Source organism: Cinclus cinclus, chromosome 9 (genome assembly GCF_963662255.1).
Source record: "Cinclus cinclus chromosome 9, bCinCin1.1, whole genome shotgun sequence".
Classification (NCBI taxonomy): Eukaryota; Metazoa; Chordata; class Aves; order Passeriformes; family Cinclidae; genus Cinclus; species Cinclus cinclus.
Genome location: NC_085054.1, coordinates 10,317,163 through 10,461,341, shown reverse-complemented (window position 1 = coordinate 10,461,341; position 144,179 = coordinate 10,317,163). Strand labels below are relative to the sequence as shown.

The following is a 144,179-nucleotide window of genomic DNA, read 5'->3' as shown; positions in this document are numbered from 1 at the left end:
CTCAAAGACATGTTTTAGATGTAGTAATAACTGTACCTTCTGCAACATTTTCAGTTTTGTGGATAAAAGTGCAACTGACTTTTTTGTTCTATGCAGATGGTTATTTTTATTCCAGTAAAGCCAGCACAAAAATGGCCTAACAGAACCTGGATCTTTAGTTCATTCCATCATTTTCAGTGCAAAGGCACAAGACCATCACTTACAAATGAATATTCATGACAGGTATGAAATGAACCTTAATCAGTGTTCTCAGTGTTTCCTACTATGTAAGCTCAAAGCTGAAGTCGAAAGCCTAAGTATTTTGAACAGTGCAAGACAATGATTCTGAAACACAAAAATAAGTTGCATTTAGATTAATACCCACCCACTTACAGAATAATCTTGATGAAATACCATCAAAAGATATATCCCCCCCCTCCCCCCCCAGAGTACCAGCAAATGCTCCAGGAGGGTGAAAAGTGCCTAATTTCAAAAAATTTGTAAGTTTGACAATTCCATTTTAATTCTTGGTGCATCTGGTGCAATTCTGAATGCACAGAGTATTTACAGCACCTCTGGATGAAATAACCTAAGGGCAGAACACTGACAAACTCACAGAACTGCCCACACAGAACCCAGCTTCAAAATCCCACCCGGGCAGCAAACACTGCACAGTAGCCAAGGATGGGCATCACCAGTCACTAGTTATACCCTCACTTAAGTAATAGGCCATGCACAAACACTGCTTACTCCCAGCTTGCTGTGAGCTATGTTGTTTCAATTACTATTCAAAGCATTGATGCTACCTAGTACTTCAGACCCCATGAGCCCTACTTGCCATTACATGAAAAGGGCTTAAGCACATTTCCCAGGTCTGATGTTTCAGAAGAAGAAAACAGAATCTGATATATTAGTTTTAAAGGGACTGATCATAACTACGGAATTAAAATTGCATCAGGGCACAATGGGCAAGGGAGGAAAACATTTCCCACTACGGTGACTGAACATGCTGAAGGTGGTGGTGAGATTGTGAGCACCAAGATTCGGAATGGGGAGCATTTAACATCTTAAATCTGTCTTGACTTGCATGGCTACCTTGATATAAAAATTTTATTTTGCTCTTTTTTAATTTCAAACTTGCAATGCTACTTCACGTCTCCATAGAGCCAAAATTCCTGGAGACATTTTATTAATTGTTCAGAAAGGCATCAGAAACTTTAAGGTCTGCACAGGCTCCTCGGCCCAAAGAGTTGAGTTAATATCACACGAGTTGCTAATAGAACAGTGACTCAGAACAAAAGCATTGATTAAAACTCTTGATAACACTGTGGTTAACCATAGTATATATCTATGTCCTACATCAGGGTAGCTTCAGGCAGATGCGTGGTCACTTTTCCTGGAAAGGTTTCTTTTTTTCACATTTAGGTATATTTCTGTTTTTGCCAACAGACTGGGGAAAAGATATGAAGGGAATTTATTTTTAAATCTAAAGGAACATAAACCAACTAGAATTGTTAAGGAATGTAATCTGCAAGTCATTTAAATGCACACTAGTCAATACCTGCAATGATATAATCATCTTTTCATTTACTTCAGAGCTATGTCAACATTAGGTTTCATTTTACTGCACATGTATGCAGTTAAAAATATCAGGTTTTGTACACATTATTAGAGAAAAAGTCTTCCTTTTCATTCTATATGTAGTATCCAGGTATTAATTTGAAAGCTCTGTTTGTCTAAAGAGGTCACCTGGAGCCTTATATTGTCATTACAATGTCATCCCACAACACATCTATTGTGCCTCCAGCTACATGTTAGAGCAGAAGTAGATCATGCAAATCAGTGGTTCCAAGGATTAAACTTTGCCCACTGCATGAGGGGATTATGTCAGGCAAGGTGCCAAGAATCAGCCATTATACATCTATAAAAATGAACACACAACTTCAACTTTCTGTGTGCATTTCAGAAGCAATATAGCGTTTAGAAGAATGAAACAACAAAGCAACAGGCACCAACACAAGGGACTGGATGTTTAGGCTACTCAGTGGGCTGTAATTTCTATGTATTTCCCACTTTTATCAGTCATGGAGTTTGCCTAAATGCACACAGATTAGACATTTCATTATGGGAAGTCTGCACCACCAAACCACAAAGGCATTTGCTTCTCTATCAAAGAATGCTGAAGGTATTTAAAAACTGTTATTACCTGACTTAGCAAACATGACAAAGGCATGGTAAGGTTACAGGGTAGCTGGTCAAGACTGTCTAATTCCATATTACAGGATGGACCATAAGTCAAAGGTCTGGATAAAAAGGATGGAGGAGGCACTGTTGTCTGGTGATTGATTAATAGTATTACCTTTCTATATAACCAATCTGAATATATACCCATATATCTTTATTCTTAACAAATACAAAATATTTGTAAACTTGGTTTGGCATTTTCCTAGTGCAAATATTTCAGCACAGATTCAGCATTCCCCATATCTGGCACCTCTGTTGTTTTCTATAGAACAACTGATGGACAGAATCTTCAGAATTTTAGTAATCCTATTACTAAAAAAGCTCTAGCATTCATTTATTCTTAGTATTTTATAATCCCATTCAAGTATAAAAATGCTGATTATTTTACTGTAATGAAATAATAGAGTGACAGATACTTTTACAGATAATCAGAATGAATAATCTCTGAATAAGATTTGCAACACATTCAGACTTTGTATTTAGTAACGCTTATCCTAAAAATAATCAACAAAATAATCCATACCTAAATGTCTTTGGGAATTTCAGAGAAGCCTTTGTAGAGCAAAAGCACAATCTTTTGCACCTGAAATCACAGGCAGGGCTGGAACAAAAATAGCACAAGAGTGCATTTTTCATCTTCCTATGAAAGCACTAGCACATTTAATACATCACTCATAACAGTAAATCAAAATCTCAGTGATGCTTGTTGAAACTGGCTTTTAAGATACAGAAGGAACAAAAAGAGCTTTAAAATAAGTTTTAGGGAATATATAAATTGTCTGAACACTGCCACGGACAATCAGTTTTAACAGCATATGTTACGTGCTGTTCTGGGAGCCTGCCAAAGAAACAGATCCATCCAGAAATTATGAGGGGGGAAAAAAAAAAAACCTCACAAGAGAAGGGGTAACATCACACAACTTACATACATCTCTAGCTATTCTAAAGATTGTCATTCAGCATCCATCATCATAAAATCAGTGTTCCTGACCCATCTTCATTTTAATAGAGAAATACTTCTTTTAAAAAGCCTGGAATTCCCTATTGACAAACAGTACAGTAACACATGTAAGATTTATCCTACTGTGCAACTTTCCTAAGGAGTATCTGAGAGTTATTAATGACATAGGCATCACTGAACCACGGAATGATGTAAGACCACCTAAGTTTTGTAGATAGAGAAGAGCAGAGGCTATAAACCAAATCAGCAGGAAACCTTACAGCACAATTAATATCTCCTAAAATATATTCCTGTTTTAGCTTCTAGGAAGTGTTTCACTGGAAGACAGTATTTATTAAAGCAGCAGCTATCTCCATTTTTCAGATTACTATTTCTGACAGACACCAGCAATTCTGGTTACCAAGGGTTCAGTTCATTGTTAAATAAAGACCTTTTGTGAGACCAGCTTGGGCAGCACCTATCTGGATTCTTTTTAAATAAAGCTGCGTCTGCCCTGAGAAAAGCCTTGTGCGGGTGTGTGCTAACGAGCAGGGTTTTGGTTCAGCCACAAAGAGAAAACCTTCATTACCTACCAAGAGCAGGCCATGACACTACTTCAGACATTCATCCCAGAGCCCACAGACCAGCGTGGGGCTGGCACAGCACTCCGCTTTAATGGATCTCACAAGTTGATCTCTCCTGCTCCTACTCTGCACCCTCGCCGCCGCTCACACCATGAGCTGCAGCCCCGCGGCCGCCCCGGAGGCAGCGGGGTCAGCAGGGGCTCCTGACGGGGAGGCAGTGGTGGAGCAGCCCGCGGGCACAGCGGAGGCTGCAGGCGGCGGCGGCATTGGCAGCATTGGCATTGGCGGCATTGGCATTGGCGGCATTGGCATTGGCGGCATTGGCAGCATTGGCATTGGCAGCATTGGCATTGGCAGCATTGGCATTGGCGGCATTGGCCCCGCACTCCACCGCCGCCGCTCGGCCCCGGCCCCGCGGCCCGCCCAGCACATCAGCCTTGGAGTTCGGTTCGGTCCGGTCCAGGAGCGTGCTTTGGCTTTTCCAGAGTGAAATGCATGAGAGCGACCCTAAATCCAGGCCTGCCTCCAATGTCACAGGGTATCACAGCGCACACCTGGCCAGTTAAAACCCTTGCCCTCTGCAGAGAGATTTATGGATATGAAACAAAGTGAGGAGTTCTGCAGCCCATGAGCGCTGTCGTGTAAGACCGGGGAGCTCTAATTTTTCCTTTCAGGACTATTTATTTGTTTTACATGTAGAATAGAAAGGATCAGATAATGTATCTTAACTTGGAAGGGCCCAAACGTAGAACAGATAAAGAGATCCGCAGCTTTCCCCTGGGGCGGTGTCTCCAGGTTACCAGTTTGAGACAGACCCGGACCAGCACTGTGAAGCACTGAATTCAGCGCATGAGCCTGATGATTGCAATTTGGGATGCCACACTGCACAGCAACAGACCGAGGCTCTTTTTTGGTAGCCGACTACACCCCTTTCCTGAATTTACTTACTGTGTGTCAAAGCCAGGACTGCAAATAAAGCTGAGACCAAAGAACCTTCTGAGGTTCTTAGAAAATGAGAATTTATCAAGAAATTTTAAAATGTATTTTGATGCATTGTGTAACAGAAATTAGTTTGCTTCCTACAGGACTCTTCTTGTTTTCCTTGGCTTTTTTTTTTTTCTTTTAAATTTTTGTCTACATAAATTAAACACTTCCAGGAACAATGGCATGTCAAATTCTAAACTTCTACTTTCTTTAACATAATACTTCTGGTACCGTAACCTGTGTTCTTCCTACTAGATCTGATTTACACAACTCTTTTCACACTTTATAGTAGTCAGTGGCTGCAGTCATCTAAAGACTGCATTGTAAATATCTGCAACAGCAGGAAAGGCACTGCCCGCAAAAAACATACAAGAATCCTGAAGTGTTACTTAAAAATAACATTAGTTTCTGGACAGATGTGAAAGAGCTTACTTTCATATTAGTCCATGTAAGCCTACATAATCTCCTAACAATCCAGAATCTAAAATACATGCATACTCGTTTGACAAAAGGTTTGATAACATGCTTTGGTTTGCTATGGATGACTGCAATTTTAAGGAAACTATGTGCTGCAACAAGCTCTCAGAAATGTACAACTTATGGTGAGTTTTGACAAATGCTCTGTACTTTTCTGAGAGCTTTTATACCACAGGCAATAGTGCAATGAATATGAGTGGTAAAATGCCTGCTGATTTTAATAAAATCTAAGTTGTACAAATGGTGGCCACACTGAATCTCCAACCCTTACAAGGTACCAGCCCCTCCAGGCACCATAATTTCCCAGTATTCTCAAACTCCCAGTTGTCAGAGTCCCATAAAATGAAATGTTTCTATTTTATTTTTCATAAGTTATACTTTCTCCAGTCCAGCTACTCAAATCTACTTTAATTCAGGTCTGGTTTTATGTAGCAGATGGTCCAATGGGAGTGCCTTCTCAGTGTGCCTAATGTCCCCCCTTAAACCAAAGGCCCAGTATCACACCCTTTAGATGCTAAACAGACTAAATAGAGGCACACCTCCCTAAAAAAGTGATAAAACATCTCAATAAATGAAAGAAATTACTGTGAACTTCCAGGGAATAGGAGACATTTTCCATCTGTTCAAACTGCTAGTGTTGCTATTTATAGAAACTACCTTGACATTAAGGACTTCTCAAGGCTGAGGCTAATAGAGCCCAATTTAACAGAAGGATGTGCACTTTATGCAGAGCCTGGAACCTGGCCCTAAGTTACAGCAAAGCTGAATTCAATCAGAGCTTCACAATTTATATTTCACAGAACAATGACAAGTTGCAATATTAATAATAATAATAAAGTTTGCAATGTTAATAATAATAATAATAAAAGAATCTTAAAATCACATTAGTTTCTACAACCATCACCAAAAAACAAAATTCTAGGAAAATCATAGACACCTCTATGCTACCTCTGCATCTCTTATTCTCCCTGACTAGCCTAAGTAATATGAATTACAAAATACCTGGTTGAATGCAGCAGTATTTCCTTTTTGCCATGACTGTCCAGCGTTAAAGCTGAATATAAAACATTTCATTACTTTAACACTTACTTTAGGCTTCAAAAATCAGTGCATTTAAAATAAACTTTTGGTGAAGGCCTTATTCCATGTCTCAGCAGTAACAAAGACTGTTACAATAACATGCATGAGATCTAGAGGTTCAGCAGAAAGATGATTGTATCTTTGATATCCACAGCAGGGAGACAGCTATTTCCTCTCCTGTTAGGATGATTTATTCAACAAATGGAGAAAATATAAATTTTAAAATGCATTGATTCTTTTTTTCCTGCATCTCAAGAAACAGCAGAAATCTTAGGAAATTAAGAAAATTAACTATCATAGATAACAGCAGGCATTTTGGAACAATGAACTGAATCTCTCAAACAAAGAATATTGCAAAACCTTTCATACTTTAGATGGTTAAATCAAGAAAGTCTGTCCTCTCTCTTCGCTATGAGTTTGTGCTCCTTCTCCCATCTTTCATTTTTATCCATCTTCCTCTTACAGAGAAGTTTATTAGTTGTTCTATATAGACAAGGAGTCATGTAGTTTATATCGGAAGACAAACTCAATCTACTTTTGGTACATTAATTAGCAGAAAAAAAATTTATCTACTGGGAATTTTAAAAGCTGAGGAGGTTTGAAAGAATTAAGTACCAGGTATAAAGAAGGGGAAAGGGTTAAAAAAAATCATTAGGCCATTCTCTGTACTATGGTTTTTCATACAAGTACAGTACATACAAGAACAGTACAAGCAGTACCATCAATAGAACGGGGCCTATCTGTAAGGTTCAACAGTCTCATCCATGAGTTCAGAGCCAAAATTTTTTGCTTTCATTTCTACCTGACACCTTACCCGAACCACTTTCTAAATCTCTTGAGTATATTTCCATAAGTTATAACAGGAAGAGTGGAAGTAAGGTAAAATTTAGCATGAAATCTTACATTTTTCCTCAAAGTTTAGTGCTCTTAATTTCAGAAAACGCAATTGAAGCAGGGAAGGAACAGAAAAGGAAAATGGAGCTTAGTCTCCCAGCAGCTTTATAGAGCCAGTGGTACTGTGGTAACTAATACTGACACTGATTACTTCCAGGAAATTCTCATTCACTGTAAATTTTTGCAGCAAAACTGTGAAACAGCAGTGTCAGGAGAGGTAACAGTAAATACATGCTCTCTAATGAAGTTTTGTTTCATGGGATAAACCCAGAAAATCTAGCAAATCAAAACTCACATAAAAGACTATAATCACTAACTCTCACGTTTGGTACCTTCTGAATTGTATTTTTTTTTAAATGAAACTGTGACAGCATCAGGAAAAATGACACTGTAGTGAAATCCATAACACAGACTGTGAGCAGATGTTGTGACAAGATGAGAACATAGCTCTACCACAAACCAAAGTGACCACAAATGGTGAGAGTTTGTGAGGATGAACCAAGCATCACTAAGGATAAAGAACAATGAAAACATGAAATTGTTCCGTTTTCTCATCCAAATTTCTCAACTGCTTCATTTAAAGCCCCTCCTAATAAGCTAGTAATTAGGAACATTTTAATTATACAATTTAGGATGAAGGCAACCATGGTAATAAAATCACAAGGCCATGCTTAGATGATGCAGGATCTATTAACATGGGATGTATTTGCTTGCTGATTTTAAACAGAGCTCTTTTTGCATTACCCTAAACCAATGTGGATTTAAGATCTCCATAATCACATTTAGCAAGGCACTGTGTGCAAAGCAATAAAAGCAGTTATTCTGTAGGGTTTATGAGGCATACAGGGTCACATCTGGTTGACTTTTTTTATTTGGTGTTTAGGTCAACTTCACAGACCTAAGTGTAAGTATATTTAAATGCACATTCTCTACATTGTTTGAAAGGCCAGCATATGTCCTCAATTTTCCCCTCTCTACATGCGTATGTGTCTCATAATCTGTGCCCAGTGTTTCTGTGAGGATGAACAGATGTGTGAATTAGTTATCTTCCATCAGCTGTATTTATTCTTAGTCATCAAAGAAGAGGTTTCTAATCCTTACAACTAACAGCTCAATACTCTTCTTCCATTATCATTTACTATCATATGCAGGCAATGAACATGCATGTTTAAATACTGAGCTTAGGCATGATCCTGTAAGTCATAAATACATTCTGGGGAGCTGTTGAAATCAGAAAAGTGCATTACCCAATAAAGTGAGATCATAAAACCACACACTTTAGTTACTTCAAAGAAATTAATGCATTTCCCCAGCCTCCTTTTGTAAAATCCCAATCATCCAAATAAATGACCCGTGAAATAAGCCTCTATCTAAATTAGTCTATAACCTTCAAGTCTTTCCCCCCACCAAAATCTCTCAAGTCTTTAACATGACCACATCCTCTCTAAGCAATCTCTTAAGTTTCACAGGTTCACTCCTCAAGGAACATATCACAAAGGAACACTACAATTTCCCCTCTATTTACTTTAGGTGTAGGAAAAACATCACAGGAATGTCCAAATCACTGTTAGACTGTGGAGAACTGGTTACCATTGCAAAATGCAGCAGTCTGATACTACAAGCATCCTCTCAAGAACGTGCTTCTCCTACCCAATGTGTAAATACTGAGTTGGCTTATCCCCAAACTTACCAGAAGCTATGAAACTGCAGTCAGTATCCATAATAACCTGCACCACTAAAGGCCCTGTTGTACAGTGTTCAGTGTGCAAAACGACAAGTGGAAGAAAGCACCACTTGTACACTATTTCTCATATGCCATTTCTTCCTAACACCACATGCTGTTATTCCAGATACACATATTCCAGATACTCATAAAAAATTCTTCTGTAGCTTACAAGGAGAGGAACCCACACAGTGCTGGAATATCTAACTGAAATAGGAGCATTTTGATTTTGTACCACAGACATAAGTCACTTGCTAACTGGATTCTTACATTTGGACATCAGCCTTTAATCTCATGCCTCATTGCCCAGGAAACAGTTGCATTTGTTCTTGGCTTCTTAACTGTGATATATATATGTATATGTATATATATATCTGATAGTACAACAGCCATTCATTCAGACTTACCTGATGCTTTAGATTTTCCCATTTGAAGTGGGACCTGAGGACATGAAGGGTGTTTTGTCTGTGAAGTGTCCTTCTCCTCGCCGTGTCTTTTAGATGATGTTCACAGAAAAAGTAGGATGTCAGTGACCATTGTGTCCCATGGCTCCAGCTGACACAGGTATAATATGGATAAGCAAATCTACATGAGTGGATAATGAAAAAAAAAAGTTAGCTTCCTTAAAATTTTGCATAGTAAATAATATTTAATGAAATTCTTATGCAAGAATCAGAAATTTCTAGAATTCATTGGTTTAAAAACCACGGGGTAGAATCCCACAAGGTAAGACACCTATAGATGCACCCACAAGCCAGCATAGTTCCAAAGTGTCCCAGCAAATCCAAACCCATTTCAAGCTGTTACCAAGCATCAATGCAATGCTTATATAATGGCCCTCTGCAAAAAAAAAAACCAAAAAAAAAAACCAAAAAAACCCAAAAAACCTCACCTTTTTATATAAAATAACAGATATTTCTATATATATTTGAAATAGTATATATAGGAAATAAAAGATATCTCTATAGCATAGGTTATAATACTCTTTTTTTTATTTTCATCTCTAATTTAGTTGAAGATTTCCAAATAAAGACAAACAAAACCCCCAAACTCATTTTATTTCAGCAACTGCTAAATTACTGGTACCATTCAAGGAAAGTTGTTCAAGTTTATAAGGGATCTTTCAGAGACCTAAATGATAAATTAGATAATTAGATATGAAAATTCTTCATCAAAAAGAAGAAAAAACAACAGTCAAAGGACTAGGAGCAGTAGAATCACCCTGTACTCAACAGAAAATTTATAATCAATGCAAAAAATGCATTCAATACTCTGTTCAGTTTCTAAGGGTTAGAATAATTGATTCTTTTTCAAATAATTATTTCCAAAATATCTTCACTTTTAATACTAACTAGGAGATGACTAAGTAAACATTTAGCCTCCAATATTATGTTCATTACTTCACTTTTATTCCCCTATAATTTCTCAAAAAAAGTACTAGTTCTTTATTTCAGAGTCTAATAATCTCTTATTTTCTCCAATCCACTTAGCATTTTCTTTTTTAGAATATTCAGGTACTTGTTGGCACAAAGAGAAGAAAAATTTCAAAAGTGACTGTATGGGAATTCATAGAAAAAGCTAATTCAGACACACAAACAGCACAAATTTATCCAGTGATTAAAACAAAACACTATTGTTTTGCTTATCCAAAGAGGCACAATTAAGCAGCACTGCACAATTTTTTTTTTAAACTGCAGTTCTTTGAGATAAAAACTCAAAATATATTTTGGCAAATAACATGAAAACTTAAGAAATCATTACCTAAATATTGATATTGCACAAACAGAAAAAAAGACTACATTAATCAGATAAATTACTCATTCCCTAAGTTATAGGAACAACTAGGATGATACAGATCCAGGAATTTCAATTTAATAATTTTTGGCAAACTAAAATGCCAGGTTTTAGCATTTATATGTAATTCCATGCATTGCTATAACTCATGAATCTTTGTAACTCTAAAAGTAGTCACCACTACTAAAAAGGGAGAATTCGCTAGCAGTTAAAATTAACAAGAATTAACAAGGTAACAAGGAGCAAACCCATTAATAATTCAGTAAATAACATATTGCTAAATATATTATATTGACATGGCATGCATCTCTCTTTAAAAAATGTGATATGGAAACAAAAGTGCCTATCCCTAGCTATGAAGTCCCTGCAGCAAGTCCCTGAATTGGTTTACTTCTGATCTTAAAAGTTCTTTAGAGCTGCGTCATCTCTACCAGTCATGAGGTTCACCAGTTGAGTAGAAAAACCACAGAGATCCACTCCACAGAGATCCACTCCCACAGAGATCCACTCCCACAGAGATCCACTCCCACAGAGATCCACTCCCACAGAGATCCACTCCCACAGAGATCCACTCCCACAGAGATCCACTCCACACTGACTTTGCAACTAGCTGGAAGCGGCCATAGGCTGCTTGAGGAGGCATTAGGGCAAGCGCCCAGACGGACACACGGACACGCCCAGACGGACACACGGACACGCATCCCCACCCCCAGCCCAAGGAGGGAGCGCTGCTCCACGCGTGGGGCTCACCCTGCCCAGCAGAACCCCCCGGGCAAGGCGGCTCCAGCTCGCCTGTCCTGCCCCAGATTCACTGAGCCATGGCTGGTCAGCTGAGGAGGTGGGGGGAAGAAAGGGAAGGATGCTTTCCTGCAGTAAATTCATGGGTTCAGCATGGTGCATCATGACTTCAGATTAATCCGATTTTTCCTTGCCCTAAAATACCACTGAGGTCTATTCCCTCACCTGCTCTTCAGCACTGGCTCTGTCCAGCCCCTGTCCTCAGCCCTGGGCAGCTCAGCAAGAATGGGAAGACGTAGCAGTGCCATATAACCTGTATTTAGGTAAATCCCTGCTCACAGACTTCCATTCAGAGACGATTTTTTTAACACAGGAATGCAATTTGAATATGTAAACCTTCAGATCCCCTCCATAAATACACAAGAATTACTTTAATGGGGCAACAAAATCTTTATCAGCTGAAGTCCAGTCTTGTAACTCCTACAGGGTTTATAGGATTAAATTCAGTGTCTTTTTAAAGTCTCACTACCGTATAATTCTTTGCTTTTAAGCCTCTTTTTCACCATCTTTCAGTCCCAGAAGTTCCCTCGAACCATGCAAATACATTTTTGAAGCACGGATTAGGTCTCTCATGTTTAATAAAAAGTCTACTTAAATTTTTTTTCAGCTTTGTTATAAATTAATATTGTGAAGCCTTTCAATGAACTGATCTCTATTCTGTTCAAACAAATCCACTCCAATATTAACATCTTAAGGATTTATATAAAAGGCCACTAATACACATATTGCACAACCAGTGCTTGTCCCACAGTAGCAAAGCAAAACAGAATCTTCTGGATCTTTTGGTATATCCCCTGCTGTACTGCAAGTCAGCCTTGTACTTCAGTTCCTTCATTCTCTTTTGCATGACATTGTCCATAACACTTTCACCATTCATTTTTCAGGATTATAACAGTCAGACCTTATTTGAATCTACAATCAGCCTGTCTCACACCACAACTTCTCTCCCTACATAAAGGGCTGAATAACTCCAAGGACCCTGAACCTCATTTTCATTCCCAAACGTGGATCGCAAATTTAGAAACCATTTCACAAAGTGACTTACTTTATAAATCTCTATCATGTGATTTAACCCTGTGAGATGGGGCTCACACTGCGCTGGTGACCAAGCAAGGCCCCCAAGAAGGGGCCAGCACCTCCCTCCTCAGAGCTGCAGAGAGGTGCCAGGCACAGGCACAGCTCCCAGAGAGGGGCAGCCAGGTCCTCACTGCCAGGGACCCTGGGGACGATGCCGAGGCTGCTCTGTCCCAGCCATCAGCCGAGCTTTCACTGAGAGCAGCTCCGCACTGCGGACACACCGCAATTCAAGGCAACGCCATCAAGGCTAAAATATCTCCTTCCCCTGCCCCCATCTCTGCCTGTGTGCTGTGCCACCAGCCTTTCGAATTATCCCAGATTTTGCTTCCAAGTTCACTTTTTGACGACCAGGCCACTCGTATTTTGTATTTAATCAGAATGGAACCACAGCGTTAAGTGACTTCTAGTTAATGCCACATTCCAGTTCTGGTTTTATGTCCAGTTCTGTAGGAGAGATCTTACACTCCAATCAATGTGATTTAATGGGATTTCATTTTAAATTCACTAATATACCTTATTTGCTTTTATAAACGATATGCGCTTTTTTCTGCCTATGGGGTCTATTTGCTGAGACTTAAATATTTGATTATAATCCTATTAAAACAAACAGATCTATAAGCATTTAAAGACTGGTAAAAAAAAAAAACCACCTCATAGTTCTGGACTGCTAAAACTGCTGTACAGCTATATGTCTTCTCTCTGTCTCTCAAAAAATTGATTTTTAGAGCTTTGCCATGAGCCTTTGCAGTTCTTAAGACAAATGGATTGTATTATTGAATCCAGCCCTCAGGAATCTCACTTCAAAATAAATCAAAACCAGAACCATTCTTTCCTGCAGGCCCACTAAAAACTTGTGTAGAAAAATAATTAACAGCTTCACAAAAACAAAATAAGCTTTATGTGACCAGAGCAATGCATAGAACACTAATAGCATGTTTATAATGACTAAATGGAAAAATACAGATAACAGAAAAATACTAATAACTCTCACATACAAGAACAGTCATCCCCAAGTAGGAAAAATTAACTAATAAATTATTGTGCAAAGCTGTCATTTTTATGTAGCTGTCAACTGTTTCGGTTTCATTTTTCCCAAGGTCTGGAAAATGAGGTCAAGATCAGCACCTGCCAATTAATTCAGAGAAAACTGTTGTAAAAATCCCAGACTTTCTGAAAAGCAAGTATTTCCTAGGGGCTCATGAATATTCTAGTTAGGAAAAAAAAAAAATCAATATCAAAGTTCAAAATAAAGAGTCACATCATTCAGCCATAGCAAACCATCAGTATTTATATACTGACAGAGAGCACTCTCTATAGCTACACAGACATAAAAGTACATTATATAAGTAACCAGCCATAGGTTTAGCTGCTTCAATTGTCCCACACAAACATGTGCAGATAATCAATGTGAACGAGCTAATGCTTTACTCTTCTGTAGTTGGGCAACCCACGAGCTGGTGTCAGTGTAGCTGGTTCTCCACTCCCGTGCATTTCCAATCTGCTGCTGTGAAAAGCACTCACCTCTTGGACAGAACCCAAGGCTTCCCTGCAGCCACACCACCAGCAGGAGAATCCCCACTTCTCTGCCCCACCTCTGGAACACATAAAAGCTGTTTGCATTCATTTGTTCCAGGTGGCTGTGGTCCTCCCACGAGGTCATCAGTGGAGACTGTAACTCATGGTACAGAACCACCCTGCACCTGCCACAGCCCCATGACCAATACAAGATGTTTACAAGAATCTGCAAGAGGCAGCTGCATCAATTTCTGCCTGCCAGGAGAATCCTACTGGGGGCTTGAACCTGAACACCTGTGGAAAAATATATAAACATTAGTGTGGGAAGGAGAGACCTAAAAGGCTTTAACACTTGGTGTTATGGGCAAAGTAACTGATTTTAGATTTTTGCTTATATTATCAACAGTACTCCAGATTGCTCTTAGCACATAAAGAATCTATTGTTCCATTTCCTCTGCAAAAATGCAGCTCAAAGAATGTAATTCCATCAATTCAATTTCTGAATTCTTTCAATTCTTTTTCTGAAAGAAAGCATTCCCTCAAAACTGTAACTTTAAATCATGATTTCTTCAATTCCCATTGTATAGGAAGACGTGGCTGGTTTTATTGTTGTTTCACCTGTCCTCACCAATTCATTTCAAGTAACAATTGTCACCAGATTGGTTCATGACCCTGACTTTACCTATCTGCCTCCCAGATTTGGCAGCTAGGTGGAGGGATCTGCTAAAAAAACAGTGGGAGATTCTGGTGTCACTGAGCACAGTTTCCTAAGAAATCTGCTCTTCATGGGAAGTATAACTACAGTGGCTTGACCTGTCTCTCAGTTTAGGAATGAATGGCCTCAGAGCATACAAAGTTTGGCCCTCCACAGCTTAAACTATTCACATTTACCTCTAACTTTATTTTTAACTTGAATCTCTGAGGTGCCTGATTTGTTTTAGCTGTGTTAGATCAGATTTCCTGTCTCTACTGTAAATGACATTCCGTTTTCATCCAAGCCGGAGTCGCTGAGGTCCTCTTGACCCAATCAATTAGAGAACTTATTTTTCTTGTGGCCAAGCTACAAGAAAAAGCTACATTTTCCTTTCATCCTTTTAACCAGCCTACATTTAGTCTCCATGAGGTGAAAAGTAGAGCCATATCTTGGGGCATTTATTTGCTCTGTGATTTTTAAAAAGGAACTAAGTTGCCCATATAAAACTATAAATATTTGGCATGCATTCAGAAAGCTCCACACAGCTTCTGAGAGTGCAGGAGAAAGCAATTGGACCCAAAGGGTGCCATGTTCCACTTTTGCACATGCAAAACCAGGTCAGTGATACACAGCCACCAACCCACCCACTAGGATGTCCTGTGCTGTGGTATTAACAGTAGTTACTTATGTAGAGGTGAATCAGTACAATTTATCTGTCCAGTTTTTTTTCTATTCACTACTGAGGAAATATTACACTGATATTTAGAAATAGGGTTTTTTTCTACATAAAGCTAAACACATAAACAAAAGGAGATAATCACGCCTTTCTATTGAGAATCAATATTAATCCCTGTAACTTTTGACACATCACCAGTTCACCTTCGTATCTCAGTTTATACCTTAAACCAAACTCCCCAGATTTCTGAGATCTGCACAAAATCCCTGTAGCACCACTTCCCTCACTTGCTATGCCCCACGCATGCCCCAGAGCATTACCTGTCCTGTCATACCAAGCACTGCTTCTCAGAGGCTGTCTAAGCCTTCCTGACTCTACCATCAGGACACTGACTTCACTGTCCCCAGACAGGATGCAGCATCTATCCCACCAATCTGAAAATTTAGCAGTGGTCCAAGAACCAGCTCTGGTCCGGGACAGACAAGTGTTGTAGTGTGTTTAAGAAATCAGCCTCTTCTTTGCAGTCCCTGATAAATCACAAATGCTGGTAGTGCTATGTACTTCTAGATAAAAAAAAAAAAAAAAGCTAGTAGATATCCTACAATCTGGTCTTTAAAACTTACATGTAGGTGATTTTTCACACTTAGATTGGGTGTTTGAATCTGAGGATATAATCTTCCATTTTATTCAATGTGTCACAGCAGAAAATACCATGGTATGAACAGAAAAGGCTGAGATAGGAAAAAGCCAAGTCTTGGTTGCACATCTAATGCAGATGAACATGTACTGACTTGTGCAAATTACAACCCCTCTTCATTCAGATTTAAAACAATGATGATTGATGATGATGATGAAGATAAAGTAAATCACTGCTGTCATATTTTATTATGAAATGTTGTTAATTTCAGCCCATATCTGCGTTCAAAAAGAAACGATCTTACAAAAATAATTTTATTCTGCTCAATTTTTTTTAAATTATTTCTGGTAAAGAGTGAGTCCAACACTTTTATTTTTGTCACAAGACAAAAACTGCCTTCCTCGTTTGTAAAAAGCAATACCAGATCTCAATTTCTGTAATGAGCTGAAGAGAGGTGGTGAAAATGCACTGAAGAAACAGGACCAAATTTCAACACTAGTCAGTCCAATTTTCTGTAACATTCCTGAGCACTCAAAGTTTCCTATTTCAGATCAATGCATAAATTATATTTAAATTTTATTGACTTTCACTGTGTTCCCAGAAGCACTCACGACTGTAATTTGCCATTTTAGTCTAAATGAAAGGAGTGCATTTTGCTCTCACTGAACCACATAACCTCATTGACTTCAGTGAAACAAGGAGCACGAGAATGAGTCAAGCCTAAGTGCAATTACAGTATGTATACAGAACGCTGTATGTGCTGTTTACAATGGGATGACATTTTGGAGTGAAAGGTAAAGCTGATCCTGCTACATTAGAACAACAGGATCATTTCATCAAAGGAGCAGCAGCAACACGATATGTTAACTGAGTTCTGGTTTAGTGTTTTTCATTTGTTAGCATTTTAATTTGGTACTGAACAAAACTATCGAGTTCAAAAAAATATTAACACTACCATAAAGCTGTGCTGCAAGGTTAAAACATGGCTACAGCACATTAAGGTTCTCTCTTTAATTTAAATCAGGGAATGGAAATCTTAGAGCCTATCTTGGAAATATTTTCTATATAGAGTGAACACATAAAGGCATGCTATATAATTAACCAATAAAACAGTGTTTCAAGGCAAACATTAGAATACTAAATAATGAGTACAATTTAGGCTTGTTGCAACTCCAGTGACCAGATATTACTGCTCCAAGCTTTTCGGGCAATCTTTAGAGGTTGAATTTTTACATCCCCACAACCATGTCCTGAAGAGCATGCTCAGCAGTCCCTTCATCTCCTCCTTACCCAGCCCTCAGTCCTCTTCTGGCTTAACAGCTTATCATGGTCACATGCATACCAAAGCATTCATGATACAATGGCTTCATAAAATCACCTAGAACCCACAAGTTATATCTTTACAAAGTCCCCAGCTCCCAGACAATAGTGTAAATGAGTAAAAATATCCACATAGGCATTTTGCATTATAGCTCAGCAACAGAAAATTACAGTAATTATAAATAATGAAGTTCTGTCAGGCTTCAGTGACGGGAAAACTGAAAGACACTTAAAGGGAACATCCCTCTGCCTTCCCCACACAGACATGTATTTACTGCTGCTTTCCAACACAGGCACAGCCTGAGAGTGAGGAAAAGCAAGGAAGTAGCTGCCTCTACCCACCATGTCTCTCAGATACTGCAGGGTGAAGATCCATTTGGGAATCAGACTCGAGGAGGGACTCAAAGCATACACAACTTCTGCTCTGTGAGCCAACAGCAGTGGTGTAGAGGGGCAGCTGCAGACTTGACAGCTCTTGCTGCTCCAGCATGCACAAGCCAAGTCCTGTAACTGGGGAACTACAGCTCTGGGGGATGTGTCCTTTGTCTATCCTACATCACTGATGCAAATCCTCATGGAGATTGGATTACTTTGTGCTCTTCTCTATGCTTTCTATTAAACCATGTTTTCAAAGGATTAAAAACAGCTCCAGTAAGGCTCCAATGATAATGTGAAACAAACATTCAAAGTGCTTTAGATAATATATGCAGAATTTAGACCCATTTTCCTTAGATAGAACTGAGAAGAATAAAGCAGGTCACAGTAAGGACAAGTCAGCTCACAGACACAACCTCAAGTGGCTAAAGCAAAACAGTATTTTGCTGGCAAACATTAAGCTTTCCCTGTCCATCATGTGTGCTGGAGCCACATGGTTGTGGCTGGCCACAAAGTAGAAACAGAAGTCCAGATCTGTCTGAGAAACACTAAACAGACACCACAGCTTCATATCCTGAAAAGCAATGTCACTTTTTTACTGGCCACTAACTATATAGCCATATTCTCCTTTCACTCCATTCTGCAAAATTACCTGGCCATGAAGAGGAAGATAAAGGTTTTAAAAATATGAAAGCTTTAACAAAATGAGAAGTTACATCTCAGGCCTGGATTTAAAAAGTGTTGTATGCTGAAATATAACTATTTCTTATCAGAAGGCTTAAAAAAGCCAAGTACCCAGTGGCTTAGTGGTCTGGAATATTTGTTGAGGACTGCTTACTGAATCTTGCTCCAGCACAGATCTGATTGGTTTGAGGTGCAAAACCAGGTTGTACTTTGTTAAAGGTCTCCAATTTTGGGAAAATAAATATTGGTCTATCTCCCTTTGACAGAGATGGCAAACATCACCAGCACAACTGTGGGAAGAGTGTAGGATGGCTCTTCCAAGTTCATGACCAAATTTTAAAAGTGATCCAAAAAATTGTAGGAGGAGGAAACGTGTCAGTTCAGTCACTGCATCTGACTACAAATGCATGATAAATTACTTTTTTGATGTTTTCCCAAACGAGCTTTAAAATCCTGAAGTGACTGGATGTAATCTATGATTGGAATAACAACATGAGCATCATCAGAGAAGTGTATTTCACAAAAATGAAAGGTTTAAATAGCACAGCTACTCATAGAATTTGTACTACTTCATTTGGCAATCCGTGCAGATTTGTCACTTTTCAGCTATCCCTAGCAGGGTCATTTCTATAGCAGGCCTATGGTAGCTTATGCTTCAGGATGCTATGAAGTTTGCAGTAGCACTCTAAAACATTCCACATTATAAAATCACTGTGCAGAATGATTCCCTTCCTATGTGAGATGACTGGATAGTCTGCTCTGAAAACCTCAATTTCACTTCTGTTGATATGCCTTGGCTTCCAAAGCTCTTAACCTCATTTCTAGGATGGAAAATGTTATCCGGTCTGTCATTAATGTTCTGGAGAGGACAGGACTTCTTTTCTCTTTAATCATCATCACGAAGTTTACAAAACTGTTTGCTTCAAACTAGCTTAAGTTTGAGATTCTAGCCTAAAACTTGATGACAAAAATGTCAGCACTTTGTTTAGACATGACAAGGCTACCTGAAAGCTAGAGAACATTGTATATACATCCTATTACACCTGTCCTGTGTGGCAGCTCAACAAATCAGAAGCACATAGCAATTAAAACCACTCAGTCAAACTTTTAGCTGGTGACGTCTCCCCTTGACCTCCTGGCACCAGCAGAACTTTCAGTACTTAACTTCACAGGGCTGGATGAGCAAGAGTCTAATACAAAGGGAACTTTTAGATCAAAAAAGAAAATTTGAAATAAAATGCTCTACTGTAAGTACTGGAGATATATTTGCATCCAAAGCATTTATGAACAATTATTTCAGCTATTTATGTCCTGTACTACCTGCCGGCACCTTATTAAATCAGATCCTATTAAGTTATCCCCAAACTTAAAAGCTCACAGCATAATGAAAAAAACCAAAGCCCAGCAAAGCAAATTACAGAGAATTGTAAGTAGAGAGGAAAATATGCAAAGCAGAAGGATAATGGAAACTAATTAATGTATTTTCTAAGTAAGCCTTAGTTTGTAGAGAGAAGTAGCACTGCTTGTGAGATTTTATTGTATAGCAGACAAAAGAAAAGTATGATTTTAAGTACACAACACCAGCAAGGGCTGAAAAAGAAGCCACAGACTTCAGCCTAAGGGCAGCTTGCAAACAAATCTCTATGTTAAATTAATTATGGAAATAATTTATTAAATTTGAAAGAAAAAGCACCTTTGGAGAAGAAAGTAGGATTAGCAAAAATGGAGATGATTAGGTCCTATGGGATAAGCCAATTCATTACTATCCTTGGGACATTGAGGGTGTCCTACACAGAAAACTGCAATATATCATTTCAAAGGTATCTATTGAATACATGATTGATATCCAAGAGTACTGAGAAATTTCTTCTCCAAACTCTTACATTTCTTAGATTAAATGATGATTTTAGATGAAGCTGTATTCCCACATTCTCTTCTCTAAGAACTGTTTTTGAGTGCAACAGTGGCAAGAACCAGAATGTTGTTAGAAGGCAGGGAGAGGGATCTCTGGAAAAATTATTTCACCCTATGACCTACTGGAAAGAGAAATAACAGTTTAAATACACTCAGCATCTAGTTAATTTGATTGCTGTTTTATACCAATGTAAAAGTCAAATACATTATGTTCATTTTAATAGACTTGCTTGAAACAGACTGGGTCAAAATACAGATATTTATATACCACAGTCCACCGAGAGTTTACCTCAGGTTTTGTTTTATTGAAGTTTTTCAAGGAACTTTTAAAATGAAGTATTCCCTGAGACACGAATATTCGTTTCCTTTGATACAGAGATTTTTTTTCCCTTATTTTTTTCTCTTAATAAAAAAGGAATCAGAAGATTTTTGGAACAAAAGTAAACTGGACAATAGGTCTGCCACAATAAAGGAGTGGAACGGAAGATACAGCAAAGCAGAAATGTAACAATGAGCCTCCTGAAAATGTCAGTGTCTCACTCAAACCCATACCAGTCACAGAAGCAAAGTTCAGGATGATTCCAGTGAGTGTTGTGTCTAATAAGGATAATGAGACCATAACCTGTCTCTGAATAAGAAATACCCCCGCTTTTAATTAATTGCTGGATATCAGAGCATTCAAGAGCAAAATGAGGTACTTTCATTTAATGTTTTAAAAGAAAATCTAAATCTAAAACTGTATCTATCAACTTAAGCAATGTTCTGTTCATTTTATCTCCAAGCTGTCTTATCAAGAAACCGAACAAAAGAAAATTTTGGTCAGAATTGCCCAATTAACTTGATTTTAGATTTTTAAATATGAATCTTTGAAATCTACATTCAAATTTCCAAGTTTTGTTGATATTCCTTTTTGAAAAGTGGAGGGCAAATCATTCCCAGAAAGATAATTTTTCCAAGAGAAATGTGAAATAAGTGACAAGCCCCTCATTCTCATTCAAGTGACTCTGATCCTCCTTGAGTGCTTCCTGAGCTTTCCAGTGAAAAGGGAGACCATATTAGGAGTCTTTGATTTTAAGTGTCTGGATATAGCAATTAAAAAAAGGCTGTACTCCTCAATTCAATTTGGAAAAACACTAACAGTAATTCAAGATGACTGAACACATTACATAAAAACATGGATAAAGAATTCTGCATTCATAATTACCCATAATGAACAGGCACTTCTGATGGGGGCTGGAGAATGCCAGAAAACTCGTGCAAACACACTGACTAGCTCATAGCAGAAGTCAGCTTCAGCATATACCATGTCTATGGTTCTTCAAACCAAATGCAAAACCCCTGTGTGAGAAACAGTGCAGCTAAGCCCAAATAACTGTCTGGAATTTACGCTGTTGTATTAGTCTTCAACACAGAAACATAGGAGTTTTTTGGGTTAGAAGACACCTTAAGATCATCTAGGTCCAGCCTAGTGTAGTTTGAGAATTCTGTCCAGGGTTATAGCTTTCAATATCTATATAGTATTTAGCATGGTTATTATTGAAAACAAGTAAGCAAAATAAAATAGCTTTTATAGGCTTTTTTTTCTGATTTACTTTTCAAGTAAATTGAAATAATTTGTTAATTCAGAACTCAGACAAACTGCTCCCTCCAACTATGCTAGAGAAATCTGAAAGGGAAACTTTTTTGTACAGAAAAGAAAAGCAAGAACCTTGGCTGTGTGACTGACAAAATGATCAAGGCTTCTACTTTTCATAATGTAGGAATTGGCAGCATCATCAGTGTTAGATCACCAGTGGGGGTGATCTTGTGACAGACAACCAGTACTGTCATGAGCAAGTGCACTGGACAGCTGCTGGGCACATTTCTTTTGATATCTTCAGCAGCATCTGTAATCTTAATGTTAAAATCTGGAACTGTCATTTGTCAAGTGGTGTTTAGGCTTGCTTTAAAGCCATTACACTTCTGATGCTAACCTGATGGTGCCAAGAACCATTTCCACCAAATGTTTTATTCAACAAGATTTAAGAGAGAGTTTTCTCAGATGTGCTTCCTATCACTCTCTATTATGCCAGATTTTTTGATATTTAGTAGAAAAGCTAAAAATAAGGATGAGGGTCAGCAAAATGCAAGGAATGTGAAACTTTTCTTTCACTATTCCTGTTTTCATGTTGTTCATCAAAACCACAATTTGAAAATCTGAGGTAACACAAGTTTCATTGTTATTTTAATTGCTTAACTATATAATGCTATAAGAACTTAATGGCTATGCAGCAGATTTATCATGAGGAACAGGCATTATATTACTGTTCTCTATACAGGGAATTCAGTGCTAATTGTGCACTTTTTATGATCTCATATTTTCAATGAATTCCTACATGTCAGAAGACAAAACCAAATATTTAAAAGTTTGAAGATCAGATGAGGGTCTTATTTCTGAGCATGCAGTAGTGAGCTGTAAATTTTAAGTGAACAGGCACTCTTTCTCCAGTTATGTGGTGATTACATTTCTAATTACGATAAGAAAAAATAAAATATATTTATTTCAAAGCCTTTAAAATTAATGTCAAAAATTAAAACAACATTTTCCACATCTACACATTCAAATCTAAATTAGTATAATATTGGGGGATCCATTTATATCAAAATCATGATCGTTAATTTTCTCTCTAAGTAATATCCTCATTAAGGAAGATGTAAATCTTTAGCAAAAAATTAAAGAAAATATTACAGCTGCACTGATCAACAACTGTTGCAACTTTCAAATGAGCTGTTACATTGGCCTGTACATATTTATTTTTATATACATCTCAGCATCTCCACTACTGACACCACCCATCATAAAGAGCCATTTCATCAGAAAGAGATTATTTTTCTTTCCACTGCAGATCTAGCAGTTGACACACAGGAGCTGCACATGCAGCTTAGATTCTCTCAGGAGAGTCTGAGATTCGCTTTATCTTGACTATGTAAAGTTTATTTCTGTGCTGCTTGTAAAGCATAACAAAGAACACAAACCAGTTGACTTGTATGTGAGAACATCAGAAGTCCACTGGCATTTAAGAATTTTTGTTTGCCTTTGCAGTGGTTTGTATGGTCTGCTTGGTTTTTATCTTGTTTTTCTAATGCAGAGTAAGGACTCTAAAAACTTTCTTTAATTTGAAAATAATTGTGTTTATATTAAAATTCCTGAGAGCATTAGAAATGTGTTCTGGGCACAGCCCAGTTCCTATCTGCCATTTTCTCTTAAATTTAGCTCCTGTGATAACAAAAGAAGGCAGCATCCTGCCCCTACAAAAGGTGTTATAGAAGCAATAAGCAGACATGCTGGACACAGCTTAGGGTGGTGAAGGGACAGAGGTGATAATGAGAATTCTAAAAGTAGCAACAGAAACAAATGCCCAGTCATTTGGGAGTTGAAAAGCACAGGTCCTCTTTTTGAGACAGCCACCACGTCTTTCAGTATTTACTTGACATAATAAAGTATACAGGAAATATAAAATTCCCATCTGATATTTAAATTGCAGAAGCCTGACCAGCTCTTTAAATGTTATAACATGCTAAAATAGAAAAAGCCAGATGCTACATTTATAAAGTCAATGTGCTGCATCTTCTCAAAACCCAAGAGCTGCAACTGCTAAATCTAGTCTCTTGGCTTTGGATAATTCATCAATTAAACAGTTAACCTTTACCAGAGAAATAAAGCAGTGCATGGTGTGAGATACAAACAGCTGTGCATTGCCCAGGCCAATTACAGACACCAGACAGAAATCCAGGCATCAGCAGGACTTGGAAATGATCCTTGGTAAATTAGCTTTTCCTCAGAACACCTTTTGGATTTCTCATGTTTGGAGTCCACAGCTGTAGCTGATGATCAATAATTAACTAAGCTGCCATGGGGCAAGACAGGGTTCACAGTAAACATCTGTATTTCTTTCAACTCTATATAAAAAAAAAATCTCGGCCCTATTCAAAATACTTAAAAAAAAAAAAACAAAAAAAAACACAAACAAACAAAAACCAGAGGCCTAAAAACATACTAGAAACACACTGTGGAGCCATTTCAGAAGTAGAACATTTCAATACTATCTTGGGTGTACTTCAAGAAGGAGATTAAGCAACAAAAAGTTTGCAAATGTCACAAGACCCATCCCACTAGAGATGAAAGAGAGATGACAGCAACAGCAAAAGCACAAGAAGCTTGACACTCATGTAAAAATTTACAAGTCAGAACTGTAACTGGAAGCTGCATCTGTATGTGCACGTAATCTTGGAGCAGAGAGAATGGAGGAAAAAGGGAAGAATCTCTCCTCCAGCGACAGCTGACAACAGGGTTTGTGTAAATGCCATTAGCACTGAGAGGCCCAGGCAGACTGCAATAACCTCACAAAAGTCAGAAGAAAGACAACCACAGTCTTGGCCAAAACCTCTCTCTTCAGGCACCGAGAAAGAACTGCTCTTCAAGCTGTATGCAAGTTGTTAGTCCTAGGAGACCAGCAATAGATGCTGAACCTGGGCTGGGTTTGCTCCCTGTGAAGGTCTTTTCTTAGGCAGTGGATGGGATACAAAATACAACATTGCTCAGGCAAACCCTCAGGCAAAGTCTTTGCTGTAACAGAGAACTCCAGATGACATTGTCAGGTATCTGCTGCAAACCAAACAACTCTTCCCAAATGGGACGCCTATAATTAAATGCACCGTTTAAACAGAAAGCAGAACAGCAAAAAGAGATGCATGCTCACTTTTAGCTGACTAAGACTATTTCTGCAATCACCTTGTTCTTACTCATCAAGTCATTAAATTGCTTAATATCCAGTGGACATCAAGGAAAAGCTTCCATCAAGCAGGAGAGCAGAAAGTGTATTATTAGGCTGCAAACAATCACAATTATATAAACACCTTACCAGACCTCTTCTACCACACTTGCCCTTGAAAGTTTCGGATCATTTCAGAGCACTGAAAAACGTGTTTAACTTACACATGTGTGTCCTACATTTGCAGAAGTCCATTTCCATGGACTCTCCTGGGTATTTTGTAGAAAGACACAGAACTAGATTCCCAGGTCTTAACATAGATGTGCTTAGCATAGATCTGCTGAATTTTGCATAAACCTTTTAACAAAGGGACAGTAACTGTATTAATCAGAAATATTTTCTCTAGGCAAGAAGAAATGATTGAAATAACACACCACAGCAGGCTGTTACAGTCCTGTGGTCCTGACAACGCTGTATTGAAACAAAAAATCATAGTCCATAAAAAAAATCTTTCATACCCTGGCATTTAATCTCAAATGTCAATAGTAAAGCTATAGCAAAATGAGTTTAATGGGCTCTGTGGGCACTCAAGATCAACTGCCAAACAAAGCAGAAAGGCAGAATTGAAATGGCCCACTATATTTCTTTTCTGCATCTATCACTTAAAGTTACAGTGAAATAATTTCTTAAAAATACTGCAAAAGTAACTTCACACAGCAGGTTTTTAAAAACTTAAAGGAGATCTACCAACAGAGGTGACTTAATTGGTTTGGTACTTATTTTTCAGATTGGTTTCTTATGAGCACTTTAGAATGCTTAATCCATCCTGTAGAAGATGGCTCAGTTCCTCGGAAGGGCATTTTTTAAGCTGCAGGTGCCTAGGGGCACTTTTCTTTGACAGGAGTCTAATTTATGAATGGCATTCAAGGATATAGATGTCAGCTGTATAAAGACAGTTCCCTGCAATCTCTGTCTCTCTCCAGAAGCTGAGATACTGGAGCATGCTTAAATTTGAGACCTTCTTCAGTGTCCCTAGAGGTACACAGAAAAACAGGTAGATGGCTTAGAATATGTAATCTTTTATACTGACACGGAATGCTTTGCTGCAGTCTCTGGCTTTGTGATACTGAGCAAATATTTTTGTCTTCCATTTCATTTTATCTACAGGGGTGGCTGACAAATGACCTACCTCTCAATTTAATATATATACTTTTGGAAACTAGCAATGTTATTCTTGCCACTGCTGGTTTTGTCATTTCTCAAATTAAAAGATGTTATGCCTAAACTTCTTGTTACTAGAGCAAGGCAACCAATTTTTCATGTATGATACTATCTGATGGCTTTTCTTCCATATGTGCTATGTATAGATAGAATTTACAGATAATTTTCTGCCAGCCAGGATAATAATCTGTTATTGCTTGAGGAAGAAAATACTTTGGGTGGTCCAAATACAGTGTACTGGGCACTAAAGAGTGATTGTAGATTTTGTCTGTTATATCACGAAGACACTAAAAATCTCACCCATGCTTCTTCTGAACAGCCTGAATTGGAGAGCAAGTTTACTTGTGCTTAGCTTGTCAAGTCACTTTTGAAAACCAATCTTGGTTTTTGGAGAACTTTTTCCTATATTTTATAACTCATAGCAAAGCAATCTTCTTACGTGTGTTTTTCATACAGACTGTCATTCTGAAGTCTTTAAAAAATCGTTATTCAACACCAACCCTGCCCTCTCCTGCTATAAGGGAGAGACTACTTGTAGTAGTTTATTAAAATGGCAGCATATTGCCATATTAAAATTGATTTTACTATCATAAATGCTAGTGCATTTCTTTTAAGTCACCATCCCTTTGGGTATCTTGGATTGCTGCAAGGTCAGGTGAACACCTGGAACAAGAACAATTTATGTAAAATAAAACTGCACCTGAAAGATGACGAGGTGGATTGACTTCCTTGACTGTTTTGATCACTAACCCTATCAAGACTGGAAGTTTTCTCAAGCACAGCGACTAAAATAGCGTGTATGTGCCATTCTCAGAGGGTAACTTTGTTCCTAGGTGTGTTTAATCCCCCTCAAAGACCTGACAGCCAGAAGGTGGATCATTCTGTGTTACCCAGTGAAGGTGCAATTAATGTCAGGGTTATTTTGAAAATGCATGTCAACAGGAGAAAGACGTACATATCAATATGGTGAAAAACTGCACACCCTTTAGTAAAAAATCCTCAACTATAGCTCTAGTTATTACTGTAACTTCATTGAAGTGCAAAAAAAAATTAAAACTTAAAAAACTCGATCCGTTTGAAACCAGAACCATAAAAATACGTAACTTGTGATACCAAGTAGCTTCTTGCTTTTCCTTTAGATGTACATAGAGAAAAATCACAGGACAACCCAAAACATTATTATTTTTAGCTGACCTGAGGGATTAAGCAATTTAGGTTTGAGATACAGATGTTTAAAAAAGGTTGGTTGCATATTGGCTCATACCTTCCTAGCAGTGGACACTTTAATCAACATTTGGAGAGAAAACATACCAAATTTTGTTGCTCTCAAAACATTTGGACTAAACTTGTTAATAGGCTTGGCCCAATGACAAAGGTTTGACCTCACATGCAAGAAGTATAGGAACCTGATGAGTAAGTGATTGATATGCTACCTTCAAAACTGCAGCTTGGGATTGCATTTTGCCACAATATTGTACAACCCTTGGCAAGCAACCAACAGTCTATCCCTCGTTACACCATCTGGAGGGGAAAAAAAACAGCAAAAAAGCCTCGGCACACACTCTGTTTTGGCAAAGGCATGTGTGGGAGAATAGCCTACCTGAGCCAAGCTGTCTTTGGCTTCTAAGAAGAATCTGGCTGATTCAGAGGCTTTTGACAGCCTCTCACTATGTTTTCATTTTCTGTCAAAATCAGAAAATCACATCAATCTTCAAAATAGCAGCGCATTCTCAAATGCTATTCTATTCATGCCCCTTAAAGCTTCTAGATGCACAATCAGATTTCCTGTTAAAATCCAATTAGGCTTCCAGCTTAACTTCAGAGTGATCTCAGGAGAGTAAAAGGATCCAAGGGATCATTTGGTATTGTGAAAACAAACCATAAAAATCTTAAAGAGAGAATATTTTTATTAATTCTCAACAAGTCCTTGAATTATTTTCCAAAACTTTCCAGTAATTGCTGAAATTTAAACCTAAATATTTAACAGGCAAGCAAAAGCTCTGTTTTTTTAACTTGTTTTCAATTGATGCAAGAGGAGTAAAGAAGCCATGTGCTTTGTCTTACTCTTGTGTAAGGAAATCCTGGGGCTATTGCTACAGTTCCCAAGGGAATAAGGGGAGCCCTCAGCTCTCTAATACTCATTTCAGGCAGGAGTGGAGTCACAAAAACAGGTCTGCCCCCTTTTGCCTCATCCTCTTGTTTCAAGCTGACAGTGCCCCTTGGCTGTGCTGATCCAGGCTTTTGTGTGACCGTGAGGCCCATGTGACCAGGGAACTGATCAGATGAAAAACCATCATTAAATATTAATGAATGCACGGATATTTTTGTGGCAGTGCTGGCTTACAGACACACCAGCTCTAGTTTCCCAGATGCACAAAAATATTCTCCATCTTGATCTCGTGTAGTATTTGCTCAGCTCCTGAAGCACTCATCTCCAAAGACAAAGCACAGGTAGTTGAGAAGGAGCAAGATGAGCCCCTTTCTCCAGCTCTCACTCTCCCTGTTAAGGAGGAGAGCACTGATTAATGATGAACTTCTTGCCCCTGGAGGGCTCCTGAGCTCTGGGGGGGACATGTCCTGGCTGGAGGTGAGAGGCTGCCTCGTGGTGGCTGGGGTGACCCAAGGACAGGCAGCGCTGGCCCTGCCACGTGTCCAGCAGCATCCACCACTGACTGCTGCAAGAGGCATGTGTAGCAAGGGGCTGAGAGGAAAATGATCTGGAACAAGGGTTAGAAAAAGTACAGAATTATTTGAATTAATCTCCAAAACTTGCTATATGGAGTTTAATTGATCCAGCCAGTGCACAGGATGAATTGAAATGGAGTTTTTTACCCAGCATATTTCTCACAGAATGAATTAATGCCTCGATGAAAAGGTGATTTGCAGTTGGCATTTCAGGCAGCCTTACTGCCTGGCTCTGGAATTATTTGCATTGTTGTTCACACAAAAGGAAAATAAACTCAATCACTTGACTTCCTTTTCCCTGAAATATATGTTTAAGATCACAGCTCAGAAAGGAAAGTAAATGGCAGATGGCAGCATCTTTGCAAAGTATACACACTCTGAGCCATACAGACAGGGAAATTGGTTTTTTTTCAAAGGAAAACACAAAGGAAGAGTGAGAAAGAATAACAAAGCAGTGAAGCTCTCATTAAAAGTACTGGGGTAGCTTTTGATTGCGTTGTTACCACACAGACAAGAGAAAAATGAGAAATTATTTACATCCCTTTGTTTTGTGGCATTACTCTTCATTACATCTAGCAAGAAAGGTTTTTTAAAAATAAACTGAAATTTTGCACTCTTAGATCATTTGTCTTCCTCTCGCCTTGAACCATTCCCTATGGGGAGGCTTCACCCTGCAATCCAGGCAGGACTGCTTGTCTTCCTCTGTGTACCCAGGAGGGTTTAGCCAGACACCACCTGCCTCTCCAGCAGCTCTTGCCCCACTTTCCTGAGAGTGCACTCTCTCCCAAGCAGCAGGACGAAGCATTACTGATGTTTGCATCCATTTTCATGTTTCCTGCCTTTTTCCACATGAGGAGCATGAATCTGAGCACTACTTCTTCCTTGATGGACAGAGCGCCAGTGGAGACAGACCCTGGCTGTGTCATGGAACAGAGTCCCACGTCACACACAAAGCAGGGTTCCTTCTGTGGCCTGTGTGATCCCACACTAGTTTGCCCGACAGCTGCTTTACTGCATTTCTTTTCACTTTTGCTCCGTGCTGCCTTTGATATCAGAGTAGCCAGGAAATAAATGGAACCAAAGATTGCAGGCTGCTTTAAAAATCTCTTTTGTTCAAGAGATCTTTCAGATTAAAATAATGCTGAAAGGAGACTGCTAAAAGTAAGAAAAGGGTTTAGGATGTTGAGGGAGCCCTACACAAGAGTTAAAACAAGCTCAGAAGAATCCCTGTTGTTTCCAGCCATCTTATGAGCCAAACACCTTCCTCCAGAGGTCTAGGTTCACATTATTAATATAGCAATCTCCTCTGATTCTGCTCAAAGAATAAGCACCCCCAAAGTCTGGAAACTGAACAAAAGGGGAGTTTGAGCTTATGCTGCTTCTGTAAGAAAAAGTCTCCCAGAAGACAGTCTCTCTGTTAAAACTACTCTATTTAATTCTTACAACCCTGAGGTATATATCAGAATTTGGACCCTTAAATTGCTTGGCATATTTTATTACTGTATTATCTGCCTCCTTGGGGTATACAGCTGCTCAGTGAGCTTGTGTTTATAGAGTTCTTGAAGGTCCACAGATGGGGAATGAAGAGAAGCAATCTATATTTTTACACTGTATATTCATGTACCCTCTTTTTCCTTAAGGCTTGGCCTCGAACACATGGATAACTAAGGTTTGACATGATTCCCGTGGGCATAGTGACAGAACATATTGACTGTTTATTGCTTCACATAGTTGATTTCTATCAGTAGTGCACTACATTCCTATCCTAGCAGGAGTCAACACATCCCAAAGAAAAGTGGGTGATAAAAAAGAGAATTTTGTATGTGAGCTGCATCAGAATCAAGGCAGAGTCAAGGCACAAGACACAAAGCAGAGGAACCTCACTGTGGTCTTCAACAGTCTCACAAGGGGAACTGAAGAGGCAAACATCAGCCTCTTCCCTCTCAGGACCAGCGACAGGACCCAAGGGAACAGAATGAAGCCGAGTCAGGGGAGGTTTAGGTATCAAGAAAAAGCTTTTTACCCAGAGGGTGACACTGGAACAGACTCCCCAGGGAGGTGCTCACAGCACCTCCTGTGAGCCTGACCACGCTCAAGAAGCATTTGGACAATGCTGTCAGGCACATGGGGTGACTCTTGGGGTGGTCTGTGCAGGGCCAGGAGTTGAATGGAAAACACTGAGCAACACTGTGTATATGCTGCTGCATAATCCTCTCTGCAACAGTCCTGTAATCACACACTTTACCTGTGCCACAGCAGAGTTTCAGTAAGAGTCAATACAGAGGAGAAAGATTTTTCCCTGCTTTTCAATCCTGAATATACTTGAGGTCATCGTTTATATAACAGTTCTTTTGTTTTGAGAAATCCTTCAGTATGGACAAATGAGTCTACGTTTATACCTACATCACCTCACTACAGACAATGCAATTACAGATGGAGAAGCCAACTGGAGAGGTTTCCAATTATTCTGGGAAGTTCTGGTTACGCTTCCTTAGTCACAATAGGATAAAAAGAAAGCAAAATGTGCTATCAGCATGAGCCCACAGAAATGGCCCCTGTTTCATTTAGTGACAGACAGACAACCACATATGCACAAACATTAGGAGGAAGTTTGTTCAGATATTTTCCTGGTTACCAGTCACTGCAAATACCCCTAATTAACAATGCCCACAGACAAAAGATGTAAGAAATCAGTATTCCTTACTGCTCACAGAGATATCAAGGATTTGAAATTTATGTTCCCTAGTGAAAGCTTTTAAAGTACATATGAAGGACATCTCTAATGACATAAGTGATAAAAGTAAGTTGAAACAGGAATTCAGATTAACTCTTTACCAAAATCCAATTCTTCCTGCTGCTTTATCAGACACCTAAGACCATCAGCCATATTCTGCCCAGCTGGGAATTAAGATTAATTAACAAATAAATTCTTACAAAATATTCATCAATAACACTTTGCAAGAAAACTTCCTCAACGTTTGCTTTTAACAATTCTCATAGGAGTGGGGTTAAATTCTGATCTGAGCACAAATGGACAAACTGTAAACTGGTTGCTTTCTACAGAGACACTCAAATTTCTTTCACTGATATTAATACACAGGTTGCACAATTTTCATATAGGAGATATACTGAAAAAATAAAGAAACAGTTTTCCAAGCAAGAGGGTGGACTAGGTAGGCATAGCTGATAACCCAGAACGGGTTTTCACTTTACCTAAGGAGGCAGCAACTCATTTATGATCCCAAACAGTATTTTTCAAAATCTCAGCTGAGGACAAAATTTGTTGCACTTTTGAAATATCATAGAAGAATGAGGACAGTTTTAGTCCCGTGGATTCACCAGAATATACAGTTACCAAATTACAACAGCATGCACTCCTTTATTTGACTCATCCAAAAAACTTCAGTCATTATAAGCCCATTTTAAAATCACGCCACAAGAGATATGGCTTCTTGTGTTGAGTGACTGTGAGTGCAACACTGCCCAACCATCTACTCAACTGCAAGCTGCAGAAAACTAAATGCTGACAAATAGTCTGGGGCCTTGTCTGTGAAATGCTCCATATGTGCTCGTTGAAAGAGTCTGATGGTAGCTTGCTCTCAAATGTTAACAGCTTTGCAAAAAGAATGCCCTCTCTTCTGCAGCAGAAATTTTTCTTGTTCAATCCCCAATAAAAGTAGGTTTTGATTTCGGTTTGAGAAAAACCTCATCTATCATTTAGTTATGACAAAGTGAGAAGAAACCTGTTTCTTTGGTCTAAGGCAATTATACACAGCAAAGAGCCAGAAGTGCGGGCCTGAGGTCGGTGGGCCTGCGAGCACTTACACTGGCTGCTGGCCACACCAACACTTGTGCAGAAAAGCACCACTCCAGGTATTCAAGGCAAACATCCAAGGCAGTAATTCCGCTCCTTTTCAGCCAAAGAGCAAGCGAGTGCCACCTTGCCAGCAGGCCTATCCCTCCTCTGCAGGGTGGCTGCCTTGGGAAGGCCAGGCTGGAGCTGCGGGTGCTCGGTGTGGCAGCGGGAGCCCCCGGGACCCTCAGCCCTGCCTGCTACAGCTCCAACACGGAGCCTCTGCCAGACCACCGGCAACCCTTGCTGAAAGCCCCGACCACGAGAGCCCCAGTAAACTGGGGGATCTCAATCATGACTGACCAATGCCAAAAAGAAAAGGGGGGGGGGGGGGGGGAAGTAAAAAAAAAAAAGTGTATATCTAGGAAATCTTTTTCACATATGTGAGAATAAGTAATTTTTTATTGAAGACAAAAGCCATTTGTTTTGCTGTGGGGTTTTTAAGTTACAGTTCTGTGAGAGGCATGCGATTTTAAGAGCAACGGCCTCTGTTAAATTTATCACAACTCTGCAATGGGAATTAGCAACATGTCCCTGTGGACAGTACATTCTTCCCTTTTGTTCATATTAGGAGCAGGTAGTAAATATTGAAAAATCATTTATAAATACCACATTTATTTCCAGAGATCAATTCTTCAATTTAATTATGAACTACAATAAAAACTATCTGCAAATCAGCATTCATGAAAAGAGAAGTGTTGATATGAAATATGCACTTGTGCAAATACTTGCTTCCACATTCGGGTGCTGCCTAGGGTAAAGCCCATCATCAATATATTTGTGAACAAGGAATGATTCAGAAAATATTTGTCCTCACTGTCTCTGAGGAAGAGAAGGGAAGCCAGCCTCTTTTAACATATGACAGCTATGAACCTTCTAAACAGAAGAATTAATTTTTCTAAAAACATGGACCTGAACTGAATGCTTGCACATTCCTCCCTTCAGCCCAAGACTGTGGCTTCTGCATCTGTTACAGCCCCTTTCCACAGTGTTACAGAGATGATCTTTCTTTGCAGCACTGATTTGATTTCAGATTCATTACACCCAGGCAGAACAAGCATTTAGAATATTTAAGAAACTTTAAATGAAGTTCCCATAAAGGAGGTTGCAATCTTCTGCCACATCACCTGTGCCATCTGGCCAAATTTTCCTCCAGAAATTACTATGAAAACATACAGCCTAGAACATAACAGATCCCTAGATGTGGCATGTAGATGTGTTCTTAATGTTCAGTATAATTATCTTCTCAACAAGATTCAGTAATAATCACAGCCTCTTCCCTAGGTAATTTAAGGATTTCACAAATGGTGAAGTCATTTCAGCATCTTAGTCTCTATACAGATGAAAGCCATGATCATAGAAAACTTACAAAAATGTCTCTTCAGGGAAAATGAGAAGAGTTTGCTACATGTACTAAATAATTTAGCAGCTGCATTCCCTCTTTCTTCCAGGGAAAGGAAAAGGTACATTTTGGCAGAGATGCACAGTGTTAATTTGACTCAGTTGTGCTCTGCCTAACAGACTCCTGGGTGTCAGGGTGAGCAGCTATGATCTCCCTGGCTTCTCACCCAGGGTCTTCCCCAGGACTCAGCATCCTGAGCCCTGCACTCAGCACCTCCCTCAGCAGTAGTGACATGGCATGGATTACAGCTGTGACAACCAGCCGGGCTTCAAGAGCTGTGGCTTCCATCACAGGCACCCACTGTGATCCAGACACGTCAACACAACTGCACTTACACAGGACAGGCTTTCTTGAAAGAAACATCAACAGCCTCTTAGCAGAGACAGCAGCATTCCAAAATATTGGCAAAATATTGCCACTGATGAGTAAACGTTCGCTGAACTCATTTGGTGTCTGCCTGAAAATTGCCCATGAACAGTTGAGATTCTCAAATGTGCTCATTATCTGGAGGATTATTCTTGATGTGCAGTCAGCTCATAAAAGGTTTGCTGCAAATACAGTTCTCATCAAGACAATTACACAGAGAAGTTACACAGTACAGCTTTCTGTGCTCCGACTGGGTGGCTCCTCTGGCTTGCACAGCATGAGCTGTGAATAGTGCAATTAAATGCACAACTTTGTGTCACACTACAGAAACATGATGCTAAACATTTGCTTTTTGCCATGGTCTATCCTCAATTCTTGAGCCTTCTATTACTTATTGTATGACTACCAAGTTAGAAAAAGGGACAGATAGAATTAAAACAGTTTTAAAAACAAGGATCCAAGAGCTCAAACATTGCTACTGGCCTGCTGGAAAGCTTTCTTTCACTCCAAAGAAAGGAAAGGAGGCGACACCTTCCTCTGCTTGTGCAGTTGTCCCCAAATATGATACAGTCTATTCCAACAGACAAAATCCAAAGCTGATAAAAACTTTCCACTCTCCCTGTGATACCCGATACTCCTGGTTAGAAGGTCTTGGAATTTCAGCACCAATTTAAAGAAGATCATGGCACAACTGAAAAAAACAAAATCCTCCCTACAGTGATGATATACTGAATCCATCATCAAGAATAAAATACAACATATAAATGAATTTGCTACACACTTAAATATTGAAGGCAACTTTTGAAATGTTTACTATCGATGAGGTTAAAAATATTCTGAACAATTTCTGGACAAACTGCTAAAGGAAGTACAGTAATGTGGGCATTGAAGTGCTTGCAGTCATAATTCTGATCACAGTGATCTTCGTTCACATACTTTATTCCTCCTCTTTTCCAAATGAGTAATTAACACAAAATTTTTAATTCACTATAATTTGAGTACATTAATTTTACACTCTGATTTCATTCCTTCTAATTCACATCCTTGATATACAAGTCCCACAAGGCTGTAAATTTGTTTCAGGTCACAACACATGACAATAAAAAGGTTTGCTGTCACAGACTTTGATACTGGTAATAATTTTGCAAAATTCCTAGAATTATTCCTGTGTTGCAGCTAAGCCTGAGTTAGGTGCTTGTTCAGGATCTTGATTAATTAGCATAATTTCTAATAACAGAATTTGACAATCTCTGAAATTCTTGACTGCTAAAACATCACAAAGTAGGCATTTCACTGCTTAGTTCATATTTTTCTGCCTAATCAAGCTACGTATTTTCTTGCTCATGCAAACTACACGTTATTGAAACTACTAGGCAGGACCTTTTTTACCAGAAATAATTTGTAGGAGCATTTGCCCCATGGCCAAAAAAACACACAACATAGCTACTTACCCAATCCCTCAGTGATATTGTGAAGAGGAAGCAAGATCAGTCCTGGAGGCAGAAATAATCCTACCTAAATTACAGACCAACACTTCTCAGCTAATTTGAGAATCTGCATTTACTATTTTGACAATTTTGCTTTATGTTCTTTTCTTTCAAATCTCTTCCCCATGTACAGCACAAAGTTCAAGTAAAGACGGAATATGAACTTTAATTTTTACAACTTTACCTAACAAGAGCTGGAATAGGAGGAAGCTTTCATTTTGGTTTTCCCCTCAATCTTCCAAAAAAATAATTCTACAGGGTTGGGGTAAAACACTCAAACCAAAGCACAACATCTCAAGTCTTATTTTTCTTTTTAAAGGGCAAAGTAAACAAACAAATGACAACAAAAAAACACTAAATATGCAACAGAAAAAGATACATTTGTTTCAACAGACAGGAATCCAAGGGTCAATATAAGCATTCATCCCACACAGCTACCTATAGATTTCATAACTGAGAAAAAAAACCCCTACAATAGCTCAGAATCTTTCTTCAAAATGGAGTAAGGTTTTTGTTGCTTCTAATCCTTTCAGAGCACACAAGATTGGATATCACAGCCATGACATTGCTGGACTGAAAAGCTATTTTATGTAATTTTGCAGTTTGTAAGAGGCATTGGTTACAATTTTCCTTTCCCTCAGATATCTGCACAGTGTTCATGGTAACTAATGCACCTACCCTTATGAAAGAAAATATGTAGAACATCATACACTTTTAGATAATGCAATATATAGTTTCCTAAAATAATACATCATATGCAGAATAATACACTTATTTGTGAGACCTTAATGCTGGAGTCCATTAAACACACTGACGTATCTCTTGTTCTACAGCTCTCATCCATGACTGTTGTATTTTTTTCTTAATTAACACAGTTTTCTAGACTTTACAATCTTGTGTCTTCATTACATTATGGATTTTTGCACTTGGTGATTCTCCTCACTGGCATTTCCAGTGGGAGCATTAGCAGAGTTTCACAGTGAAGCCAGAAACAAAACCAGCCTACCAGACCAGGGCTGGGTTTTGCCTTTCTCAGAACTGTATCACAGCAGGTTGTTAAAGCAGTATACATCCCCTCTCTGGACATTACAGTAGCATCTGTGTATGTATTTATCACATATTTATTTACAAGGATGTACATGTGTGTGCCCTGCAAAGATCGTTGTGTTCTGCAGCCCCGTGGAGCAATTCAAGGTCACACTTAAATGTGCTGCTCCCAGACATTTACTGGTACTGCTTGGTGGGAAAAGATTGCAAAGCCTGAGTCCTCTGGCAAGTAATGAAGGAGATTACAGCCCACGTCTACCTAATTAAATTGCCCCAGTTATAGGAAAAAAACAATTGAAAGTGATGAAGCTCTGAAACAGGCAAAAAAATTCACATCACCCTATTTTGTGAAAGGGAAGAGCAGCATGTGAGTTCCAGTCATTGAATAATTAAAAATGCATGTAATGAAGACTAGCAGGACAGTGCTGGCTGTAAGAATTTATAAGGAGAATACAGTCTGTACGAATTTAGCAAATGTCCGGGTTGTTTCTGTGCTGTTCTTAAACCTCAGTGTGAAATAATGACACAGGGTACCTAAGAATCCTTGCATTCCAATGGCCTGCCTGGAGGGTGGTGTGACTGCAATGTGTCAGCGGTGTGAAATCAGAGAGGATGTTTCTAAGACAAGGCTTCTATCATTTTATACAAATACATATTTTGTTCTATCCAAAGTAAACGTTACATATTTCAGACTCTTACACAAAGCTCCTCTGTTGCACGCTGCTACTTTCCTTTAGCTCTAAGTAACACAATAGTAAAACTCAGGAAGGTGGAGCCTTACAGGCACGGTCCAGCTACTGATGTGCCTTGGAGAAGTCAGCACTGAGCTGGCAGGCTGGAGGCAGCTTGTCTGCTTTCCACAAAATGATGATAAACAGAACTGGCTCCCAGCAAAATTGCCAAGAGCTATGGAAGGTTCAGGACTGACACATTCCCCTGATCCAGGAAAGTCTCAAAACTACCTGATGCTGGAGGCAAGACTGGAACAGCCCAGCATAGAGCTGCCAGGGAGAGAACCCTGTCCAGGCAGGCAACTTTCTGCACACCAGCCACTGAAGTACCACCGTTACTAGGCTGCCATCATGATTTATCTTACATGGTCCACAAATTGTTTCATGGAAAGACCAGTTTGGGGGGAGAGGAGAAGGAAGCCAACAAGAATAACTGAAATGTGTTAATTTATTTTTAGACTTTTATGGAGTCTACTCGAGCGCTGATCTTTACATGGGTAAGATAGCATATATCTCTTTCTCTCTCTTCTGTACCTACCTTTCCCAATCAGTTCCATTCTGTCTGATTTCCATCAAAGTGTGTTCTTGTTTAGCAGGACACACATTAACATTTAGACCAAATTAGATTTGTAAGTATCTGTGTGCATTGCTGCCACAGATGCCATCAATCCTAGAACAAAGTACACTATTTTTCATTCTTTAAATAATTTTAAAATGTTCCACAGCACATTTTGAAAGATTGGCCAGAAGAAATGCTAAGAAGTAAGAAAATGCTAGAAGCCATAAAATTATTTTCATATACCTTTAAAATTATCTAAATGGCCAACATGCTATGCATGCTTATCTTCTTTTATATAAAAACATCTGTGAGAAATTACCAATCATAAAGGTGTTACTTCAGGTACACTGCTCTATTCCAGTACCCTATCTTGCATTTTGGTACCTCATGACAAAAAAAGGAACATCTGAGAAATGCATTAAGACACTTAGTTTATTAACGGCCAACCATATATAAGCTCATTTTTCGTGCCCTAGGCTTTTATGGTCTCGCAATGGAAAATTTTTCTTCATATTTTTCAGAAATAACAGAAAATTACAAGAAATGGAAGCCGCTGCTAGTAAAAGAAGAAAAGCTGAGTATCATCAGGGTTAATAGCTCCTATTTGAGATCCATGAATGATTACAGAGTTACTTTTCAATATCGAACTTTCAAGTTTCATTAATAATATGCTGCCCCTCCAGGACACCGGCGCACTCACAGTACAAAGGCTATTGGTTCATCACATGGAATAGAAGAGCTAAAGGAACAATGGCTTCAAAGGTGTCATGTTTATACATCTTGACAGTAGTTTGTTGGGCAAGCGCTCTTTGGTATTTAAGTATAACTCGTCCTACTTCTTCCTACACGGGCCACAGACAGGTCAGCAGCATATCCATAGCCAGAAAAAATGTTTCCTTTGGCAACATAAGAACTCGACCTATAAATCCCCATTCCTTTGACTTCCTTATCAATGAACCCAACAAATGTGAGAAGAGTGCCCCATTTTTGGTCATTCTTATCAGTACAACTCATAAAGAGTTTGATGCAAGGCAAGCCATTCGAGAAACGTGGGGAGATGAAAACAACTTCAAAGGAATTAAAATCGCCACACTATTTCTCCTTGGAAAAAATGCAGATCCTGTGTTAAATCAAATGGTAGAGCAAGAAAGCCAAATTTTTCATGACATTATTGTGGAAGATTTTATCGACTCTTACCATAACCTCACTCTGAAAACACTGATGGGGATGAGGTGGGTAGCAACATTTTGTTCAAAAGCAAAGTATGTTATGAAGACAGACAGTGATATTTTTGTAAATATGGACAACCTTATTTATAAGCTGCTCAAACCTAACACCAAGCCAAGGAGAAGGTACTTCACAGGTTATGTTATAAACGGAGGACCAATAAGAGATGTTCGCAGTAAGTGGTACATGCCCAGAGATTTGTACCCCGACAGCAACTACCCACCCTTCTGTTCAGGCACCGGCTACATTTTTTCAGCTGATGTAGCAGAACTGATTTACAAAACCTCCCTTCATACCAGACTTCTTCATCTTGAAGATGTGTACGTTGGACTCTGCCTTCGGAAGCTGGGCATTCACCCCTTCCAAAACAGTGGCTTCAATCACTGGAAAATGGCCTACAGCTTGTGCAGGTACCGCAGGGTGATCACAGTGCACCAGATAACGCCAGAAGAAATGCACAGGATTTGGAATGACATGTCCAGCAAGAAACATCTTAGATGTTAAGATTTTTACAGATGTAAATACCTTTTTTAAAATTTTGGTTGAGTTTGGTTATTTTTTGACAAAGTGATCTGCTGATTTACAGGTTAAACTGTGGGATATTAATTGTGAGAGGATTTTTAATGACTGATTTTTCATTCTTGCTTTGACTACTGGTTTACAAACTTCAGGCTCTTTTTCATAAGGACATGATGCCAACTGAAAGAATCTAGAGTTAAGTCTCAGATTTTGTACATTATCATCTATTGCACATATCCATTCTTGCATCTGTGTATAAAAGGACAGTAACAAATTATTATGAGCTGCTTAACAATTCACACCCCAGCCTCTGAGATAAGACTCAGGCTCTAAGAAATGAAGAATTACAAGCATACTTTTATTCTTCTTTTGACACCCTACAACTGTCTCTATTTAGAGCCTTGCTAATAAATTAAGCAGCATACATTTGCACTGAACTTACGTACTTACTTTGATGTGTGTATTTTATAGTATGTGTGCAATTCCCAAATAGCTTACTAATGGTGTAATAGCAGAATTTAGACAGGTAAGAACATCAAAGTTTCACTGGCCTTAGAAACAAACCCGCACACTGAAATATATTTTCATCAACCAAATGTTATTCCTTTAAATTATTTAAGAATAACTCATTTCTTTACACTTCCTAAAACAGCCCATAAAATATGTAATACAATTTAAAAATTATGTAGAATCTGTAGGTGAAATGAGACAGGGGAGATGTATGAAAAACTATTTAAAAATTCATGAAAAAAGCATGACTATCTTTTCATTTCAAAGCAAGGCACTGTCTCTCATTAGTATCAATGGATTCTCTATTAAACATCTTGAATAAAAATATATAATTATACTGAATGCTAAAAGTCTCAAGAAGCAGCATAGTTCTTCAACATCGGTCAGTGCACTATTTACCTAAAAACAAGTAACACAAAATCAGCTTTTTTTAAGGGAAGCTTTACTTTTTGCTGCATTACATACAGGAATGAGATTCAAACAGATTTTTAATGATGTAGAAAAGAATAATTTAATCCAATAAAATAATGCAATCCATTTTCTATTGATTTGACAACAGAGTACAACCGTTATGTACAAATTCCACAGAAAAATAGAGGGCTTTTAAAGAAAAACCTATTAACACCACCCAAATTCTCTCCTTTTTAAAAACCTTTTAAAGCTGTCAGTTTACTCATCACAGTCCCTACGCACTGAGGTTCCACTCAGGAGATCCCCTGGACATGCAACAGAAATCAAGTACACAAGATTTATTCAAGTTCTGTAACATGCTTAAATGTATTTTGAATATGAATGTTTATGAAATGTCATGAAAACACTTTGATAAATTCAGGCCATCTCTATTCAGTACCGCCTCATAACAAGGAGGTTAAGTATGACATTGCTCAGCAAATAACTTTGAATGAAGAACTCACACACAAGTTACAAAAAACCAAAACTCACCAAATATATTATCAGTGGCAGATTCCTCACAGCGTTTTCAGCACACACAAAGTCTCATTCATTGCAGCTGGCATTGTGTGCCATTATGTTATTCAGAATGTCTATAAAGTTGTCAGAAACTAACTGAAGCATTTAAAGGGAAACTTTGACCTGATTTTGCCATAGATATACAGAGCATTTTACAACAGTAACAGAGGAATGAAGATGGTTCCCTAAAAGGTTTGCAGTTCCATGGCAAGTTGTCAGTCTTGTTCACAGATGCAGCACTATCATTTCAAAAGAAACCAGTTGTAAATAAGGTAAAGTGTACCTGGCTTTTAAATCACTAGTAGGAGCCATCCTGAGCAAATCTATGTCAGATCTAAAAGATAAAGCTACACAACAGCCTAGGAGTTACTGTTAACAGGAGCTAGTGTACCCTTCATAAATAAAAATAGCCCAAACCCCAGTAATTTTTATAAAAACGCTAGATCTCTTGCAGCATAATTAAGAGTTATCCTTCCCTAGTTGATCTAATCCTTGTTAAAGCTGCTATGTTCTATCAAATCCAGAATTTCCAAGATACAGCTAACTGCATAAGTGAATATATAACATACTGATTGGTTGAAGTTCCTTACACAAGTCCCATAATATTCTTGTTTATGAATGAAAACGAGGGTGGAATTCATTCCCAGTCCTTGGGTAAATCAGACAGCACAGATGCCATCCTGCCCAGAACTTACTGTGTAATAAGTTGAACCTGCAGGCTGCAATCACTTCTGCTATCCCTCTGCACTGTGCAGTAATTCTGGGGTTCTGAATCAAAAACAAATGGATTTGGTTGCCTTATTTCTGCTGATGCTTCTGTGGCCTTTGGTTAGTAACCAGGAGGACAGCAGGGCTCCCAATCCAGACACCTCAGGGCTCAAGTAGCATGGTAGCCTTGAATTTCTCCTAGTACAAGTAGACCGCATTAATAATTGCAAGGTACACCTTGAAAATAGAATCTGAAAAAGTGTATTTCCTGCCATTTATAAATAGATAAACCTTCAACAGAAATGTAAATGTTCATCTTGAAACTGATGTACATATTTCTAAGGCATTTTCTTCTGTATTCAGCTGTATATATGTGTCAGTCTGCTTGCTATGTAGCATTCTGTTATGCATGGAGCTGAGTGAGGCATTATATTTGTCCAGTGTTTCAAGAGCCTTAAGCATGTGTGCCCTAACTCTTGAATGTACAAGATACTTTTTGTTTTGCTGTCAAGTGAATTTAATACAACACAACAAAATCCTAATTTTCTACTTGTTTTAATTTTCTGGTTTTAGATTTTGTTAACTCGTTACACTGAGATTTACTCACTTTGCTCAAAAATTTCACTACTGGAACCAGGATATGGAAAGGCAGCAACACATCTATTCATAGGGATAGTTTTCCCATCCACTCAATAGTATTTGTGCCATGTGGGATACTGTTAAGAAACAAACGTTTTCAACAGACTTCCTTTAATCAAAAAAATATTTACATTACTTAAAGGTCATTTTGTTTCATTCGGCGTGGGACAAATGACAACTTGGTTAAACATGATGGCTTCTAGTCACTCCAAAAGTGTGACTGTAATCACATTTTGATTCCAAAATGCATATGAAAAAAAGCACATGGAGTGAAGCAGCTGCGGGGGGGGGGGGGGGGGGGAGTGCCTCTCTAGGAGGAATTTTTTCACAAAAGCAGTTTTTCTTTTACATTTTGCTAAAACCATGAGAATGTTTAAACAGAAACCTCAAGGTTTCTTTTCCACATTTCCTAATAATAATAAGTATCAATTTTGATTCTTTGAGATTTTTTTTGTCTTTATAATGTAGATGGCAACGGCAATTTGTAAATGAAGAGTGTAATTAACTAGAAAAGCTTGTCAACAGTAACTGAACTTTAGATGTATCATTATATATGACTGGCTGTACTTATGTATTTATTTGTCTAAATTGTATATATTGTTTTATCTATAGTGTCTGTAGGAGTGCATTCTTTTAGATTAATGTATCATTTACAGTTTTGTGGGATTGCCAGCAAAGCTGCTAATCAAGATACTATTTTTTGTATCAATGTCAAATAATAATTAAAAAAAAAAAATCAAGTGAAAAATGGAAGGTGTTCTGTAAGTTTTCTTCTCAACTTCTCTAGAAATGTAAATTGTATTACCTGAAAACACAGTGAATTGGCTCATTTGTCGTGAGGAAGAATGTTGTGCTGCACAAGCAGATTTTTAAAAATAATTGAAAAAAATAAACAAAACAAAATACTACTTTTATTCCTTATTTGTGCAACAACTTCATCAAGCTAATGTCCACACAGATCAGGTGTACTTCTTTATCTGAAGCTTCTGAACTTCAAAGAAGTAATATTAATGCTGCCATGGCAATGTCTGGCGAAGTAGCAGATGGGTTCATCCTCTGCTCTGCCCTATTTAGCTGCTCTGGCATCCCCAGCCAGTGAGACCCAGGTTTGGCCATTCTAAGGTGGCAAAGCTTTTTGACACCCTCAGGCTCTTCTGCTGCTTGCATGGTGTCCTGACATGTGGGCTTGCAGCTGTCAAAAGCCACACACAGGAGAAAAGGACAAAACCCACATCTCATAAAACCACAATGGAGTTGTTTGAAGCTGCTGTGTGACCACCTGGATCACCCACACAGGGGGAAGGGCTCCTCCCCAGTCCCTCACAGACACACCGTGACCATGGCAGAGCTTTTTGCTTCCCCCCCACAGCACAAAGCACCAGAGAATAAATGAACAATCACAGTCTGAGTACACTCAGATTACCCAGTAAATCTCATGTAGCCTTTGTCTCCCAACACAAATATCTTAAAGATACTGTATTGTCTCTCTGGGAGGTCTGGGCAACTTTAAGGTCCTCGTATGAAAATGAAACAGCAAAAAACAAAATAACACAAAAGTAGGAAGAAGTCCCTTTTCTTGTAATAACATCAGAAAAATCTGCCTCTCCCCATTCTCCTTTTTGCAGTTTCACACGTAGAACAAAGTACCTAATCTCTTTTCTACTGGCTTTAGAGCTCAGTATCCTAAACTCATTAATGAAATGGAGGGGAAAATAACCCCATCCCTGAGAAGAAAGGTAGCTTTTGCAAACCACAGTGTTATTTCCTTGGGTCACCTGTTCCAGAAGTAGTTGAAGCCTGCTACAGAGTCCTCAGACATCCCAGGAGTGTCTGCAGCAACACAGCAACCTTACAAACCATAATGAGATGCTTTAAACCAACCAAGAGTTTCACATACAGTAAAACCCCTCCAATCGTTTTCATCTCCCGTTTCCACCAAAGCAGCCTGACTCTAATTGCAACACTTACATGGTGTTTAATTAATAGACAGCTTGGAGATATACAGATATTAGCACTAGTAGGGTAGATTTCATGTAGCTTGATTATCTTAATTACAAGCATTCTATTTTCTCATTTACTTAATTGATTCTCATAGATTTTCCAGAGAAATTTGCACTGCCCTAAGTGAAAATAGTATGTAGAAAACCTTCTTAAAAGTGCTGACGCACTTTTGAAGCAGCAACACACCAAAAAAAAAAGAGATCTATATGACATGGAACACTGTACTCAATAGCATCTGCTTCCTTTTCTCTTGTTAAAAATACGAATTTATGACATAGAAGAAGAGGAGCCATCTGGGGAGAAAAAGAAGAAAGAATGTACCTTATTTATTCACTTGCACCTGCAATTAAGTTGTGTCAAGTATCTCCTCTGGTGATTTGCCTAACGCAGGAAAAAAAACAAAACAAACATTTTTCTGCTAGGTTTAAATATTAGCTGAATCTACATTATATCTCTGCCTCACCTGAAAGAGCCAGGAGCAAGATGCATTTATTTGTCACGCAAGATTTATCCTTGAGCACTTATTCTGCAAAGGCAGCATTACGTAAGCTGGACAGAATTAAGTACAGTGGTTTTGTAATGCAGACAGCTTTTACTTGGGTGAAGCAAATACCCCAAACTTGAGGTGTGCTGGCTAACACCTACCTGCAGATATCTGCATCTATCAAGCATCCCTTTTTTCTTTAAGAGTTCCTGTCTCTGGCCTATTTTCTAACATGGCATCTTTCTTCAAAGAGAAATGGGATCTCTAGGTACCTCAGGATAGCAGTAAAAGTTAAGGGGGAAGCAGAGAACACCCTACAGTTTTTCCTTGATTTACAAAAGTCACTTAGCCTTGCTCTGTTCTTCTGTATTTTTAATCTGGTAAACAGATTAAACAAAGCATTTCCCTGTTATTTCCATCAGTCTTTCCATTTTCCTATGTGCTTTTGCATAGCTCAGCATTCTCCCATCTAAAAGCATCCATTCAGACCAGCCACAAAAATAAGAAAAGTGTTTTTATTAAGAGAGGGCCCTTAGCAGGTTTACAGTCTGACACTGTCTAACACCTGGCAAACTGATTTCAGCAAGTTTCAGGGGACAAGCAGCACTCGAAGTTGTTCCTTCAAAAATCGTTTCATTGGTATTGCCTAGTTCAGGTATATGGGGAAAAAAAAGATCTTTCATCTTGCCTCTGCCTGCAGAGACCACTATCACAAGTGTAAGGTTGCTTGGCTTTTTTGCTTATTCCTTTTACCTTTCCTCACAACCTTGGATAGTTCATCAGAATTCAAAACAGCATTTTTTGTTTCACTTTAACTCCCACTTAATCAAGTATATTTATTCTACGATTTCAATGTTTTAACCTTTTTATTTGCTTCTGCTCTCTGTGTTGCCTCCGCTCTCCTCATACCTTCCTAATAGTCAGACATCCGGTACCGAATCTGTTACGAGAGTATTTGCACGAAGGTTGAGCACAGCAGTATTTTTCCATATCTTTGAGGTACCAAAAATCGCATTATTGGATTTGTTTCACCCGACAGGACAGCTTATCTTACATCATCATTATCTTATTATCACATTTAAAGCAGAGAATGAACTTCTGCTAGCATCTGGAACAGCCACCGAGTCTCCAAGGCTACAGAAGCTACGGACACGGCAGGTGTTGTAAGGAAACTTTCGTCCCAGCGCGCCCCTTCCCGAGGCTCTGGCAGTCGCACTCCCAAGGCCGCACCTGCACAGCTGGGACCGGGGTAACACTGAACAGCCGGAGCCGCTGCAAAGGAGCTCCTGTGCGCCGATCCCCGACGGCCCCAGCGGAGAAGCCTCGGCTCCCGCCGCGTCCCCGCGTCCATCCCCGCGGCACACGGGCCCAGGGCAGCTCAGGGCCTCTCCTGCCCCCGGGCCCCGGCCCCGGCCCAGGGCTCTCCTCCACAGCCGCCCCCGTGCGCGCCGGTAACGCGGGGGCACAGAACGACAGGGCCGCAGGAAGGCCCGCAGCACTCCGGACAAACTTCGCAAGGTGCGCTCAGGCTCTGTCCTACGTTCACCATCGCTTTGGCAGGACGGGTCGGGAAAGGAAGAACTGCTGCCCCTGGAGAGCGGGATCCCGGAAGGATGGGGCTGACCGTACTTGCCAAGCACCGTTTTATTCTAAGCATAGCTGTACTTTGAATTAGGAACACAGCTTTTTCCAAGGTTGATGATAGGCTGCTTTAATTGGTCATTAAAAGGCAATATTATTTACTGCCTTGTTTCTTGAATTCGGCATTTCTACACATGGGGATAAAACTAATGGGCTAGAATAAAGAATATATACAGCCCGTAATTAAAATTACATTTTTAATAGGGGAATATGCATGCACACGGTGCAGGTGCTGTCACAGAAGTAGAGGTTATAGAAGTATACTTTTTAAATTGTATTATACTGCGATTTAGCTGCCACTTCAAACAGATGGGTGAGTTGTGCAACATTTTTAAACTGATTTAATTACTTGCAAAGGTATTGGCTTGTGTTAATTGGTGCAATAAATTACACAGTGGCTCACAGATTCCATTAAAAAGGACTTTGAACATGTATATCTATAGGAAAATACACTGAGCCTTGCGAGTCAGTATTTGACAAAATAGTTATTGGCAGTTTGTTTTATCAATTCATAAACAAGATCAAAAAAGCCCACCATTCACACAAGATAATGTGCCTAACACGATAGGTATTGAAGTAAAATTGTATCTCAGAGACATGTGAATGTTGGAGACAATATATGCAGCCATATGCCCAAAAGAATGATCAGACTACATAACTGTAAATGAGTTACCCTTACTTTCCCAAAAAAAACCACATCCCACTGGTTTTGTGCAATTTATCTAGTGTGGGCTGATTTCTGTTGTCCCTCTTTAGGACAAAGCTATTTACTGAAACATGAGACATGGGGAAGAAGGTCCATAAACACATGTAATAGCTTTTGAAGTATCTATGCCTCTAGTCAATTTAAGGTTTAAGCTCCAGATGTTGCTTCTTGTCTTGAACTCCAGGAACACCCAAAAGCTCCTAAAGGCAACAAGTATAAAAATGTCTAGCCTGTTAAGTACCAGAGCAAAGTACATCTGCATTAGACAGTCAAAATCTGTAGGGCAGTAATGGTCATGGTCATACATCACTCTGTAGCAGTAGTATTAGGAAAGCTTTCTAGCATTAGCAGGCAAAAACCCCCCGCAGGATCCTTGTAATCTTTGGCACAAAGTTTACACTGGGGAAGAGCACATTTTAACTTGGAGAAAAGATCATGGTGGCACAAAATGTTACATTTTTGGATTTCTATGAACTACAGAGAATAAGGAGAGTGAACCTTTAGCAGACAAAGTTACCCCATTTGTGACAAATCATCTATTTCCTGAACATTTAAAATTAATTGCTCTTAATTATTTTTTTCATGGTTTTGAAATTGCTATGTATGAAATGCCATTGAAAACAAGCTTGCACTTTTATCTCCTGCTAAACACCAGAGATACACCACTTCAAAGGAGTACATTACATTTTATTTGAATGCTGCTACCGACATATCAGTAAGTAAACTAAATCATATGAATTGTTGGTGTTAATACTACCACCTGGTAATGCTTCCTCTTTCCAGCAATAATTTTATTATTTTCTTTTTTTTTATCTTTCATTTCAATAACACCTAACAATTTAGTATTTTTAATGCATCAAAATTTCTGTAAAGCTGCATTTTGTTTAAATGAAACAAAAAAAACAAAAAAAAAAAAAAAAACAAAAAAAAGCTTAATGTAATGCAAACTTTTAAAAGAAAAACCAGAAAAAATGCATCCGGAAAATTGTACTTGCATACACATGGCTGGCTGGCAACATAGACATGAAACACAGAAATAAAATAAATAAAATGAGAAACATTTGCTTTTTCCTTAGCAAGTACTGTGAGGATGGGTGAAAGCTCATGAGGAGAGATTAGAGCAAACAGTACTGCCCTTTCCCAGGTATTACTTTTACTAGTTGTGCTATTGCTGGAGAGCAAGAAAACCTGAACTAATCAAAGACTGAGTGCTGGACTAGAAGACCTTTAAAGGCCCCTTTCAGTCCAAACTAGTCTGTGATTCTGTGTCACTGCTCCTTGCAGGGGCTTGGACTAGATGACCTTTTAAAGGTTCCTTGCAACCCAAACCATTCTGTGATAGAAAGTGAAGAGAACATCACATCATCACCAGCCACAGGAGAAGAACCTTGGGACAGAAGAAGGAACAAAGGGGCCTTTAGGTACAAGGACTAGACAAAAAACTTGGGACCTGCAGAAACTTTAGTGGAAGTGATATAATACAGATAACAAAGCTTTAGAAAAATAAACATGTTCTGAAGTTCCATGTACACCACTGCTTCTAATTTGCATGTTTATTTTCAGTTTGCTATAATGCCAGGACGTGTATTTGCTTTAAGCAATAATTCACAATGGGTGAGACAGCATCATCTGAGGGATTTTCAGCTGCCTGGAACACATCAGACAATTGGTAACAGATCTATCTTAACAATTCTGAAAGTATGTACTTGTGAAACTGCAGTTTTCATCATATCAGGACCCACACCATGAAAGAAAACAGCATTTTCAAGAGGACTAGTACACATTCTGTCTTCTTCCCACAACTCTTATCTTTTCCAATAAATTCAGATCTCTGCATTTAGGCCAAAATTACATGTTTGATATACAAAATTTGAATTATAACAAAGACCTAATTTAACCATAAGCCACATTACATTTCCTCAAGATAATTTGTCATCAATAGGTAAGATTACTAAAGCTTACTTAATTTTATTTTTTTCTGGAAAATCTTCTTTCATGCTACCTTGGAAAAACATCCACAACAGAAAGAAGTGATAGAAATGTAAATGGCATACACCAATAATTTAGCCTCGCCTGCCTGATTGTTACAATGGATATAGGTACCATTTTTTATCTTGTGAAGTGCATTTATATCCTTGTTTCTAAATTTGCCAATATCTCCACATGATATACAAATAATCTCAGTGTTAACTTACCAAAAAATCAGACAGTAATATGAGTCAGTTCTACAAGAACAAATCAGCTCTGAAATCCTCTCCAGAAGGTAATAAGTTTGCATTTAAGTATTAAAAAATTATTTTCAGAGTTAAGAGATTTCTTTTGTGACTAAGACAAGGATTGTGATCATTGTTAGATAAGCAGTAGAAGCCCTAATTTTCACAGTTTGTTTTCTATTTATATTAGCTAATGTTAACATGCAAGCATACTTGTCTCCAACAGAAGCTTTTGAAATTATCTCATTGAGATCTGAGCATGTATGGGATTGAAATGGTTTTGGGTTGTTTTTTTCAAATGCCTTTAAAGTAGTAACAAATTGTTAATTCCACAGATTTTTTTTGTCAAGCATTAGTAATGCTCCATTAGCTTAATTTCTGTTGACAGACAGAAATCAGGTCTAGTAAGAAACAAGTTTAGAGGTGACAATAAAAGAAAAACACAGCACAGACATACCAAAAGCTCAATACTGTAAGAGAAAACCAGTCAGGTTTACAGCTACAGAACGGATTTGGGTTTTTACACTACAGAACTCTTCAGATATCAGTTACAGTGGTAGCTTTAAAGTAAGTCAGGCAGTCAGACCTGGGGGGGTTGTTGTACAGAACATTTAGGAACTGCTCAACAGTTAATGCAGCTGCACCTTGGGCTCCAGAGATGAAGAACTAAATCAAGAACTACCAAGAACTAAATCATGTAAAGCTGTGAGCAAGCTCTGAAATGGTTTTCTAGAAGGGGCAGTTTCCAAGCAACAGGAGTTGTAAGTTCTGAAAAGAGTCTGCACATACAACTCTGCATGAACCACAACACAGCATCTGTGGGTCCCAGAGATTTCCTCATTAGACAGAGAGGTGTCTGTGAAAAAGCAAAGGCAAGGGAGCACTGAAACAGAACAAGGGGCCCAATATCTCACACTTCTCTCATGTGAAGTTAAGTGCTGGGATGCATGAACCCAGCAAAAAAAAAAAATAAATCCACTTTCACAAAAATAACAACAGAGGAAAAAGAAAACAAAGTATTCTGTGAACTTCAAGGTTCACAACAGTTATGTATCTATAAATTGGGACAGAAAAAGAAATACTGTGGAGAGCTGAACAATTACTGATGTAATTTTTGGAAAAATCAAAGGCCACCTAATTAAATCAGTAGTGAAGCAGTAGAGTTTTGTTTGTTTAGGAAATTGCTGCCATGTACTTTCTAGATAGGAAACAAGGACAGCATATAAACAAGCAAGAGTAGCACAAAAACATGCATATGCCTGAAGGACATATTAAATACTTTATCAGGATCTTCGTCGTCACCCTGAGGTTTTTATAGTCACGTACCTCCCTGCAAAGTGAGCACTGAAACCACTGAGTGAAAATAAGGGAATGCACAAGAGAACTGTGCTGGTGCAGGATGAGAGAATCAGAGCCCAGATATTTGTTCTCAGGCACTTAAAGTCTAAATATAAGCTAGGAGGTAACAGCATTGCCTGTATCTACTGACAGCGCTGCACTTGCCACCCAGCTCCACAGAACTTTCTCCTGTCCTTGAATGAACAGTGAGCACAGGCTGAGCAGCAGGGCTGTGTCCAGGCTGTGCTCTGGAGCTGCCCCACAGCTGCACCCTGCACACGCAGGGCTCTGTGATCTGCAGCTCCCAACGCCCCACGGCACAGCCGGGCATGTCCTGCTGGCCAAACTCTGGGCTACTCTCACTGCAAGAGCTCAGCCACCTCCAGAAAGCAGAGCAGGCCTAGCTGCAGCAGCTCTGGAGAAGGCTTACACAATCCACAAAATTACAAAATAGAAGTTACAGTTCAAAAATATTATGGAATAAATAATGTCTTCTATGCATTGCCTCGGCAGTAATTAACGTGAAGATGTAAAACTGTGTACTTGATAAATGGTAGCCCCACCAAAATCTCACATATGCAATAAAACAGGCCTTTTACAATTATTAACCAACCAAAATTTAATCTTAGGCTAAACAACATACTTTGCCTCAAATCATTTTGAGGACATGTTATCTGCCTGTCTCAGTATCTCAAAGTACATACCTTGCTACAGTAAAATGGTACCAAGCATTTTCAAAAAGCCAATTTCATTGTATGTAAAACACCATCACTTTTCTGTAACAGTAAACACAAATCCTAATGTGAAAAGCAAACCTGTTTACTCTCCTGAACTGAAAAAGAATGTTTGATTCACTTTGCCATAATTGTTTGCATCCAACAGCTCTCTTCAGTTTAAAGTGGCACTAACTTGGTATGTCACAACTACTCTTCCAAAGGGTAGTTTTAGGCCTTCAGTTTACACCAGAAAGGGGAAGGAATATTAAGTTTACTTCAGTATTGCTACTTTTATAAACTCTTTATGTTGCCCAAACATTTTATAGGGCATATGCAAATATAAAAGGCCCCCAAAAATCCCTCTTTGGATTTAAATACATATAACTTTACTGTAAGGCTTCATCTGCAATTACTTAATTAAAAATTAAATCTTTGGCTATGACAAAGCTCCACTAAGCTGACAATAGAATATGAAGATGATAAAAAAGGGGAAAGAGTAACAGTCACACACTTGTCTGAACACAGCCCTGCTTTGACTTCCACAGACCAATCCAAGCTACACTAGCTTCAAACAGGACAGACCTCAGAGATTCAGACCTTTGTTGGCCTTATAACTCCATACATATAAATAGACAGAAATCCATTAACACAAAGCACTTTAAAATGAGTAATTAATGTAACACTAAATTGTAGCTCAGTAGCTCTCATCCAAGAGTCTAGTCATCTTTGCAAAAATCCTTTTGGAGAAGAAAAAAAAAAGAAAGTATTAAGCAATACAAAAGTGCAGGAGTTTCCTCATCTTTTCCATCTTTTGTAAAACATCAGGTTTATGGGTGATTTGGGAGTGCCCCATGTGACAGGCAAATTTACAAGGTTAGCACTGAACCTAATCAGAGATAATCAGAAAGCTCTTTCTCTCTGGTGTAATTTTCTGCTTAGATAGCTCTGCTATTATAAATAGGAAGAGCTTGCTGCACAAGCAGGGTAGAAGACTTCAGAGAGATTTTAGTAATCACCTTCCATTCAAATCACACCTACTCTTTATTCACGATTGGATCCTTTTCCATTTTATAGCCCCGGGAGTAAACTGAGGAGCTCATAATCGACACAGATTGGGAGTGAAATTTTCGTCCCACTGAAGCTGTTGTGAAGTATTATTAATTCATAGGGCCGAGATTTCGATAATGGTCCTTCCCTCTGGATCCTCTGTTCTAATTCAAGGCAGATTTCTCCACACTGTTCCTATTTCTCATAATATGGAGTAAATGCTCCAATGCTTTGTTTTAATCAGAGGTGATCTAACAAGGAGAGAGAAGAAAGAGAATCAGAGAAAAACAGATTCTGAATGCAACAGGTTTCTTAGCTGATTCTACAAGTTGATAGGAATAGCTTCAGGTTTAACAACCTCAACCACATAACTATTGCAATCTTCCTCACTGTAAAAACACATTCCACAAAAACCTTTCCACAGAGCTGAAAAAAATGGTTAGGAATTTTATTTCATTTCACAAATTGCCCATCTTGCACTGTCAGAAAGCTGCAGCTTTCAGTTTATGCGGTAAGATCCCTGCAACACAAGCAACCTGGAAAACTGTAAAATCAATTACTTTGTCTAAGTACACAATCCTGCAAAAAAGGCATGGGGGAGCCACGAGCAGGCCGGGAGCTGCTGCTGCACCATGGCACAAGAGCCTCCAGCCAGCACAGGAGGGGAGCAGCGGGCAGCAGGACCGAGCAGCCCCAGGGAGACCCGGGAGGAGAGGAAGCATTGACACCCACACCTCCCTGGTTCTGAAAAACTTGTGTTTGCTGACCATTCGATTTTACACTTTGCTCCTTCTTGGTCAATAATATAGTAGCACAATGCGCGTCATTGGCAAGAGATACTCATTTGCCAGACTGAAACAACCAAACTTCAGCAACCTTAATACAAATACCAGAAGGTTAAGGTAACAGTCTTCAAATGCCTTCCTTGCCCTCTACACTATAAACCATCACAGGTACAGTACAAGTAGGAGGAGCACTTTGGTGGGTTTCCCCCTGCCCAATACCAGAATGCTTCATAAAACCAATTCCAAGCTTTCAAAAACAGAGATGCAGGCAGAAATGCAGGCCCCTCCCTTAAAGCAGCAATTTAGTATTACACAGCCTATCTTCCAGAGCACAGCAGTTTTACTACTGTGAGGCTAAATCTTTTTGCCTATTGATTTCTTTTTATAGGGCATGAGTAGCACAAAGTCTACCTACTCAAACCCTCTTGACATTGTCTGGTTCTTCTGCTTCATTATTTATAATTGCCCGTTGATGACAGCTATGCACACTGCTTTTTATGTGAAAAAAAACAATTGTAAGACCAAATAACTACACTTTCCTACACATTTTGAGATGTCATAACTGAATTGTCCTCAAAGGAAAGAAAGCTAGATCAATGGGGTCTACAGAGTAAATAACACAACTCAAAATGCCTTTTTGGTCAAGGTAAACATAAAGAACCCCAGCACTCCTACTCATTAACAGTATCTTTCCTTAATGAGTCTGAATAATTGCACTGGATTAAAAAGAACCAGGTAACAATTTGGTTTCTTTCTGTAAGAATAAATAAATAAATACATAAATCTCCCTATTGAAACACAGTTGTTTTTTATTAATTTTTAGAAGTGTACCTACAGGGAAAAAATTGAGTAAAGGCATGTATTTTCCATCTACTCCAATTCTGTTTTGTATAGCTGTTCCTCTACATAAACACATGCACTTGCGTAAGTGATTTTCTACACCCTACTGAGACAATAAACAAGCACAGCCTTTCAAATTCACACTTGAAAATTAGATGGCAAAATATGCATGTCCCAAAAAAGATGATTGCCTCCCTATTGGTTTATGCAGAGAAAATTCTATTTCTCCTCCTTACCACATACTCTTCCATGTCTCTGTAATTGCTCACTGAGCCACCATTGCCCATATTCCCAATGTTATTAGCAGCAGACAACTTCACAACTACTGAGCTTGATTCAACATCTCAGATGAACACAACTATGAAAGCAGCTTGATGAGCATCAATCTAACAATCATAAAGCAGCTATAAAACCACATTTTTATGTGCATTGCAATGTTACTCTTAGTCATTGAGGAAAAATGAAAATTAAAATGTCACAATGCTCAACTAATATGCCTGGATTATTTCATCAGCTGGGCCACTGTGCAACACAATGTGAGGAAACCAGACTTTGCTGGAGTTTTTATGGTTTGAGTAAACCTAGCTGTTCATTACCAGAGCTCATGCACAGGGAACTCAAAGATGTAGGCTCTTGATGCTTTTCCAACCCCTCATTTTAAAATAATTAGCATTCTTAGTGCATACACATGCATAAGTACATTGCAAGAGAGTGGAAAGGCTGCCCACTTGATGCAGCAGAAAAACCCACAATTGACTGAATAAAGTTCTATCACAACTGATTCAGAGAAAAAAATAGACCCATGGCTATTTGTTATCAACAAGGTCTCTCTTTTGGGTTTTTTTCTGCTGTCTTGATGAAATGTGGGAGGGTAAGGTGGGAACGGGCAGCAACATCCTCTGCTCCCTGGTAAACAGAAATCAGCATTTTCAATGCACTCAATTAGCAGTGTTTTAGGTCTGTGTCAGATTCCTCATCAGAGTTAACTGATTTCAGGCACAGGCCAATCTCACCATTCAACATCATTATGCAGAGGTAGGTGGTGAAAAGGAAAACATCTCTGATTAAAGAAAAGTATGAGTGGGAGGCACACCATTTACAAGCTGCACACAGCATTCCCTCTCAGAGAAATAACAGTGTTGAAAAACATTCTGAAGAGATGCCTCACTATCAAATTTCATCCGACTGCTCTGGAAGCCTCAAAATTGGAGATGTGACATTGGACCAAGGTGTGAAAAGGCACGCATCTTTATCTCAGGAGAGAATATGGGCGAGAGAAAATTCAGTTATGTTTCCTGACTTATTCCCTTGCTCCTTCTTCCACTCCCACTCACAGGGTGTTCTAGGCAATAGAGGAAATTGTGATAGTACATAGGATAGTATTTTAGAGAACAATACTTATCACAACTAGCTTGCTGAATTGCAGTTTGAATGCGCAATTCTGCACATGGTGGGAAGAGTTGAGGTCAGCACTTGTCAGAAGGAAGAGATGTGCTCCCGTTCTCTTGGCACAAAAAGCTTATGTTGCCAGCACGGGAAAACAGCTTTCCTGGCCTAAAGCCCACGCTGGAGTCCCACGAGATAAAAGGCTGGAAATGTCCCCTCTCTCCCACTCCTTTACACATGCAGTTAGTCGCCAGACCTGGTTCTGTGCTGAGCTGAAGTCTAGGTTTATATTCATCCAAACACATTGAAACTAATAAATGAAGAACTGTGTTTTGACTGACTTTCATCTCAGTCCACAGAGCTGCTTTCAGCAAACTAAAGCACAGCACACTGGCATGGCTGGCTCCATGGACACTGACATTAATCAGCCCACAGAGCCTGCAAGTGCCCAGCTGCAGCCACTGGCATATAATCATCATACAGATGATTATATTTTTAGTACCATCTAATTAAGCCTTATTTTCCTGGCCTTAGAGACAGCTACATGGTAGCTCCCCTATTCCAGCTCCACCTCATTAATTAGAGACCTTTCAAACAAGACAGGTGCTGTAGCCAGCAACACCAGCACCACAACTAGTCTGGGGCAAGTCATGTCACACATATAAGAACTTCACCCAGCTTCTACATACTTTTCATGTAAATGTGAACAAATGAATAGCTGCTAGTTTTCTCTTCTCCCTTATTATTCAACAGAGGATGTGTATATAAAAATAAAAAAGCAAACTGCTATTACGTTTGCTATTTACTTCTACTCTATCATAGCTTGCTCACTACTTTCTACTGCAATGTACTATCTATTTTCACCTTCTTTTTAACCTGTATACAATAAAAGCATAAACTACTTACAAACGTCATTTTAACACACTAAAGCTTTAATTACCTTTTATTTCCAGCTTTTTAAAAATGCATTTTGCTCACGTTCTATTTATACACAATATCTTAGCAGTAAATGCAAGAAAAAAGTTTTGAAACCCAACACAGCTGTGATAACAGTGCCACACGAATTTTCTGCCTCACTGAACCACAGAAGTATCACCACGTTTCTGCATCAGACCACATGTGAGCAACAACTGTTACGGCTTTATCTTGGTACAATACTGCTGACTGCCTCAATTAAAGCACTACATTCTTTATTTAGATACCTCCTGCAGCTCCAACCAGCATGGAAGATGAGCACTCTTGACAGTTGCTACTCATATCCCAACACTTTTTCCCAGCTTCTGGGGAGATGTATAGCAAGTGGAACATTACTTTCATCCAAATATATATTCTATATATATTCCACTTCCTTTTCTAGAACAGTGGGAAAAAAAAAAAAAAAAAAAAAGAAGCTTCCTTGAACATCCACTTCGTCTGAGAAAGTATTGTAGCAGCTAACTACTTTGCAGGTGGATTAGTCACTAACGGCACAATGCTTGGAGAAATGTACATTAAAATACATAAAAACAATCCCACAGCAACGCTCACAATTTAGCCTCTCCCCATCGCAGTGCTGCAGGTTATCACCTGGCTCATTGGCACGTGCCCGTTTCAGGTACCTTTTTCAGTTCCTCACACTCCGGCACAAAGGTGAATAAATCCCCAGCTGCCAACTCGCAGCCTGCCCCACGGACGGGCGCGCTGCGTTCCGAGCCCTCACGGCCGAGTGTGCCCAGGGCCCGGAGCCCCGCCGGGGCCAGCACAGTGCCCAGGGAGTGCCCAGGGAGTGCCCCGGCTCCCGGGGAAAGCTCACTTACCCTGTTGTTCGCCAGCCGCACGCCTGTCAAGAGCCAGCCCCGGCCCGGGGCTCGCCCACCAGGAGCTCGGCGGGCACCGAGCGCCTCGCCTGGGCCGGCGGCCTCGGCTCCGGCCTCCCGCTCTCCGCCCACAGGAACCGGCAGCACCCGGGGGCAGCCCCGCAAATCCATTCATTTCTTGAAGAACCAACCCCTTGGGAGCCTTAACAATGGCTTCTGCAAAGCCCCGGGGAGCAAGGAGCCAAAGCAGCCCTCTACTCTGAGGGCATTTCCTCTCCTCCCCAGCTACTGCTCCCAAACTAAGTAAGGACAGCAGCCCTTTGTGATAACAACTCCGTAATCCGCTCAGAGCATGGAAATTCAAACCACAAATCAGTTTGTGCAATACATCTTTATTTTAATTTTATTTTTTTAACCTTTGCAGTCATCTTGGAGTAATCATCATGTAAACAGTAGGATGGGATGGGATTACATTGAGTCGTATGCAAATGGTTCTAGAACACCTCAACGATTACTACAAGGCATTATAAATAACTTCTCTTAACAATATATATTTGCCATTTTCAGTACATTAAAGAGCTGCCACTTATCTAGGATTAACTAGGAAGTAGTTTAAAGTGTAACCTCTGAGAAATACGTCTCCAATTGTGGAAGTCTTTCTAAGGTTCCCTAGCTGCACAACATCTATGTCACAGGTTAAGCAGAGGACTACTTGGGTCGAAGTGTTTTCTTTGTAACAGAGTTTTACTTGATCATTGCACAAAGCCCTATTATTTTCACTCCACCTTGGTATTTTGCAGAACTTCAAATAAAGCTTCAGTTCCATTCTTCAAGTTTTTATTCACCTGTGTGAAACCGGTTGCTATCATTAAGGGTAAGTCAGATCAGAGATGGACACAGTAAGTGTTCTACCTTAACAACAGTTCACAGTAGCTCTAGCTGATAGACTCCCCAATAAAGCATAGTCAAAATACTCTAACATCTTTGCTAGTGTACATCCCCTCCTTGCTCAGATAACTATGTATTTATATATATTGTACCATATGTATGGTACTTCTAGAAAATGGAGATTATTTATATGAGCAGCCTCAGGCACATTCTTAAAACATTAATAACTGCAAGGCACCTCCCACTCCCTTGATGATCAGTTTGTGGACAGTTTTTTTGACACACAACCAACAAAAGCTTGCTAATGCCAAATCAAATTATTTCAAAAAACCCCTAGAAGTTACCAAATTCTTCAAAGACATACCTGAAACTTTTTTAAATAGTGGGAGATTAACTGCAAATAGCACATAATCAAATCAAATAATTTCCTTATTACTAGAATGTGTAATGCATAAATATATGAAAAATAAAATTCACAGTCATTTTTAAAACTAGAATTCAAGTTTGGCTAATATTTCTAAACTTTTATACGTATGTTAATTTCTAAATGTAACAGAACAGAGGCAGTATTATTAACAACAAGTACAGGTAAAATAGTATCAGTCAAAGTCTATGAAAGAAGTAAGCTTGATAGAAAATTCCTTTTTTAACCAATAAATACAGCCACCTGAGTGCATTTCCACAGGCTTTTCACTTAGGGGGAATCCAAATCAACTGCTAAGAGACATTTAGGAGCATTTTGAACGTTAACCGCAGCGGTGTAGCTGTGGGCTTTGCTTCTTCTGACCTTGTGAATTGCTAGATAATGAAGCAGAACTCAGTGTGTGGTGCATTAATTTTCCTTTGCATCTAAGCTGGCTTTTTCGCAATCTCACAATTCAGCTTGGGGTCAAGGGACAGAGATCAGCTGACACTTAACTGAGCAAAACCAATGAGTTTCACTTCATCAGGAATCTCAGTGCCATCACAGCCAGAGGCCTGCAAGTATAAACAGAAATGTTTAGCATATCGCACTACAAAGGAGCATTTGACAGCCAGGATATAAAGTTTCCCCATATTGCCCAGTCAGCAAACAGGTTGACTGAAGGAAAGCTTTCAGAGTGCTTCATGTGGCCTCTGTCAGTGTCAACTAATTTTATCCTTAATTTTAGTAAACTCTTGTAGTCAGTATTAAAAATTATGGGAGAAAAGATACTTGAAAATGGACATTGAAATATCCAAAAATCTTTAAATCAAACTTTCCAGACTGGAGCCAAATTTGCTTTTTTATGGGAGCAAACGGTTTTCGCTCATGAAGAGCATCTAATATACATGGATAGATTCCACTTTTTACCACTGTGCTGTACACAGCAAACATCCCATGAGTCCAGCAAGCAAGTTAGTTTGCAATACAAACCAGCTGAATTTTTAAAAAAGAAACTGAAGCCGTCTACAAAGAGTAAATCCTATTATTTGGAAAATGACAGCTCCCTCCTGACAGTACACTCTAGTACTTGAAACTGTGCAGCTTAGATTCTTCAGTAAAGCCTGTCACAAAACAGGCACAATGATCAGTTCGTTTTTCATGTTTAACAGTAAGAATATAAAACCACTTTGCTCAGGACTAAACTATTACTTTAGGTCTGTTTTAGAAAAAAAACATGCTGGAGGCAAAATATTTTTCTGTTTTCATTTTTAAACACAAAATTTGCTTCTGTAGGACAAAAGTGACATTTTAAATAAAGGGATTTATACATTTTTATCTTTATGGTATATAAGTCAAAATATTAATAGAATTGGATTAAAAGTGTGCAATGCTAACTTACTTACAACAGATGCCTTCAGATGCTTTTGCAAATTACAAAATATCCCCAACAGAACAATTGGTTTTCTATGAAAATGCTTTTGATCCTTTTTTGCATTAGCAGCAGTTGCAGCCTTTAATAGAACTGGTTTGTGAACATGCACCATAAGGTAAAGAGCTCTCAGACTGCATACAAGGAGCACTAAGTGACACAATCCATTGAATTTTCATGACCAAAAATAAACTGTGTTGACACTTCTGGAAGCATTACATCAGGCTACTCCTTCAAATTTACTTTGAGTAGACACAGAAAACAGAAGTTCTCTCTTCAGACAGTATTTCACAGCTCTTATTCCATAGAGCCAGCAAGTTAAAGGTCTGAGATCATCATTTCTGGTTACTGTTCAAATATCTGAATGGTGCTTGGATTGGGAATTTACCAAATAAATGGAGTTTGGATTCTGCACTTAAAATTTAATGCTAAAAAGTGCTAATACTACTAACATCATTCTACACTTGAGCTAGCTACAAATCTCTTCAAAGCCATACCAAGTAACATATCTCAATGCATGTAGATTTTTAAATGCCTTCCTTATCAATAAATATTACATCAGCTAATGCATCTGAAATCTATTAACTTGGATTTTGTGCTTAGTATAAATGCCAATACTATAATACAAACTGCAACATAAAAGTATTCAGTAGAGGCTGAACACACTCTCATTAATGGGTTTTTTTCCCCACCCTTTTTCATTAGCAAGATCCTTACACAAAAAAGCAAATTATGCTTTGTGCAATAATTTTGTGTTTCCTTGAGTGTTTCCAAGATTATTCGTGTATTAAATCAGCCTCGTTCTCAAAGTGTGGATAGCTGAATCCTGCACGGAAGTTTTCATTCTGTGTTAGCCCAGACAACTAGGGGATATTTAATGCTATATATGTTCTGCAGAATGACATCATTGTAAGAGCAAAGACACACTGTTTAAAAATATTCAAGAGGGGGAATCCAACCCCTGCCATCCAGGCACCTCACCTTAAAAATTTTCTTTACTATTTCAGTTATAATTCAATACAAGAATAGTTACGACATAAACTTTCGTAAGTTTTCAAGTGGATTTGTTTTCAGCATATATAACCTGGATACTATGGGATGTTACATTTTGGAATCACAAGCCTCTATTTTAAGTGTGGGAATGAGAAACTCAGGATTCTGCAGAGCCTCTGGAGTATCTGTTATCTAAATACTCTTGGTGAGACGCCATTTACTACACAACAAAGCCAAGTCAGATGTTTAGACAGCAAGAGCACAGATCGGCTGGAAACAAAAAAAAGGCCAGAGAAAGAATTTGATTTACATATCTTTATTCCCCTACCCCAACCTCTTCTCACAAGGAATGTGGAATTCCTGGGGATTTTACTGGACTGTAGGGGAAAAATGAGTTCAAATGAGTCAGCTAAAATCCCTCACATTTGTGTAAAGAATGACATGGGAAGATGAGTTCTGAATTAATACATCAGCATCAATTAGGTCTAAAAATGGCTCTCTACAGCAGCTGCTTTTAGAAACAAAGCTATGATTCTGGAGACCTACTTATCTAACAGACATTCAGTCCAGTGTCTCGTGTGACTGAGTCACTCTCAGCAAAAGGTGCTGAAAGCTAATTGGTATTTACATAAATAATAATTCAGTAGCTTAAGGTATATACATTTTTCAACTTAATTTTAACAAGAAATAATAAAAAAACACAGCACATCAATTTTGACTCAAGTTTTTGCAATATAAATTTATTAATATTAAATCTATCATGTTATGATCAAAATTGACCAAAATTAAGGACCCATGGTCCAGTGTACAAAATGCACCACAGAAAGGAGTCCAGGGTCTGATGACCCACAGAAGATAGAAAGAGGTGGAGAAGGAGAAATAGAATACAGTGGGAGAAATACCAACTTGCAGGTATGGATGTTCAACTAAAGAAGGTTGAAAAGAAGAACTAAGGAGAAGCAAGGAGTGGAGAAAGTGACCTGGATACAAGTAAAACGAGGGCAGGTATTTGAAAAAATGGGAGTGGAACAGTATTTCCATCAGCAGAGGACACTTCAGCCAGGGTAGAGCTAGGGGGGTGAGGTGAAGGAGTGTTACCTTAGCTATTACAGTTTTCTCTGCTTTACTTGTTTCTGCAATTCTTCTCAGGTTTTCTTACTGCAGCTTCTCACCTAAACCTCAGACTGCCTCAGAACTTGTGTGACTGAACCTCCTCCCCCATGCAGTTATGAAGCTGTCCTCTCAAAACAGGCTTTAAGCTTTTTCTCTAATACATGGAAATTTCAGTCACTTTATCTGTCAATACATTTATTCAACAAAATAGCTGTAAGTGAGATAGAACACAGACTGTGTGAATATTGTGATAATTTGTTTCTTCTGCTGATGCTTTTACTTACCAACTTAAAAGTCAATGTTTTCAAGGCCTTTGGATCATCTACTATCTTCTGTAAGTTAGCAGCCACTGTAAAAGACAAAAAATATGATTTACGAAAATTGCATTCAACTTGACATCAAGCCTTTTGTTGAATCTTCTACTTAATTCTACACATATATATGTTTGTAAATCACCACTTGAATCATTTAATTACTCTCTAGCTGTTGTTTCAGAGGGTTGTTGGGGTGCTATAAATCCTACTTCCTTTCTTTTGTGGTCACTGATACTTCGTGACTATGTGAACTGATTCAGGCAGATAATCTACCTGAAAACCAAATGACAGAAAAAATCCAAAAAACCTACTAATTTTCAGTTTAGTCTATTCCATAAACAGTAAAAAAAACCACAAATGCTAGTGCAAGGAAGATGGGAGAATCACACAGCCAAGTGTAAGCTGATGGCTGGCATGATTTATATCATGTTTCTGCTAAAGCCAGGGTCACTATCAGCATCAGCTTGTAGCAGAACACTGAGCTCACTGTCCTCTCTAACTGGTTTTATGCAAGAGCTTCTCTCCCTTTTGTGGGCTGGCACTAACACAGACTCTAGGTGATATGTTATAGCTCACTAGCATAAAAAAACCCCCAAAAAATTGTTAAAATATGACAGTGACACAAAAAGAGCTGATCTTCAAACTACTCTCTTAGAAACTATAATCAAGATTTGTCAAGGAACAGTAATAAACATTTCAACGGGATGAACAGAGCTTGAGAGTCCAGAAAAGGAAGCTCTATGCTGTAAGAGAAATAGCAGGAAAGAATCAATTTACTCTTTGAAAACAGAGAAGAATGCAGGAAATTAATAAACACTTTTTTCTATCAAGACACCTAAGTCACATTTTTAATTGGTCTGTTTTAACTATATTGCTACCATTAATCTTGACCCGAAAAACCTCAATGCCTGCTTTCAGCTTTTACTAAACTGGCTCCCCAGCTTTGCACAGTCACAAATTCTGAACTAAATCAGACCATCTCATTAAGGGCCTTTGTTCAAGACTGATGTACGAGCACAAGATGTCATCAACAGGATATGAGCATCAGATAAATATTTCACACCTGGCAGAGCTGTTTAAACAAGATTATAAAAAGGAAATGAACAGGTATTAAGCAGCAGACATTTCTTAGTGCACTGACTCAGTGTGTACCATAAAGCAGAGAAGCAAGAAAGTAGATGCTGCCCATAAATAACTCTCTCCACATCATTCATATGGTGGAAGATACACACCAAGCATTTGCATATTCCATGTCCTACTGCTACAAACTTATGTTTTTGCTTCCTCCATATTCTAATATTGTGATGACATTTTCACTTCAACTGTGCCTGATCATGCATCACTGTGTAACAACAGAAATTCACCTCACAGGGCAAGTACAGTATCTACCAAGGGAATTTAGAGAAATAAAAAATTAGGCCAATCTACCACTGTTAAATGCAAATCAATTTTCTGTGGGTCTCATTTTCTTTATACAATTCTTTATACAATTAAAATGGCATCAAGGATTGTTCATACACTTGTAACAAATTTAACTGGAAATGAAAGTGTGTTTTAAACTAAAAACAGGACTAAAAAGCAAGCATAAGGTGCATTTTGTAGACAACACTTTTTATAAAGAAGAGAATTAACCTTCACAGTTAAATGAACTAAACTACAGGCACTACAATAGGAAGTCTTTCCCTTTTTAAAGCTTCATTATTCATAAACTTTTCTATTCTAGCAATTACAAATGGTTTTTATTTTAGTCACACAATTCACTTCCACAATCTTTAAGTTAATTTTATTGCAATATCTCCTACTTGATAAAATACATGCAAATACACGTAATGCTTTTCATTACAATTAATACTTAGAACCTTAGGAACATTCAGCCTCATATCTCCTGAAGCCAGGATAGAATAGCTTCAACTTCTTATGTTTTTAAAATGTGTAAGATATGATCATGTACCCAAGAGCATCTCTGGTTTATCCAAATTTCTGTAAACCATATCTTAAAAAAAAAAAAAATAAGGCCCAGCAAATTCTCCAGCTATTGCTAGCTGGCTTCACTGAAATTAAGACAGTGCTACAAAACCAGATAGGCACTGGATCCTAAATGCAAAGATTTAAGATATCTAACTTTACCTAAATAAAATGTTACAAAAATACAAGCTTCAAATGCATTCATGTCTTTAGGAGGGGCAGCCTTTCCTTTAATGCTGACCAGCTGTGGAACAAGTAAAGCAAGTCAGCGTGCTGCTGGGTTATTCCCCCAGAGCAAAACCTTCCAGCTGCCTTAGGGAGTGACTGCCAAAGTATTATTGCTGCATCTGCAAACAGCTGCCCACGAGCAGCGAGTGTTTTAACGAGCTAGCATACAGGCAGGTAAGGGGCATCAAGCATGTCACAGGTAGCATCAAAGTCTTTAAAAACCCTAACCCTTCCTGCTGCTCATTGATTCTTCACCATGGAAGGGATTAAAAATTTCAAAGAGTAAAAATAGCAAAATTAGATTTTCAGTTAGTTTGTTGCTGTTGTTGTTACTTAAACACTATATCAGAAATGACTGGTATTTTAGATGGTTATCATTCCTCAAGAAAGCTGAGAACAGTACTCAGGAAAAGGCTACAGGGACACAATTTTACTTATTCTTTTGTCTTTACTTTTAATATGAACTCAAGTCAGAAACTTTTACATATTAAATATGCTTTTTTGGTTGTTTTTCTAATGGACCACAACTAAAGTGGGACATGTGTAATCAGATAGAAGATTAGGAGGATTTAAGGAAGGAATGTCTCATATTTTCAGGCTATGCTTGAAAATGAGAAAGCAGACCTATAAAGAGTCCATAATATGAAATACAAATTTGCATCAAGAATTGTCACACCTGCAGTTTCCTACAGAGGGATGTTTTCAATTTTAATCATACATATTCAGCATTTTCAAGAAAAACTAGCATTTTGCCTCTGACTTTGGTACAGTGTTTTACATTTTCTGGCCTTTACAGAAAGGCAATAGAAATAATTTAGCCAAAATAATGTCATTAATCACAGTCAATAAAGCCACCATGAATGCAAATCCTCCCAAAATCTTACTCCTTCTGCAATATCTGAAAGCATATGTAATTATCACCAACTAAGAGCCAAGTATTTGCACATACTTATGTAGCAAAACAATACCATCCTGCTGTTATCTTTTTAATTTTTCTAATTCCTTGCTTTTGTTTTGCTAGGTCTTGCCCTTATTTAGACCACAAGGGCAAAAATTAAATGCAACTGTCTGAATTTGGGTACCTAGTCAGTATTTCAGGAAACTCTAAAACATGGTTCGTTGGCTTTAGGGATGAGACAATCATTTCTCTTTTCACCTTAATGCAAGCCAAACCTTCTAGAACCTCAGTAAGTACACAGCTTTGGATGGGTCCCCATACACCTAAAATGTTTAAGATCTGGGTTCAAGTAGTAACTGAAATCCTTTGGAGCCTGATGAAGTACCATAAGAAAAACAAATCCCATAAACTGCAGGTGTCCATGGCATCCCTAGTTTACGTACCTTCCACTGAAAACAGGGCCTGCAGCACAGGCAGCAGAAGCCATCTAAGCAGGTGAAAGTCCTTCCTGAATGCCTGCAGCCCCTTCCAATAATTCCTCCAGAAGGTTTGGGGATGCCACACAGTGAAGACATCCTCAGAATTATAAATACAACAACATATTCTACAGCTGGATATTCATCCTACTTTCAATGCAAATTAAACTAAGCTCCCATTTGCAGTACGTATAACTGACTTACCACTCCTATAAATATATTTCTAAAAATTTAGGATTATTACTACACCTACACAGTTTGGACCACTAGGTATGCAAATTTCCCCCAAAGACACCAAAAACATTAATGCCAGGCATACACTCATGACAGTAAAGAATGCTTTCACATACAAGCAGTGGTTGTTACCGTTCAGCCCTATTCAAAATTACTGGTCACTTCAGACAGGTAAAAAAACACAATTATTTTTAAGTGGATCTATTAGGCTTTATTGATGAAAACCTCCCCTAGTTACTGGATTTAGGTATTCAGGAAAATTATTCACTAGGCTGAGACTCACTAACCCTCCTAAGTACAGTTCACGTGCAAAGTTCTAATTTGGCTTAAAAATGACAAATGAAACTAAAGTTTCTAAATGCTCAGTTTAAAAATAAACTAAATCACATCTGCAAACCATAGTGAGGAAAATAACCTTTCTGTTCTCACCACCTTTCCCCACCCCGTAATTCCAACAATTTTTGTATTGCAAGTTGGTGAATGAAGTCAATTTAATACAGAAACATTCTCCCTGAAGTGAAAAGAAGTTTTGCACTAGGACGTTCTTGAGAGGCAGGAATTGTTTTCTCCACTGATACTTAAATTACTTGGAAAACTGAAGAGCATTATAACATATATGTCTCTTTATACCTTATCTCTAGGCTAAGTATACAGCAGTTTGTTCCTATTGACAAAGCCATTTTTCTCTGAAATACTCTGAAGTTATGCCGTGGATGTTGTACTTGTGAAATTCATAGATTAGCTTGCCTGCAAGGAGCACTAATTGACAATTAAAATCCTGTGGGGAATTCACTGTTTCTATAAGACCTGGTTATTCTTTGCTCAACTTTATTTTGCAGAGTTTTTTTCTCAATATGTTATGGCCATGCACCTATAAAAGTCAGAAGAAGAAATATGAACAAGAAAGAATTAAGTGGTGATGAAAAAATCTTAGCCAGTGGTAACCTCAGGTAAATGGAGTATCCTTCAGATCATGCCTTGGAGCAAAAGCTCTCTTCAAACATTAGCAGCAGTTAGGACAAGAGGCTTTTTGTTGTTTACAACAATAAATGAGGTGCTGTTCACTTTCTTCAGGAGGCTTCTGAAGGACATGTAATCAACCTGCACACCACAAATCATTCCAGGTTCTTTTGCAGGTTTTGTTCAGTGACAAATGGTTGTGCCACTCTGACAAAATAAGTGTCTGTACTTGCAGAACATGCAATAGGAGAAAAGGTCAAACCCAGCATATAAATATACAGAACACAGGCTGTTAATTGCAGATGGAATAAATAAAAAACCCGCATAACTAGAAGCTTTGGCATATATATAAAAAAATTACTTACTCTTTGCTATATTACAATTTTGGCCAAACATATAAATTACAGTTTTTAAATAAATGATTGATATGAGGTAACAAAAAAAAAAAAAAAATCCACCTTCAAGATCTTAGAAATATAAGAGAATAACCACACTTTGGGCAATCTCAAAAAGCTGTTTTGCCCCTGTGATGTGACAAAGCTCTCTCTCTCTGGTTACTTAAAATTCGTAACACGGCATGAAACTTAACCTTAATGGCTTCTGAAGAGGGAAAACTTCTGGAAAAGTTAAAATTAATGAGACAGTAAATAAAGCTATATGAAGTACAGTTAAACTATTTCCAGTACAATGCCCACCCAGCCAACTAAGTCAGAGCCATCTGGCATAAACACAGACACAAGCAGAATCTAAAGCTTGAGATGATATTTCTGGGGTGCTCTCAAAAGAATAATGATTCATCTGCTTTTTCATTTTGCAAAGAATGGATGGGCAACCTCAGAAATAGCTCATGAACTCATGCTTAGGTTCAATAGTTTGCAAGGCTATTGTATATTGTAATCTTGAAATTCAGATATGAGGAAAGGGAAGTATTATTCAGGCACAAAGTTAGCACCACCAAAAAAGGGAAAAACTATAACCTAGGAGAAAATGAAAAATATTTTTAATAAGTTAAAAGTGAAATATTATTAATGTAGTCTAAAACTCAGTCTATAAAAAATAACTACCATCAACTGCTCCCTACTTCATCAACAGTACGGCTGTTATAAAAGACAAACTCAAACCTCCACAGATTTATTTGCTTTCCTGCTGATTGTTTCAAATATTACCTCTTCCCCAACAGTAGGCAGTTATTTTACCATTTTCACCTGATACACAGAGCTCACCATAATTAACTGCCTTGGAAGTCTGCTGGATTGAGGATTAATGCTGTGCTCTCCTGTATGGGTCTTAGGAGGCAGGGTGCCTGAGTAGCAGGGAATACTTTAAGTAGAATTATCACTCCTAAAAATTTGGCTACTGTTAGGATTTTCCTCCAAAGGGCTGAATTCATTATGCACACTCTTGAGGCCATTTCATGTATTGCAAGAGGTTCATTGCAATCTATGCATTCATTTGTATTTCATACTACACAGTGCTTTTCATGCATTTGCAAGTTCAGAACAAACTCAAAATTAAGTTTTAGAACCTAGATAGCACTGGATTATAGTATATTATGCAAATAATGAAAACTGTCAGTGTTTAGAGCTTTTGGTAACAATTCCTCTAGATCTCTGTCTTGTTATTATCTAACAGCTTACCAGCTGTCTGCCTTGAAAGATTAAAGGGCTCTTCAAAGAGACATCAAAAAGGTCACCCAAGTGTAATGTGATTCCATTAGTTCAACCATTCAGGATGCTCATGAAAAAATCCCTTCCATTTATGTTGCTCAGTAGCAAGGGAAATATTAAAGCATTTGAAGGCAGCTAACCAGCAAGTGTTTACTGCTAGAGAACTGCAAGGACCTAGACATGATTCTTGTAAGTAAAAAATAAGAAAAAACAGAAAGAACAGCCAACCTGGCTTCTCTTCTGAGGAAGCTATTGGACACTGATATGGCAGAAGCATTAAAAACATTTAGAAATGCATTATTTATGAAGAGGCTGCCATTAGGAATTTATCAAAGAGAGATTAAGGTTCACAGATTTGTCTGAATTCTTAAAGTGTGTTGCTGAATCAGTAGATGCAGATAAAAAACAGTGGAAATTACCTCCATTTCAACATTTGATACTACGATAATTTCCAACAGCTCCATTTGCAGCCCCACCATCAGAAAACACGGATTAAAGGGAGCAGGAACAGGACAGCAGAAGGTCAAAGCAGCTCTGCTTTGAAATGAACATCAGGACTGAAAATGGTCTCCTACAACATCCCAGTGAACAGGGAGTTCATCCTAGTGAACATTTTCCACCTGCACTTTGCACAATTTAAAGCAATTATTAGCACCACTTGACCTCTGTGGTTCATATGACTTCTGAGCCCCAATACTGTATTAATTCTTTATTCCATTAAGACATCTTAGATTTAGACTAGTTCATGTCATTTTAGACATTAAGGACCTTAATTAGCATTTGGCACCAGGCTATCCTGCTCAAAAAAACCCAAAACAAAACAAAAAAAAAAAGAAAAAAAAAGAAAAAACACCAAACCTGGAGAGAGATTTGGGACCAAAGCTTTAACAACTAACCAATTAACCTAGGTTATTCCAAGGAATGGCAGAGACATCAGGGTGGTGTATTCCTAATTGACTTCTACCCACAAATAAAGACTTCAATATTTACATTTGCTCAAACTGAAAAGTAAAAAATATCTCAACAAAATAATTTCTACACAATAATAGCTTTTTATTAAAGTTTACAAAATAATACCAGACCTCAAAAGTCTTCACATTAAGATTGATTAACATGAAGTATTGATATCCAGGGGTCACAGGCAAAATCTGGAAAACTGAGGATTGGAAAAGTAATTTTTCTTTAGGCAACTCATGGAAAAATTCACACCCAACAGAAACAGTTTTTTATTAAACAGGAGTACTGCATCCCAATAGAAAGTGACATAAGTTAGTGCTGGAAGTCTACCTGCATCAATTCCAGTAACATATAATTAAGCTCCTGAATTCTCAGTTAGTTGGTATGGATATCTGATCCCCAGGAAACATTTTACATTCAATAGTGTGTGAGAAGAGGGGAAAAAAAAAGAAAGAAGGAAAAATACAGTAACTGCGACAATTGGTTTTATTGACAAATTAAAATATTAATACAACTGGAAAATTGTACCTTTCTTCTAAACTTATGAAAAACAAAGGTGGTTGATATTTCAAATTGATTTTTCAATCAATTCCCCGAAAGGATGTGAAAAATAGTTAGGGAAACCACTGCATGTTTAAAACAAACTAAAAGGATAAGTAAACAAAGTAACAGGATACTCTACTTTCCTTTATAAAAGAATAAATAGAATATATTTGGATAATTAAATACTTATCTATTTCAGACCTTGCTTCTTCATGTGCCTAATGGAGTAATCATTTAGGAAGGTGAGGGATGAGAATATACATATTTCATCACTTCCCCTTCATTTTGATGATCCTGAGCATTCTAAACTTCAGTCTATTCTCAGATGGACATTTAAAATAAAAATTTAGACCTGCTGCCCAGAACTGCTAGTAGGGCTATTTAACAAGCTTGAGATATTGCAGTAAATTGTTCTCTTAAATTCTCTACGCAAAAGAATGAGAGTATTAGGTTGAAAACATTTCCCTGTGACTGAATGTAGAAATCAAGTGCTAGTTTTCAGACACAGGTTTTGACAATAGTTTGATAATCATCAAGATACAGAAGACAACTCTAACAAGTATCTTCATAACACTGGAGTAAATTTGGAATATAGGTCTATGCAGAAATAAGGCAGGTCATATTCTGCTATGTATATTATTACTTTGCAATCTCCTTTCCCTATCAGATCTTCACAAGTCCTCCTGTCCCAAGTTCAGCTATGAATTATAGATAATGTTCTGACAATGCTACTAAGAAGATGAAATAGCAGCCAGGCTACTTCAATACCTTGTGTCTGAAACTTGAGGCAAGAAGAATATATTTAGAAAAGACTCCCTGATGTGCTGGAGTTAGGTTCTGAAATAGAATACATCTAGTTTGAAGAACCTCAATAAATCCTTATTTTGACCTACTAACCCCTGGCAGAGAAGTCAATGCCAAGGAAATAAAGAGCAGCAAGTAAATTACTATTGAAAGCAGGAACATTACATACATTGCTGGTTTTGCAATTTCTGATTCAAATTCACAATTGGTTTATTTTGTTTTCTTCTTAACTAGAAATTCCTTGAAACTTTAATTCAGATCTGTGAGGGGCAGAGAGTTTATCACTTACTATATCAGGCAAAACTCAAACTAATCCTACTAAGAACCATATGGATTTATTCTTCATTTGAACACTTAAGTAGGAACTGGTGGGCCACAGATTGAAAAACATGAACTTTCTTTGAAGGCAATTGCCAATTCTACCTTTTTATTTTCTTTAAAATAGCTAAAAATTATTACTTAATCAAGGCTGTAAGACAGGCATAATCACTACGACACATGAACACACATATGTATATGAGAAGATTAATTTGCACACTTGGAGAATTTCTTATATCACATATTAATAGTTCTGCCATAATCCACAGCAACAGTGATTATTCACCTAACATATTTATTTTTTTTACCTTGAACCTTTGCATTTTCACCACACTGAAAATTCATCCTTGTGGGAACTTCTGTGAAACCTGCCAGCTTCACACAATGCACTTCCTCCAGTGCACCTTTCATGTCCAAGATAGAAGGTCTAAAATAACTTAGGTGCAATTAGACACAAAAATTCATTAGCTGCAGGTGCACCTCAAGCTTCCAGAACTCCCGGCAGTCTCATCATTATGAGTCACCCTTCAGTGCATTAGCTCTAAATGAGCCAGATGTGTTGAAATATTTAAGTCCTTATTTAAGCCCCTGGGGATTTTAGAGATATTCTTCCACTTGTAATGCATTTGTGTATCTTGCTAAAGAGGTACTGAGTTATGCACACATATTGAAGGCACATAGGCTTCTACAAAATGCCTTAAAATACAGTCAGGTTTTCATTAAATCTGTATGTTTTCTTTCTGGGTAACATATTAAAAGTAAACACAAAGTATTTAGTCTATGTAATTTAGTTGAAATGAATTGGTAAGAATCTGTAAAAGCATTTTCTCATTAGAAAGTTTATGAGTACACTCAGCTTTGGAATAAATAAAACTGTGATACATTTAACTAAAAATTCAGTTATTTCACTCAGTTTGAACCACAAGAAAAAAAAAAAAACTTCTAAAAAATTTCCAAAATATTACAAAAATCAGTGCACCTCAAAACATTACTGATATTAAATGAAAAACCTAAGGTGCCTTGAAATGGTGGTGCTATTCCAGTTATCCACCCATACTGCTCTTTGAGCACAGAAATATATGCACTATGTTTTCCACTTGCACAGCTCTATCCCATTTCCTAACTGCAGTAAGATGAGTTGGAATTAGTTGAACAGAAGTCATCACTTCATTCAGTTTCAAAGATGACTTATCTAACAAGACAAAGTAAAACTAGGTATAAGCAAATGCAGAGCAAAACCTAGGAAAGCCAAGGATATTTACTGTGTAAGCCCATGCCTTTCTAGGAATGTGGATAATCAGTGCCACCATAAGCTAAGTGTCCTAATAAACTGGGCTGGTGCTTTTTCATCATTCCATTTTAGTATGAAAGTATCTTCAGCATCAGCAGACATCATACTGTAAGACAGTCAGCTGTTTCAATTTCAAATGCTTTAACACTGTGATTAATTCCTAACTATTAGTGCTATACTATGTTACATATATTACTTACTTTTTAACAACCCTTGAAATAATTTTATTCTGGATTCAGCCAAATACACATTCTCTGAACTCATGGCAAATAACACATCCACAAGCTATCCAGCCCATGCTGGGCTTCCTTGTAAATCCAGATGCCAATTTAAATTCTGTTTCCTTACCAAAGTAACTGTATCAAAGTATTATGGCATCTATTGTATTCACACTTCTAAGAAAATATTCAAGATGTTGATGAAAAAGCTTGCTGCTTTCAAAACATGACCTCTTTACAAATAACAATCTATTGGGTTTTCAGGTGGTTCTTCTAAACACATTAGGCTTTTCAGCATGAAGTTGTTTTTTTAACTGACTAAAAGCTTTTTCTTTAGTTACTAAGTGGGTATCTCCAACATCAAAGACTTTCAGCAGTAGTTTATGTCACGTGTCTTTAAAAGTGAAGGTGTATTTTCCATGTTATTCAACGTATTCAGAGATACTATTTTGACAAAAACAACTTTAAAAAAAAGTACATTAATATAGTAGAGGACAACTGCACATTTCTTGATGGCATGAATATCAAGGCTTTTATTTAAGAAGTATTCAGGAAGGGAAGGGGGTGGTGGTTATGTCTATACTGCAATTTAATAATTGTAAATACACCTTCAGGTTCTGAAATTTAAGCAAGGACTCCAGAAATGTAACTGCAGTCTAAGGCTTCATTGTAATTATATGCACATCATATATACCAGTGGAGTAGGACTGCAACTACGTAATTTTCAACAATTGACTGTTGATATAATTTTAGTTTTCCTTATGGTATCAACAATATAATGAAACATTACCTGATGAACATTTACCAGATAATATACATGTATTGCATACAGGGACACAGCATCTCAAAAGGAAATTTGAAAATATTCCAGATCTAACACAGATATTTCAGTATTGCATAAAAATACCTCATCAGCAAGATACTTCAGCAAGACACCAAGGCTCATTCCCTTCTGGAAACATGAACTCTAGTTTGTTTTTAAACAAATTCCCTGTGCTGATTCCCATGATCTAAGGACCTTCTGTGAAACAATGCTAAAAGAAAAGAAACCAGCCAATCACAGCCAAAACAGAACATGAAAGCTGGGATTTTTCTTTTTCTGTGGAACAGGTACAGGTGCAGAACTTAATGTACATCAGAAAGGAAATCTTCTTGCGAAGCCTGTGTTAAGTGAAGCAAATCCAGCAAGACTCAAAAGGTGAAGCATGTTGATGTTTAGATGCAAATTCTACAGAGCTTAATGTGTCAGCTGGTGAATTCTATACACTAACAACTTCAGCTCACACATGTCATGGCCATACTTTCCACAACAGCTTTTACTGCCTCATATTTTAATGTCTTTTCAGAGGATCAGCCACTATGCCAACAAATTGCCAAGTTCAAGGCAAACCAAGTATTTTCACCTTCCTCTTTTTTCCAAGTCTCTATATGTTTCAACATCCATGAAAAGAATCTACAGGAACAACTTTCATGAGACTATCTCAGAACCCTGTTTTCATTCAGGTTACAGAGGCTGAATTTCTGCCTGCTTCAGCTAAAAAATGAAAGGTAATTTATCACCTGCTTTCAATCTGGAAATTAATGGAATCAGTTCTTCTGGTGAAGAAGGTTAACCAAGCTCTTTCATACTATTCCCTCATCCTATATAGAAAGATTTTAGACCTTTTGAGTGAACAAGGTGCTAACATAATTTTACACAGAAAATCAGTTTTGTAAGCAGATTTACATTTTAAGCACCATCTGCTCTCTTATATGACCTCTGGCTTTAAACTGAAACACTTCTTAAGATTGCGCTGTTAAAGTGAAATATTCTAACAAAGTGTAAATTTATTTTTTTACCTTATTAAAAGCAAAATCACATTTTGCAGAACTCTCAGTAAAATATGAAATTGGAAGTCATTTTCTAGGAAGATAACAATGTCCAAACATATTTGAAAACTTCACAGATGAAGCAGACACAAGATTATAACACAACTTCACTCAAGAATTTGTGCCTGTGGAGCTTGAGTTAAATTATATATTAAAAAAATCCACCATATAAAATAAAGATTAATATAAACTAAAAATAAATAAATTAAATATCAGTTGATTAATTTCATTATATACAAGAAAATTTATTTCCTTAGGTTTTTTTAATACCACAATAAAAGATAAAACATGAAATTACAGAAGGAACCACAGTAATCCTAAAAATCAAGGTCTGATGAAATTCAAAACAGGGACTAAGCAAACAAGTCAACTTCTATCACTGTCTAGACAGAGTCTTTAACCAAGCCTGCTAGGGAAAATATTTGTGCTTCTTCAAGGACCAAAGTGCTATCACTATGGGATGGGAATTTGTCACATGAAGGACATCTATTTTCATTTGCCTTTTTCCCCATCATGCCCCTTGCAAAATGGTAACAAATCACATTCATGCTGCCATTTTCACAGAAGTACTGTCATTTTGCACTGAATGAGAATTTTGCAGTACAGGGAAAATGAAGAAGGGAAAAGATTTCTCACTGGGTCCCAGCAGGACTTGCACTGCAGCATCATCAGCTGTGACTCAGAGTGCCACCTGATTATCCAGGCAGGTGGAACAGCCAACAAATAGCAATTCTTTTGTTAGCCAGAAAAAAGTCATTTTTCTAAATGAAAATTCTACCAAAAATATTATCAGCAGTATGGTAGTGACATTTTTCATATTGGATGTTTAAATGACAATAAACCAAGGCCAAGCAACTCCTCTTCCTGAAACCTTAAAATAGCCTTGCAGTAGAAGTGACTTTGAGAGTACCTACAGCTTGTACCATCTGCAAGCCTCCCTAAAATACTTTTTCTTCAGAAATAAAGGTAAAAGATCAGATAAGAATTTTAGTTCTTAGATCAGCCACAATTAATTCTGATTATCCAAAAGCAAAAAGTACTGGCTTCTCTCAGAAGGAGTTTAACTACAAATGCATTGAGAATGTATTTTAGATAATCTTCCAGGCAAGTCATGAACTTCTGGAGTTGTAAAACACTCTCTCTACCACTGAGGAGTTTGGTAAGGAAATCTTAACCTACTGATAAGAATTGTTTTGACCATAAGATAGAAATTGACTTGGTTGTATTCCTCAATTCAGTCCCCCCTCATCTAGCATACACTATCTCCCTCTGATTTTGCTGACTATACATCTACTTGTCTTGAGCATCCAGAAGAAAGAAAGATGATACAGAGAAGTAAGCACTTCCAAATTAATCATCTTTATAAGGCACTGAATTTCAAGCAAAAGAAAAAAAATTAAAGCATTACTAAGCACGGAATAGAAGAATAAAGAAGCATCTTGCAGCCACCAGAAAACATTTCTGATTACCTTTTTTTTACCACAGAAATAACACCACTAGATGCAATTTCCATAGGTCCTGAACACTGTCTTGCTCCTCCTTCTATGTTCCTTTTATGAACCCAAACAGAAGACTTACTAACTTCAGAGCTGCCAAAGCACACTCTGCAATATCCAACGAATCATTTTATTATTTAACAAAAAAATGAAGTTATCACAAAATTTCTCAATCATATAATTGTCAATAATCCTTCAAGAGAACTATATTATATCACCCCTCTCAAACCACTGAAGTGATCTGACTTCCAAAAGCAATCCTTGGACTGGTATCAAAATTGCCTTGTTGATTGAACTATGCATACATGAAAGCAAAATTAGGACAAAAAAGGTTTTCTGAAAACGAGCAACAGAGAAAACATTTTTTTCACATCCATTTAGCACAAACTTGTCACAAGAGCATAATTGCAAACAAAAATGTAATTTACCTATAACTACATCATGGCCATCAACCAGGCCTGCAGAGAACAGCTCCTGAGAAACGCCATCTGCTGTGTCTGTACAAAAGGTGAAAGAATATGTGTAAGAGTCCACAAAAACAACAAAAAGTACCAGTCATTCAATGCAATTTAACAAAAAATATATTTTAGTTCCAAACCACATGGAGGCAGGATTGAATTCAAAATTATTTTAATTAGAAGATAAAAGATAATTATCAGCCTCTGCATAGCAAATCACATAAGGTAATGACTTCATTCATTGCAAACCCCCTGCAGACCTCTCCTGGCCACCAGCATTTCTCCTCTGTTATCTAACTATATCCTCACACACATTTTACAAGTTCAGTATCTTCACAACCAAGAAAATAAACAGTGCTTTAGTGTGGTTTTCACTGTTTTCTTTATGCCCTCTATTGTTTTGCATATCTAGACAGAGACATGGTGAATAGGCTTTCTTGTTTGTTACAAGTGGAGTACAGGACTTATATGACCAGTCATTATTTTGAGATCCAGGTTTTAAATAGCTTTTAAGTACTGTGACTCAAAAAATTCAAAGCTTTGGATGGATTTTCTATTAACTGCTGTACCTGAGTGGGTTAACTCCTAAGTCCCTGTGACTAGCACTTGCCCTGGATAAAGTACCTTAGAAGGCTTAGATGTAAGCAGGCAGGAACAGCAGGAACAAGCCTAAGTTCTAGCTAAGTCTCAACTGTTATGTGGTCCCAACACCAAACACCCTAATGGAGATCATGCTTTGAGGCAGTTACACAAAGTTTTTTCATTTCCTCAAGAACCACACACAGGTGAAAAGCAAGGTATCTCAGCCAGCTGCAGTTTCTGGAGATGAAAATCTTCTGGCTGCCTCAGTGACTGACCATAAAAAAAGTCCTGGTCTATCCTCTTATTTTTGACCAAGCAGGAATTCTCAAGTGGCTTAAGTAACTGCTTCCCAAGTTAATTCTTTTGGCAAACTGAGAGGTTCTGTGCCCAATTAAGCAACAGGCCCGTTTTGTTTTCACTCATTGCCCAAATCAACGAGAAAAGCAGGTAGACAAGACAGAATATATCCATGCACAGAACTACTGCACATGAAAGATACTATGATTTACTGTGAAAGAGATGCCACTCCCAATCTGCATTTATTTTTAGGTGAAAGTTCTTTGAAGGCTACTCTAAATAAAGTGAATACTGACTTCTAAGGAATATAAAATAGGTTCATAGTTCAAAGCATTGCAGTTTAACAAGGATGCTACCTTCTTACTCCAAATACTAGCCTTCTGTGCATTTCATCCCAGTAATACTTGGTTTTCTTCAAACAGGGGCAACTGTTCAAGTTCTTACAGCTCTTAGCACTGGAAAGTCTACAGTTCTGTAAGTATGCAGTACAGTTTAAAGTTTCAATATCAGAATCTTTCTGGTGATAATACCAAAGATAGAGATACAGCTCAACTTTCAGCTGAAGACAGCATGTGAAAAATGGTGTGCACTTTTATACTTGTTAATAGATCTTCTTTTATTATAAAAGGGAAAGAAACTTTAATATTACTACCATCACCACATACACTTTTATGGCTACTATATCTTTTATTTCCTATGATGTTTTCCAAATTTGAAAACAGAAATATTGCTAGGCAAGATCTTAAATACCATATAGATCATTTCAATAACACATGAAATTGATAAAAGTATTCTGTGAATAAAGTCTTCTAATATATATATTATGCAGCCTTGCCACTAGAATTTACATACATTTACAATTCTTACTCAACTGAGGTTCAACATAAAGCTCTGCACAGTAGGAAACATTCCAGAGAGGCAGTCTGCATTAACCATAAGCAGTAATCCATTTCTGAAATACCTTTTTAAGCAGTAAGAGAATAATTCAGTTGCAGGAGCCTTACCTCTGCCTGGAGTAAACTCAAACCGTATGTCATTAAGTTCTTTCCTGGAGTTCCTGTAAAATAGTCAGTGCATACATTAAAATGTAATGAAGAACAGAACAACTATTCCATTCCTACACTCAAGAATATCTCTGGCATTGACAACCACATTTTTGTAGTGTGTATTTCCTTGAAAATACTGCTCTCCCAAAGCACCCAGACTGGAAAGACTCCACTGCATTTTCATGGCAGTATTTTGGGAAAACTAGCAGAAAACTATGCTTAAGTTGAAAATTCGTTCAGTAACCAAGAGGATAAAATAAAGTCCTCTGATAAATATTTTCTTTTTAATCTTCAAAAGATGCTCTGCCATATTGACTGTAACAGCTCAACACAGTTTGAGTCGGATACCTTACCCTCCAAGAACAACAGAAGATTCACTCGGACTTAAAGCTCCCCATTCCAGGTCACATTTATACAAAGATGTTTAAGAGACAAAGTATCCAGCAAATGTTACATGCTGAAAAGTACTGGTGATGCACGGTTTTTATATAAGGGCAAATTATTTACTCAAAATGAAAAAGTTATTTCACTGACCATCCTTGTATCAGCAGTGAGGTTCCACCTACACATAAAATGAGCAGTAAAATGTTAAATCCCAACGTTTCCTGCCTTCCTGCTTACCACAAAGAGTGTTTTAACCAGCTCAGTGTGTGTGACACAGTCATAAGGGAGTTAATAGCAATGTCAAAGAATTCCTTTACAGCCTTACCCTGTGCCCCAAACCACCATGCCATGCATGTTTACAGCTTCAGGTTTAGTTAGTAATTTCTTCCATCAACTAAAGAGTAGCCTCCACAAAACAGACAGCCATCTCATTTTTGGAAATAAGTAAACCGAGCACAGGGAGGAGCCTAATTGCTGTAGGCCACTCTTTTTCTGATGAATAGCTCAATCCACTTGAAATGCTAATAGCAACAGGATGTGTTTTGCAGCTCCTTATTCTCCTCAGGAAGGAAACTGTATGCAAGCTCCTACCAGGCCATGAAGTCTTGCTGTGGGAAAACTGAATCCAATAGGCAGGCACATTCAGCTGTGACTTACATCTATTATTGCTTGCTAAATACTTCTAAGAATATTACAGAGCCAAAACCAGCAACATGCAGAAACACAAAACCCAGAATGATTGGCAACACACAGCAGCAAGATAGCAAACCCTGTAAAATGAGTATGCCACAGGCTGTGCTTAAAATGAAAAGAATTCATTTACTGAATCAATGAAATGCTTCAAAGCTGAAGGAGTTTCAGGTTCCCAAAATTTTACTCTAAATAAAGAACTATAGGAGTATAAGATCACTAACACAAAGCTGCAGTTAATGAAGCTAGCCAGGTACAGATTTGCAAGGTTCATTTACTTCTGCTGTAGAAGTCTGCTGCCATTATAGCAAATATTGCACTGTCTATTTTTATTCAACAGAGAATTAGTATGAACCTCAGTTTTCCCCCCCTTTCTCTCTCTCCTAGAAAAACATGGACATTAAAACAAACAACAATAACAACTACAAATTTTAAAAAACCATCAACTTAGGACCCATCTCCCAGTTCCCTTTAGACAAAAAGTTCTTTCCAAAAAATAAAAAATAAAAAAAGGAAAATGCACAGAAATTTAGCATTATTCTTAAATAGGAAATGCTCTGATTGAATGTGTGATGTAACTCAAATGCTCATTTCCTGCCCACACTTCGGAAGAAACAAATCAAGCAAAGAAAAACTTTCACACCTTTGCAAAAGTAAACCAGGAGTAAGGAACTAGATGATCTTTTAGGTCCCTTTCAACCCAAACCATTCTGATTCTATGACCAAGAAACCTAATGCATTAGGTTCTCCAATTATATCTTTCCACAGACCTCCCATAAACAGAACATTTACCACCTAAAAAGGCACCAAGTAATTATGAACTCTCATGAAAATTACCAGCTTTTCACAGCTGTATGAAAGAGGAGCTGCTTCTGATACAGACTCTTTCCTCCAGCAAGATGCACACAGGATGTATGTTATTTTATTTCCAAGTTCCAAAATACCCCAAATAAAAAGTTAAGGAGTCAAAACAGTTTAATTTAGTCAAGGTGAAAAATCACTGAAGGTTGGTATGTATTCAGCAATCCAACTTTGCTATTGAGAATTGTTACACTATGAACTATTTTCAGCTTAGGACCCTGCTGCTTTCTCTATAATGGTATACAACTCTTCAGGAAAGCAAAACAATGAAAGTTTTGCAAGATTAATTTGCTAGAAGCCTGTAAGTGCTTTTGCTTATTGTTCCATTACCTTCCAGACATTTATTGATTTCCATAAATTATGTATTCCATTATATAATCCACTGAATAGATGCACTTCAGCTCTCCCCTAAAAGCTCCTCATGCTCTTTTCCAGCCTTTAGACACTTCTCTGGTTGTAGTTAATGTCACTGTAACTACAAATTAGTTTGCTAGTTCCCTTGGTTACAACTGTTTGGATATGTTGATTTATTTGTAGGCAGAGTTTCCAAGCAGTATTTCATTTGTTCCTTTTTTTTTACTTACATCCATTACACTCTCATCACGCAGCAGCACACAGACTTTATTTCTGCTATAAAGAAATAGGATTGGAAGAAAGGCACTTAGTATCTTTCTGATTAATAATTTTATCTTCTTCATCATTTCTTAATGGCTCCTATTTTCTCAAATGCATTTGTGACAAAGTTATTTCTGTTTCAAAACGCCAACTCAGACCTTTTTACCATTTCTTATAATACCTCTTACCTGCTTCTAGCTCTGTGCCACTACAGACTAATATCCCTTGATTATCATGGATAAAACCAGCCCACCCCTCATCTCTTTGAAAGTAGTAAATTTTAAGCATTTTTGTTCATTTTAATTCACTGCAAGTTGATTTTCATTATGCACTCACCTCCAACAGGAAGAATTCAGAATGTTTTGAATAAGGCCCACCAAAGTATGCCATGCTAAGACATCTTTCTGGCAAAATAATTTCAGAATACAGAACTTCACACTTTGTGAAAGCACGTTCTGCAGCTTTCATTATATTCTTGTTTTCGTCAGAACCACTTGATGTGCCCATCAATATTTTTAGATCTGATTTTCAAGGGAATAATCCTTCCTCGAGGAAGTAGAAAAAGCACAAGGGCCACCCACTTAGCCCCTCACCTACAGACTTTGACAATCCTGTCATTAGGATATAAAAGAAAGATATTCTGTTTTGAAGGAAGTTATTTGCAAAACAAATGCTAATATTGACCAAAATCAGGATTAGAGAATAAACAAATTATGCAGCTATTCAGATTGACATGATTCTACTGACAAAATCCTAAGACATGACAGAGATTTCAGGCATTTGCATTTAAAGCCTTCAAATAATTACCTAATGATAGCATAATTCCTGCTACAGTAAATTATCTCTGTTCCACATGATTGACAAAAGATGTGTACTGTTGAATTAAAATAGAAAATTGTTTGTGCAATGATACAACTGTAAATTAGAGACATTAAATGTCATTATTTCTTTTGTCCTTTTAAAGAAGAATGTCTGTCATGTAAGTGCAATTCAAGAAAATGAGATGTGTTGGAAATTAAACTTCAGGACTAAATCATGCTGGCATACTTTGATTATGTATCAAGCAGTAGATTTTCTTTCCTTTTTACTACCATTTTTACCCTCACAAATTTATCCATAATTTCTTATGCAGAGTTATCTAAAACATCAGCTTCTATTTCAAATAAGCTTCAGTATTTTCCATAGAGGCCTCAGGAGAGTCTGTATTTCTGGATGAGATGCATCCTACCATAGCTCAGTAACTGTATATTCTTCCTTCCCTATGTAAGAAAAAAATTTCTCAGACAAGGTAAGCCAAAAGAAGTGCATGTGCATGTGTGTAAGAACAGCCACATTTTGTCTCCACATTGCTTGCCTCATTTTCAGACTTCAGCTACTCAGTCATCACACACAGTTTCTGAAGACTGATGCAGGGAGCTAAGTGTCCAAGAATGCAGGTACTGACACAATGGTAACCACCACAACTGACTCATGACTGGAAGAGACAACAGCAGAATGCAAATATGTACTCTTTTCTAGAACCAGAAATAAGCTCATCTTTAACCAAAACTGTAGATATTTTATTATGAAAAGTACTATAACAATGGTGCCACATGGCGCCCTTCACCAGTCAGCTTTTCCTCTCTTAACATTCCTAATAAGCTCTATTCCCACCAGGACAGAAGCTCCCCCAGCATCAGGGACTAATGACACTGACCAAGTCAAAGCCAGTGTGCTATAACAAAAAAACATCACTCCCCCCAAAAATAAAACAAAACAAAAACAACAAAAACCCAACCAAACCACAAAATAACTGCCAAAGAAACACAAACAAACAAACCACAATTATCTCACTTGTACAGAATTTCAGCCCCATAGACGTTCCTACCATCTAAAATTTGAACTGCATTGAAACTACCATGGAAGCAAAGTTAGAATGCAAAGAACAAGACAGCATAGCCTAAGAAGCAGTCTGGCATTTGCACTACCTCACTGCAGTTGTTGCTGTAATTAAAACCACAGAAGGATTCAAACGACTTGAGACTGCAGAGAACACAGTTCACATCAAAATGCAGTGGACTAATCAGGGTGATAGGTTGGTTGTACAACCTAGAGCTGTACTCATCCAATTTTCATTCTACATCTCTGGGGCAAGATCTTAGTGCCTCCAATGCAATAAATATATTGAGGGGGAAAAAAAGCACAGAAGAGTGGGACATGCAGGTTTGTTTAAAAGAAATTTTACTTTCATTTTTTTCTTGCTGGAAAAAATGCTGGAGAGATAAGTATTTGGCCTCACCAAATGTCAGTCAAATTTCAAAAGGTCATCTGCCTTCTCTCAGTAACGTGTCACCCATTTTTGTTTCATGTGCTTAAGGCAGAAAGACCAAGATAAACACAGTTCCCCATGCAGCCTATGTAGCCCCATTTTCAAACTGTTAGCTTATTTCACAGGTACTGTATTTTATATTAGCAGAAGAATTTTAAGTATTAAATACCTGTACTGATGATCTCTAGTACCTGTTTCTTATCTCAGTTTTGATTAATTAAACTTTATTTCAACTTTATTTACAGAACGTAGTTAACATACACACAACAGTGAAATACAAACTAGCACTTTACTTTCAATATTACAAAGAGGTTGAGGGAATAAAATCTTGGAATAAACAAGTAACCATGTTCACTCATCCGATATTTGAGGTTCAGCCAGGTCTCAACCTTCCATACATTTATGTTCCCTTCCTTTCCTTATGCTTCAGCCAAGGAATTCAGCTATTAATCTAGGGCAGAGCAAGTGAGAATCCTCTCCTACCTCTTCAGAAATCCCAGTTTACTTTTTTCCTGTTCCTGCCCTCATTTTCTTGATTCCTGAAGTCATGATACTATGCACACAGATGAATCAAAGCAGGAATAAGAGGAAGTCTGTCTATTAATGCTATTTTGTGAATCAGAACTTGAAGGCTCCTATGGGATCATATAAACAGAAGAGAACAGAGCATTTGTAAAGAAGCATTAGCCTCCTGAGGATTTGCCACATGCTTATGTAAACTTCTTTCTAACACTTTCATGCTCAGTTGTCATTTACTAATCAATACCCAGGCTCCTCCATTACAAATTACAGTGGAGATGGTTCTTCTCAACTTAGTTTTAATTACTTCAGGTCCATTCTAAATTAAATGAAAAGGCATGCTGCTAACTTTTGGTAAGAGCAAAAGAGATGCTTGAATTTTTTTCTGCTTCCAGATTGCCAGCAAGAATAATGGGACTAAAATCTCTCTGTATTAATAAAATGCAGTCCCAAAATAAACAGCTATATAAGTTCATTAAAATCTTACCATTTACTTCAGTGGTTCTGGAAAAATTCCATGAGTTTACAACTTAGCTCCCTCTATATATATTCTTGGAAGAAGGAAATAGTTTAGTATATGATGTTCCACAAGCAAGTTATAGGACTCAACAGTTTAATACATAACTAAATGCCACTACTATCACATGATCTTGGGTAAAGAGCAGATGCCTCAGATGATGCAAACACTTGTTAATCAGTACACATCAAGAGGTAGTAGCAATGCAAACAGCAAAGCACAGCCAAATGATGCTTTCAAGAGTGGAAAACAGAGAGTGCCAAAATAAAACACAGTCATTTGGCTGTTAAGCTGTTGGAATGAGACAGCAGCAGTTACCTGTTAAAGATTTACTGTCTCTATGCCACTTACCATGCAGAAAAGGCAAGTGCATATTAAAAAAGCAGCCACCAAGGTGGCTCAATGGTCACAATCAGATCAGCTAGGAACTCTGCCCAAGGCTCCAGGGCAGCTGATAGCTTCTCTCCCAGGAGAAGTCTTTACAACAGTTCTATCCATAGCTGATAGGTCCGAATTGCATAAGATTCAAAAGAAACTAGAGTGCTTTCAGTCTAGTAGAAATGGATGGGATATGAAACCTAGAAAACTGTGTGACAGAAGAAACACAAGAAAATTGATACATTTTAGAAGTGACATATGTACATTAATTCCTTTCTATCAATCCACTGGTTTACAGCCCCAAGTCTACATATTATGACAAAGAAAAGATATTTTAAATACATCTACATCCAAATATGCTGCTTCTCTCTTTCTGCATTTGCTGATGCCAGAAGCTAAATCAAAAGAACATTAAAAGCCCTTCAGTTTTTTTTTACTTGCTGTGTTCATTTTCAGCTAAGTCAAGCAGCAAATTCTAAAACAGTATTTTTTGCTTCAGTTATCAGTAACTCATTTCACTGCACAGACAGTGAAAAGCAGTATTCACTTGTATCATCTTTTCTGAAGTTCACACTTCCTACCTGCTCTCATATATCAGCAGTGGGAATAACTTTGGCAAAGAGCTATCAGGTTTTTTGCAGCAGAGATGGCAATATTGATTATGAGTTTTTTCCTCTGAAGTTACTCTGAAGTAGCACATTAAGTTTTTTAAGAACAGTGGTAAAGACTTAACTTCTGAAAAGCATCTGTTTTTAACAAGTACTTGAAATACAAGGAAGGGCATACACAATTATACTTAGAATTTATTAAACTGGTAAAATCAATGTTTGGTAGAAAACAGAAGTGATCTAAAATAGAATTTTTCCTAGAAAGAACTGGAATTAAGTAAAGAGAACATCAATAATGTTTAAAAATCTCCTGGGAGTATTCAGAGAGCATTTCATTAACAGAGAGGAAAATATGCACATAATTTGATCACTTTGTTAAACATCACAGCACATTGTGGTTATAGTTGCCTCTCTGGATTTGCCTATAATTTATTTTACCAATCTGAGTGTATCTCTGAAAGATCTCTGTATGTGTTGATACCAAATATTATTGATCAGTGCACACTTTAAGGAAGTCAAACCTGTATTAGCTACATGACTGAAGTGATACACCATCTGCCTGCCTGATAAGAAATACCAGAGCAACTTAGAGATTAGGCACGCAAAGCCTTGGTGTGTATGCCTCTTCATACCTGCTGCATAAGAAGAAGGATTATAACCTGTTATTCCAGTGACAAATTCTTCAAGTACAGTGTTGAAAAACAGCCACAATGCTTGAAGCAAAATTTCAGTTCCTTAAATCAGAAAGCGTGAAAGGCCGATCATTGCCAGAAGGCTGGGGGTGTTTGAGAACAGAGCTCAGGAAAAGTGATTTTATTTATGAAAGCAAGACAAAAGACTTACAACAAGTTCTACAGGTACATGGAGGTTTTTTAATAGAACCTTGCAATTCCCCAGGGCACAAAGAAGGCTTTGAGGGGAAGGCACAGAGAAACTTTTGACTTTATCCAAATCAAAGAAAGTTTTAAACACGTTGAATCAAAAACTCCATGGACGTGTGCATCCTTTTAATGCCACTGGCTCAGAGTTTTACAGTCCTGATCACCTGCCAGTGTATTACTGTCAAACAAAAGGAGACTTTTAGATAAACCAGAAAGACACCTGAGCTACCACAAAAATTACAATCTGTATATCATCCATCTAAAAGTCATGGATCCTGACTAGCTTATCAAAAAGAGTGGGAACCATGGGAAAAAAGTCTAAGCTTTGTTTTAAAAATCTTCAAAGGTTTCATCTGTTTATCCTGCCAAACTTTCTCTTTAGAGTAAATCAGCTTCATCAGCAAAGTCTGCTCCTATGTTAAATTTTTGTCACATTTGTGACCAGTGTGCACCTCTTGTGGCCACTCACTGCCCCCCTAGGGCAATGACAAATGTGGGGCAAAACAAAATAAATAAAATTAGTTCAGTTAAAATTTTGCCATCCACTCAAAGATATTGGAAGCCACAAACCAACCAACCAATACCTGGCTGCTTTTACAGTGACCCAACACAGACCAGAACACCCCTACCAGTGGAAAGGGAGAGAATCACACCACTAAGTGGGAACAGATAAAATGATTCCAAACGGTTTCGGCCCTGCTCAATGTATTACAGCACCACATTCACAGGCACCTCTAGAGCAGATGGATGAAGATGGAAGAGGTCTCTCAAGGTAAAAGAAATGTTTTTTAAAGTATTAGAAAAATATCTAAGTAGAATTGAATTTTGAACTATCAAAATGCAAACCCTACTACAGTTGACAAGTAATGTACGTGCCATTAATAATATAAATAAAATGGTTTCTAACACTGAGATTGATTCAAAATTTAAATTGCTTCCTTTAACATAAAGAAGGTTGGGGGTGGTACTTAGGTTCATTGTTATTTTCTATTTCTCTTTTTTTTCTTTTGTAAATAGTACAAAAAAAAGGCAGAATGGAATATAAAAAGCTCTAGTGATTTTAAATTTTCAGTATCAGCAATATCCCCAAATGCAATTGCCTGCATAATTTACAACCTCAGCTGTGCAAATTAAAAGCCTAATTCCTTTCCGTCTAAACATTTAGGCATGCAAGTCTTCTTGATAACCTAAATTTAATAAGCGGAAAAAATATATTGATTCCTTGGTTTAATAATTATAAATTTTACATTGTTTTTATTTAAAAATATACCATTTCCCTATAAATAAGTGACGATATAGCAATTGCATACAGGATTATCTAGGCCATAATTAAAGTAAATTTTTCAATTTTTAATTTATTTTCAATAAAAATACAGCAAGGCATAAAAACACCCTGAAGTAGTGAATAAGAAATACATAATTTACCATTTTTAAAGAGCAAGCTTTGAAGGAAATAATAGATGAAAAAAAAAAAGCAGGATTAAAATCAATAGTTTAATCAAGGGTTCCTGCTTACTGATTTCAGTCATGATTTAATCATGGTTATATAGGGTATTTAAATGAAATCTCCATACTGTGAAAATAAAATTCAGTTCAGTAACCACATCCCCACACCTCCCTGATTCCCAGGACAAACAGAGTTGGTGGCAAAATAAAGCTCAATGCTGTAATCACAGGTTCATTTATTTGAGAAATGATACAAATGGTTTTGTTTATGATATTTGTAACTGGATCAATTCCCAGACCACACAGAAGTTCTGTTACTTTACAGCTGTAAATCTACTCCACAGCTGGAAGTGTGTTTGTGGATTTTGTCATTAAATACACTTGACAACAGAAGCCACTTGAATAGTAAAAATGTTGAGATATATATCAATATAAATATAAATATTTTTATATTTATATAAATATTATTGGGGAAAGATATATACCAGCCCCACTTCTTACAAGAGAGATTGAAATTATGGATGTTTTTGCTTAACATACGAACAAGCCCATAAAAATATTTTAAACAGAATGAGAATTGAGAACTTTGATTTATGGCAATAAGCCAATTATCAAACTCATTCTGCCCCTAGCAAGAACAGATTTTGGGATTTGCTTGTTCATAGTTTTTGGGGTTTTATTCCTAGAAATAAAAACTTAGGTATTAACCAACACGGGAGTAGCTCTACTAGGTACCTCCAGCCAAGTACATTTTTCTTATGACTTTACATGCAATTGTGTAAGAAAGAGGTCAAAAAAACAGGCCTACCTAAAAGCAGGAAGATCAGCACTGCAGCTTGTGCTCAGACTAGTGAGCAATACTTCATCATCTGTGCTCTGGTACACACACAGGAAATCACATTTGACTCAAGTCCTAACAACTCTGCTGCTGCAGCACTGACCAGGCAACCACCTGCTGCCAGCTACTCCTTGGACTTGTGTCTGTCCAGATTCCCAGAAAGTATATTTCTCAGAACCCACCAAATGCCACAGTTTCCAGCTACATTAGCAGAAGAAATGTTTTTCTATTATATATACACACAAACATTTACATGTAAATAATAGAGTGACATTACAGGCAATTCTGGCTTAGCATTTTCTCTACACTTTGTTTAAAATAAGATATGCAATAACAGGAATATTCCACACGCCAGTAAAATGTTTCCACTTGCCCCTTTTATTCTTCCATAGGCTTAATTCATGTAGTGTGCAGGAACTGTATTAAATTAAGTCCTGGGACATTCCAAATTACTGTCAATAAGTTACCTTCCTGTCATAGGAGCCAATTTAACCATCTTAGATTGCTCCAGATAATTTACAATTTTTAACTATTAACCATTAACAAGTCTCCTACTTTAATATGAAATATCTTTGTTATTAATCCAAGTAGTCAAACCCTCTAACAGTGACCTTCCTAAATCTGTAACTGCAACAGCTTGGTGGTTAGATTGGCAATTTCAAATCCAGGGTGGTAATTCCCCCCCAGTTCCTTTCCCTGGTGCTGTGAAGTCCTGTTGGAAGACTAAATCACAGACAATTGCCTTCTGCCCCTCGTTGCAGAGCTCCTGCCAGGGTCCACTGCTGAGACACGTGGTGTTCACAGCCTTACTGGAAAAAATTTGGATTACAGATTTAATTCCTTCCTACTCTCAAATACCACTTCCTCTTGAGGGTGAGGATACAGCAGCATCAGCATTTCAAAGTGACAACTGCTCAGGCTGGGTCAGAGTTACATGCTGTGGCAACAGATCCAGCCAGTGAGAACCAGTATTTTCAGTTCACTGCAAAATTCAAGCACAGTCTCTTAACTACACTTGAGCTTTAAAACACTAATGGCCCATATTAAGCATTTAATACTAGAGCCTTTCAAGAGCTTTGCATGGAATTACCTAAAATAGATTGCTGATAATTTCCCTTTTGGGAAAATGTACTCCAAGACACAAAACTGCAAAAGATAGAAAACAAATTGGACATTGCTGCCTCCAGCCAATGAAGCAACCCTGACAGTAGAGAACTTTTTGGAAAGTTAGTTCACACTGAGAAAACTATGAAAACAGAAGGGTATTAAATACAAGTTAAGGACAGATAAATCAGTTAGTCTGGATGGTTTTCAACTTGATTAGGGGGAGTTATATACCACCTCTTGTATAAAGAGTACCACGGGATTCTTTAAAGATTATTTCAGGCTGTGAGTTGTGCTTCTGATCCACAACCAGGCATTTGCAGTAAACCGAGGAGGGTGTTAATTTAGCACACCCTACTGAATTACTGAATGAGTCCAACCCTACTCTGACTGGGGAAAAAAAATAAATTAACCTGACCATCCAGGTAAAGAAGTACTTAAATCCAATGATTCTTCTGCCAGAATTCCTCCTTCATGAAAATAATTTTTAATGTTATGGGTGCTATTAACCTTGTTCTGGAACATACTGCTAGGAAAAAAAAAATGGAAGCTATCATCGAAAATGTGATGGGTTTCCAGAGTGTAGCCCCACTGTAGAAGAGGAAAAAGGAGCAAAGCAGAGGAGCATTTTCTTCCTGCCCACTCCCCCCACCTCTTGCTCCTTTTTAAGGTTGCCCATCTCCTTACCCTTTGCCCTGTCACAAACCCCCAGCCACTACTCTTTAAACCTTATGTTTCACACTCCCGAGCCTCATACTAAGTTGTTTCTGCTCAAAAAGCTCTAAGTTTGTATCAACTTCCATTAAAATGTCTCAACAGTGAAGAGGATCAACAGTGAACAGGGTCAACTCAAGTTCTACCAAAGGTACATTGCTAAAGACAATATCTACAGTCAGCCAGTGGCTACTTGAGCTTTGGTGAATGTTCCATGAGCAAAATAACTCCTCTCCCTTTTAAATTAGCAAATATATAAAAATTCTAAATACTACCTCTGAATCTACACTGCTGGGCAGAGATATAGGCAGCTTGTAGCCCTCATGGTCAAATCAGCCCTCCACAAAGTGCCAAAGTGCAAAAGCCAAGTGTGTTACTTAGTGCAGCCTGCACCCTTCCACTCCCCCCAAACACACAAACAGACACACACAGAGACACACAGAGACACACAGACACACAGACAGACACAGAGACAGACACACAGACAGACACACAGACAGACACACAGACACACACACAGACACACAGAGACAGAGACACACACACACAGAGACACACACACACACAGAGACACACACACAGAGACACACACACACAGAGACACACACACAGACACACACAGACACACACACACACACACACACAGACACACACAGACACACACACACACAGACACACACACACACAGACACACACACACACAGACACACACACACACAGACACACAGACAGACACAGAGACAGACACACAGAGACAGAGACACAGACACACACAGAGACACACACACACACAGACACACACACACACAGACACACACACACACAGACACACACACACACAGACACACACACACACACACTCTGTCTGCTAGCTCTGACCCTACTCATATTCTCAGGCTTCAGTGGAAGCAAACCCTGTGAAAGATTTGTAACTCTGCCCACCTCCTGCCACTGAGAGAGGACACAGCCAGAGCTCACATGGCACAGAGGTTTGCACTGTAGAGCATTCTTCCCTCAAAAGCAGGACAGTTAAATTAACAACTCTGCAAAATTTCAGATCAGATTTTTATTTTTTTCAAGACACTGCCAATGGTGTTCACAGGCTCCAGAGCATGTCTGCTTTTCAGTATTTTTTTTTTCTATTTAAGGGAAACTATCCGATTCCTAAAACAGAAATTCTTTTTTCTTCCCTCTCTACCAATAACCACCTACATGTTCATAAATATAAGAAATTAACCTTATTACTAGAGACTTGCTTTTAGAGAAGGTAGGGAGAGGGAATGTTTTCCAGCCATGAATTAAAAAGAATCCCTAAAAAGAACAGAAGTTCATTGTGCAAGTAAGAGCTTAGCAACTCAAGTCTCTCAAGACCACTCCTCCTTCACTTCTGCCTTAAAAGCTGCAGAAAATGGAAAGCATAATCCCTGGTGTTTCACTATACTTGCAGGTCTAAAATATTTGCCCTCTGAATACGCCAACACTGCAAATAACTGGGTAAGAAGCTAATCACTCTCTGGGTTTCCTGATAATTTATAGATACCCAAAGCACCTCACTGGTACAGCCATACAGCAATACAAATTGGTCTGTCTGTAAATGTTTTCATCTACTTGACAGCAGAGAGATGAAAAAGAATATTGATAGCATAACTGGGCAGTTATGTAAATGGGACAACTGAAATGATTCCAAATAATCTCTAAGTCTTTCCTATCCCCACAATAAAATTCATTAATCCTCTCTTTCGTACACAACCTTTGGCAGGCACACAATTTTTTTTGCAGCTGTCACTAAAGGAGTCAAAAAAGGAGAAGAAAATAAATTTTGAAAGTTTGCACTCATTCTGTGTAATTGTTTTTTTCTGATTACAAACAGCTGGAAAAAGGACATTAACAATTTTTGAAGCTATTTGTTTATGCATAAATCTGCTATTTGTTTCTAACATACTGGTTGTAATTTTCTAATTATTTCTGACTTCTTATTTTTTGCTAGCATAAAAAAAAATTGTAACATTTAACTTTACTCCATAGCAATAATTAGGAATTTACAACCACTCATAGATATTCTGTCAACACAAACTGGATGCAAGCAAGTTTTAAAGTGAGTGGTAAAAAGTTTTTTAAGAAAAAAACATTAAAAAGCTATCATACACATAAAAGGCTATCAAAGTTTTGTATGAAAAATAGTTTTATACAAGAACTAGACTGCATAATTAAGCAATTCAAATCTTAGTTATAAACTGATTTTAATTAAAGGTAATCTGACTCATTTCAACTAAGTAAAACTTTTAGTTAGACAGCACATTTGTATCCATTTTCTAAAATACTCATCTCTTCCCCACAGTGGCTGATCAAACTTGCCAGTGAAAAACATTTTGAGTAGGGAACTTGTAATACAGCTATGGCTTATTTTTGTCATAGGCTGACTGCTGAAGTGTGAAAGAAAGTCATTAAAAACTTCTCACTGTGATTCTGCATTATGAGGAAAAAATAGAAAGAAAACACTTAATGAAGGGTACACTTAGCCTGAAGACATATTCATATTCTGCTTTTCATTTTACACTATTTCAGTAAGCAATTAAAAGACAGCAATTAGTCACAGAAACACTATTCATACTGGTCTTACTGGAAGATTATACAGTTCAGCACTGATTTTATGTTAATACTATGAAAATAATAAGGAAGATCAAGATAATACAGCTAAATAAATAGAAGGATCTCTTACCTTAATCTTAAGACAAGATTCACCGCACATGGAACTTCACTGTATTCCTCACTAACAGCAGGCTGAGACTATTAGAGAAAAAAGCAAAAAGTCTTGTAAAGGATGCCAAAGGAAAAAAAATATTACAGAAACCTTTCCATGCTAACAGTTTGAAGTTAGAACAGAATATTTAACACATTCTCTAACTCTCAGAAACCCTTTAAACTCTTTCAGTACACAGCCTATAATATAGCTGATACCAGTAAAATTCCAATATTTCAATTGCAGAGAAACAAGTAATAAACCAGGCCTTCATTAAAACACTGAGTGTAGGAGCTTATAATCTACTCTGCAACAAAGTAACAGTCACCTCTTAAATAATAAGCACACAGTGAGAATTCCAAACTGCTACTCACATTTACTTTTGTGTAAAAGTTTTGGTTGTTAGGAAGTCTTACATCTACCCATATGCAGCATATCAAAACAGGTATCATAGCTCAGAGGATGTCTTGCACAGAAAAATCAGGAACACTGATATCTTTCACATTATCACTTCTCCCTCACACTGTGATATCCTCCCAGCTCTCAACTAAAATCTGCATGAAGTTTCAAGCAAAAGTGTATCCTATATACAGAATGCACCAGGCTCCTCTACCCTACTATGATTTCATACCCATATGGTCACCAGTCACAGAAGAGCCTGTTCAAAGCTTACAAAGGGTTCAGAAGCTCTCCTATCATTTGCATCACAAATTGCATATGACAGGTGTTTTTAACAGTTTTCTATATCAAAGCTGCCTTAAAAAAAGTTACACAAGATGCATATTTTATTATCTGTGTATTTTCAGCAAACATTGAATTTTGGGAAAATTATTTTTCACAATCACTAAAATGAGAGCAGGGATTTTTCTGCTTCAATTAAATTCCTTCCATTCATATAAGCTACTATTATTTCTGCATCTTCAACAGACATGTTATGCCAGTATATAGGAATGTGTATCCCAAAGACCCAAGAGGCATACACCAACAGTAACAAGATGCACTAGTTTTAGTTCCAAATAATCTTCTAGAGCATTTTGGGAAACAAAGATCAATAGAAGACTTCAAGCCAAGGTTTTTTTCTCTTTCATAAACTAAGCAACTTTTTTTATTATGAGTTACCTGTATAAATTGGGTCACAAGCAGTAGAACTCTCAACATTTAAGACAAAGACTGTGTGGTGAAAGCCCTTTTTTTGAACCCAGCTTACATAAAGTATCTTAGATGCTGAAGAGTTTTCTAGATTAGGCCTGCAATGGAGACACTGAGGTCACCAAGAAGCTAGTGGGACTAAACCTGGCAGGAAGCTGCTAGGCTTTTAGAAGATTTCTCTGACACCAAAGAAAGTCAGAGAATCTAAAATTGCAGGTGAAGTGGCAAGGGTCACCCACCCAAGGAACAGACATATTTTAAAACCATTTAGTCTTTAAGCCATTATCCTATTGAACAATTGATTACAGCAGCAATGCTTCCCACACTTAGCACAGGGCCATGAAATTCTATATATTATTTTATTCTTCTTAATTAATCTCATATGTTTCAGTACTGAACTATTTTACTGTGTTTGGAAGGAAATATTTTAATTATAAGCTTCATGTCATGATATAGATCCTAAGAAGAAAAAATTATTTGGAGATGTTCTAGCTACTCCAACGCAGCCTTCATTACCCTTACAGACAACAGTTGGTGTGATGTAGTTACAAAGATTCATTAAAAACAGCCAAATCACCTATCTTCATGAGTTCTCCTGGGCACAAACATAACGTGACTTTTAAATTCCTATCCATCTTATCCACTGTGTGCTGAAGTTCATTGTTACAGGCACAATAGCATACAGCTCTATCCTCACAAGCACTTGTCATACAAGGCTGCAGAACAATACTCCCACCTCAATTCACATTTTTAACAGTGACATGAAAAAGAAATCCATTTACCCAAATGCTTGGATGAAAAAAAATTTGATAAAGACATTTTTACCTCTGCATTCTCCTCCTCTTTCAGTCTTCGTGACTGGAAAACAAATGCAGTGAGATATGAGCTATGCAGCTTTATGCAACAAAGATCCAGAAATACTAACAATTAACATAAAAGACAATGTCTTTCAGAATATAAATGTCTTGGCACAAAGAGAAGATACCTTTTCCTGAGAAATAGCAGCTTTGCCTTCCTCACTCTTCTCATCCATTTCGTCATCACTCCATTCCCAGTCCCCATCTTCTGTTTTATGGAGGTGACCACTGGAACCTGGTACTCGTCTGACCTACCAAAAATTTTTTTACCATTACACAGACATCTTCAGTCTTTATTGTTGTTCTGGTTAATCAGCAATTATTTGCAAATTTTATTCTATGCGCTCTCATTAATTTGCTGCAGGAGCCACTAACGGATTCTAATACCTGACCTCCTTAAGCCAGTGGTGTTTTGAAGTCTTGCATTGTATGAGCAGTGATCAACTTGGTTCAACATTCTGTTGGTTGGTGGCAGTGATGGAAAATACAAAATAGGGGAAAAAAATAAATATAAAAATCTGACTAAAAAATTATGGTGTTTTTTAACATAAAGAAACTTTTTAAAAAAGACTAAACTGGTATTAGCCCTGCTCTAAACCCCTGTGGTTTGCTGCACACCATAATGTGCAGAGAGATGCAGCATGCAACAAATTCCAGCTGCTTCTAAATCCCATCAGGTACCACACCAGCAAGATGCATGAGATGAAAATAGTATGGACCACTTCAAGTCTGAGATCATGAGCTTCCAAGGAAACTGATGCAGGCATTAATACAATTTTTCCAAAGCAGATTTTCATAGAGAGCTAGGCACTTATGCTATTTCTGTGCTGGGCTTAGGCCAAACATAATTTGGAGCTGGCTGGATTAACACAAGAGCATGAGTGATAGGAGCCTTTTTCCAAAACATTGTCCATACACAAACAGGTATCTTGATGTCTGTCTGTGTCTTCACCACTCTTCTTTCCTTCACTTCCCAAACACCCACCTGCTCCCTCTCCCTTCCCTTTTGCACATGTAAGACTAAACCAGAGAAGAGAGTGACTTTTTCAGACCTCACCACAGTTCTGCACTTCCTTCAGTCCTTATGATACTGCTCCCTTACATTTCTTCCCTGTACAACTGGAGTGCCCTATTCAGTTGCTCCATATTTTGTTCTCATTTGTAACTGAGAAGAGGGGAAGCCTATATAGGACACTGAGGGATTAGCCTACTCCATCTCTAGATGGACAAATTCTGAGCAATTTTCTCCATTTCCCATACCAAGCTCCTTTTGGACCAATTTTAGCCTAGCTACCTCCAAGCTTGGTAGAAGCATCTTGTGTTCGTTCGGGAGGACCAGGCAGACCAAAGCAAGAGGACCAAAGCAAGCAGTAGCACAGCAATTCTTTACTCAGCTGCAATCAGACCAGGCACAATCAGTGGGCTCCTACTGTCTACATTGTCAGGGATCAGCACAGACACAAGGTAATCCAGAAGGCAATTTGTCTGCTGCTTGTGGATGCAATTTATTATCCTTTGAGGGGACTAAGGTAGGCTTTTGTTTAACAGCACAGACATCTTCCAAATGGCTCTGCACAAACCTAGCAGAGGACACCATCCACAACTGAAACCATCTTTTCCAGCACAATAGGATATATTGGGTTACAGACACATCCAAACATTGCATCGTGCACTAATCAGTATCTCTTCTGCTTCCATTTCCAGTTGTTTTTAAGACTTATTCTAAACAGAATGATTTTAATGGGGCTTAATGATGCTTGCATCATTTGCAGAGAGGAGCGCATTTCGAGTTTTTAAATAGACTGCCTTTTAATAAAAAATAAACAAATGGCTCAAGGAAAAGAAACTTAATACAAAGCAAAATATCATGTTAAATTAAATTATTTTCTTGAGAAGTTTCTGAAAGCAACAAAACAAGTTTACTGGTACTCTGTTTCAATCAGACTAATTCCCACCAGCACACATGTTCACAGGAAAGAAATTACAATTACAGCTAGAGCAAAGTCCCCAACCTATGCAACTTTCAAAAATGTGAAGCTGCTGTCTAGAATATTTTTTAAATTGGTGTGTATGCTTAACACTTGCAATATTTGGTGAACTAATTTGCATAATTTTTAGACTAACAAGCCTGGTTTTGATCACTCAGTTCTGGTTAAAGCCACAAAGAATCAGCCACATATGGAGGGCATGTACCCTGCCCAGGTGAAGGAAAGAGCACGAGTGGCACACCACATCTGCAAATAAACTGTCTCTTTGTTCATTGTAAACATCTCGGTCTAGTATCAGATATTGGATGGAAATATACATAATTCATGTAACATATTAAATTTCTGTTCTGACTATCATTTGAGATACTACTAGCAGACTGATACCACAGACAGCATGCTTGTGTTTCAGTTCAATAATAACAGCATTAAGGCATTAAGAATATTCTATGTATTTCTCCTGATACCCTGCTACAGGTCTTCCATTTTACAGAGAGAAATAAAGCAGCAAAAAAATAAAGCTATTTATAAACAAGGGCACAAAGCAAATCCAGGACAGAGCATGGAACCCAAACAAACTTCTTGTGTATCTACAAAAATAAGAAGTTGGTTTACATTTTACATTGTATGCAGTAGCCATACAAATGTAATTTCCCCATCAGCTTCAGTCAAAACTACACATCGATCATTCCTTATGGTAGAATTGTAGCTGTCAAGGAAGTATTTCAGAGGGAAAGGAAAACAAAGTAAAACATGCTAAATTCTAATTTGGATTTTACTGATTAAAAATCTAAATGATCCTTCCAAAATAGGAACTAAACTGAATAATAACTTTAACTAATAAAGAAAACAATGAAAATTCAGTTTTACAAGACAAATTAATGCCTATTAGAAAATATATTTCACAGAAGTCAGAAGACACCAGAGAATAAAAAATTACTTTGAATGGCTGGCAGGTAAACTATGGCCAACACAAAAACAGCTTGGAACATTGTAATGTACAACCAAAAGCTGTTTCTAGGAGGAAAAGCCTAATAAAGCACTGTCAACATTACCAGAGCTGTGGAAGAAAGACATTATGAACATCAGTTAAAGCAGAGAATGCTTGGACAAATCAGTGAGTGAAAAAGCCACGACCATCACAGAATATTAAGCATTATATTAGTAGTGGTAGTAGTATTGCTGTATATGTTATTCCTGGTCAAAGCTTATTGCAGAATACAATACATTAAAAGATTTAATTATAAACTAAACTGCTGACAAAACTATTTGTCTCCACCCTTTTAAAGTAGGATACAAATAATCTAACATTTCCTGCCAATAACGCCATGTGCTAGCTTTCCAGGAGGATGTGTGTAACAGTTGAACAGGGCAACTGTAAATCCCACCCAATGAAGGTCAGGCTAACCAGTCTGACAGAGAGAGAACTCCATCAGCAGAATTCAGAAGCTGCCACATTTCCCAAGGCTTGAAGAAAAGAAGACTACAGCATGGAGAAGCGAAACACGTGCTTGCTATATGTAGATGTTAGAGACTGGGGAAAGGAGAATCTATTATTCATTACTGATTCTTTAGCTGCTGCAACCTCTTTACAAGCTTATTTTTGTAAAGTGACAGTGAAGAGAATGAATGCTTTCTGAGCACTAAAAATTTTCTACTTCCTTATTCACAACTGCTCAAAACAGCAAAGAACTGGGCCTACTTACAAATTAATTAATTTCAGTGTCTAAATTTAATAAATAAATAAATAGTATACACTGTAGGATACCAATCCATACACATAAAGCATTACTGCATTTCATACATGGTACAGCACATGATCTTAGACTACAAATCCATTCTTCCAGTAAAAGCAGTATTATGCATCTACTGTATTCTTCCTCCTTCTGCAGGAAGATGACTGAACTAGTACCACTGACTTTCCCACTATCTGAAATATTTAAGGTGTTTCTTTTGAAACTTTGACAACTGAATATGTGCAATGGAGTCCTGGTTAGATTTAAACCAACATTTTTAAACTTTTTCTACAGAAAGAGTATGGTGACCTGTAAGCATGGGAAGTAAGATGCATTTCTGTAAGTAAAACTGATGGCACTAATAAGCACTAGTATTGAGTATCATGGAAGGCGCCTTGCCACCCTCCATACACAGGTAACAGAGAGCCCAAATTTAATTTGCTCCTTAATTCCTGGACAGTAGAAAATGTGTAGATTCCATGCATTTAAAGCACATCTGCAGAAGACTTTGTGGAACCCTGACAATGCTTCCTTTTAATTTCTAACTAGAGAATAGTCAGCGCTGTTATTCGCTTTTTGCATTCATGTACCTCCACAGAGGGCAAGCTATACTTTTTATTTTTAGTTTTTAAACATATATTCTTCCAGAAATACTGCAGCTGGAGATAAAATTGTCTTTTATTTTACCACTGATGCCTTTCAGCTACATACATTAGTACAGTAGTGAAGATACAATCCTACGTGCCTCAAAGAGCAGTAATGCCAAGGTGGTTATTTAAAAACCTCACCTTTTTATTTTCTGCAGTCTGTCCTCATTAAAGCCTAAGTTTGACTTTCAGGCAGAAAAAAAGAAAGACCAGTCAATTGATGCTCTATACCTTCTCCTCATGTTGGTTCTTACGGGAGACTGGACTCCCACTGTTACACATATCCCAGAAGATCTTATAGAAAAAAATATCCTCTTGAAAGTGAGAATATTGTCTTGGTAATTGATAAGGACAGGGTTTTTGCATAGCCAGTGCTCCCCTCCTTTTTTTTTTTTTTTTTTTTTAATCAAGTGTTTCAAGAGCTGCACTTCTCATACAACTACATGAGAAGTATATACAAAACCAATTCCTATGCCAGTTCCATGCTAGTTATTTTATGGAAAGAACAATGATGAGGAAGAGGACATTGCTCAATAGTTTTAGTTTTAGCACCACACTTCACTCTGTGTATTTTTCTCTCACAAGAAATCCCCAGACCAGATCCTTCCATGCACAGCTTAACCTTATAGAGCAAGCAGATTTTATAATTTTTACACCTTTCACCATCTTACAAACCTTTCCTGAAAATTTCCTAAGGAAAAAAAAAGCAAATTTCAATCTCCACTCCTTTATTTCAATGCAACAAAGAAAATCAGCCTGTCATTGTGTATTCAATTATGGCACAAGCATTTTGCTTAAAACAATTACAGCTTTAATCACAGCTTAGCTCCTGAGGTTACTGGCATGAAGTCACTTTCTGCAATATATATTAAAGCAAAAGAACACTTCTTTTTGCCTAAGAACACCTACACTGTAATCACATTTTTGAAAACCCTAGGGTCCAAGACAGGACATGAATTCCCACATGCCATCCTTTGTTGAAGAGTTGAAGCACTACCTCAGAAGGCTGGACCCCATCCAACCCAGTCTCACAGATCACAGGAACATCCTAGACCCTTTACTGCTGACTATTCTTAAACTCCTCCAAATTCATTATATTGTGAAGTCTTATTTTTATTCTGATGGAAGCCACAAAACTTCTGCAAAACTGAATGTGTTTTATGCAATTCAAATCTTTGGTTTTTATCACCAAAATTTATGCAGGCTATTGTTATTAATGGGATGTACCACTACGATTGTAAAAAATCCACTCTGGCAATCTGCTTTGTAGAACTCAAAAGATGTTAAGATAGCACAGTAATTTGGTGTTAGTGTCCCCTCCTCTTAAACCATTCTGAATTCTGAAAATATCATCAGGGAAAAAACCCTTAATCTTTGTTTGTTTTTCTCCTGCTTGGAAAAAAAAGTAAGAATTTGCAGTGTTTCATGCTCATATGCAGAAACTATTGGAATACTCCCTAGAGGAATCAATTACACTGGAAGCTTAAAGTCAAGAAATATAAAATCATTATATCTTTCTTCATGAAAAAATAATACAGGAGACCAGGAATTCTGCATTGAACAGGACCTCTTCAGCTTTCTACTGGTTCTGGAAGAGCATCCTTTTTAAGGGATAACACAGTAGAAGTCAACAAAAAGCAGATCTATGTTAAAAAAAAAAAAAAAGAAAAAGACAATCTGCTTTAAATATTTATGGTACTGGTTTGTTTTTATATACCAAAGAGTATCATGGTTACATGATGACAAGTGTGGCACCCAAGGGCATGGGCATCAATTGAGAAGACTGCCACGAAATCTTAGCTATGCTCCCAGTTTGGAAATGGAATACAGTGCAGCTATCAGTGAGAGGAAAACAAAGCCATTATTAGCTGAAGAGAGATGGGCTGAGGGAGCACATTGCTGCACTTCTGGAGGAAATGATGAGAAAAGTACCAGTGAATCCATGTGCCAAGTCCTCACCCACTCTGGGGGACTCCTTGTCCAACACGCTCCCCCTTCCCACTCTTCACCAATTTTTCTACTGCTGGGATAATGCTGCTCAGAGACAGCAAAATGTAGGGGCTCAGAGTAGGACACTATTTTGTTAGCAAAACAACTTGTTTACAAGTGCAAGTATTCCCTGAACTCCTAATTCTGCTTTCCTTAAACACAAGGTTTTACCTAAATATTGCAACAGAATTATTATCTCTGCTTTCAACCTGAGTACAAAATTGGAATCTGATTTTGCTTTGAGAAATTTCAGTTTTACTAAAATTCCAGTCACATGGGAAATGTGCAAATTCAGTAACTCAGTATGATTTTTGATTTTCAGACATTATTTCTCCATTTATTAGTTCCACTACGTAAACTTCATTACTGAAAGTTATTAGCTGCATATAATTCTTTCACTCACATTTAACAATAGTCCTTCCAGGCATGAATGTGTACCTGTGCCCAGGAGGATGTTTTCAATCAATTATGCAGAGGAGATACATTGCTCCAAAAAAGTGTCATTTTGCCTCAAACACAAGGAATCCCAAATGGCTATTAGCCATGACCTGATGGCTAATTCACACATGCAGAGAGAGGCTCTTTTCTATCCTCTTTCTTTTCCTTGCCTGCCTCCCTCTACCCTTCCAATCAAATTAAGGTACCAAGGCCAAGGATACCTGGCAAGAATCAAAGAAAGCAAATCAAAGATACAGCAAATTGATGAAGTAACTTAATACTCTGAAAGATGAAGACAGATCCAGATCTTTAGAGTTTTCTTTCCTGGCTGCTCACATGCTTGCACATCATGATGGTGAATCACTGCAAGAAGACTTTCCACTAGAGGGATCACTAGATCCGCTTTGATAATCATAATTTTCCAATTCCACCGTGGAATTTTCTATCATCCAAGCTGTTTACTTTCTTAAAATAACCAGAGGTGAAAAGAAAGAAGACAAATATATCCTCATGTAGAGCATCCATTATTCAGTAGTAGAAAACTCATTATAAGTTGGGTTTCACTGACAGCATTAGACACACAGTACAGAATATTTAGGAAAACAGTCTATTACTGTAGAATTCAAGAAGAAATTACTATGACTTTCACTTACTTTCAAACTCAGAGGCTTGAAAGTACCATGTCAAGGTGAAATTCTAATTTCTATCTTTTTCTATTTTCTCCAAGTTTTCCAATTGCTTATGTACATAAGAGAAATTACTGTAATACCCATTCTGCATTCCACACAGATTTTAAAGAGACCTGAATTGATTCAAGGTTTCTCTCAAATATTAAGGTGATCAAATTAAAACTTGAGTGTAGTTCTCCAAAAGAAGTCACAAATTAACATTAAAATCACTAACAGAGATCTGCAACTTGTATAAAATTCAATTTTCTAAACCCCACAGTGCTTCTATTTCAGTCAGATATCAAGAAGCAGCATGCATTCAGCCATCCTACAGCATTTAAAACCCCAGAGCTGGACTCCCAGCCTGTGCCTGCAGACACAGCTCAGGCAGGATGGATCCCTGGCTGCACAGCACTGGATGTGGCTGCCCTCTGCTGCCAGGAAATCGCACACAGCCCTGCCGGGATGTGCATCCCTGACACTCCCTTTCTCTTCCCATACTGTCTGACTTTACCTCTAGCTGCAGATGCACTGTTTGAATAACCTTCTCGTGGAGCTGTTTTTCAGAGCTAAACAGAAGGTAACTATTACTGTTCCAGCCCTTCTTGCTGCTCTGCTGCCCTTCGTCTACTTGTTCTGGTTAAAACCTTGAAGTTTTCAGATCCAGACAATTTTAACTCCTTAAGACATGAGCACTTTTCAGCTAAATTAAGTCCCCTATAGTAACACTGCGTAACATCGTCCAAGGATGTCCTGCTGCACCTGTGCTTCCCTTGCAGCTCTCCCCAGGAACTTCCAAGAATATTGCCAGTATCAAGCATAAATGCAGGGGGAAAAGGAATGTCAAAACAAATGACACACAATTATTTTTGGTATTGTACTTGTAAAAGCTTTACAGGGTCTAACCAGAAAAATATAATTACTTTACATTTTCTTCAGATTCTTGAGCCTGGGCTCTTTTTGTTTTAAACTTCCCTCCCTTTTCTTTCTTTTTTTTTTTTTCTTTATAACTGTAGGGCTAAATATTTAATTTCTCCATATAAAAGCAAAAATTCTAATATACCTATTCCATCAGTCTTTAAGCAAATGGTGACAGGTGGGAACACGTGGCTTTTAGAGAATCCTCTTTATATTCATTGGCTTGCATGACTTTCCTGACAAACTTCCCATAATATACAAAATCACAAGTAATAAATTTCCACATCCTCCCAAAATTCTTTGTTACCCTTATAAACAAAGGCAGAAAGGGTGCCTCTTCCAGAAATGAAACCTCATGATACTAAGGTGACCCAAGCTAGCCAGTTGTTGCTGCCTGCATTGACACAATATTGATTTGGCCTATAAACTGGTAGAAGTATTAAATAAAAACTAATTCCATTGAGACACTTTCACTTAGGGAGCCATTCCAAATCCAAGAGAAGTGATCTGGTATTGGATGTTATGAGACTGAAATGTTTGAGGGTAAATTTCTCAGAAGGCAAACAGGTATAACCAGCACCTTCCCGCACATTTTCAGTGACAGAAAACCAAATCCTTACAAAGCAAGGCAATAAAATAGGATTATCTTCTGCTTATTTACAAGGCTTACTCCCTGATCAAAGACTATCACCAGCACCATACACACCCAGATTTCCTTTATCCTGTCTTGATTCTTTAATCACGAGTCCTTCAACAGCACTTTTAAGAAAATCCTCCTCCAGTTCTGCAAGTTTCAACAGCTTTGATAAATGCCAAATATTTAGAGCTACTGGTCTAATCAGAAAAGTTCTCATTACACACCAACCCCATGTCAGTCGACGTTTAAGATGTTTTTGAGCAAGTCAACAGGTCATGAACACAACATTAGCTAAGGAGTAGATCAATGCAGGTACACAAGAGACAGGGACTCATTCACTGCAAAAGCAAATTCTAAAGTGGAACCATGATGGTCCATGGACTGAAACACACCTTCCAATATGGAGCAGGGCTACTTTTCAACAATTAAGATCAATCATGTACAAGCTTTTAAACTCTGCCATAATATGTAATCCAAGTTATTTTAGATATGCATATGGCTATTTGAAGTACAAAGGCACTCAACTAAGCCATGACTTGTTTCAAAGCTCACTTCTTCTGTAACAATTAAATCCATTTCAGAAGGCAGAAAATCCAACCTCACAAACAATCCCACAGGTGGTAAAAGCACCCTATGAATGAAAAGGTGGGCAAACTCATATACTGCATGAAGTTCCTTGCATCTAATGGCACAACTACATGGTGGCTTTACATTTACTACAATATAAATTCTTCCTTTACATGAAATGTTAAAACAAAGCTGGTGCAACTGCTTGTGTCTGCCCCTTAAATCATTTTCCAATTCTACTACCCACTAATGCAGGCACTGCTTTCTCATTATTTGAATTGCTGTCAAATTTACATTTCTGGAAAAAGTGTTTTTATTAAATTTCCCTTCTAACAACTTCTAGAAAATAACAAAATTACCTGATATAGTGTGAGTGGCAATTTCTCTCTCTTTTTTTTTTTTTTAAGCAATATTCAACCATATAAACACAATTCCATTATTTTTTTTTCCAATTTGTACCAGGGTTCTGGATAACCTGAAAAATTGATCCTCAGCAATGGAGGGCCCTCCCTCACACAAAGCCTTGCCAAACACATATTTATAGTTCAGCTAGTGCCTTCCAGAAAAAGTGTTCCTGTATAGCACACATCCCTTCACTTCATATGCCAATATTATTTAAATAAGCTTTTCTTAGACTGTAAAGTTACTACACAATTATATAAACAATCTGATCTCAGGTTCATGTTGCTCTCTGCTTTTCAACTCAGCTAGAGTCCAGCTGTATGAACATACATCATTGGTGAGATGTATCTATCAGATTAAATCTATTACTGAAGCAAGGAAGGGCTGCACATGCATGTCTTGCTGAGGTGCAATCATGCTGTTATAGCTGTCCAAAAAATCTGGCATATAATGATATTTTTCTTATTAAATGCAGGGGATTGATGATATCTTATGTAATGAAACATGACCATTACCTTAAAATAGCTGTACTGAGGAGTTAGAATTCCAAATCATCCATAAGGGCATTTTTAGTGAAGTATAATAAAAATTGGTATCACTCACACTAATCATCTTTTCATGTTGTCAAAGGTTTTTTTCCTACTAACGTACAACTCACAGTTCTAAAAAAGCTTCTATTAAAAGCACAATGCAATACCACCATTCCAAAAATAGAATTCAAACCCAATTATTGCTCAGGTTTTTTTTTTCACTAGCAGCACTTCATACAGCGATAAAATGAAATACAGATACATGTTTTTCCCTGTTCACTTTGTATAAGTGGCAGTCATGCAGGAGACTTTAAAAATTTAAAAAATAGGATTATAAAACCATAAAATTGACCCAGGGCCTTTGGGCATGAAGAGTACTTACAGTTATAATTAATTTTTTAGTGTGACAAGATTTGAAAACTGACTGTGGAACTCCACAAGCTGTTTCACATTTCAAATTGCTCTATTCCAATACATCAATCCTAATCACAAATTAAACAATTTAGTGTTCAGTTCGAAATTAAAACTACTTCAGCACACATTATAAATTGTACAAGTAAACTCTTGGTGGGCTGTTTTATGCCAGCAGTGCACACAGCCCTCATCCAAGCAGGACAGGGCAGGCTGCTCTACCACCACACCATTGAATCAGGCAGAGACCTGGGGTGTCAGGGCTCCTACATTTATATCTATGACAAAAGTGTGGCTTCAGAGCATGTCCTTGCTTACCCAACCACACTGAACTTGGACCATTCCTCACAGCCTTTTCTCCAGCTCTTCTTGATACCAGCAGTGCTCTCACAGGTGAGCAGTCCCATTAGTGAAACCCAGAATTGCCAGTAAGAAGTTGCATGGTGTAACACTCACTCCTGTGGATCAGTACCAATATATATCTAACCAGGTCCTACACAGGAAGGGGCAGGACGTGCTCCTCCTGGGTAGGTGGTTCAACATTATCCTTAATTATTAGGCTAGGGCAAGGAAGAAGGACATAATTTAAAATTTAGCAGAATTAAAAGCAAACTAAACAATGGTACGGGGGAACATGAGCACAAACACGTAGCTTACAACTCTAATGTTAAACAGCATTTTAAACACACAGTGAAGATGTTCCTCAATTATCAAATTGGGACTTAAAGCAGGACATCTTTTCAGTGCAAAATGTTTTCCTCACACATACAAGACCTGTGTACCTGCTTCCAGGATTTCACAAACAGACCTGAAGTCATATTCAGAAAAAAACAGATGCCAAGAATAAGCTATAAAGGCCAAAGCAAAATATGGGAACACTATGTCAAGAGAGAAGAATTTAAAGTTGAGACTAAACTGAGGCTGGAGTTCTGGGTAACAAGACAAAGCAATTATACATGTGGTAAATGGAAGAAAAATTAGATTACTGCAGGGCACATCTGACATCTGTGCTAGCAGTGGTGCTACAGATCATTAGTCACAGGCATTTTACACCAAGGGCCACAGAAGATAATTTAAGCAGTGATGACACCAGCTCCTTCCTATCTATTGCCCTAGTGATATTAGCTTTTCAATTACAGAATTTACTTCTTCCAAGAGCAACCTCTTAGATACATTTTACATGTTAATGTTTAAGCAACCAAACTCAACTTACACAAGCTTTTTAAACAAAACCCCAGAGTTTTATTATTAAAATACACTTATATTTGATGGTGTCTTAAAACAGCAGCTACATGCACAGTTCTAACAAGTGAATTAACCTTTAAATCTCCAATGAATTTTAATATTGTGTCCTTTATAAATAATTTAGCATTTTCAGTAGCTAAAACCCAAATATTTTTTTCCATTTATGATGCAGTTAAACACGTATTAATTTGTCTCCACCACTGTATAGCTTTGATTTCTTAAGATTCACACCTCTTTCAAATTAGAAAGAATTGTCAAAAAAGTAATTCAGAAAATTATTTCTGGTGGTGTACGGGAGGAGGCTATCCTGCATTCCCTTCCCAATTCCAAGTGCTATGTTATCTAAAGAAATACAAAGTGTACGTGCACGCATGCACGAATTAACAGGCAGTCTGCAAAGCTGACCCGGGGATCCAGGTGGGAGATGAAACCTCCCGAGGTGCGAACCGAAGAGCCGAGGACGGCTTTTCTCCGGCCGGATCTTGGTTTGTGTGGGCATTGCTGCCACCGCACGGCCAAACCCTGAACTCCTCCTTCCCCCGTCGCAGGAGCGAACCTGCTCAGCGCAACACCCCTGCCACAAACCCCTCTCGGTAGCCCTTCCTGCTCCAGCCACTCACAGCCCACATTACGAGTTCCAAAAATTACTTCCATACGAAGAAGATTCGAAGAAACTTGAAGCACTCAGGTCTTGCTGTCTCTTCCAAATGCGAGCCACAACACATTTCAGTGTTGCAGAATTTCACCAAACCAATACTTCAAAGAGGACAGAAAATCACACAAGTGCCAGTCAGGGCAGCTGCAACCTAACTGACATGCCAACAAAGGCAGAAACAGCTCCTTTTCTGAAATGCCCTCCTCAAAATATTCCCCCAGCAAGCCTGCTTTTAGAAGGCTGGGCTCAGCACACTACTGTGTCACCTGCAGAGGCTCAGCAGTCTCTGAGCAGGTGCCTCATACTGAAGAGACGTGCTGACTTCAGTCATGACAGAAAGGAAAAAGGGACTTCAATAATTTTTCCCACATGACAAACAGGAGCCTACATTCACTCCTGTTTCTTAGCTCTTATGAACAGCAGTTTGCTTCATATTTAAAGGTTTTACAATACTTACCTGTCAGGAGTTACTATTTTTTTTTTTTATTCTGCTGCACATGACTTGGTAAACCCATCTATACAAGTGCCAAAGGCACCACAGAAATACCAGTATATGCAATAGCTGTGGATTTAACTCTGTCACCTGTGGAATAAGGCTCCATTGGTCTGAAAAACTCAACAGCACTTTTGCAGAGTTTCTACCTGACTTTTTGGGAATAACATTTGAAATAATCCAAAGAACCAGGCCGTATTCAATAAATACTATTTAAAGAATCTTCACTCTTTCTCTAGGTGATCAATGAAGATATTAATTATGCAGTTTATGAACCTATGTATTTGCAGGTCTACTTTTTTCCCCACAACTACTTCACCTGTAGATTTCTAAGAGGAAGTGAGAAAAAAAACATATCAATATGACAAATATCATGTATCATTTTGACAAGGCTAGAAAGGAAGTAAAAATGCCTCAGGGCTTCCTAGAGAAAGCAAGATTGCAGAAAATGTTCATTCAAAACTCACTATCTTTGAAGGACTACATTAAAAGTATTGCTCTTTAAGTCAACTAAAAATCTAAGGCAACTAAGGACTGCTTTACCTTCCACACCAGTTAAGAAAAATATGTGAATGCACTCACCTTTTTTGCTCTTTGTGCTATATTAGGTGTTCTAGTGAGAAGCTTTTCAATCAGGTATTCTCTATTCTGCAAAACCAACAGTTAAGTTAAAAATCAATACAAAGAAAAAAGATATTTCACATAGATTTTTAAGGCAGAGCAAAATTTACTCGTAGGGTTAAACGTTTTACCTTGGCTTTCTGGAAAAATTTGCATTTTAAAAGTTCTGCTGCTGTGGGCCTGAAAGATCAATAATAAATTAGAACAGAAAACAAAGACCCCTCTCAGTGAATACAGTACAAGACGTTAGTTAAATGGTACGTCTCTAATACTTTTGAATTAGTACTGTATGAATGGGGAATGAATGATAATAGCTACTGAATTAATTCACACAAGCTCACTTACCTCACATGAAAAAAAAATTAAGCCTCTCTATGACAAACTTAACAAAAAAAAAGAGAGAAGAAACCAGTCTCTTAACCTGCCATTTCCCCCCCCTTTTTGTTCAACACAAATGCATTTAACTTTTTAAAAAAGCAAATAAAACAAACCAAAAAAACCTCACAAAAAAGGTAGGTACTTCTTTCTTCCCCAAATGACTCTTTGAACACAATTAAAACTTTGCTCCACAGCAATAAAAGCACAATTACATTTTCCATACAGCAGCATCAGTACCTCCTATTGGTGTTCTTTTACCTTACTGATGTCAGCAGATATTCTCAAGAAACTATACTGACACTATTAAATTGATGCATAAACCAAAGAGAGTCATCAGGATCATCTTCCAATCAAACAGATAAATACAAATCAAAACAACAGCTGTAAGGTAAAAAATTACACACTTCATTTTTACTTGCAGTTCTGCTTTAGTCTGTTTCAGCATTTCCAAGAGACAACCACAATCTCACAGCTACCTAAGTGATTCCAGCAGCAGGTTTTGTCTCCCTAGCTTCAGGGATCCAAAAAGCTACTTATCTAGCCAAAGCCAGACTCTGGTCCTGAAGCAGACTCTGGAGAGAAAGCAAAGCACCTCTTGGGATGAGATTAAATCCTCTATCATTTCCATTAGGAGCCTATACCACCATCTAGGACTAATTTTGACACAGCTAAATTTAGGGAAGTCAAAATTTTCAAGACTCATCATTTCTAAATAAACAAAAGCAACATCTGCTCTAGTTTTCACTTTGAATTCCAGCAAGAGATTGAATATAGAGCAAACTAGGTAAAACAGTGAGAAAACATCCATTTGGAAAATCTCGATCTCAAGAAAACCCCAAAAATCTAACCTAGTTTATTTCTTTGAGAACAGATCTACAGAGTGATAGAGGAGTAGTAAACAGTCTGTATGTATACATCAGTTCACATCTGCAAGGATTAATTAAACAACTCTTGACATTAACAAAGAATTCCATTTAGTCACAGAGAGCAGAGCGCGTATTTTTCTTCACCTCCAAAGCACCAAGTTCTAAAACAAAGGAGTTCTGATCAGTGGTCCTGTGGAGACTACCAGAGCAGTAGTAATTCATACATGTATTTTGGATGAGCAAACAGGAAGGGAAAACTAAAAGAAAAATCAGCTTCTGTGCCAAAGTTTTAAAGTTCTCAAAGTACAGTACCATCATATCTCATAACAGGGCTATGAACACTTAAAAGCTACATTTCAGTAAAGTTTTATCCAGACTAGTGTTCTCCATTCCTCTACCATTAATCATGTCAGATGTTTCTGAACTGGTCTGGACATGCTTTCTGGCCCTGTTTTTCTACACAAGCCACAGCAATGAATTGCAGCTGAGGACTGTGAGCAGCATCCTTGGCACTGAGAGAGAGAAACACCCACAGAGATCCCCAAAAGAAAAACATCATAGTCTGAGCCTACAGCAGTGCAATGGCACTCCTAGAATTTGCCACAAAGAGCAAGGACTTCTCCCACAGGTGACATAATGGCTACTAGAGGGATCTCCATGCAAAATTACATCCTGGATTGTAAGAAATATGAAAAACAGTGATGACTCCACAGTATAAAAACAATTGCTTTAAACCTGTTTCTATCTGAACATCTATTTGCTGGCCTAATTGTTCCATTAAGGTATTGCATGTGTTTTAATAAACGTATAAATTTAAGTAAGTGCCTTAAACACCAATATTACAACACTGACACCTTTATTACACACCAGGTAACTCAGCATTATGTATTCAAGGAGACAATGAAAACTCATTTTAATTACTTCTCATTACTTCACACCACTTTAATATTGCCCTGAAAATCTCTAGATATAGGAAACTAAAAGAAGCCTGATTATCAAGAGCTTGATTATCCACTACTACTATTATTACTCCTATGTGTAAGCAGCCAAACTGCAGTACTAAGCCTAGAGCCTCAGGACTTGCTACTAAGACCAGCAAGGGAAAGGGGATCAGGAATCTGAAAGCAGTACACAAATTATCTTTGAGGGAAAAAAAAATTTCCAAGTATTTCAAGAACGAAGACGTGGCCACCATCTTTTTTCTGAATTATACTTGTTCTCTAGTATTCCTGCTGTCACCTTTTCAATTTGACTCCCTACAACCATATCCTGATCTTAGGCTAACATGACATCAGGAAGTACCCACCATGAATGACACACACAAACAGGATTGCTCTCTCAGAACAATCTTTCCACCAAAATAGCAGCTCTGAAACTCGAGAAAACAGTGATACACTAAATACCTTAGGAAATAATTCTAATTAGAATGTGTTTCCTACAATTCTTCAGGAAAATAAAAAGCCTGCAAAAATAGGTCTGCATAAAAATGAATAAATAAACTAATTATTCAGGAAACTTGGGACCTCAACAATGGTTTTGGAATAGATGTTTAATACTTTCATCACCTTGGCTATTAAAAAACATAGCAAGAAAGAACAAAGAGCAAAGACACCGTGACATGCAACTCCCTACAAAAAACATGAGGAAAATTCAACAAACTTGGAGCCCTTAACTTTCCAATATAAAAAAAAAAAACCCACATTTTAGTAAGTAATTTTCTCTGGAAATATCCCAGTTTAAAAAGCACTAAGTTTATGTCACAAAATGAGAAAGATTAACATAAAATTATTTATAATTTCTTTTAAAGGCCAAGAGAATTATATATTTTGTTAACAACTGTTCTGCAGCTCTATCTCAACAGTCTTGTTAGACTTGTGCACAGTATCAAGATTTATATCTTGCTTCAGATGAGAAATTAAGATGTAGGGCAAGGACTTTTGTTTGATTGGCATTTAATTCAATACTGTGTTTAAGTATAAATACATTAAGTTAACAATCAGAAGAAATAAACTTAAGGAACAGTAAAAGGCAATTTCTTCTCCCCAGATGGAGGCTGCTATTTACAAAATTCAAATCATACACTTAAAGACCATGTCACTGTAGCTTAAAGTAATCTACATATTTTCAAAAATAATTCTATTTTACATGGCAATAGTGACCTACCTTTTGGAAGGATCTTTTTGAAGGCATAATGAGATTAGTTTTCTAAAGGATTTGCCATACTTTTTCATCATCTCCTTGTCCTCTACACCTGTCTCTAAAGTGGGAGGATCATTTTGAAGCGTTAGCATTAACACCTAAAATAAACCCAAAAATGAGGTGCTGTAAGCAAAACCAATTTGAAATGTGGAAATTAAAAGAGACAAAATACTTCACAGAGACATTTATTTAGGTACCCTGAGCTGCTATTGAAAATGAAGTAGCATTATCTAGCAGCATTAATAATAACTAATACAGCTAACAGCATTAACAATTACAAAGTGATTGTTACTTTCATAGGAGGGTATTTGTGATAAGGTGCTGCTCCTGTTGCTAACTCAATGGCTGTTATCCCAAAACTCCACATATCGGCCTTGAAGTCATAACCTCGCACCTGAAACACAACCAGAAGAGAAAACCAAGGTGGTAATGTCTCAAGTTCCAAAATTAAAAGAAAAAAATGTTTTAAATTTCTGATTAGCATTAGAAATACCTGCTCCATTACTTCAGGGGCCATCCAACAGGGAGTGCCAACAAATGTTTTCCTTACTTTGTTACGAGTAACATCACCTCCAGTTGCTAAAAATGCACTAACACCAAAATCTGTGAAAGAGGAGAAAAGCTGAAATCTGTTAAACTCTCAATAACAAAGCAAAAGTTTCACATTTTAGAAATAAAGTCAGTTCCCAGAGGTATGCTTATAAAAATTCTCCATTGCAGAGCTGACCTTTGCACCACAACACACTGTTCTTGAAATGTCATGGAATAGAAGTTTATCAGAGAAATCCACACTAAAACATCCTCAAGTTTAACCTCCCAGTATGTCTTCCTGAATAAAATTGCAAAGGACTTCAGTACACCTGTCACTTAGGGTTTTCAAATATGCACTTTCTGCAAGGTTTGCATCTGCTGTTGTTCAAAGACAAGGAGCTTCTTCTGCATAGCAGCTAAATATGAATGTGTTTTGAACAAGACAGAATACTCTATGTAACTTCAATTCTCATAGGAATTTGACAAACTAAAGATGATGAGAAAAGTCATCACTAATATGTACTTAATAGTAGACCAGGACATGAATAGCTTTTTCCAAATTCTAAAGTAGAAGAAGAGGGGCAAGAAAAGGCTCAGTGTTCTGTTAACCCATCATTACATCAGTGACAGCTCTATGGGAGAGGTAGGCACATAAGTGGAAGAAAGAGCAGGTTGCCAATGTATGCAGAAATACTGTCAATTTTGAATGGAGCTATATGAAGAGTATTTTCAACTGTTTACAATCCGTTTATGCTGAAATAGAGTAGCTCACTATAGACTTCAATTTATTCCCTATTGCTCTCCTGTTGTTATCTGATTTTAAGGCTGAAAATGAAACACCTCCAGTAATGACAGAAAAATGTAGTTTTATCATTATTTGACACTGGCATATTAAAGCCCTTAAAATACATGTATACATGGTTCTACAAAAGCATAATTTATATAAAAATTACAACTTCTCTCTATAGCCATTTTTATTACTGAGGACTCTCAATGCTCTGTCACCCACTGTAGACCATGAAAGGCCTGGCAGTGTGCTGGGGGATGGAGCAGGTATCACCACCTGCCCCCATTGTTTTCCAGATAACCTGATACCAGCCTGAGAGATGGGATATGAGCCTTGCTCTTATGAGACCAAATGATTTAATTCTAACAGACTACAGCCCAAGAAGCACATCAGTGCACTCAGAGGATGTTTAAGATGCTCAACTGCATCCAACAGATACCACAGCCAAACAAACAGCAGATATGCCAAAAATAATTCTCAGTAAGATATAGCTCATGCATCCCAGTGACTAGAAAACTTACAGTCAAAGTCCTTATGAAGGACAGTACACACAAATTGTTGGATCCCCAAGAATTAATACACTTACTTGCAGAAAAAAAAAATGAAATCAAGAGAAATATCAGTTTCTACCATTTACAAATTGTTCAAAGTGCATGGGTGAATCAAATGGAAACATTAAGAGGACATTAGAAAGCTTCCTTATATATTTGATGGGACACAGAGAAATACTGAATAATTTCTGAGTCAAGTACCATTAATTAAGAATCCTGAAATCTGAAACTGGGTAACTTGGGGCTACAGTACCCCAAAAGGAATAGTTAAAAGCCAACAGAAAAACTTCTCCCCTTGATATCAGTTGCCCTTGATGCAGCTGCAATTACCTTTTTCTTTCATTTATCCACCACCACCATTACCTGCTATTTGTACAGAGCCATCCTCACCCAGAAGAATGTTGCCAGCCTTCAAATCTCTAGAATGTACAAAAAGGGGTTAGCATGAAAGCACATACTGCATATTTTATGCAAACAAATAAATACTGCATAGTGAATAGTTTCACAAGATTGTATTTTCAAATTTAAACCAACAAAAGGAAGCTGATGTGTAAAATGTAACTGAACAACATTAAAACAGAGTGCAGAACTCAAACTCTAACAAATTTTCATATATAAAAAGACCAGAATTCAGCTCAAGCATAAATGAGCAGAATTCAGGGATAGATTTTAATAGACAAATATTTAGATTCAAAGTCTGGTTTAACACCTTTTATATAATCTCACAAACGGAAAGATTTAATGCTTTTTCACATCCAACTGCACCAGTAATGAAAAAGAAAAGTTGGAAAAAACCCCTCCTCTTCAATCTCTTCAGAGAAGAGACATATCTCCAAAAGAGGTAAATGTACTGTATATTTCTATCCAATTAAGTTATTAAAATTCAGGAATAGCAGACATATTTTGCTATCAGGTACAGCAGTGAAAAGTTACTTGGCATTGAATATATTCAAAATTTAGTATGTGCTTAAGAGTTAACAATATCCGTTTAACACACTAGTCACATGTAATGTTCAGAAGAAAACTCTGTGGTTGTTTTAGTTTGGTTTGTTTCTTTTTTTTTTTTTAATAGAAACAGGTACCCTATTCTTAATGCACAGTTTAAAATTGTCATACAGAAGCTACCATAACAATTAAGACTTAAGAAAATTAATCTTTCCAAGTTTTATTGAAGTTATATTACTACTGAAAGGTAATATAAGTTGTTTCCTCATATGTATATGTATATATATATACACATACACACATACATTATTAAAAAGAATGCATTGAAATAACAGAACAAGATACCTGAATAATTTTGAAAACAGTTCCAACTAACAAATGCCTCCTGGCACAGTATTCCCTGAACTATACCACAGCATTCACCCATAACGTACATGGGAAATTGAAGGCACAATGATCAATTTCAACAGGACTTCTGCACAGTTTAGAGAAGGAGAAATCTCAGATGTATCAGATAGATCTCTCTTTTTAATCTTAAGGAACTTTAAGAACGTGTGAGAATTCACAAATCCGACCTCAAAGAGTCCTGATATCCTTAAAAGTTCATGAATGTGCCCTTTACAACAATATCAGCTTAAAAGAATACTGTGAAATAAGGTCTGAGGCAGATCTTTGGCATTCCAGACCAGAAGTCAAGATAGCTATTCTTTATTTCTCCATCTCAATTTTCTGTCTGCAAAAGGAGGAAATAGCTCTTGATTTACATAAGTTCATTTATAAGATGAGACATAAGACATACTACACATAAAGAACAATTACTGTGCTACATTAGTATCACCTCGATTCTCAGAGTCCTGTCTGCAGCACACCTGGTTTTTGGGTAAAAATTCCCTTATAATAGAATCTACTACTGACTCCTTCCTTAAAAGAAAAATTCACCTCAATAAAGTTAATAGGAAGGTCAGAGGATACTTCATCAAAGAATGGGGACAACCTCTGGGTTCCTACAGCAGATATGTATATACTGTCCCAGGGAATCGGCACAATTTACATGGAGGAGAGGATATACAGAGCACGGCAATCATTAGATGCATATACACTAAGATGCAGTTCCACAGTGCCAATCCCAGCTTTGCATATGGTCAAAAAGAAGGTCTATAGAGTTGTAATAAATAATTACTGATTATCAGGAAAAAAAAAATCATTTTGTATTTTTGCAGGAGTCCAAGCACCGGAGATTACAGGTTTACATTGCAACACAATAACCAAGTCACAAAACATATACCACAGATTAGAATCATATGAGGTATCTGGAGCACCAGCAGGCACAGGGCTATGGACCACAGCTCTGGCATGCTTACCACAGCACAAACCAATCCAAACTAGAAGACAGAGACAGGATAAAGACATGGGCAAATACTAACAAGTATTAGTGACAAACTGCAACCGAGATCACAGTATCTGCATGAGCACTATCACTTGATAGTCACTGATCATATTTACAGAAGTGAAAGAGGCAATACAACTGGCTTAGCCAAGCCACTGCAGCTGACCAGAATCAAAAAGCTACAGTCCATTTTGAAAATGTTTTTCACTACATATCTTCTCTTACCTGTGGATTTGCCCATTCCTGTGTAGATAGTCTAAGCCCTCCAACACTTCTTTAAGAATTGTTGCTATTATGGGTTCTTCAAGCACACCATTTTTGTGCTCTCCTCTGTTGACAATATACTTTATTATATCAAGCATTGAACCTGTATTATCCAGGAGAGAAAATAAAGCATATACAAAGCATTATCATACCAGATTCTTTAGAAAGCTGTATTTCTTCATTCTTTCTATGCTACTGAAATTTAAATCTTTGCAGGTATGTGTAAATGCTTCACATAACTAGCTCTCAGAATAAAGCACACCACTAACCCATCCAAACGAGATAGACAGCGCAGCTTTTTGTCAAAAATGGTGTAATACTTAATGATCCATTACAAAGATCTGCTAACAGTTTGCAAAGCAACCTCTAATTAAAAATTCAGGAGTACTCCATATTTAAGCAGATATGTACTGCAAAGGTCTTGGTTTATTATCCAGTTTAGATTATGGTTCAAGTGTTCACGATGTAAACATGCAGCTGCAAGATTGGAAGGAGACAAATGCAAACAAATGACAACATTCCCAGTGACACATAGTTTGACATTGAACTTCAGTATACACTTCAAGGCATTTAATGGAAACATTTTGTTTTTATCTAAGCACTATTCGACAGCTCACAGTCAATTCCTGTCATGAATCACTGGTTTCTCTCATTCTCTATTCTTGCTTTTGCTTGAACTGACCAATTCAACCAAATGCAACACAAGTGTTATGAGCACTTCCCATCCTTGTTTTCCAGAATCACGGTGAAGGAGCTTGCTGTCATCAAGACTAATCTTGAACAACATTGTGTAACAACCAGAAGCATCACATCTTATTCTGGGGCATCTCTTTTCTAAACTACAAGTACAAAGTTCAGCCCCCTTTTTCATCCTCCAGAACTAAATAAGAATTTTATACTAGTAACTATCATAAAAAAATACAATAAGTGTTTGGTTAGTTTAATCAATAAAAACGATGCAATATGTGGAAAACTTGGCCTAGGATAGATCTTGCTTGAATAAGGAATGAGTAATACTCATTATGAAATCAGAAATACATGCATTTTTATAAAAATACAGAGAATTCTAGAGAAACTCCATAAATTATCACAGTGACAGAATTAACTTAATTCTAATCCGTTTTCCCTACACAGCCTTAATAGAGAACTTTGATAAATTGGTTCAGAATGAAAATTAAATTCTGTTTATGTAACTACTGTGTTTCAGCAATTCTTAGCCTGTACTATAAATACAGATATACAAACTTTGTAAGCTTGCACATTCCTCCTTAACATGCCTACATCTCAAGGTTCATCCTGTGTCATGTCTACCCCTTTCTCATTAGTTTAGATCAATGAACTCTAAGGTGGTACAGTAGGAAAAAAATCCTACAATTGCCTTGCAGCAAAACAAGTAAAACCAGTAACTTACCCCCACTTAATAGCTTCATAACCAGCCAAAGTTCATCCTTCACCACAAAAGATGTGTAATAGGTCACCACATTAGGGTGATTGCACTGACTCATTGCTTGAATTTCTTTCTGTAAGAAATACAAAGCCCAACACAACAGAGCCAGCTATCAGTTTTTCTAATATAAAGTTTAATTTTCAAAGTGAAATACTGTAACAGAACTAAAGTATGTACGGAGTATGCATCAAGGCATTGAAACATCTCAATTTACCTAAAGATCTGCATGCAAGAAAAAACATTATTGCTAAGAACGTGAGGGAAGTTTGGCCAGGAGATAGAGGCATAGCTACATCACTTTTCTTCTGAGAACAGCAAAGAAATTACTGTTAAAGTCTCAAATTCACAGTAAACAATGAAGAATGAGTAGTCTCCAAGAACTGAAGGTGGGGGTACAGGCTGGACAACAAAATGCAAGGAATGGTCAAAATCTATTGCATTTTCTGCTCAAAAGGGATACGAAGGAATGGGAATAGGTAGGAAAGGAGGAAGGAAGCCATCGAACAAAGGACACAGCACCACTGGCTCAGCTACTGTGGGATGGACAGGTAGACACCAGAGCCACACAATCAAACAGAAATGGAGAAAAAGCAGTATTACAGGCCAAAAGTCATAGGAAACAATTGACTAGAGGAACACACAGCCACCAACAGATGCACAACGTGGCACTACCAAGTAACAGCATCTATGACACACCACAGCTGTACACATTAAGAATGACTGTCTTGTATCTATTAATTCAAGCAGAGTTCTTTTTCTATTCACTCTTCCACATAATTGTTCTGTAACACCTTTCCAGACACTCTCATTCTTCTGCCAATCCTTTACATAGGAGCTTGAGGCCTCTTCTGTACCAGAGGGTTTGGCCTCACAAATTTAAGCTGCCTCAACCCTATTTCTCCCTCTCTATCTCCAGCCACAAAGCCCCAATCCATCCCTGGTGCTAAAGGACACACTCCTGGAGGGTGAGCCAGTCTGGAAGCCAATCCAGCTAAAAAAACTCTTCATCCTCTCCTCCCTCCCTGAAAAGCAACTGTTTTGAGCTAGACTCTGTTTCTCTCTGACTCAACAGCACTTGTGCAAGTTAGGCACTGTGCAGGTCCCACTTAGGTTGATTAAAACTGCCACAAATGCCATTTTAAACTTTAAACTTCATTTTAGCAATTGTTTGAAAGAGATTTTTTGTTATTTGCAATGCACTCAAAATCACAGCTGTTTTTAAAATAAAAAGGTAATTATATGTATTAAAGACTGGGATTTAATCTCATGGTGTTTGTAGTGACTTTTAAAGTCAGGCTGCAGTTTGACACACATTTCAGCTTGTTCTGTGTCCAAAGTCCTCCTCCTTAGAAAACTTCTGAATCCTGAAGAATGCCTGGATAATGAATCAATGAGCCTGAATAATAAGAGCAATTTGCAAGACACCTCCCTGTCATCCCCCAGAAGACAGTAGGTGAGAGACAGAAGAGACATGTGGAGCACATTTTCCTCTCCCAGAAGTCAAGTCATCTTAAACACAAGTCAAATTACTGCCTCAGGTTCTCAGTTCAGCCACCCATTCCAAATCTTAACTGTAACTCTCCCACTCCTGGTTACTATTTCATTTCTTACACTGTTTTATTATTTTCCCATACTGGTAATATAACAGTGACTCAAAAATCCAGCTGACATCACTGGGCAAAAATGTACCTCATCTATTTTTCTCAGACATTAATAATGCAGAAATGTAACTAATTGACTGAGATAAGCTTCACTATCTTAAACTGAAAAGTGCTTTGAATATTTTACCTCCCTGCACCAACTCAGGGGCAACAATTGAGCTATCACAGTAACCATTGCCAAAGGCACCTTGTGTCTCAGATTGCATTACTTTTTTTTTCAGCCTTTGCAAAACAAAACTAAACAAACAAAATGCACCTCATGAGAGATAAGGGATGAAATTTTAGTCAGGAAAGACTTTCAGACTTGCAGTTCTAGAAAACTCCTATCACAAACGGAATAGTAAGCCTTCGCAGACTTCATCGATTTGGCTGTGGCCCATGATATGCACAGGTGAGGGAGAAAAGCATCCATTTCAAATGCACTGCCAGTGAAACAGCTTGCAGCAGAACATCCAGGGGAACACGCTGGAGCTTTCTTCACGTTTATGTCACCTTAGGCATTCAACAGCAACAAAGAAATAACAGCAATTTAAGTCTCTCCCTCATCCCTCTCTTCTCCCCACTTTGCACCAGCACAGGCATTTGTGTGCTGCAGCAGGCAATACGCCCAGGTTAAAAGCTAACCTCTTTCAGCCAGGTTTTCCTGATCCAGTTTCACTGAGCAGCTGCATAAAAATGTCTTTCAGCCTGAGGGCAGGTGTGTGACACAGTTAATAAGCAACTGCGAGAGCTCCTTCGTGCTCTCAGCTGCAGCGCGCAGGCCGGGCCCGGGCAGGGGGCACGGCACGGCACGGCCCCACAGAGCCCAGCACGGCACGGCACGGCACGGCACGGCCCCACAGAGCACGGCACGGCCCGGCACGGCACGGCACGGCCCCACAGAGCACGGCACGGCACGGCACGGTCCCACAGAGCCCGGCACGGCACGGTCCCACAGAGCACGGCACGGCCCGGCACGGTCCCACAGAGCACGGCACGGCCCGGCACGGCCCCACGGAGCCCGGCACGGCACGGCCCGGCACGGCCCCACAGAGCCCGGCACGGCCCCACAGCAGCGGCTCCTCCAGACACCCTGCTCGCGGGGCAGCCCTCCGCAGAAACCCCAGCACCCCGAAAACCTGCTCTATCAGCCAGCCATCCTACAGAACATTCTGTGCCTTCTGTAGCTTGAGTGTTTTTAAATAAATAAATAAATAAATAAATAAAAACAACTGGAGGCAAAGGGACGGAGAAGACACCCAGTCAGGACAGTAGTAAGGACAGGACTTTTTCCTCGGCTTAGGGGGTTAAGTTACACTTAGGTTACAATAGTGAGAACACAGGACATTGCAGGAAACAGAGTATCGAATTTCAGGAGTTCGGCAGTTTGTGTAACCTCAGTAATATCTGAACTCTCTCCCACACTGCCTTTCTATTTTAATTGACACTGGCCCAAATCCTAGGTCTGCTTACATGGCCACCAGGCTCGATGCATTTCCACTTCTCTGAAGGCCACACAGCTGAGAGCTTGTGAAGGGTGCCTGTGCACAGCATTCGTAAGCACTCTGCACCAGCATTTTAAAAAACAGCGTGTTCAGAGACTAGACAGTTTTAGAATATCCCTGTGCCAATAAAAATTGTTTCATCAGAAAAATAAGCGACTGAAAACTGATTAGACTCAAAATTTTTAAATTCAGATTCTGCCACAAGTGCAAGAACATTCCAAGTATTATCAACTGAAATGAAAATATTAGTACAGTTGTAACAATAGTTTTGAAGGTCAATTATGCCTTTTTTCCAGGAAAATTCTCTATTTTTCAAACAAAATTTTAAAGTTTCTCCAACAGAACTGAACTGAACCTTGAACCTCAGAGAAAAAAGTTGTGGATGGGCTTCATGTTCAGATCATGTTCAGAATTCATGTTCAGATCAAAACAGATCTACCAAAAAAAAAAAAAAAAAGAAGAATCTGAGCATGAAAAAGCAGAAATTGACTTACGTTATAAAATAAAAAAAGATGGTATGCACAGTTGCCTTTGTACCAAAAGAAAGCAATATAGGACCAATAATTCAAGACCTACTGCCTCATTTGACAGACAGTGGAGACACGTCAACAGTAAAGACACTCAAGCATTTGGCAAGGTAACTTTTTACAAGCTCATAACTAACTGCAATCGTTTCTCCAGACCACAAGAATTTCTCTTGCAGATTTCTGGCTGTTTTGTCTGGTTTTGCTTGTTTGTTTGTAACATTTTAATTCTTAATTTCCAGTATTGGTTCAAATTCTAACCAAAGACATCCATTTCTGGCCATTTTATCTTACAATTATTATTACAAGTATTTATCTTACTTGCAAGTATTTATCTTTTTATATAAATGTTCTTTGGGGACTGTAGCTGTTAATACATCATGCACAGCATCTCACCTTGGACTTAAAGACAGTTCAGAATTTATCTTTTGAGTTTTCAGTTGACAGAATTCTCACTACCTCAGAAGTAACTTCCACTATCACAATCCTGGTAAAAAGCACAACAATGTTGCATAGAAGCGGTCACATAAACTGAAGGGGAATGCCATCAATCACCAGGGGAAGAGCATTTTGGGTCCTCCACTGTAAAAAAGCCATTTTATCTGAAGAAACTGGATGGACCATACCCTCTGTATCAAATTCAAGATATCTTTTGCACTGGCAATTCCCTGCTGAGGAGATCATTTCCTTCAGAGGCAGGAATTTCTGCATTAGAAAAAGCCCACAGTCTCTAGGCTGTAGTATAACCTGTGGAACAGAAGAGAGTGTTCTCACTTTTAGAATGGTTTTGTGTCCTTCAAATCTTGTTATGCTGCCTATATATAAATACACATTAGTCTTATAAACACCTATCTAGGAACATTAGAAAGCAATAGGTTTTGGGTTTCAATAGTTCTTTGTGACTTTGTCTGGATTGCCATAACCAGTGCAGAGCAAAAACTCTTGCAGTTCCTTTACAAATGGCTTCTTACAGATCACTTTCTTCTCTCATCAGTGGCCTTAACAAACAATATTCTTCAAACACTCCTGTTAGGCCTATCCAATAAATGTCTGTTACTAGCTTTAACAAGAGTTTCCTTGGGTAGATGGCAGTGTAGCCATTCCTCCTTTTCTCCTTAACAGTTATCATTACAAAATGATCCAACATGTTTTGGTGCTTTAGACATTTTAAGGAGACCTGCTAAATTTGTTCTTCTTATTCTTAATCAGTGTTTAATCAAAGGAAAATGTATCTTTCCTCAGTATTAAAAAAGACGGACAACCAGACAGTAATCTCTTAAAAACTGAGCTTCCAGAAAACAAGAATTTAGGGTCTTCCCACAGTTATCCCAAGCTGATTATCCCAAGATTCACGTTTGCATATCTCATTTCTGTGACATGAGAAAATATCCATTAAATTCATATCTTTAGGGAATGGTGTAGATCTTTCAGATTATTTTCAAATCCTTCTCTCACTTTCTGCATAAAATTCTACCCTCACTCTTGGACCAAGCCAAAAACTAAGTTGAAACAGAAGGTAAGTCTCCATGTAACATACTGCCCCTTATTTACTTACAAGCAATTCATCCATACTGGTTTGACATTTTTCTAAGTTGATCCTCTTTATCGCTACACGTTCTTGCCTGGGTTTGCAGAGTGCTGCCTGGACAACTGCTGTAGCACCACTACCTGTAAAAGGGCAGAAAAGAACATTCTTCAGATGAGTTAAACCAGTGACCAGCATGAGAAACCCATACTGAGAAAGAACTTCAAATCTGCAGTTTATAATTTTTCAGTGCGTTCCCCACATTCATACCTTTCCACTAGCAAGACACCTTTCACACTGCTCAGATGGAAAAGAAAAACCTGGAAGTTTTTTTCCATATGCCACAAAAAATTCCTAAGTCAACAACATAAAATTATGTGCTCATTTATCAAGACATAGCCACCACCTCAATACATTTCACAGTTTGGGAACCATTATACTTCTGTCTTTGGATGCATCTGTTTTAATCAAGAACATGACCTCCGATTCATCGATGGAGGGGTGGGTATTGTGCTTTATCAAATGTTATTTCTTTCTGTTCTTTTAGGTCAGTTCCTGTTTAACCAAGGTTTTTGTTCCCCATCCAATGAACAGAAAAAAACCCAGTAAACTGTACATGCCAAATCTTCTACAGTTCCACCACTGTTCCTGCTCATTCATCATGACTGGAGTAACACCCTACAAGGAGCACGATGATCCTTGTGAAGAGCACAGGAGGAACAAGTTGCACACCAGCAGTGAGAAGATGCAGGTTACTGAATGGTCCAGCAGAGGAAGTCACTCATGTTTACTTGGCAGGCAAACCACATATGGTCACACCACTACTCTGCTGACAAAGCCCAGGGGAATTGAACAAATGTGCAGGAAAGGAACAGAATCATTTTCTTGAGTATGCTTTATTTGTGAACCACAGGAGTAAAAGGTATTGATGCTTCTTTTATCAGGCACTCACTGGCATTGCCCCAGTCAGTACTACCTCACTAAATGAAATTATTGCAAGTAATATTCAGAAGTTTTCCTTAAGTTGCACATCTTGCTGCCACATCAAATATAGCAATATGTGCTTCCTCAAATAAATACATTGTGCTCATCCATGCAGAAATCTAAAAGTTCCCAAGAAGCTTCTACCTGTAATTCTAAATATTTCAATATAAAAGTATAGATATCTGGTAAGTCATTTGAGCAACATGTTACATTGGCCTGCTTATAAACTATGTTCTATTTATTTGGCATGTCCTAGATGAATACAGATTGTGAACAAAAAGCCTTTTGTTGTCAAGCTCTACAAACATGGATTCAGTTACCAGCCGACTTAAGAACAATTGAGAGCTTTTCCCTCTGCACATCTGAAAACAGCACCAACAATACCTCATGACTGAAAGTTATTGTACATGTTTTAATTGCTATTTGCTTAGCTATTTTCATGCATTGTTGGTTCACATGATCTTTTCACTCAAATCACAAAGCTTTTTAACTGGGTATGAATTTTATGTCAGAACTCTGAGCTCATCTTTTTTTTTTAAAAAAGCCTCTTTAAAAAAAACTCTCAACAGGACTAACTAGTCATGTTTCTGCAGGATGTGGTCACAGACAAATATTGACATGTCCTGTTCTGTCTGCTTACAGAACAAAGCCTTTAAAAATTCCAATAATGTAGCTAATAAAAGAATTAAGAGATTTTTAAAATTAAATAAGACATCCCAAGGAAGAAACCACCAAGTCAGCACAATTCAGCTAAGGTAAGACTCATCTACATCACTTTAATGAATTTGTCATTCAGTAGGCATCAAGACACAAATCCTCTCATTACTTTGACTACACAAATGTACACTGAAACAGGAGAAAAAGTACTTTTAGCTGTTAAGTGTATAGGAAAAAAGACAGAGAGAATTTATTTGCCCAATGCCAGGATAAAATTTGACTACTTCCTCAAGTTAAATGACAGCAAGCAACACTTCAAAACATTTTGGAAAAATTAAACTACAAAAAAAAAGTATATTTGTCTGTGTTTTCTTTTCAGACAGAGATGACTTGTAATGGGATATTCTTCACCACATTACTAAGATGTGTTTAAAACACAAAAAGCTTTTTAGGTTTAGAAAAAAACTGATTTACCTAGTTTCTTCTTTTTCCTGCTTTTCTAATTCTCTACATAATACACTAGTTTGAGAGTAAAGTCTTTATTCTCAGTTGGACCTACATACATATAAAACCTGTTTGAAAAAGCAGTTTTGCACACTGAAGTAGGAGCCAGACACTGAACAGCTATATGCCTCCTTCCTCTTGAAGATGTTCTCTCCTCCTCTGACTCACAAGGTGAACAACCAGGGACAGAGAGAAGGAAAACCTGCAGCTTTCACATCTGATCAGAAGACTTTTGTCTCATCTACTAAACAAGTAGAAGAGTGAAGTGTTCTAGAGGAGCAGCTATTAGAGACCAGACTACCCAGATAAGTATTTCACTTGAGACTTAACAGACTACAGAAGTAATGCACTATACACAGTGAAACTAAATTGTCACAGGCAACCATTCAGCATTACAAATAAGGATCACAGAAAATGGTTGAATAGAATAGACTACACTCAACTATTCCATGTCAGAAGGTAGGGCTTCTTCAGAAACACTGAGCCTTAGGAGTTTTCCAAAACCCTCAAAGCAGAGAATACCAACTACGCCATAACCAAAACATAGACTGGCTTAACACACAGTCTCTGTTTAGGAAACTGATACCGTATAATGAAAGCTCAGGTTGCATAAACCATGAAGCTTTTACATCCAGTTGTCTCCTGCAGAACAAAACAAAAGGATTACCCACAGTCAGACTCAAAAAAAAAAAAAAAAAACAAACAAACAAAAAAAAAAAAAAAAACAAAACAAAAAACAAAAAAACAGCTTTGTAAGAACAATGGGGTTTTTCCACTACTGGAAAAGTCATTCTGCTACAGACAAGTTCTCTTTGCCAATTTCAAAAGTTAGCAGTGAAATAATGCAATTTCAGACCACATCAAGATGCCTACTACTCCCATTTCACAACAGACAACAGGTCATAGTTTCATCTTGTCCTGGTGTTTTTGCTATCATCCTCTCTAGTGTAAGCATGCCCTTACAGCCAACCTGTACCTTCAGGCTACACACCATGCACTCCCTACCATCCTGTCCTCGATGCAACAGAGCTTTTAGAATTGCTTTTAACCATCTGGGTTCACACAAGAGAAACCTTCTCAAGAGCTACTACATATGGCCATGCTTCACCTCTTCCAAAAGGATGTAACCCAGAAGCAGTTTTATGCATTCTATTCTGCATATACTTCACAGAGAGCATATAAAAACTCTACAAGTACTCATACTCATCTGGGATTTAGCTTACCTAAACAAGTTCCTTCAAGTTGTTCTAAACTAGACATAAAGGTATTTTTTCCTCTCTCCATTTTTTTTTCTAAACGTGAATTTAACCCTTGCAGAACCTTACTTGGCAAAGAGAAGAAGGATATTTCAAAAGCTGTGATCAACAAATGACATTAACATTTTAGTTTTAACTACTCTCCACTAGTCAAGTCTCAAAAAGAAAGACGGTGAGGTGAGATGGTTGGACCATATTACCAGCATATTGCACGTGTCCATATCCTTCATACAAGGATGTGACACTTCATTTATTCCATTATTGATAAAGGTCTTATACTTTCCACTTATCATGGATCATTATCTGTATTTGAAATAGATCACAATCATTTCTTTTCAATTTTCTCCTTCTCCTTAAAAACAAAAGTCACTAACCTCATTAGCCCATAATGATTCATCACATCTCTCTTTTACTGGCTCAGTGTTAGTCTCTACAGTATTTCAGCACCAACCTGTTTTAAAGATTTCTGCAGTTTAGGTCACCCTAACAAAAGAGACCTTCCCCAACACTACAGCGGTTCTAATTTCTGAAGAGAAGGATGAAACTTGTTGATAATGGTAATTTTTCTTGTTGACTAGAGTTAATCTGAAGGGTTAGAGAGCAGTTGTAATTAGAGAAGACTAAATATCTCAGAATCTATAAAGTCTTACACACCAACCTATACCAACTGCATTTTTATACACTTCTTCTGCTCCCCCAACTGGTACCCATATAGAAACTTCCTATTAAATGTAGCTGATTAGTGGACACAAATTTTAAACCAGTCTCCAAGTCAAGACTAAACTGTAACTATTTGTAAAAAGCCAGTAGTAAACATAATAAAATCTTTGAAAATGGATGAAGCAGCAATGGAAGTATTTCTGTTCAATCTCCTATGGCATCCTAGTTCTAAAGAAGAGTGCCCTAGGTAATTCTTAAATGTAACTCCTAGACAGTGTAACTGCAGGATTCCTTTGCGTGGAGCAGAATGCATTCATGCACAAAAACTGTGCACAAATCTAGATTAGGTTTCTACTCATGAATACATGTAGAGTTTTTTGCATGTAACATGCAAAGCACCTGTACTTACATTCAAGCTTGGAAAGCTATGTTTTGTGTGCTGTATGTTGCATGCAGTATTGTGTGGCATATTTCCAACGTTACTAAATGTGTTATGAACTAATCAGCCCTTCAAAATATTCCGTAGCAGCACTGGACTAAACCAGTCTCTTCAGTTTTGAAAGAATTAATTCTGTTGGTGGCAAAGCAATACTGTCAGTTAACAAACAGTGAACAAAGATTGTTTCGTTCCTTTTGGTTTCTAGATTTTACCCCACAATACTCTTGACAACTTTCAGTATTACTCACTTTCTTTCATATTACTTCCACTGATTAAAGGAAGTTATAAATCAGCTGCTTAAAGCTCATTTACACCTCCATACCGAACTCTACATCTTTCTGAAACTTAGCTTCTTGACAGAAAATGAGCCATTATTTCCCTTTACATCTTCACATGACAAATATTTGAGTTCTTAAGAACCTCACAATAATCATGTAAGTACAATTTACTAATGATTCCTGCCCACCTTGTGTTCTGAATTCATGCTGGGATCAAATCTCTCTCCTTATAGGTCACTTGGATACTACTTTGTTTATCCTAGCAATTATGATATAATTCACTTGAATTCACTAAGCGTTACATGAAATCAATGCCCTCGCATAGAACTGCTACTTCTGCATTTTCAACATTCAACAATTAATCTATTTAATTCCTCAGTGAATTTGTTTTGTAGTTGGACATTTAAAAATATCACTATTATGGCTACAGAACCACTGGGTTATTCAATTGTTGCATTTATCTTTTTGTGGGAAATTAGTTTACACAAAATCTGAGATCCAAATTATCCCACACTACTTTTGAAAAGCCCATTGCATACACAATCCAGAAAAACCTCTCCAAATATACTATACAGATATTTCTCTGATTGTAGTGAAGTCATAAATAGCCTAAATGTTGATGTCAAAATGATTATGCATTACAGAAAAGTTCTATGTAAGTGTTAAGACAACCTGTGCTAAGGATAAAATAAAGCAAGCTTCAGCATTATCCAGATACCAGATTCTCCACACAGAAGGAAAAAGGCAGGGGGATTCACAATCAGCAATAAACCCCCACATACATTTAAAAAATGTACAAACAGGAGGGAATTACCTAGCCTTCTGAGCTATTCTCTTTTTTTCTCACTAAAATCATAAAAGAACTGGTTATAACAGATGTTTTGCCTAGATAAATTACAAAAAATATTTTGAGGTTTGCTATGATACAGCTCCCTGTCAAATCTGCAGAACAGAATAAATTTTTCTGTGACCTGCCAGCCCTGCTCCTGACCCCATGTAATGTGGTTAGCATTACTAATGCCACTTTATTAGGCAAGCAGGTATTCTCTGTGACTGAATGGGTCACATATTCATTCCTATCCTCCTTCTTCTCAGGCACTGAAGGTTCTATGAACCAAGTAGACAAACCAAACAGATTTCTCCTTCCTCTCCCTACCAGCTTCAAGATTCCTGGGAATCACAGTGATTACTCCCTTCTGTACCAGCACTGAACATCCCAGGTCCCAGGGCTGGTGACAAACCCATCACTGGGAAGCATAACAGCACACAGAATACTAGAACTGCCCATAACATCAAGCACTTACAAGTCCTGAGTAAGGAACTTGGACTCAAGCTGCTGGTGGACAGTGAGACCCATGACCCTTGTGGCCAGAGATGCTTCCATCATCATCTGCTACCTCTGAGGACTGACTCATCTCTTCTGTATCATCTTCCAGTCTAGATTATGATTGTTATATTAAGACATCAAATGATGTGTTTGGTGTTGACTTGATCTGCAGAGAGTTCTGGTGATTGGAAATAGTATGTTCAGTTGTATTATGAATTCTATGTTACTTAGTTGATAAGAAATCATAAGTTAGGATGTAGTCAATAAGAAATCTTCAGTTGTCATATTATAAGTCCTTTATTATGCTAGTTACAAATTGTTCTAAACTGATTCTGTTTGTAGAAATCTTGTGCCATTCTAGTCATAATTTCTGTATTATAGAAGACATAATAGCTTGTTAAGAAAATAAAGCTTAAATTTTAATAACATTTTGGTGCCATCATCATTCTGCCAAGGATCCCTGAAAGAACCTCTCTGTTGCCTCAGTGGTAAGCTTGATTATCAGATTCTCTGGAGAAAACAGATCTTTTTTTCTGTTACAGAGTTTGCATTTCATGCACTGCAAAATGATTCTGCTTACATATGCTAAAAAAGAAGGGTATGGGGGAACAACCAACACACAGAAACAACTTACTAAATTCAGCTGAACCTAAACCAAACAAATAAATTAGCTAAAAATTTTAGTTCTGAACCCCATAAACATTGAATCTCTTGCAAAATATGCTACTTAAAACATACAGTACATTAATGGGCATCTGATGTGAAATACAAATAAAGTATCTGCTCCAGTTTGCAGAACTTATTCTTTCCTCAGAACATCCATGGCCTTCAGGTCTGCTTGAGGTATCTTAGAACCACTTTATACACCTGGTCTGCTTACACTCCCTTCACTATCATGTTTCCAAATTTGTGATTATGAAGTAACATAAAGCATAGCATTTTAAGAGCTTAATGAACTAATGGGTATGAAATTGAACTGAGCAGTGAAAACTCAAGTTCTATACCTGGAATGATCTCTCCTCTCAATCACATTATTTTCCATATGAGCTGCCATTTAAGAAGAAAAAAGTAAAACATGTTACATGTAAGGGCAAAATAAACTATGCCCTATGTTTCAATATTAATTTTACTACAATTTACAGAAGTTGCAGAGAAGGGATTGGGAATTCAATTTCACCAAGAAACAACACGTATCACATCAGACAGCAAAGAGGGTGTTTAGCTGTACTCGCCTAATGAATACCTAAAACGCCTTCGCTGTCATATCAGCATATAAACATAACTTGTGAATTCACCAAACTTAAGGACTGGAAAATATATGAGCCATTGAACAATGAGTAACATTACATGTAACAGTTCATTATTTGAAGAGATTTGAAGGGATACTTTTCTTTGGGCCTAATGAAAAATAACTAGCTGTAAACTAGCTCAAAGGACAGAAGAGGGGAAGAAGACCTCTGAGGCACGAGACCTTCTCCAGTTGTGGATAAACTGGAGAAATTGAGGAAAGCTCTTTTTTTATATAAAAATGTTGTTTTGTAATAAAACCTACCCTGGCTTCCTTCAAAATAGAGAAGAACCCAACTTCACTCCTACCTCAAAATTTCAAGGGAAGAATAAACAAGAAGTATCAGCCAAAGACCGTGCAGCGGGCTCTTTGGCCCACGCTGCCACTGCTCCTGCGGCACAGCCGCGCTGCAGGCAAGAGGCAGCTCCTGATGTACACCCCATGCTGGGGCTGCCATGGGATATGGACAAATGGGGATGTACAGTACACCACATTAATGTATCCAGCACATCCATACTCATCCTGCATTTTTCCAACAAAAAGTATGAAAAGGAGAGAAGGAAACAACTTGATTAAGAATTTATGGATTTTATCTGCCATGTTATTATCCATTCATCCTCACATGAAAAGAAACATGGAGTCTGATCATTTCATACTCCCTGTTGTTTCATCAGCAATATAGAAACCATTATTCAATGTGCAAACAACTCCTAAAATCTGGAAGGCAAACCCCCCTGAAAGTGCCCCTGCATAACTATGGGAGAACTTGGTATCTCGTATTCACTGTGGAACCAAAAGTTACCTTACCAGGATACCATCAGAACACCACCAAACTACTGTATAAAAATAGGGCATATTGGAGATTTGCTATGCTGAGTCACATCTCTTGCCTAGAAAAAAGGTCTTAAAAAAGAATTACTATTCATTTGTGAAGTAGCATTATAAACAAATTCTGGTGTTGATTTAGTCAGCATATTTTATTGTTTTTCATTTAGTTTGAAAGTAAACACTTGGAACAATTCTAATACCATGAAGGCAGTATTTTCCAAGTATTGCGGATGTCACCACATAGTGCATAATTCTCTTCTGAGAATGAAAACTAGCAATCTATGAAAACAAAGGCATTATTGTTACTGTAGTGTCATAAAGATCTCTAATTAGTACAGCAGTGCTGAGCTACAAATCATCTTCAGCTAGCTCACCCCAGCAAAATGTGCCTCCTAGAATTTGAGTCTACTGTGACCACACACTACAAGCAGAAAACTTACCTATTTCTTATATATTGCTTCTCATGAAACAATGTAAGAGTTGGAGCAATATAAATACTATCATATAATTGAATTTTCAATAGGTGATTCTAATCTAATTCTAATGAAGTTTCTATTATTAGCCTGAAGTGACTTAAGAGTCTGGAAGCACAAAACACTAAGAGGAATAAATTATAAGCTTAAATTCAGTCCCTGTAATAAAATGTCTTCAAAGCACAAAACTGAGAAGGAAAAAGCAACTTTTTAATACAATTAAATGGCTATGCTTATGAACCCAAGTATGTTGCTTCTCAGAAGTCTAAAGCAATAGCTTAAGTTTATGTTCTTGTTCATACTACTCCTAAAAGACAGAAACCATGATTAACAAATACACAGTATTTTTCTGGTCAGTTAAATTAATTATTTTTGTACCACTACCCTGAAGCAGGTTTATTTGGCACATAGACATTCAATGTGGATCTTGACCTTCAAGACCTTTAAGTACACGATTCTTCTGAAAGCATGATTAGGAACACAGAAAAGCTTCAGATATTCAGTCTGCTTCTCATTCTAATTTCTTCTAGTGCAGAAACTCAAAAGCTCAAAAGCTATGTAACATAATCATTACATCAGCCTATAGGACATTCTCAAGCTTCATCTATATTTAACTTACAATCAAAATACCTCAGAGGCATTTAGATATCCACAGGAATAATTAGGCTAATAAAATGATTCAGAAATTGTTATTTGTAAAGACAAAGGATTAATGGAGACAGCTAATTTACCATACTGAAGTTTCACTGCACTATTGAGTAAAGCCACATACCTAGTCAAACACCATGAGCAAAGGACTGAAAATATTAAATTTATTACTTCAGCTAATGAATGGAGAATACTGTTCAAACTTTTCACTGAGCTTCTCTTGCAAGGAGGCCACAGGACTGTCACAAACAGCAACCCTGGAAAAATGTACCAGGGAATGGTTCAGAGGGACTCTTTAAAACCCACCATCTTCATCAGCATCCTCAGCATCGCACCACTGCCACATAAATTTTCTACAGAACAATCACCAGTCAACTGAACACTGCATAAATGCCAGGAAGCATGCACATTTCTCCATGAGGATTAGGCAGCTTCCTCTTTACTACCATTCCTCAAGTATCTATCTCCTGAATTTAACCAATTCTCAAAGTAACTCTGACTTGACAGCAGTTTCAGGAAAAATACAATTCCTCCAGCACTGTTAGGTACATGATTGACAGCTTGTTTGTTCCTCTATACTCCCCTTGTTTTTTCTCATTAATACATTTTCTGCCTCAGGGTAGGGTTGGGTTTTTTACTTCCATCTTTTCAGTCTAGCACTCCTACCAAAGCATCGTGTCCAGCCAGAAGCACTGTGCAGGAAGAAGCTGCACCACCACCACAGAACCCTAGGGTCAGCAAGGGAGGACAAAAAGCAGCCAATCCCCAAAGAACACAAGAGATAAGCTTTCACCAACACTTGTTTCTTTTACAGAGTGATCCCACAACTACACAGAACCTAGAACAGTGCATATAAAGACCAATAGATATATATGTGTATAATGCTTTAGAGAGAATTCTTTCCTCAAAACTTTCATACCATACCAGTCTCACCTCATTCTGCCACTGCTGCATGATAATGTTCTTACACTCACCAGCTTCAACCATGCAACCCTTGTGCACATCCAAAGACCTTCACACTTAGCAAGAAACAGTGGAATCTAGTAGAGTTGTCAGGATTTCATCCCACTGGAAAAGTTGTGCAGTAAAAGGCAAAAATAAGGAAAAAATTCACTCATTCAATACAGCTCATTCTTTATTTACACAGGGTAAGAAGTGTCAACATATATTAAATATGATTTTTGGGGTTGGGAGGAAACTCGCTTTTAATTCTGGGTACCAGGAAATGCCCTAGTGACAATACTTGTTTTCAAAGTGCTGCAAGCATAGTGCTCCTCTGGAACCCCTGCTCAGCAGTATCCCAGTAACTTCAGCAAACCCAAGAGGTTAACAAGAGTAGCTAACTCCATTTGATTTTAGGGCCCATTCTTTACACATCAAGAATTACTATTATTACTGGAAGAAAAACAAAAGCCTCTATCTACTGCTGCCTTACAGTTCCAAATTATTTTGGAAGGTCAAATGGGGCAAAAGAAAGCAAGAACCAAGGTAGTGCACACAAAAATTAAATATGACCTAGACAAGTAGCTACTATATGAGCCACCCACATCTCCTTTGCATGGAGAGCTAACTGTTTTTTTTCCCCTCAAACCAATGCGAACAGATGTGGTTTTGTTTCCAGTTAACAAAGAGAAGCTCCATTTGACAGATTCTGGAAAAAAAAAAAAACAACTGGTCTAGGACCTAAGAGAAATTGATTCTTCACTGAAAGAAAAAAGTAACGGAGTTCTTAAGTTTCAGAATTTTAGACCCAATCTAAAATAGCTGTGCTAGGTCTGAAATTGGCCCCTGTCATCAAAGAACAATACTGGTTACAACAAGTAGTTCTACTCTGAAGATGCAAAGCCTTGCTGTTGTAGCACTTAACAAGGGGCAAAGTCATGCAACCCCTTCAAATTTCTACACACTCACCTGTAGAGGGTGGCTCCTTTTCTAACACTTAAGCAACTCCTGTGAAGCCAGAACCTCACAGATTCCAGAGGTATTGGGACTTAACTGTAAGAAGAACTTGGATGGAAGGGAAAGAGAAAGCATAGGGAGAAGAGAGCCAAGCAGTAGGGAAGTAGGCAGATCCGAAGAGCAGGAAACCATTTTTTCTCTAAATTACCATTACACAGCACCAGCCAACTGCCTGATGTGGTGATATATGTTCCTTTAGCCTTCCAGTGAGCAATGCAACTTTAAAACAAGGTTAATATCCTGGTTACTTGCAATCAGGAGAAACCAAAAAAAGCCCAAAGGAAGCTTTTTGGTTTTTTTTTTTTTTACTATTCACAATTAATCTTTCAATCTTTTCCCCGACAAGTCTGAATTCCAAGTGCATCAGTTAATTTTAAAATTCGCTAGATTATATAACAAAGTAACAAAGTTTGAATACTGAATCACTTAAAGTTTAACCTCTTTGAACCAATGAAAACTATAGCTATGCACAGCCATGTCTCCAATCTGGGTATTTCTAATGCATTTCCACTAAAAAAAAAAAAAAAAAAAAAAAAGAAAAAAAGTCAGAGGTCCCTTCGAGGTCCCTTCCCGAACACTACCATGTGGAGACAAAGCAAATAATTAACAACTTAACTTCAAGCTCTGCACAGCCTCATTAGCAGCACAGCACGGTGAATGTTCCACAAGGTGTTTTTAAATTGCACCCTGACCACCTTTACCCTGGCAACTGAACTAACAGCCACTCCTTATTAAAATACTAAATGGGGATTGAATATTTCCAGTTTCTACAGATGGGTATTAACAGGCAGAAAATCTCAACCAATTATTTCCCAAAATGTAAAATCTAATTTACAAAATTAAACTCTTCTTGTCAAGCTGCAGTTGTATTAAGTTACAATTAATATTACAAAGGCTGTAGTTAATATGTGCATGTACAATATGCTTAGGCTGCTGTAGTAACTTCTAAGATTTATTGGTAAGGAACAGAATTTACCTTGGAATAGAATTAAGGCAGGAATATATGTATTTTTTAACAAAAAGTGTTGGTACAAAGACCTTAGGTAGCATTAAGTATTACTTATCAAAGTATGCAGTTTCTCATGCAAGAATTATGGAGGTTTTAAAAGAGCAAATATTAAATTTTTCCATAGTTTTAGTTGCTAGTGTGGTATTTCATTCAGTACAATGTGATTTTATTTACAGTTCACACATAAAAACTACTGCAAAAGAAAGACCTTCAAATGTAAAAAAAAAATCCTGATTCAGCACAGGGATAAGAAATTTTGGAAAACATGAATGAGACATGAGCATCTGATTAACAGAACAACTACACAGAACTATAACTTTACCTCTAACTACAGAGAGGCTTTTCAAAACAGCACACAGCACTACCAACATGAACATGGGATCCTGAGCATCATAAACAGACTCCACTCTGACACTCAGAAATCTCTGATAATAACAAATATAGGAGAGTCTATTCTCTGTCAGACAAAGAATCATTAGAAATATGTGCAGCAGGGGAGGAAAAAAAAGTATTAATATACCAGGAAACAGCACCAAAGACCCCAGAGCCATTAACCAAGAGCAATTCACAGGTTGCTCACAATAAGAACCATAAAATCAGCAGAACAGTCTCACATGGTAACTTGTTCTATTCAAAATCCCAACACATTTGGCCTAGCAACTGCACCTTATGAGGCAACAAACCACAAGATATTTTTGAGCTCAAAGTTAGAAAAAAAAATAAACATACACACAAGTTCAACTAAGGTAACTTTTTAATGATTTGCAGCCAATATAGATAATCCGCCTCATAAAAGTAACCCCTTTTTTTCAATCTAATTCTGGCTGTTTCCCAGGCAAAATAATTTTCCAAGTCAGTAGCAGCAGGAGAGAAAAATATAATTTTATAATGGAAACTAGTACCAAACCTAATCACAAGATAATCCATATCAGAATCCACCATAACAGAATCCACCTTCCATCAATGCAGGATGACAATAAGTTACATCTCACAGAGAAGTATCAACTCCAAAGCAGTTTTCCAAAATAAAATCAAAGCTACTTGATCATACCAGAACAAAAGAATAAAATTTTAAAAACCCACCCAAAATAAAACAAAAAACAATCCAACCAAGATTTAATGCTGCTTTGTCTCATCCAGATGATGTAGCACTCATTACAATTTGAAAAGTAGAAAGATGATTTAAATAAACCTGAAAATTGAGTGAAGTGTTAATGTTGATTACCATTTAAATGCTTGGTCTGTGAAGACTTATGCTGCTTCTGAGGAAAAAAACCTCATATATGTACATGACAAATTCAAAGACATCTATTTCAGTTATTTTATTCTGAATACTTGGTTAAAAACCCAAACTGCATAAGAACACCTCTCCCAGTACTGCTTTTATTAGCTGCTTTTTTAATCTAAGTCATATTCATCTCACAAAAAAACCCAACAAAAAACAGAATCCCCTCCACACATATTAAAATCCACTGAGCATTTTAATGCATTAAAATCTTAGAAAGAGATCTCCCAGGTCCTCACTAAATTAAATCTGGCTCTACCTCAATAGCAATTACAGTTCTTATCTCTGTAACTACTGCCAGAGGTTGGTCAGATCTTCCTTTCCAAACAATTAGGAATCCCTTTCTAACACCCAAGTGCTCTTATACATGGACAGCCTGTAATAATCTGACTTAATGCAAAAATTTCCTCCTCACGCTACACTTTTACAGAGAACAATCAGAAGGTTTTTCTCCCACTCCAGAAAATATAAGTATCTAGGCATTAATTGGAAGAGCCCCTTCCTTGCATCAAACCTATCAATCACAAAGCCATGCCGCAAGTCAAACAGGGAATCTGATCCAGCAGAAAACTGACCCGGCAGAAGAACTAGTTCGCTGTCAGATCAATGTGATCCTTTCAGCAGCTGCCTGTTAGAGCAGATTAAATGTATCATGAAGCTGCACACAAAGAGTTTACAGAGAAATGGCCAGCCACCTGAAAAATAAAGCAGACTTGGAATAACATCTCATAAAAAGCACTCCTTAAAGCCAGTATTTTCTCCTCAGCAGACACTTGAAACTTCCACTCATCATGAAGGATACAACAGACAGAAAATGAAAAAACAAACAAACAAAAAAAACCAAACAGTTTTTCATTGGAAATCCATATCACGTGGCCTTGGTTTTCAACACAGCATGTGGCTAGACACAGATGAGCAAGAAGAAAAGTTTATGCTCTCACAGAGAAGAATAGAACTTCTGCAAGTTCTATTGCTAAATCCAAGGGATGGAGATGGCCCACAAGACTAACAATTACTTTCATTTCATAATCTCCACCAAAACTTTTAAACATTTCTAAAAGAGCCACTCCTGCATCTCTGCTTTAGTTACCAAAGAATCTAAAGTCTATTCTGCCAGGAAGCATTGTGATAAACCATTATGGTGCACCTTTTCTCCTGCAAAGCCCACAATGGTGCTTCATTACATTGTTATTTTTCTCCTTTAACTGGGAAAGGGCTGTTGTAACTGGACTCAACTGACACTACCCAGCTCCTCGGGGAGAAGTATGTGGTGCTTTCCAGAGGCAGAGCAAGTGGTAACTACTCCTGTTCACAATGCAATTAACCCTGGCAGAGCACATGCAAAGGGTTGCTACTGAACCAAGTTCAGACTGTCCTTCTCTCCTCCCTCACACATAAAAAAGATTCTTTAAGAATCCCTTACATGTTCATTAAAACCAGCGACATTCATCTGACAGCTCCAAAATCATCTTATCATGTGGTCAAACATTTGGAATTTCCAGAGGCCTTGGTTTGGTTGGGGGTGTTTTTTAGAAAGTGGGGTGGGGCGTGTTCAGTTGGGAGTTTTTACTATTTTTAATAGTATCCAGACTAAATTTAATGTCATAGTGAGTGTCCTGTAAATTATGAGAACAAATAAAAGGTGTTAATGAAAAAGACATTTGACTATGCACAAGATTTTTTAGTCAAGTGGTACAAAATAAATCTCAGCAACTTTCAAAGAAAGTCATGGAAAAAACCTAAGTTTAGTGAAATTACAGCCGGCAAGTTCTGTGCATCCAAGAATCTGATCCAGTATAACCTGACCTCAAATTACTTCCCAGGCATTCAGTTAAATAACATCAATATTTAGGAGCACCCATAGGTAACTAGAAAAAAAGTTTCTCTACAGATTAGTATCTGCTAGTCCAATTTAGCATCCACTTGTCCAATGGATATATGTAAATATATATTAGCAGTTAGGATTACAGTTCACATACCAAAAGATACAAGCTTTTAAACAGAAAGAATGAATCAGAAAGGAGTTTCTAAAGGAAATTCTCACACAGGCATTCTATAAGTACTGTAACAGAAAATAACTATTATTTAATTAACTCATATGACTCATATTACACCCTAGACAAGGATTAATCCAATAGCTTTGAGGCCTTTTTCACCTTAGAAGAGGGATCTACTCCTCATCAAAGATACACCTTTATGCAAGTAGAATCACCTCTACTTGGCTAACTTTGATCCATTCCCCAGGCTGAGGAAGACAAAGTCCTCTGTCCAGTAAATCCAGACTTTTGTGGGGCTTCCACAGGCAACACCTGCTCAATACCCAACCAAGTCAGCCACCTCCAGGGATCCAAACACCTGAACCCTCATCCCACCTTAGTCCCTGTTCACAGCCTGCAAGTACTAACAGAAACACAAAGGTACAACCTGGGTCAACACAAAACCATCCCATTTTAAGGAAGAAGTACTTTTCTCAGCTATTTTGTTTCTGCCTGTGGTAGATAAAAAAGCTTAACGACAAAGCTGAGTACGCACAACTTTCAGATCAATAACATGCAGTTCTGGTTGTCATCAGCCTGACAACAACTAGTAATTAGTATAATACTGAAGATAATCAACAGCATCAGCAGGAAAACACCTGGACTTTTCACACTGAAGTGGCCTTATTTGTAAGAAACAGCAATCAGAGCTGGTCTTTGCCATCTGCAGTATTTGCTAGAAGTTTAAAATGTTACATACAAATAAAAGGAAGTTTTCACAAAGTAGATCATTAGCAACAAGCAGCATCTAGGCCAAGACATGAAAAACTTTCCATCACAAGTACTTTCAACAGCAGTTAGCATTTCACAAAGAAAAATTCAAAATAACTTTATCTAATTAAAGGGAATGGACACTGAACATATCTGATCTGCCTTAGATGGACACGTGAACAAAGTGCTGAAGCACACAACCAAGACAGTCCCCTTCCTACAGGGACATTGGAGGGGGCCAGCAGACGGGTTAAACTTCTCATGGCAAACTGGGTCAAAAACAGGTTGGCTGGGGTGAAAACGAAGCTGTAATCCCCCGTTGGCCTTACATGCCACAGACGGGAACAGGGCCGAGAGACACAAGGAGATGCGAACAAGATGAAACAGTGAGGGAGAAGAGGACATAGTTTAAATGCATATATACGTATGTATGTATATATGTTGATTAAGAGAGAGTCTTAAGTGAGCAGCAGATCTACGGGTGAGATTTACCTCCCCCATGGAAGCACCGGAAAAAATGCAGAGTAATCTAAGCGGATGCACGCACATGTGCGCATCCACGGACACACAGCGTAGTCACACAAAGCACCCAGAGCGCATCTGCGGAGTTGCCGGAGTCTGAGCGCAAACCAGCAGGTCAGGGCTGGAGTGACGATGCACCGCAGGACAGCGGCACCTCCGCCGAGCCGCACCGGGCGGGGCGCGGCGGGTTCCAGCCGGAGCCGCCGCCCCCGGGGCCGGCCGCTGCCGGGCGGATAAAGTTTGCGGCAGCCGCCGCTGCAGTGCCGGGCGCGTCCGCCGCAGCGAACGAGCCCTGCCTGCGGGAGAGCGGGCGCCGGTAGGCCCGGAGCCGGCCGCGGCATCCCTGCCTTCCCTCCCCACCTCCGCCCCGCCGCGCCCTCGCTCCACTGACCGATCACCTCCTGCAGCTCGTAGGCGTCCCTGCAGATGGGCCAGCCGGCGGCCGGGGCGGCGGGCGCTGGTGCCGGTGCCGGCTGGGGCTGCTGGACGTGAACCGGCGACTCGCCCTGCTCCGCCATGACGCTGCCGGAGCGCCCGGGCACCCGACGACCTTCTCCAAACTTCCCCTCCAGCAACACCTTTCAGCCGCGCTCAGCCTCCCGCCCGCCCTGCCCGCGCAGCCGGCCGCCCGCCCGGCGGAGGGAGGAGGCAGGGCACCGAGGGGGAGGAGGCAGAGGCGGGCGTCGCCGCCGGCCCCGGCCGCTCGCCCCGCGCCGCTGCGGAGAGACGGAGCCCGAGCGCGGCGCCTGGGCCCGGCGGTGCCGGTGCCGGTGCCGGTGCCGGTAGAGCCAGGCGGGGCCTCTCGACGCGCCCCCGCCCGAGGGAGAAGCGCGGGCGCTCTGGCCCCGCGCACCCCGGTGCTCGCCGCCTTCCCCAGCGCTTCGTAACCTACCTGTCTGCCTGCTGGCGGCAGCTCCGGCCACCGCCCTTCCCCGCTCGTCCCGCGGCTCGCTGGGATGCTCTGTGCGTCTGGAAGCACTGCGAGGTCCTGCCCAGGGCGGCGGGCTGAGCGTGTGCAGGCCACGGTCCTGCGGGCGGACTGCTGCACTCCGCCAGGGCCGGAGGGAGCGAAGCCACGTCGCTTGGCGGATGCCTAAGCACCTGTTAGGCCGATAGCATAAGCACACCGCCTGCTCTGCAGCACAGTTCACACAGAAGTGTCACTGCTGAGAGCGCTGCTGCTGCAAGACGACTTGTATTCGAATTTGAGGACGTGAAGAAAGCATTTGCTTTATTTGGTGATCGTGCTGCAGTCCTGCAAAGTGTTTAAATCACCATATGACGAGTAGCCCTCTCCAGGATGGGTAGGACAGATGTACCGTGTCACTTCAGTGCAGACACTGCCTCAGCTCATGCCACAAAGCAGGACAGAGGACAGTTGAAAATGCTTCCCTTAGCTAACCAGAACTCAATGATTTAAACAAATACGAATCATGATTAAACATCTCTAGTGCTTCCCATTACACAGTGCAAGGTTTAAAAAAACCCCAAACAATCTGGGGTTAAATGAAACTCTGTTGTTAGTAATGATATAGTTTTTTTTTTCCTCTGTGCTCTTAGTAATGTCAAATGTTCAGTGTTATCCTCAGGACTTTACTTACTATGAAGTAATTCAGAAAATAGTCGTTTGAGTAGTCTACAGTCTCAGTCCTACTTTGAATGCTTTACATCTTAAGATTTATGGAGCTCTGAGGAGTAGAAACGTTAAGATTTCCATGTAGTTCAAAATCTTACTTCCTGCTCTAGAATGAATTTAAGGTATTAGAACTAATACAGTATGTGAGCAGGAAAGCTATAGCACTGTCTAAAAGAACGAACCTCAGAAATTGTTAGGAAGTATGATGAAGTCTGATTTAAAGTCAAGAAAAGATACATGTAACAACTAACACCCATTAGCTACTTTGATCAGTTTGGGATAATGCCCATTTAGTAACTAATTTTTTGTGTGTGTGTGGTTTATTCAATGAGGACTTAGGTAATTGAAGGTTATTCCAAAAAGGAAAGCAAGTCACTTCTATTTTGTTGTGCTGCTGAGAAAGCTGAAGGAGGTCCTACCCACTGCTTGATGATTCATCAGGTGTATCAGCAACCTGCAAATATTTGTGCACTGCACTTCCATTTTCTCATAAGCAACAGTTCAGCTCAGTACAGAATTTTGCACATTTTTGTGCTAAACTAATGATTCCTTTCAATCTCATTTTTAAAAGCTAGGTGACTATTTTCCTGTATACAAATTAGAAATTATTTGCCACAAAACTAAAGGTCAGCAGGACTTGGAAGAGGAAGTATTAAATTGTCATTCAGCATTTAGTTTAATGCCAAGACCTTTCTGCCAGGAATAGCATAAAAAAGTAAAAGAGCAACAGCACAGGCCAAATCAATCAGCAGAGAAAATGGGTTACTCACTATCGATGGAAAACAGCCAACTTCTCCATCTGCACTCAGTTGTTGGGAGGGGAGGAGGTTGGAGGTGAGTTAGTTTCTGAGCCATTAATTTATCTGATGCTACTGCCATATCATTTTTTAAACTGCTGGTTAACATCTGATACCACTATAATTATTTCTGTCCTAGTTATTTGCCCCAATTCGCCCAACTAATCCCTACAAATTTGGGTATTTCTTGAAGCGTACCTGCACTCTGTAATTCGCCGAAACGAGCAGTTTCTACAGGAGGACCCTTTCGGGACAGCAGTTTTGTAAGCAGTCGGAGCCGCGGGCGGTGTTGGAGCGATCAGGGCCCAGCTCGGGA

At 38.2% G+C, this 144,179-nt stretch overlaps 2 protein-coding genes across 2 annotated transcripts; one reads left to right on the top strand and one right to left on the bottom strand.

Moving 5' to 3' along the window:
• The first annotated feature begins 39,241 nt into the window (after nt 1-39,241).
• Nucleotides 39,242-40,222, top strand: B3GALT1 (beta-1,3-galactosyltransferase 1). Its single transcript, XM_062498504.1, has one exon. It carries the CDS (start codon nt 39,242-39,244, stop codon nt 40,220-40,222), a length of 981 nt encoding a protein of 326 aa, XP_062354488.1.
• Nucleotides 40,223-59,807: 19,585 nt separating this feature from the next.
• On the bottom strand, nt 59,808-142,128 carry STK39 (serine/threonine kinase 39). The gene is made up of 17 exons (XM_062498201.1): nt 141,822-142,128; nt 124,597-124,709; nt 119,337-119,445; nt 117,887-118,028; nt 115,693-115,748; nt 113,954-114,063; nt 113,753-113,854; nt 113,425-113,558; nt 110,149-110,197; nt 109,979-110,044; nt 96,204-96,326; nt 96,044-96,076; nt 94,049-94,116; nt 79,425-79,477; nt 77,512-77,580; nt 63,130-63,194; nt 59,808-59,882 (listed from the first exon to the last, which is right to left on the bottom strand). The coding sequence occupies exons 1-17, from the start codon at nt 141,946-141,948 to the stop codon at nt 59,808-59,810; spliced, it is 1,494 nt and encodes a 497-aa protein (XP_062354185.1). The 5' UTR covers nt 141,949-142,128.
• Nucleotides 142,129-144,179: the final 2,051 nt, after the last annotated feature.

Bases quoted from the DNA above. Each gene is read 5' to 3' on its own strand.
- B3GALT1 (XM_062498504.1), top strand. From the start codon at position 39,242: ATGGCTTCAAAGGTGTCATGTTTATACATCTTGACAGTAGTTTGTTGG.
- STK39 (XM_062498201.1), bottom strand. From the start codon at position 141,948: ATGGCGGAGCAGGGCGAGTCGCCGGTTCACGTCCAGCAGCCCCAGCCG. The intron at 113,855-113,953 runs GTATTTCTAATG...GTTGTGTTTCAG, and splicing joins CCCCTGAAGTAATGGAGCAG to GTGCGAGGTTATGACTTCAA. The intron at 96,077-96,203 runs GTATCTTCTCTT...TTTGTTTTCCAG, and splicing joins CTGCTATTTCTCAGGAAAAG to TCACGAAGACTGAAAGAGGA.